The sequence below is a fragment of the Garra rufa genome, chromosome 17 (assembly GCF_049309525.1).
Source record: "Garra rufa chromosome 17, GarRuf1.0, whole genome shotgun sequence".
Lineage (NCBI taxonomy): Eukaryota > Metazoa > Chordata > Actinopteri > Cypriniformes > Cyprinidae > Garra > Garra rufa.
Window position 1 is genome coordinate 11,596,480 of NC_133377.1, and position 144,179 is coordinate 11,740,658.

Below are 144,179 nucleotides of genomic sequence, written 5' to 3' on the forward strand. Positions count from 1 at the left end.
AGCTTTTAAATCTTTATAACATTTATTCCATTAGCTTTATATTTCAGCATTTGTTGATTCTCACCCATATAGCACAGTACAACATTTTTCCTACCCCACACCATAATACTCATGATGGTGCACAATGCAAACTTGTGCCGTGCAGTGTATAGTTTTGATACTCTTCAAGATTTCAAAAGATAAAAAACTAATTTCCATCATCTCTTCCTACCTCTCTGAACACACATATACACAAACACCCATGCAGAAACAGCGTCATGAGATGAGGGGATGCCTATGTCCTCACATTCATCTGCTTCTGGTACAGCATAAAGTCATCTGGGATAGAATCTGTGCAATATACAAAGAGAAAGTGTTGACACTCAAATACTATTTTGAGCTGGATGTGCTCAAATGTTCTGATCAAATAATACTACTTACCATTACATCTGTAGCCCAGATTAGACCATATGACGTTTTCCTGAGAAAAGCAGAAGACGCCCAGCCGCCCTCCTCTCATAGTGGTGTCTATCACGACTCCTGAATCTGCCACCATGGCTGCACCTTCATACAATCTTAATCTACACCGTAGATATAGAGAATACAGTCCGTCAGAATACTCTACAAATTTTTTGGTAGTAACAGATATACAGTACTTGTTTTGTGTATCTCTTAATGTTTAAAGTCAGATTAGCTCTCACCGTATGTAGCCCACCTGTGGGCGGTGAGTGAGGTGCCAGCGATAGGACGTTCTGTCCTTCCAACCCACGTTTCTTGGGTCCTTCCAAAGCAAAGTAACTTCCCCTGGCGTGTCTCCTGTGTGCCACAGAGCATTGCGCAAATACTCGCCAGGACCTGTACTAGACTTCACTGCCTTGAAGAGTGAGGTAAACAGAGAGAATTATATGTAACACATATACAGTGCCCTCCACTAATACTGGCACCCTTAGAAAATATGAGCAAGGGTGACTGTGAAAATAAATCTGCATCGTTTATCCTTTAGATCTTTCATTTGAAAAATTTACTAAATTCTAACCTTTCATTGAAGTAAAATGATGGAAAATGGGAGGGAAATTATGAAATAAATGTTTTTCTCTAGTTCACGTTGGCCACAATTATTGGCACCCCTAGAAATTGGTCTAAAGTAAAATATCTCTAAAGTATATTCCCATTAATATTACAATTTTTTTAGCACACCAGGGTGGCTAGGAGTATAAAATTGTCCAGCCATGACTTTCTGTTCCACAGGATTATAAATATGAGGAACACAAAAGCCAAATTCCCTTAATCATCCATCACAAGTAGTAAAACCAAAGAATGTAGTTCTGTTTGTTGAGCTTCACAAAATAGAAAGTGGCTGTAAGAAAAGAGCTAAAGCATTGAAAATCCCCATTCCCACCATCAGGGCAATAATTAAGAAGTTCCAATCAACTAAAGATGTTTCAAATCTCCCTAGAAGAGGATGTGTGTCTATATAATCCTAATGCACAATAAGGAGGAGAGTTTGAGACGCCAAATACTCCCCAAGGATCACAGTTGGAGAATTGCAGAGAATTGTTGAGTCTTGGGGTCAGAAAGCCTAAAATAAAATGATCAAACAGCCCCTACATCACCACATGTTGTTCCAGAGGGTTTCAAGAAAATATCCTCCTGGCTCATCCAAAAACAAACTCCAGCATATTCAATTGTCAGACATGATTGGAACTTCAAACAGGACTGGCTTCTATGGTCAGATGAAAAATTTTGGCAGCTAACCCTCCAGATGGTTTTGGTGCAGACAGGGATAAAAAGTACCCCATGTCCACGGTTAAAAATACTGCTGGGTCTTTAATGTTGTGGGCTTATTTTTCTGCTGGAGGTCCTGGACATCTTGTTTAGATACATGGCTTCATGCATTCTATCAAATACTAGCAGATAAAAAATCAAAACCTGACTGCCTCTGTTGAAAATCTTATAATGGGCCACGGTTGTATCTTCCAGCAGAATGATGATCCAAAACAAACATCAAAAACCACACAAAAATTGTGCAGAGAATGTAGCTTCTACCAGCCGTCCCAGTTCCCTGACCTGAACCCTGTATAGAAACTGAAGAGAAGCACCAACATGAAGCTGGGAAGAGAGAGATTTTGGAGAATCTAGAGGAATTCTGTTTGAAGGAATGGTCTCTGATCTCTTGTCAGGTGTTCTCCAAACTCATTAGACATTGTTGGAGAAAACTCAGAACTGCTATCTGTTATCTGTTAACTGGGAAAAGGACGTTGCAATAATTGGGTGCCAATAATAGTGGCCAACGTGAACTAGAGAAAAACATTTATTTCATAATGAGATGTCACCCCTTTTACTTCAGTGACATGTTAGAATTTTGTGAATTTTTTGAATGAAAGATCAAAAGGATAAATTATGCAGATTTGTTTTCACATCCACCTTTGCTCATATTTACCAAGGGTGCCAATATTAGTGGAGGGCACTGTACAATACCATTCAAAGGTATAGAATCAGTATAATTTATTTTTAAAGAAATTATTACTTTTATTCAGTAAGCATGCACTAAATTGATAAAAAATAACAGATGTTTACATTATTACAAAAAAAATCAGCTGTCATTTGGATTTTTTATTCATTGCTGAACAAAATGTATCAGTTTTCAAAAATATGTTAAGCGGCACAACTGTTTTCAATATTGATAATAAGAAATGGTTTTTAAGCAGCAAATCAGCATATTAGAAAAAATTCTGAAGGATCATGTGACACTAAAGACTGGAGTAACGATGCTGAAAATTCTAATTAGCATAAAAGGAAGATTTTAAAATTTTAAAATATATTAAAATAGAAAATAGTAGGGTTGTAATAATATCAAAATCTCACAGTACAATAATACCTCAATATGAAGTCCATGGTACTATATTATTTGCGATATTTAAAAAAAGAAAAGACTGAAGAAAAAAATGAAGACTTTCATGAGATATAAATTTTACACATTAAGTCCCTGACCTTGTACCTGAACTTTTCAGGGGAATCAACCCTCTTTTTATTTGTCTCTTTGAACTAATTAGCATATAATAATAATAACAACAACTTTATATTACTGTTATTCCTATGACAGCGATAGCCATATATTGTAAAACAATTGCACTGTAAAATAAATGAAAATTAATATTTCATAGGTATATTTTTGCTTTACACTACAGTAGAGAAATTCTTTCCTAATTTCTACGAAAGAGATATTTTGAATTTGGACTGCAGTTACCAATTTAAACCAGTAGTTGTCAGCTATTAATGCTGGACTTTAAAGCTTTATTTTGACGGAAGCGACAGTAGAGCTTTTATTTTGATGAAAAACTCCTGTAATCATGCTGCAATCATCTGCCTAAATGTTGGGAGTTATGCGAATGTGAAAATAAAGCATAATTGGTGGCTGTTGTGTTCCCAAATGCATGCTAAACTCACAGCACATGCAATAAACAAGTTCACTACATTCACCGTGATCTGAGCCGTTCTGAGGCACGGAAAACACCGGATCAGAAGCTGATTCCCTGAATCGAGTGCACGCTTTGAAATGGGCAGCGAAAACAGACTTGATGAAGGGATTAAGCCATATTGTGCTTTCGGTGTTTGTTCGTTTGACAGATACTGTGCCAAAGCATAATGGCCCAAAACACAACTATAAGGACCCTTTTATGTTAGAATAAGAAGTTTGAATATATTTTAAAAGTCTACACTTCTTGCCCGGAAGACCTATCGTTACAACGCCATGTGACTACGATAATATCAAGACAGTTTTGCTATCACGATACCACGATATTGATAATACCATTACAACCCTAGAAAATAGTTATTAAAAATGGTAATTATTTCAGTTCCCTCTGACCTTAAGTTGTAGTCCAGGTTGAGCTGAGGCTTTGAAAGGCAAATTCTGCCAATATGTTTGTTCTGTCTGTTTCCACATCACCACATAGAAGCTGGAAGAGTCCTGATAGCCAAAGATGAATCCCACGTAATCATCATCAGTGGCCGTGTTCACATGGATTGTGCCCTCAAAATCGACACCATTGAATGCTGTGTAACCTAAATAATGAATAAAGAGGTTAATACAGCCGTTGAGACAGAGATGTCAATCAACCTGTTGGAAAAGAAGGCTAGATTTAATTTTTATGGAGTCTCTATGAAAATGTGAAAGAGTTTTGTGTACTTACCCACAGCTAAACCAGGGTCACTGTTCATAGTCTGCACAATCTCCATTCCCTAAAAAAACACCAAAGTATTACAATGTGTACAACAAACAGAGCTGGGTAATCTGTTACTGATTCCAAATGACCATTACGTTACACATTTTTAGGACTACTTTTAGATTACTCTTGATCTAACTTGTTTATCACATTGATTTAAATAGGATAATCTTGTACCATACTGATATAAAAATACAAAGAGTCAGAAAATATATTCCATTTGTTGTTATTAACAACATGAAGTGAATTAAACATTACATTACGTCAAGTTCATAATGGAACTGCAGGTGGTTTATGAGTTTAATGAAAAGCTAATAATTAATTAAATCATAAAAAATGTTAAAATAAAATAAATGATTTAATCAAAATTAAAAGCGTACTAAAAAATGAAATATTTTATTTGTATACCTGCATGTCATGTGACTATAACCAACGTCAGAGAACCAATGAACACGCAAATGTGATACTTAATTATTAAAATATTATTTTAAAAACTCAGGGGTACTTCAAATAAAAATGAAAAGGATCAGATGACAAAACAGCTTGTGAATTTGTAAAGTTGTGCATTTTAATGTGTTTGAAAGACAAATGCCTTCCAAAGACAGAAATACATGGTTAAATAACCTACAGCGTGATAATTCAAATAAAATTCATTGTGTTCATCAGTAGTTGATGCAATGTAGAAACACTTCTTAAACCTAAAATGATTTTCGTAAATCAGTGGTCAATTGCTGTTTAGCCACCTGACAAATAACTTATCTCTGTGTGAATGTCTATAAAACCTAAAGACTTTCTGAATGTATATACACAATAGGTTATTTTAGAAAGGACCATTTAAAAGATAAAAATAAATCAATAAATTCTGAATAATGTTTTGCAATAGTAATCATGTAGTCTGATTATGAGTACTTACAAGTAGTTTTTGAATCCACTACTCTGGCAACAATACAATAAAATCCCTGAAACTAGCTGATAAATAAAAATAAAAGCCTAAAATGATTTTGAGCCATTTAAATGAGAACATTGACTAAAGATCACCTTATTTAGTACCACCCAGTTGGGGTCGATCTGAGCATCTCCCTCTGGGTCAAGAATGACCGTCTGGAATGCCCTGAAATCTGTCATGGTGACTTCTGCACTTTCAGGGCACGCATCCAACAAGTCAGTCACCTTATCGTTGTCAAAGTCTGTCTCACACATGTCACCAACTCCATTGGCTGATGGGACAGAAGGAGATGGATTACTTTTAGTAGTATGTCAGTATGCTTTTCCAAAATACAGTATTAAGAATCAGACCATCGGTATCTTTTTGACTGGGGTTGGGAACAAGTCTGCAGTTATCTGGGCCAGGAGGAAGGATATCTGGAATCCCATCGTTATCATCATCATCATCACACTCGTCCCCGGTGCCATCATTATCTGAGTCCACCTGAGAGCTGTTAGGCACTTCGGGGCAGTTATCCCGTGTGTCCTGATATCCATCACCATCCCTACACACAAAAAATCACTTTCACTAGAGATTTAAAGAATGAATGACAAGCAGAAAGAAGCAAAAAGAACATTGAGACTGACATACACCAAGGAAAATGTAATTAAATATAACATTAAGTAAAAACATGAAGTAAAAATCATTATACATGTTCTTGAGTAAGACAAGCATTTATTTACACAAGTACTTACATGTCCTTGTTTGTATCACATACATCTCCCACCAAATCGTTGTCCATATCTGACTGCAAAAACAGCAAAATACAGAAATAAATCGTATTTGAAAAGCTGGGTGGCTACAGTACCTGTCCCTTTTTATTCTTCTTTTAGAAAATGATCAATCATTTCACTTGATAAGACCCTTATTCCTCAGCTGGGATCTTCTAGAGCCCTTTGAAGCTGCATTGAAACTGCAATTTGAACCTTCAACCCATTGACTCCCCTTGAAGTCCACTATATGGAGAAAAATTCTGGAATGTTATCTCAAAAACCCTCAATTTCTTTGTGATTTAAGACAGAAAGACATGAGCATGTTTATTCTGGAAGTGAACTTCTCATTTAAACCTAATGTAAGCTACTACGTCTGTAGTTATCGAATTCTGAATCTGAACTAGTGATGAACAAGTAAATAATGAATGATTCTATTTGATCAAAGTTTGCTTAAGTAGACATGTTGTGGAGTTTGTACTTTATGTGAAAACATCTACAGTGGTGTGAAAAAGTGTTGCCCCCCTTCCTGATTTTTTATTTTTTTGCCTGTTTGTCACACTTTAATGTTTCAGATCATTAAACAAATTTAAATAATAATCAAAGATAACACAAGTAAACACAACATGCAGTTTTTAAATTAAGAAGGGAAAACAAAATCCAAACCCACATAGCCCTGTGTGAAAAAGTGTCACTTAATCACTTAAATAGGACCTGCCTGACAAAGTGAAGTAGACCAAAAGTTCCTCAAAAGCTACACATCATGTTGAGGTCCAAAGAAATTCAGGAACAAATGAGAAAGAAAGTAATTGAGATCTATCAATCTGGAAAAGGTTATAAAGCCATTTCTAAAGCTTTGGGACTCCAGCGAACCACAGTGAGAGCCATTATCCACAAATGGCGTAAACATGGAACAGTGGTAAACCTTCTCAGGAGTGGCCGGCCAACCAAAATTACCCCAAGAGCACAGCGGCGACTCATCTAAGAGGTCACAAAAGACCCCACAACAACATCTAAAGAACTGCAGGCCTCTCTTGCCTCAGTTAAGGTCAGTGTTCATGACTCCACCATAAGAAAGAGACTGGGCAAAAATGTCCTGCATGGCAGAGTTCCAAGACGAAATCCGCTGCTGATCAAAAAGAACATAAAGGCTCGTCTCAGTTTTGCCAGAACACATCTTGATGATCCCCAAGACTTTTGGGAAAATACTCTGTGGACTGAGGAGACAAAAGTTGAACTTTTTGGAAGATGTGTGTCCCATTACATCTGGCGTAAAAGTAACACAGCATTTCAGAAAAAGAACATCATACCAACAGTAAAATCTGGTGGTGGTAGTGTGATGGTCTGGGGCTGTTTTGCTGCTTCTGGACCTGGAAGACTTGCTGTGATAAATGGAACCATGAATTCTGCTGTCTACCAAAAAATCCTGAAGGACAATGTCCGGCCATCTGTTCGTGACCTCCAGCTGAAGCGTACTTGGGTTCTGCAGCAGAACAATGATCCAAAACACACCAGCAAATCCACCTCTGAATGGCTGAAGAAAAACAAAATGAAGACTTTGGAGTGGCCTAGTCAAAGTCCTGTCCTGAATCCTATTGAGATGCTGTGGCATGACCTTAAAAAAGGCGGGTTCATGCTTAAAAAACCCTCCAATGTGGCTGAATTACAACAATTCTGCCAAGATGAGTGGGCCAAAATTCCTGCACAGCACTGTAACAGACTCATTGCAAGTTATAGCAAACGCTTGATTGCAGTTGTTGCTGCTAAGGGTGGCCCAACCAGTTATTAAGTTTAGGGGGCAAACACTTTTTCACACAGGGCCATGTGGGTTTGGATTTTGTTTTCCCTTCTTAATTTAAAAACTGCATGTTGTGTTTACTTGTGTTATCTTTGATTAATATTTAAATTTGTTTCATTAAAGTGTGACAAACATGCAAAAAAAAAAAAAAAAATCAGGACACTTTTTCTCACCACTGTAGGTTATTGGGGGTTCCGCAAAGTTCAGTGCTTGGACCTCTGCTTTTCTTGATTTACACAACTATTGTAAAAGCTACTTCTGTTATAACTTCTACACAGATAGGTGTAGGTGAGTTTTACATAATTCCAGCCTGATGGCTCCACTATCTCAGCTTGCATCTCCTCCTGTCTTTTTCAGACATCTCAACCTGGATAAAGGACCTTCAACGTTACCATTAGAGGCAACCCTTTATCCCTTCCCTTTACTTTAGCATTAAATAGTTCTCTTTGTCTAACCTGCATTGGATCATTGACCTCAGGACAGCTGTCACAAGCATCACCCACACCATCGCCGTCTCGGTCTGTCTGCATGGGGTTGGGTATCTTGGGACAGTTATCCAACACGTTAGGGATGCCTGTGAAAATATATAGTGGGTGTGAACACATGATGCAGAACAATGCTGTAAAACCAAAGAACAGTTAAAAATGAATGAGACTGTACCATCTCCATCAATGTCATTGTCACAGATGTCTCCCTTGCCATTGCCATCAGTATCAATCTGATCTCCATTGGGAACGTTGGGGCAGTTGTCACAAGCATCGCCGTAGGAGTCTGTGTCAGAGTTCTGTTGGTCCTTATTGGGTACCAGACGACAGTTGTCCTGCAAAATTAAAACAGATACTGCTTAGAATGTGTCGCATGAAGAACTTGACATTCCAATGATTGTTCAAATGTTTTTATAATTGTTCACGACTTGATCATTAACCTCAACATTTTTAATTCCATCTCCATCTGCATCCTCGTCACATTGATCACCAATCCCATCTCCATCTGTGTCCTCTTGCCCAGAGTTTGGGGTATTCGCACAGTTGTCCTAAATGGGGATTTTCAATTATTATTCGACTTCTCATTACTATTCAAGCAATATAAAATTTTGTAAGCATATTATACAAAACATGACAATAAATGTTAAATCACAACCAAAATTAAATGATATGTGTTTTTCTCAAGGAAAACTGTCACCCTAGTAAAAACATTTAGTAGTAACATATTGAAAATGCATTTATTTTATACTAAGTATAGTTCAAGTATATTACCATAATTACTGATATATCGCTCGAGACATACTGATATAGGAATTGTAATTAAACTTCATTTGGATAGGGTAATACAGGGCTAAAGGCACCCCGGGTAAAAGGCGCCTTTGATATTTTTTTCCTCTAAACCACTAGATGGCAGAAAAATTTGCTGTAGCACTTTCCAAAACATTAGCTTTTCAACATACATGTGCAAATTTGTCTGATCCTTGACCTATTGCAGGCAGCAGCACAAAGTCGATTCTGTGCTTACTTGATCTAATATTTGATTTTTTTTAAATGTTGTCGATTTAAGTAGAAAATGTGAATCGTTAAATTATTCAATATATCTAGAGACAAATGTCTTCTTAATGATTTTCAGTTTTGTTTAAGATAATTAAAACAGCAGTTTTTAAATAACAAAACATATGTAAAAGTATGGTATCTGAGGTAAAAAGCGCCCCTGCTGTTGGGGCTAAAAGGCACAATAATTAACATGATAATTAATAGAAGGCAGACTTTTCCATTTGTTGACATGACATTGTTAGATTGAGATAGTAAATATCATACATTATGTGGGGTGCCTGTCTTAAAAATAATCACCATGTTGAGAATGAAACCATCATGTTTAAAAACATGCTATTAATCATACCATATAATAAAATATAATGTGTTGTTATTACTGCAAATCTATATTAAATTATTATGGGATGTCCTTCAATGCTTTCAGAATCTTTACATTTTAAAATGATTTTGTTTCTGTATTTTAAAACATATGTTTTATAATAACATAGTTTAATGACAGTATATTTATTGAAAAATATATATTTTATTCATCAAATTAAGCAGAAAATAGAACAAACTTGGCTAAAGTGATTATTTTGAAAATTTATGAGATTTTTAATCAAAATAAACGACTTGTATGATTTATTTTTGCACAAAATCTGTTGCTCCATAAATATTTAATACAAACGTATGTATTTTTCTGCAATCATACACAGTGAAAAGGAATTTTTTTTCTTAGGGGGTGTCTTTGCCCCCGTTGTACCCTACTACTTGTGCGCAATGCATATTTCCTAATATTAAGCATAAAATATGTTTTAATGTCACTTATAATGAGGATTGTCCGATCTTTAAATAATATTGGTTTTCGAATGCATTTTTTTCAATATTGTGTAATCCATTTTAAATACATTTTAGGGCAGTTAAGCAGAAAACTATTCAGGGTGGTAAACAATAAATTGGACAAAATGGGGCAAATTCAATAAACCTCTTTTCAATATGCCTCTTTTTTAACACATTAAAACCTACTTGCAATTCATTTCAACAGGTGATATATGGATCGGTATTACGCTGCAACATGAATTATTCTTAGTGAATTCCCTCCTAAAAAGTCTGTGGAATGAGTATGTACCGCTCTGCAGTGTTTGTCGTTGTCAATGCATGGAAGAGGAGCATCAGGGTAACCATCAATGTCTGAGTCTGGACCACAGATGTGTCCATTACCTGCCCAGCCAACGTTACACTGCAAAACACAAAATGGACAGAAAGATCAGCCATTTGGACAAATCTAGATTGTTCTGAGTTTTTTTAAGAAGCAAAGAAATTGCTGTCTCAGTTAAGAGTTGCATGTGATTTAATTACAAATGAAAGACTTTGAATTCAACATTTCCACAATGAAGTTTTTAGAGTTTTTAGATTCTCACCATACAGGAAATGTCAGTGTTGCGGCCCATCACACAGTGTGCATTCACATCACATGGGTTATAGCCCAGAGATTCACACGTCCTCCTCGCAAAACAGCCAGCGGTCTGATTACCCACAAATCCTGCTTTACACTGGCCACACTTGAACGATCCCTATCAAAAGAAAGCATTCAGTTTGGTAGTACTAGTATTACTGTACATTCACGTTTCATCCCTTACGGCTCTTCTGCTTGACTTGTCAACTCTAGTGTTTTTTAATTCATATGTAAATTTTGACAGTTTACTCACCACTGTATTTATACAGACTGAGTTGGGCACACAGAAACCGGAGTGCTCAGCACACTCATCAATATCAACACATTCCTGAAAAAAAGAAACATCATTTGCACAGTAAAAGCCTATTCACTTCAATGTAAAATTGTTTTGTAATTGGATTTTGAAGGTTTTTACCTGCTTGTGGCTCTTGGCAAATTCAAAACCAACCCCCCTGAGTGCTGGACCAGTGAATCCTATCGGACAGGACTCACAGCTGAAGCCTTTAGCTGTGTTCACACACAACTCGGGAGAGAAACAGGGCTGAGCAGTACACTATGACAAAGAGAGATATTGAGAGGAAAAAGAAAAGTAAAGTGAAAAATTGTATTGAATTGTATCAAATGTGCACTTTTAGACTTCAAATCTTAAAAGTATATTAAAAATGGCATAGATGATATATTATATAAAAGGCTACTTACAGAGAGTACACTTTTATGTTTCTAAAAAGTGCACTTTGTATTAATGTTAAATTAAGTTTTACTTTAAGGTACATTTTAAATGTTTATTAATCCTTTGTGATTTAAAGAAATAAACATGCTGTGTTCAATAACATACTAAAGCAAATGTAAAGTGATTATAATTTTAATAGTAATATTAAATATTACATTAAAAGTTAATATATTTTAAATATACTAAATTGCAACTTGCTTATCGATGATGCATATTTTGTACAGGCAGATAAACCCAGAATATAAATGCAATGCGCAAAGTTTCACATTTAGTGATTTTCCATGGAAAACTATTATAAAGAAAACAATGAACCATTTAGCGCATTGCGTTTCTATTCCGGGCTCATCTGCTATACATCACTAATAAGGTGTGTACTAAATCTGATCTTTAAATATCACGGTTTTAAATACATTAAGGCACTTTAACCCCTGGTTTCACAGACAAGGCTTAAGCCTAGTCCTAGACTAAAATGTAAATCTGAGCTGTTTTAACTTAAAAACTATGACTTAATCCTGGCTTAGTCTAAACCCTGTCTGTGAAACCGGGCCTAAGTTTTTTCAGTGTGTATGTTGCCCTGTTTAGTGACTGAAATATTGTGGGAGTACTTATAATGGACTGCAAAGGCCAAAACGTTGTTCACATATCACTGTTTTATTCTTTGAGAGGTGATCTAAATATTTGCAGCTGGGAAGCGGATTAAAAACTGACAGGCTTGAGCTGCAGTTCTATGGATGTTTTGCCCTCCAGGTCTTCGAGTTGGTCACATGAATGAAAGCTATGAATACAGTGTCTAAACACATTACACTCAATTTGCATATGAATCAGTAAGTGTTTTGCCTTAGCAAATACTACTACTACTAATAATATGATATCAGAAGGAACCTCGTCAATGTCCTGGCAGTGTGTTCCGTTTCCAGTCATGCCCTCTGGACAGGGGCCACACTGATATCCTGGGTACATCATGCTCTCTATACAGCTCACGCCGTTATAGCAAGGGTTAGGATGACACCGGGACTGAGGCTCATGGAATCCTGATAAACAGAGACACATACAGATTACTTCTATACCAATCTTCAGACATGTTTAACAGAACCTGGTCTGCCATTATCCTGTTGAAGCTCTTTTTCATCCCTTACCACACACTTGACATTCAAGAATGGTGTTTCTGATGAGAGACATCTCTTTTGTCTGAAAACACATCAAAGTAGAAAGAAATTATTTTTAGAAAATCCAACGTCCCAATAAAAAACAGAAGTCTGTAATAAAATATGTCCTCCAATCCAAGCTTAACATGCAGAAATGACTATTGTTAAGTAATCTGTAGACTGGCTTTGTGAAGGATATTTCTGTGAGCCACATAATCTCACATTCAATTATATAAATTTCCATACCTGTTCTCTGATATCCTCTCTCAGCTCTCCCATGATCTGGTTAAAGATGATCAACTGTCCGATCAGAGCTTTGGTGTGATCACCTGGCCATATGAAAGGAATTTTTTATTATCATAGAAAAGCATTACAGGCATTAAGAAAATTCAGCTGAGATAGTACATTCACATATTATTGAATATTTGTTGATATTTACCAAGGATGGCGTTAATGTCACTGCCTACTGTAAAGAAACAAAGGTCACATTTTATCAAATGTTTCTAAAACAAATATATAGTTTTACACTACTGATCAAAAGTTTTGGGCAGGATTTTTTATGTTTATGAAAGTCTCATGCTTATTTGATCAAGGATACAGTAAAACAGTAATGTAGTGAAATATTATTACAATTTAAAATAACTGTTTTCAGTTTGAATATATTTAAAAATGTAGTTTTATTCCAGTGATGCAAAGCTGAATTTCATATCATTACTCCAGTATTCAGTGTCTTTGTGTGGTTTTTTTTAATCAGTTTAAAGCATCCAGAAGGAATCACAATGTATTGGTGAAAACTATTTGAATTTGAAAATCAGGGTAAATTTAACTTATTTTGTCTTCTGGGGAACATGTAAGTATCTTCCGTAGCTTCTGAAGGGCAGTACTAAATGACAAAAATATGATATAGGCAAAGTAATTTTTTTTACGCATCTTCATTTTGTTCAAAAGTTTACACCCCTGGCTCTTAATGCATCGTTTTTCTATCTGGAGCACCAATGAGCATTTGAACCTTCTATAATTGCATATGAGTAAAGAAACAGCAGTCACATTTTAACAAATGTTTCTAGTTTAGGAACAAATTCACATATTTACATTGCTGATCGAAAGTTTGGGGTTGGTAGAATTGTTCATGTTTATGAAAGTCTCTCATGCTTATTTGATCAAGGATACAGTACAACATTAATATAGTGAAATATTATTACAATTTAAAATAACTGTTTTCAGTTTGAATTTATTTAAAAATTTAGTTTTATTCCAGAAATGCAAAGCTGAATTTTCAGCATCATTACTGCAGTATTCAGTGTCTTTGTGTTACTTTTGACCAGTTTAAAGCATCCTTAAAAGTTCTTACTGACCCCATGTCAAATTGAATGGTAGTGCGTATCACATTCTCTACATTTCAAAATATTCATCTTTTTTTTTTTAATTCATGAATTGTTTGCAGAAATAATATGTGGTGTTTCTGCATTGCCACAAGAGGGCAGTATGATGACATGACAATGTTTGGAATGGACTACTATACTGTGCAGGATGTATTTTTAAATACCGCATGTGAAAAACATCACAAGTTACTCTTATGCTGTAAGAATTGTACTTACCTGCATTGTTTATAGCTGAATCTCCTTGGAATGGACAGTCAATGAGAAGACCAGCTGTAGCCAGAGAGCCTCCGAGAGCTAGTTTAACAGACTCTATTGAGCCCTAAAAAATATATATGAAACAAACATTTACATGCTTTGTTATCAATGTCCTTCCACACTTCACTGTTTAACACACTGACCTTCACTCCTGTGCAAACGTACACTTATCACTCAAATGGAGAGTGTGTTTTAAGTCAGGTCTTAATGCAAAATCAGACATCCATGGTTTGTTACAACAACACATTCACCGGGATGTCGGCATAATTTGCATATGTATATTGAAGGCAACGCTAATTTGATATTTATATTGGCTCATACAAAACTCATAGCACTATGCAAGGTTATTCAAAAGAGCCCACATCTAAGTCTTTATGCTATTTTGGTTTATTTGGCTTGAGTTTCTCTTTAAAAAATAAGTACATGAGTATTTTCTAACCGATTTTATTTTCTGTCAGGTCAAAAAAAACTAAGCCAAAACCGTATTTAAAGGGATAGTTTACCCAAAAATGAAAATGCTGTCATGAATTACTGTCATGTCATTCCAAACCTGTAAGACCTTAAAGGGATAGTTCACCCAAAAATGAAAATTTGATCAGTCAGTCATATAATGGCAGTGGATGGGCACCAAACCTTTGAAAGTAAAAAAAAAAACATGCACAGACAAATCCAAATTACACCCTGCGGCTCGTGACGATACATTGATGTCCTAAGACACGAAACGATCGTTTTTTGTGAGAAACTGAACAGTATTTATATCATTTTTTACCTTTGATACACAGCAATGTCCAACTGTCCTGAGTGCGAGCTCAGCATATGGCGCGTTACACGTGTATGCACTCTGGCGTAGTATACGCAAACGCCGTAAGGGGAAATCGGTGGACAGTCCTGGATGAGTTTGTGCAAGCAAACGTAATCTTTTAGCTTTAAATCGGTTTGAACAATCAGGATAAGCACAAGTAATTACCATTTTGAATAGCCGCTATACCCACAGTCTCTTTACACTGTGTAAACAATGAGTGTCGTATACATGCGACAGATCGCTTACGGTGTTTGCGTATACTACGTGTCGGATGCTGAGCTCGCGCTCAGGAAAGATGGACGTTGCTGTTTATCAAAGGTAAAAAAATGATATAAATACTGTTCAGTTTCTCACAAAAACCAATAGTTTCATATCTTAGGACATTGATGTATCGTCACGAGCCGCAGGGTTTAATTTGGATTTGTCTGTGCATGTTTTTTTTTTACTTTTAAAGGTTTGGTGCCCATTCACTGCCATTATATGACTAACAGACTGCAACGGTTTGAGTTAAAAATCTTCGTTTGTGTTCTACTGAAGAAACAAAGTCACCAACATCTTGGATGCCCTGGGGGTAAGCAGATAAACATCAAATTTTCATTTCTGGGTGAACTATCCCTTTAATTCATCTTCAGAACACAAATTAAGATAGTTTTGATGAAATCCAAAAACTTTTGGACACTGCATAGACAGCAATGGTCCTTCCACATTCAAGGTCCAGAAACGTTATTAAGGACATTGTTAAAACAGTCCATATGACATCAGTGGTTCAACCATAATTTAATGAAGCTACAAGAATACTTTTTGTGCACGTGATGTTGCTAATGTATAGAACATGCATGCATTGTGCCATTTTTATGAGCAGAACGAATCATGTGCATGCGTTGTGGTACTCTCTGTAATGAAATAGCTGAATAAAGTTGAATTTCTCTGAAAGATGTTGTTATTTTAGTTTTCTTTGCACACATAAAGTATTCTAGTAGCTTTATTAAATTACAACTGAACCATTAATGTCACATGGACTATTTTAACAATGTCCTTACAACATTACTGAACTCTGAATGTGGAAGGACCCTTGATGTCTATGGAGGGTCAGAAAGCTCTCAGAATTTATCAAAAATATCTTAATTTGTGTTCCAGAGATGAAAAACATTAGGATAAGTAATTGATCACAGAATATTTGGGTGAACTAACCCTTTAAGTCACTTAAAAAGCACAAACCACACAATTTGAAATATAAATTATGAGCTATGTGAGATGGTTCACCACAAAATTAAATTTCTGTCATTTAGTGACCCTCATGTTGTTTCCAAACCCACTTTTTATTCATATTCAAAACACAAATGAAGATATTTTAATATCCCCTCATTCTTTATGTCCACCAAATTCCACGTAACCAAAATTGTCACACATTGAAATGTGCAAAAAGTCATCGTAGCGTACAGCATAATCCACATGAATTGTAATCTATATGAATGGTTTAATCCAAGGCTTTCGAAGATGTATGTACACTCTTAAAAATAAAGGTGCTTCACGATGCCATAGAAGAACATTTTTTGTCTAAATGGTTCTATAAAGAACCTTTAACATCTAAAGAACCTTACTGTATCACAAAAGGTTTTTTGTGTTGAAAGAAGGTTCTTCAGATTATAAAAAAAGGTTCTTCTATGGTTCTTCTATGGTGGTTCTTCTATGGCATTGCTGTGAAGAACCTTTTAAAGCACCTTTTTTAAGAGTGTATGGGTGTTTATTTTTAATGAAGAAACATTAATATCTCAGGTTTCACTTAAAATATCTTCATTTGTGTTTTTTCAAAGATTAGCAAAGTCTTATGGGTTTGGAACAACATGTAGATGAGTAAATAACAATTACTTTGATTCACACTGAATGCATGACAGAAATGTTAATTTATTGTTGACCTAAATGAATCACCTGTATCCTGGCATAAGACTTCTGTCCGGTGCGAACATCCACAGATTCTGCCTTTGATGGAAACCCGACAAATGAAGGGAGGCCCTGAGCAGAGTCCACCAAGCGGCAGTTTACATAAAGCTCTATGTTTACGTGACTGCGTCTAAGTCCACTCATTCTGAGGATAAGCGATTGGGTGCGTCCCTCAGCGAGGACTGGATTTTGTAAATTGACAGCATGAGCTTTTCCATCAGAGCGCGAGTATCGCACCAGTACTGAGGAGACAAGTTCCAAAGACAGGAATCATAAGCAAAAACTACTAAGAACCTACACAAATTGCATTTGGGAATGGGTTTGCAAATGACCAGAGCTTACATTTGTTGATTTTGCCTACAGCAGCAATCTCCAGGTATTTCTTGTTGTCTTCTTTATCATAGAGACCGAACAAAACGCCACCGAGTTTGGGTGGCAGCATGAAGGTGGAGGTGATGTACAGATCTCCTATCGTCTGCAGAGCTCCAGACAGATTCTCTATAGCTGCAGCTGTCTGACGTGCATCGTGGAGCTCCAATATATTAATAACTGAAAGAGAGAGAACAGATATTAAGGCTAGGTCGCATGTATAGTAAGATGATTGAATGATTTTAGGAATGAGAACCTTTTGGAAAAGTAAGTTACAAGTAATGCAAGTTATGTAATCAGATTACTTTTTAAAGTACACATAGCTTTTTAATTTACAAGAAAATGTCTGAATTACTTTTTCAAAAAAGTAATGCCAGATACTTAGTTTTCACATTTATTGACTGAAAGCTGTCCTGTCCCCATGTTAAAGCAACTGGGCATTGTGTAAACATGATGTTACTGTAGTTCCCAGTGTTGGGGTAATGCATTACAAGTAAAGCAAGTTACGTAATAATATTACTTTTTCCAAGTAACTAGTACAGTAACGCATTATTTTTTAATTGACAAGGAAATATCTGAGTTACTTTTTCAAATAAGTAACGCCAGTTACTTCCCTCCTCCCATTTATTAATTAATAGCTCTCTTGTCCCCATTTTGAGAGAAATTGTAAGATGTTACTTTAGTTCTAGAATAAATGTGAACATGCAAAAAAATAATCTCACTCCTTAAAAAACAGATACAGTATTCCTCGAAATAAATAAAAACTGTGAGAATTCAATGCAAACCTGCAATAATTAAGTATGTTAAATAATACAAATATCCTTTGTATTATTTAATCGCATTTTATTAACCGATGTCTTTGCTGTCGACCTTCGATGATCCAATTGATCCATACTAATACGCAAAAATTACTCAAGATAGTCTGTTTTTCTTTTTTTTATTATTGCTGAAGAGTTGACATTTTTACTTCCGCGGTCTACTGTACTGACGTGAATTTACTTTTCTCTAAGCCTGAGGCTTTTGGAGTGAAAAGGCTTTTACATTTGCCAAAAATAGAACTTTTATATTAAAAATGAACAAGCAAGCCCTGCCCAGATTTAAAAAGTAACGCAAAAATAACGTAACGCATTACTTACCATAAAAAAGTAACTAAGTAACGTAATTAGTTACTTTTTAGGGAGTAACTCAATATTGTAATGCATTACTTTTAAAAGTAACTTTCCCCAACACTGGAAGTTCTAGACTAAATATGAACATGCATTTACTCATCTCATCTGCACAAAAACAGATTCAGTATTCCTCAAAATTAATCAAAACAGTGATACGCAAACTCAGAATATGATTCAAACCTGCAATGATTTAATGTTAAATAACACAATATCCTTTATGTATATAACCCCATTTTATTAACCAGTGTCTTTGCTGCTTGTCTTTAATGATTCAATGTTTTTCAACACAGATGTAAGCCATTTTCTATGAATGTGCAAGACTTCCGGTTCATTAGCCGCTGTAGTGAAATAGCGAGAAGAATAACAAAGTGCAGTAAATTGTAAAATTGTTTGCACTACAAACCATTGTGCTCATAATTAAGATAATACATGCAAATCATACGGTAAGATGCAACAGTTTGCAATATCAAGCAGCAAAATTAGCTGTTTTGTACAGCTAGAAATACCTGGAAGTGGATGAGACCCAAGCCTGTACCATAAAGGACTTTAGATTATTAATATTTAGATTTTTTTTTATATTAAAAACAAACAAGCAAGCTCAGGACAGATTTAAAAAGTAATGAAAGAGTAACATAAAGCATTACTTTCCACAAAAAGTAACTAAGTTACATAATTAGTTACTATTTTAGGGAGCAATGGAATATTGTAATGTCTGAAAAGTCATGGAGCTGCATGCTAAATTGTATTTTAATTGTGACCATGATTTCTGCTTCTCTCAATTTATTAAGCATAATCCCCTGCAATATTTGCCCACTGGTTGTTTGTTCGATGTTTGTTTTAATAGGCATTTGCAATATCGGCCAATTACTAATATGGTACCGATATGTCACACATACACATACTTTCTTCTATAACAAAGAGCTTTTCAAGATGATGAATTTTAAGCTTTGAGTTAAAAGGTTAGTTCACCAAAACCCAAAAATGAAAATAAGCCCATGATTTACTCACCCTCAAGGCATCCTAGATGTATATGCCTTTCTATTTTCAGACGAATTTAATAGGAGTAATGTAAAAAAAAAATGTCCTGGCTCCTCCAAGCTTTATAATGGCAGTGTGCAGGTGTTTTCATTCAACAGTCCAAAGTCCAAAAAAGCATATCCATCCATAATATAAAGTGCCTCACATGGCTCTGGGGAGTGAATAAAGGCTTCCTGGTCTATAATATGGATCTTTTCCTTACAAAAACACATCGATTCACTACAGGAGGCATTTATTTACCCCCAGAGCCATGTGAGGCACTTTTTTGTTATGGATGGATGCACTTTATTGGTCGTCTTTTGGACTGTCAAACAAAAACACCCGTCCGCTGCCATTATAAAGCTTGAAAGAGCCAGGACATTTGTATTACAACTTCGATTATATTCATCTATACACCTAGGATGCTTTGTGGGTGAGTAAATCATGGGCTAATTTAAATTTTTGGGTGAACTAACCTTTTAATAAGTAATAAATAATTGTCAACAGGCTGTTGAATTATCAGAAAATAATGCAAATATGAGGTGGTGATGAGGGATGTTTGTTCAGAATACATTATCTAATGTTAATTTGTAATTTTTTTTTTTTAAATAAAATGTTAAAATTACTTACATATAAAATATTTTGTAGATAAATTATTACATAACAAATAGTCGATTTCTGGCTTCTCTCTGAAATTCTCTCTAAGTTGACTTTTTCAGTTTATGGGAAAAAATTATTAGAATATAATTTTATTTTATTATATCCATGCTGCAATACATGATGGAAACTCACAAAATTTTTGAACATTTGAAATTCTTTGTTCAGAAACTTGACTAGTTGGGAAAACTTTTTGGGGATTCTGTTCACACTAGCATGGGGGTTTTTGTAATTGTATGTAATTCAACTTTTTTGTTATTTATGACTTAAAATGTCCCGTAAACTGGAAAATATGAAGTTATTTTTACAGTGCAAGCCACAAACTAAACTGAATCTGGCTTTGTATCTCCAGATAAAGAAGATTTTATCTTATCTTCTTTCTCTTTACTGGTATATGCAAATGCTTAATGGAAAGAGGCACTTTCTTATTTTTACTTAATTCTTATGAATATTTCTCTACATAAACATTTGTTGTGCAAATGTGTTTTTATAATTACATTTTACATTTGTATGCACTTACTTTTATCCAAAGAAGTATGTGCAATAATGTAGAAATTAACCCGTTTTTGTTTTTAAACATGCCATAATAACAAAGATGGACCATTTAAAACAATCTAGGGGGCAAATATTTCCCCTTAATAAAAAGTTAATTTCTGACAATGAATGTTTGTATGAATAACAGCTTCCATTTGCATGTTATTATCTCATTGTTTAGGCGTATTGTCTCTGAGCACTGACTGGGTCGCTGGGGGAAGCATGAAATGAGACAATAAAGGACAATTTGGGTTTAACAACACAGCTAAGCAGCTGACCACTTTCTGTCACCATAAATGTGAGAGCACTGAACTTACACCATCATTTGTAATTGTCGCAATAAATTAAAGAAAAACAGCGTTACAGTCCAATGAAAACAACAACAACAACAACATACAAATCAGTTTACATTACATTTTAAGATGGTTTAAAACAAAATTCCCACCTTTAAATTCCGACGATTCGGAAAAGTGTCCAAACGCTACACACAGCACAAGAAGATTTGGCACAATTTTCTTCAACTCCATTCTCTTGAACCACATCCAGAAGATATTTAATAAACCGATTAGAATATAATCCAGTTAAATTACCGTTTCCCAAAGACACGAACAGCTGAAAGCATCCAAGAGCTTCATAACATCACATAAACCCGTTGACCGGTTTCTCTGGGTCGCTGTGACCTGACCGGCCCGGGGTTCAAAGTGTCTGAGCGGGTGAGTCTGCGGGTCCTCCGAGACTCTGCAGCGCTCAACACTTTCTATCCCAAATGAGAAACAGAAGTTGAGCTGCAGGCGGCGGCAGGGGGAGAGATAACGAGCTTGTCAATCAACTTGCAAGTATTTACTGCGGCTCTCTCCCGCCGAGTCCTCATTCCGCACTGAGCTCCTCTCAGATTGAATTTCACCGCGCAAATGAATATATCTTTGAAAGTTTTTGTTGGTTTCTATGAACGAAGCAGGGCCGCTGCTGGCCAAATGGGTGACCTAAGCCAAAATTTACTTTTGTGCCCCCTCCCCCAAATATTACGGAAGTAAAAATAAAATATAATAATAAAAAAAACACCTACTATAGGGGCCAAAATAGAACTTTATTCAAATAAAAGTAATTACACAAATAAATTGTATCATTTATAAATTACAATTGTATCTCTACAGCAAAAAAATAAATAAAATAAAATAAAATTACACTTTAAATAAAACTTTTAAAAATGTGAAATCTTAATAAAATAAACAATAATAAACTGAAATAAAATCAACACTGTCATCTGCTGGAGCTTTCCAAAGTTCAAAATTTACAATAAAGCAGACTTTGACAATAAAGCAGACAAGGGTTATGATGTCCACATATTTTTGTTGAGGAAATGATAAGAAAGATTATGTGGATATTTTAAACGTTTGGTCAATATTAAACAAGGAGTTTGATCATCATGTAAGTGTAACAACTGCATTTGGTGCCCTTTTCAGGCATTTCTATTAAAATTGTAATGTAAACTGTTAATTTTGTATTAGATTATGTATTTTAACACTGTTATTTAATGACACCATATGGTCATTAATCAATAATCATAATTGCCTCTGTGTTTTAATATAATGCATTTTAAGTCACTGTGTTTACTTAGATCTGCTTGTATTCATATTAAGAAAGATGCGTTAGTCGTGAAATTATTACCGACATTAAAACACATTATTAACGTTGACAGAATAAAATAAAGTTTCACAGGATTATGAACGCACCTGAAAGTGATGCACGGGCTTCATCTTGGGCTTTTTTTTTCTTTCGTTTCTCGGCGCCTGACTGTTGATGTCTCTTTCCAGGACCAGGCATATTGTTCATCAATTATTATCATCATTTTTGGCCAAATAGGCAGCCGTAAACAGAGGTGAGGGCGCGTCGCGGCGCAGATGCTGCGCGTCATCACGTGTGCTTACTAGCCTACTCTGCGCTCACCGTAAAATGCAATATATACGTTTATATTTTTATATTTTTGTTTATTTGTATATGTATATTATTAATATTAATTTATTATTATAATATATAAAAAAAAACAATTTTTATATTTTTTTTTGAGCAGCTGGGATGGTGCCCCCCTGGGAGTTGGTGCCCTACGCAGACTGCGTAGTGCGTACTCTGCGTATAGGGAGCGGCGGTACGAAGCATAGCCTATAGACGACGACCAAAGTACATAATAAAGCTGAGAAAGCTTGAATATTTCTGAGGGCAAAATCCATTGAAGACCAATTCATTTGTCTGTCTTTCTTATTTGTTTGTTTGTTTGTTTGTAAATTACATTAGGTTTTTTGTCAATGTTTTGTAGTGTCTGGTAACCCCGTTCCTGTTAGCTCACTGTCTCTATGGTTACCTCCTCAGTTCACTTGAGTTTGTTTGGCGCCAAAATACACGCTTTGGCTAACTTGGAAACAGACCTTGTGAATGAATGAAGGAATGAAGGAATACACAACAGCTGTTCTGCCTACAAATGGTTAGCCTACGTGTTAATTAAAACATAGTATTTTAACAGGGATGTTGCTATGAGGCCCAATGCAATAAACTGTACAAGGACCCCAGAAAACCTAGCAACGGGATTTTAGGACCTTTTGTTTTCAGGATGGAGCAGAGAGTAATGTGTATATCCTGACACAAGTGGAAATGTCTAAATGTAAAACTTTTAAAAATTAATCTGCATATGCTGTAAGGTCATATGACCTTGCTGAAAAAAAAAACAACTAAAACCAGCCTAAACTGCTTTGCTGGTCTTAGCTGGTTTGGTCTCCCAGCCTAGCTAGGTTGGTCAAGCTGGTTTTTCCAGCTGGTCTCCCAGCCTGACCAGCTAAGGAAGTGGCCAAAACCCCTCTAAAACCAGCTTACTAACCAGCTACCCTGCTGAAAAAAAACAACTAAAACCAGCCTAAGCTGGTTAGGAAGGCTGGTTTAAGATGGTCTCCTAGTCTGGTTAGGCTGGTCAAGATGGTTTTAGCTGTTTATTCCAGCTGGTCTCCCAGACTGACCAGCCAAGGAGGTGGCCAAAACCCCTCTAAAATCAGCCTGCTGACCAGCTACCTTGCTAAGAGGAAAAACAAACAAACAGTAAAAACGAGCCTAAGCTGGTTTTAGCTGGTCTCCTAGTCTGGTTAGGTTGGCCAAGCTGGTTTTATCTGTTTGTTCCAGCTGGTCTTCCAGACTGACCAGCTATGACCAGCTACCATGCTGAAAACAAAATAAAACAAAAAGCCTCACCTAAAACCAACCTAAGATAGTTGGCTGGTCTTAGCTGGTCTCCTAGTCTGGCTAGGCTGGTCAAGCTGGTTTTAGCTGGTTGTTCCAGCTGGTCTTCCAGCCTGACCAGCCAAGGAGGTGGTCAAAACTCCTCTAAAACCAGCCTGCTGACCAGCTACCCTGCTTAAAAAAAACAGTTAAACCAGCCTAAACTAGTTAGCTGGTCTTAACTGGTCTCCCAGCCTGACCAGCTAAGGAAGTGGTCAAAACCCCTCTAGAACCAGCATGCTGACCAGCTAAGACCAGACTGGATGACCAGCTACCTTGCTGAAAAAACAAACAAACAAAACAGCTAAAACCAGCCTGCTAACCAGCTGTAACCAGCTTAAACTTGTTAACCAGGTTTGGTTGGTTTTTCTCTTCAGCAGGGTAAAACCAGCCAACCATCTTAGGCTGGTTTTAGCTGTTTTTTGGTCAGCAGGGCAGCTAAGGAAGTGGTCAAAGACCCTCTAAAACCAGCCTGCTGACCAGCTACCCTTCTGAAAAACCAACAAAACAAAAAACAGCTAAAACCAGCCTAAAATGGTTGGCTGGTCTTAGCTGGTCTCCTAGTCCGGTTAGGCTGGTTCAGCTGGTTTTAGCTGGTTGTTCCAGCTGATCTTCCAGCCTGACCAGCCAAAGAGGTGGCCAAAACCCCTCTAAAACCAGCCTGCTGACCAGCTGTAACCAGCTTAAACTAGTCAACCAGCTTAGGCTGGTTTTAGCATTTTTTTTCCTTCAGCAGGGTAAAACCAGCCGACTAACTTAGGCTGGTTAAAAAAAAACAGCCAAAAAACAGCCTAAGCTGTTGGCTGGTCTTAACTGATCTCCCAATCTGACCAGCCAAGAAGGTGGCCAAAACCCCTGGTTTTAGCTGTTTTTTTTTTTCCAGCAGGGTAAAACCAACCAACCAGCTTAGGCAGGTTATGGTTATTGTTGTTTTTTGTTTTTTTGTTTTTGCAGAGCAGCTAAGGAAATGGCCAAAACCCCTCTAAAACCAGCCTGCTGACCAGCTGTAACCAGCTTAAACTAGTCAACCAGGTTTGGTTGTTTTTTCTCTTAAGCAGGGTAAAACCAGCCAACCATCTTAGGCTGGTTTTAGCTGTTTTTTGTTCAGCAGGGCAGCTAAGGAAATGGCCAAAACCCCTCTAAAACCAGCCTGCCGACTAGCTACCCTGCTGAAGAAAAAAAAAAACGCTAAAACCAGCCTAAGCTAGTTGGCTGGTCTTAATGGGTCTCCAAGCCTGACCAGCTAAGAAAGTGGTCAAAGACCCTCTAAAACCAGCCTGCTGACCAGCTGTAACCAGCTTAAACTAGTCAATCAGCTTAGGTTGGTTTTAGCATTTTTTTCCTTCAGCAGGGTAAAACCAGCCAACTAACTTAGGCTGGTTAAAAAAACAGCCAAAAACAGCCTAAGCTGTTTTGGTCTTAACTGATCTCCCAACCTGACCAGCCAAGAAGGTGGCCAAAACCCCTGGTTTTAGCTGTTTTTTGTTTTGTTTTTTCAGCAGGGTAAAACCAACCAACCAGCTTAGGCAGGTTATGGTTGTTTTTTTGCAGGGCAGCTAAGGAAGTGGCCAAAACCTCTCTAAAACCTGCCTGCTGACCAGCTACCCTGCTGAAAAAAGGCTGGTCAAGCTGGTTTTAGCTAGTTGTTCTAGCTCAACCCAGCCAACCAGCTTAGGTTGGTTTTAGCTTTTTTTTTTTCTTAATCAGGGAACACGTGTCATATTGGTCACCACAAGTAATACATTATGATCTACTAAAATCTGTAAACCAGAAGGTCGTCAAATTGCCTACTTTTTAGCTCGTTTAATCTTTTAAAACCTTTAAACTTTATTAAAAGTGCCCCTTGGGAGTGTTATCTTCATTAAAACACATGCCACTCAGTTCAAGATCTAACACAACTTCATAGTTAAGTAACAGCAAACCTGTGGCACTCTTTGCCATTGATTGGTTCAACCAAACTGAGTGACCTCAGTTGACCCACCACAGCGGTAGCAATGTTTGGTCTTTCATCTGACATCTGAAACACTCTCACATTACATACAAAACACAGACTTCGCAGGGAATGTGGGCAGCAGCAATTTTCAGCTAAATGTTGAACTTGACACTAAACAGCAGCGTAATTTAAACAAGTCTACCAGAAAGAATTTTGATCAAGATACTATATTTGAAGATTATAGAACAACAATAAAGTTCAACACATGCAAGCTGTGTAAACAACCCTCTTCATCCTATGATACTGGACACACTGATGACCTGATAAAAAGTCTTCTGTCTTTTAACTATTAAATACTGCTTCAAAGTACACTCATGTTGATTACATTTTATTATCTATAGACTAGCAAATCACAGATGATGAACAGCAGCATGTACCAAAACTGCGCAATAACTGGAATACCGTCATGATTTTACAGTTGCACCAGTGAAAACAAACCTCTTTGAGAAGGTTCAACCCATTAAGAAACAAAATAGACGACCCTAGTGTGCCTTGGGTTTCTGGTGAGAGACTGGGAAGGAGAAGCACAGCTTTATAATCCCCACAGACTCTGACTCAACAGCCATGTTTGGCATGAAATAATAAAGTTCTCCTCTGCAGTTCCCAGGAGAGCTTTAAAATCTATAAGCTTTGGGTCCTGAGTGGACAAAGAGCTCCGAGATGGTTGGTTTAAGATAAGAATTCTGACAAGTTTACTCTGCATTGCGTTGGAAACGTTAATATAGCTTGACAGCATGTTTAGTCTGCAGGATAGCATATCAGGTCACTGCACAAATTTAATGTAACATATTAAGTCTAAAAGTGTTAAAACGTAATGGATATATATAAGCATGGATTGCAATATTTTCACATTAATGTTTATCTTTTTAAAATTTAAGATAAATGTTATCCAGATGGAGTGTTTTCTGATGTGGCATGTTTACTTGAATGCAGACCAGAAGATAAAGCATAAAACTGTGTGACATCTTTTAATCACCTGAAAATCAAGTTGAAATGCCTGTGCGAGACCTGACAAAATTACAGATCACAGCTATTGTAATAACAATTACATTAACAAGTTAAAAGCACCAATATGAGCTCACTTGAGGCTACATCAAGCGAGCACACACATGCATGATGGGAGATTATAAAGAACTGAGGTAATAGTATGTGCAGCTTCACTCTGAATGGCAGGTGAGCGATAATGTGCGCTTATTGTCCCTTGTGGCTCCCATCTCATGTTTCTTTCTTTATTTAGTCCTCATCGTCTTCATCTCCATCATCGTGGCTGGAGCTCTTCAGCTGTGGCCGTTCGCGCTTGATGGAAACGATCCCGGTGAGGATGGCGTAGCCCAGCATAGCTCCCACAGCGAACAGAACAGAGAGAATCTGGTTTCGCCGCTTGTGAGGCTCGTTGTCGAAGTCGCTACTCTCTGGCTGAACAGGAATCTTGCGACTTGGTGCCTCTGAAAAAGCAAAAGTAAATTTTCATTTGGTTAGTTCCAGTGAAAAGGTTTAAGGTTAGTTGAGTCCACTTTAAATGAGCCAAGCTCAAACCCCTTTAAGTGGACTAAAAAGTCAACAGAATATAAGGAACCCAGGTTTCTTTGCATTCCCATTATACCAAATATTATATTATTGAACAAATATTATATAATTTGTTCATTTAGTTTACTTATCATTAACAATCATATTAAATGAAATGATCAATATTGTTGATAATAATAATAATAATAATATTAATAATAATAATAAACTTATTTATGCATTATTAATGTAAGTATTTGCATTGAATTTTGTATTATTTATTTTATATTCATAATATTTATTACTACTGCTACTAATAATAAAAATATAAAAAAATTAACAATAAAATAATAAAAAATAATTCTTCTTATTATGGTTAGTTTAAAATAACAACAGTAGTAATGTAATTGTCACGGGTTGTGTGGCTTAAGGGAAGAGCACGAAGCAAGAATATTCCAATGCAGTCTTTTAATATAATCCACAACGAAAATACAGGAGAGCAAGGAGAATCACACACATGGGAACATCTAATAGCAGACCCAGGAAATGGGGATAACGCAGGACTTAAATACTAGAAGGTTAATTAGGGAGAACTGAAACAGGTGTGTAGCAATTAATCAAAAACCATGGGAACAAATGAGGAACTAACTCAGACAGGAACACAACAGAACAAACATGTGACATTTCGCCCCCTCCCGGAAAGGCGCGTCCTCGCGCCGACAAAGAGTCCAACAGAGGAGGGAGGGTGGGGGTTCAGGAGGCGGGCGTGGGGCAGGCGAAGGGCAGGCAATGGGAAAGGAGTAAAGTTCAGGAGGCCAGGGTGGAGTAGATGGAGGAAGGAGCCAGGGAGGAGCCAGAAGCAGGAGGAGCCAGATGGTAGTCCAGAGACCAGCCAGGACGAGGCCCCAGGGCGGAGTCGAAGGAGGGAGGAGCCATGGTGGAGAGATGGCAGATGACACCCTGGGGACGAGCGATGGAGACGGAGCTACTGGCAGAGGTGACCCAGGTGGAGCCGAGCAGACGGAGAGCCAGGGTGACACAGAGGGTCCAGAGGGCCAAGGCGGAGCTGATGGCTCAGGCGAATGAGGCGGAGATGTGGATCCGGAAGACCGCAGCAGAGCCGGAGCGACAGAGGACAAAGGCGGAGCTGGAGGGAAGGAGGAGCCTGACAGAGCCGGAGGGACAGAGTGACAAGGCGAAGCCGGAGGAATGGAGTCCCGAGGCGGCGGATGGTCGACGACTGACCAAGGCGGAGCCGGAGAGACGAGGGAGCCCGGTGGAGCTGGTGGGATGACGGGCCATGGTGGAGATGAGGGAGCCAGGAGCCAAGGCGGAGCCGAAGGGTCGGAGGACCGAGGTGGAGTCCAGGACTCGGAGGCTGGAGGTAGAGACTGGGGATCGACCCGCCTAGGCGGAGCTGGAGCCTGGAAGTCCCGAGATGGATCCACAATCCTAGATGGCGCAGCCTGAGGGTGAGCTGAGGGACAGACAGGCACTAGCAGAGACAGGGCTGAGGAACTGGCTGGTTTGAGTGGAGGCGGGAGAGGGAGGCTGGGTGGGAACTTCAGAGACTCTGGACGGCTGGACGGGACCAGCGGAGGGTCTGGAAGACTGGACTTGACTGGCGGAGATTCTGGACGGCTGGATGGAGCTTTCGGAAACTCTGGAAGACTGGATGTGACTGGCGGAGATTCTGGACGGCTGGGCGGAACCAGCGGGGACTCAGGACGGCTGGGCGGAACCAGCGGAGACACAGGAGAGCTGGACGGGACCAGCGGAGACACAGGAGAGCTGGACGGAACCAGCGGAGACACAGGAGAGCTGGACGGGACCAGCGGAGACACAGGAGAGCTGGACGGAACCAGCGGAGACACAGGAGAGCTGGATAATATCTCCCCAAACCAGTCTATAAGATCCACTTCAAATATTTCCAAAAGTTCTTTATGATAATATCCATAGCTCAGCTGCAGCTCACCCTCAGGATTAGGAGTATGGGCGGGGCTTCCCTCTAAGCCCTCGATCTCCACGAGAACTCCCTCGGTGATGCTAGCCGGCTCACACACCTGGTCAGTCGCGATGTCCTCTGTCGCTTTAAGAGTGGCAGATCGTGGCGCTGCGGCTGCGGCGGGCTCTGGCTGGTGCTCCGTGCTGCAGGGTGATGATAACTGGCTGGGCTCTGGATCGGGAGTGGGGCTGGAGAAGTCTTCCTGAACAGGACAGACGGAGAAATACAGTCCATTACTCTCCAGCGCCCACTCCACGAAGGCGGCGAAATCCTCCCTGGGACCGTTCGCTGGTAGGCGTGCCTTACACGGCTCGCTCAGGCTGGCGTGATAGAAAACACTGAGCGAGCGATCCGGGAAGTGTGTAAGACACGCCAGATCTAAAAAGTCCCTTGTGTGGTCCTCCAGCGAACGGTCCTGTTGCTTCAGGCAGAGGAGTTGGACTGCTGGCAGATCCATTCCGGGAGAGGGAAGAAAAAAAAGAAACAAACCAAAACAAAAGGAAGAAAAAACGCCGCAAATAAACTGTTGTTTGGTCTGCTATTCTGTCACGGGTTGTGTGGCTTAAGGGAAGAGCACGAAGCAAGAATATTCCAATGCAGTCTTTTAATATAATCCACAACGAAAATACAGGAGAGCAAGGAGAATCACACACATGGGAACATCTAATAGCAGACCCAGGAAATGGGGATAACGCAGGACTTAAATACTAGAAGGTTAATTAGGGAGAACTGAAACAGGTGTGTAGCAATTAATCAAAAACCATGGGAACAAATGAGGAACTAACTCAGACAGGAACACAACAGAACAAACATGTGACAGTAATTATAACAATAATAATAATAATTATTATTATTAATAGTAGTAGTAGTAAATTTAGCGAACATAATAAAAATACTAAATAATGACCTTCATTTAAATAGTTTTAGCTTTTAGAATTTTAAAAAAAATTATCTTCTATATTAAACTATATAATTAAAAAAAATAATAATCTTCCATATTAAATCATACTACTATTATTATTGTTATTATAATTACATTAAATTCGTTTTCTGTATTTTTATTTATACTATATTCATAATATTTTATTACAACTAATAATAATGATATTATTTATTATTATTATTATTATTATTATTGTTAAAACATTAAATTAAGATTTAATGTATTTTTATTTATACTTTATTAATTATTATTAATTAAGGTAATATTACTTATATTTACTAACAGTGCTCCACCACTATATTATAATTTATTTCATTTATTAAAACTTGATAAAATATTTTTTATAAAAATAAAGCATTATTATTAAAACCTTAAATTAAGATTATTTTTTAAAATTTATATTATATTCACAATATTCATATTACTACCACTACTAATAATTATATTACAATTATTATTATTAAAACTAATCATAATAAATTAAATTGTTGTTGCTGTATTTTTTTTGTATTACTACTTGTATTATATTTATACTACTACTACTCATGATTATTATTATTATTATTATTATTATTATTACTACTACTACTACTTTTACTACTACTACTACTACTACTACTACTATTTAGAAGAAGAAGAAAAAGGAAAAGAAATTAAACATTAAATTAAGGTGATATTATTTATAATATTTACTACTAGTGCTACTACCACTACTACTAACAATTTAATATAATTTAATAAAACATTAAAGTATTATTATTATTATTATTATTATTATTATTATTAATGTTGTTGTTGTTATTATTATTATTATTATTAATAAAACTAACCACAAATTAAATTGTTGCAATTGTTTCGGTATTACTATTTGTGCTATATTAATAATATTTATACTATTACTTAATTATTTTTACTACTACTGCTATTATTTTAAACCAGGGGACCCAAACTTGGTCCTGGAAGGCCGGTGTCCTGCAGAGTTCAGCTCCAGCTTGCTACTTGCTTGACTACTACTAAACATTCTAGAGCAAGATGTTTTTAACATGGTGTAAGGCGTTAATATGCACCTCGTGCGTCAGAAGGAAAGTAGAGTGCTAGGATGTTGGTGCAGTACTGCTGCAGGTTGTTAAGAGAGTTGAGGTGCTGCTGGAGCTTTCCATTTGGCAGTTTGATCTTCAGCAGAGGAGCCAGGTGTGCAAACACATACGCATCCAGCGATGAGGGACTGCAAGCACATGAAACATCAAGGTCACAGATGCACATTATCTCAATACAAACACACACACAAACTATGCAATGACACACAACTGGTGTTGCTTACGAGTCTCCGAAGAAGAACTTCTGTGACCCCAGTCTCTGCGATAGGAGGGTCATACATTCAAACGCATCACAATAAAGCTACAAAGCAGAAACACAAACACAAACACAAAGATTACATTTGATTTTCCATATCATAACTACTGGCAGTATTTGTTAAAAGGACATGTATATCTGTCTTCGTTCAAAATCGTCTCTTCCATAGCTTTCCTCTAAACCCACCAAAGCAGTGATAACACAAAGACATGTTGCTATGGCAATCGGTCATCTGACCCAATTCCTTCCATGTTGTGTAAACATATGATGGAGATCTAGCAGAATAATTCAGGAGTGTCTTTGAAACAAATGTAGACCACCAACAGACTGTCAAAAACAAAGTTTACATATAGAAACGGCCCTCTAATGCGTTCTCATGGTTTTAATGTAACAGCTTATGTTGACATAATAAGATATGTTAATAATAATCTTCTGATGACATAATTTTGGATTAGCTTTTACGTTAGCATACAGTAAACCTTCATTATACAGCCTTGTTAAGCAGTGAAAGCATTTTAGAATATTTACAGTAAACTAAAACATTGCTCAAACTGGAAATTGGTTATAGGTTTGAATTACAGCCATGGACTACAGGTAATAATATTGTAAGTAATGCTCAGTTTCTTGCACAGACCAATTGATTCGTAAGACCTCAATGTATTTTCAGGAGCCACAGGTATTCATTTAGTCTTGCCTGTATTTGCTTTTTTTTCAGCTAAAAATCTACTTTACTGTTATACTTTATAAAAACAATCACCTAAAGTAGAGATGTGCGATATTTATTGTTGACGGTAATACAGAAGTTCAACAAACAAGAAGTAAATGGGTAGTTTACCCAAAAATGAAAATGTTGTCATTACTTACTCACCCTCATGTTGTTCCAAACCCGTAAGACCCTCATTCTATTAAGATATTTTTACTCTTGTGAAGATGTGTCGAAGACTGACATGGAAGAGAATAAATTGTTGAATAAAGTTGTTTTTGTTTGCTTTGCACACATGAAGAATTATTGTAGCTTCATAACATTACGGTTAAACCATTGATGTCACATGGACTATCTTAACAATGTCGTCACTACCTTTTTGGACCTAGAACATGTCAGTTGTGTTGCTGTCTATGCTCTCGGACTTCATCAAAAATATCTTCATTTGTGTTCTGAAAATGAACAAAGGTCTCACAGGTTTGAAATGACACGAGGGTGGATAATTAATGACAGAATTTAAAATTTTAAGTGAACCATCCCTTTAATATTGAGTGAGTTGTACTGTTTTTTAATCAACAAAACAGTTCCTAACAAAGCCAGAGCAGAACATTAGTTAGTTTCACAACTTTTTGTTCCTGAATTAATGTGTTTTTGAACGAATCATTTGAGTTAATGATTCAATTATCAATTCATAAACACAGTCGCTTGCTTCTTTTCTAAATTAATCAGTTGTTTTGAACAAATCATTTGAATGAATGATTCACAATGAACCACTCATTAAAGGGATAGTTCACCCAAATATGAAAAATTTATGTTTATATGCTTTCCCCCAGGGCATCCAAGATGTAGGTGACTTTGTTTCTTCAGCAGAACACAGAAAAAGATTTTCGAGTGGATGGGAACCAAACCTTTGAAAGTAAAAAAAAAACATGCACAGACAAATCCAAATTAAACCCTGCAGCTTGTAATGATATATAGATGTCCTAAGACATGAAATTATAATTTTTTGCGAGAAACAGAACAGTATTAATATAATTTTTTACCTTTGATAAACAGCAATGTCCAACAACTGTCCTGACCGCGTGCTCAGCATCAGGCATGTTACATGTGTACGCGCTCTGGCGTAGTATACGCAATTGCTGGAAGCGATCTGTCACGTCTATACAACACTCATTGTTTACACAGTGCACAGAGATTGTATAGCGGCTATTCAAAATGGTAATTACTTGTGATTATTCTGATTGTTCAAACCAATTTAAAGCTAAACTATTACGTTTGCTTGTGCAAACTCATCTGGGACTGTTGACTTTTCACCGATTTCCCCTTCCGGCGTTTGTGTATACTACACCAGAGCGCATACACATGTAACGAACCGGATGCTGAGCACGTGCTCAGGACAGTTGGACATTGCTGTGTATCAAAAGTAAAAAATTATATACATACTGTTCAGTTTCTCGCAAAAACACAATTGTTTCCTGTCTTAGGACATCATTGTATCATCACGAGCCGCAGGGTGTAATTTAGATTTGTCTTTGCATGTTTTTTTTTGATGCCCATTGACTGCCATTATATGACTAACAGACTTCAACGGTTTGAGTTGAAAAAATCTTTGTGTTCTGCTGAGGAAACAAAGTCACCTACATCTTGGATGTCCTGGGGGTAAGCAGATGAACATAAAATTTTCATTTTTGGGTGAATTATCCTTTTAAGGCTAACATATTTATACTAAAAGCTAAAACAACATTGATTTCATGGGGACTTTAACTAGTTGGGCAAACTAGTTTTGAATGAACTAAAATGTTCAGTTCTTCTTCCCCGCTCACCTCTTTCTCCAGCTGTTCACCAGGCTCCAGGACTGGGTCTTCCCTCACGAGCCTCAACTTCTCCAGCTGCTGGCCATGTATGCGGTTGGGTAGCAGGAAGTTCAGAGGGAAGGAGATGTTTTCTGCATACCAGCACCGTGTAACATCCACATAGTTTTTAGAGTCTATCCAAAGTGTGTAGATCTACACAGAAAGAAGGGTTCAGAAACATATGTCGTTTCTCAGAACTCCACTTAAGTTCTACTAATGTCTCTGTTTTACAGTTTTAAAGAGGAAAACAGGCTGCACGGCACATCAGAAAACATGACAGATGTCCTCAGGGGGACAGTGAAAGATCAAACATGAGTATTTCAACTGTGTCATTATGCATAGCTCAAAACAAGGAGAAAAAGTTTTGCAATGAGCTGTAAGAACACTATATAGACAAAAGAATTGGGACACCCGACTCTTACACCAACAGGGACTTTAATAACAAACTATGGATTTGGTTCACCCTTTGCAGCCATTAGATTTGAGCGTTTCTGAGGTCATTTTTGCTCGTTCATCTAGTGGAGCATTTGTGAGGTCAGGCACTGATGTTGGACGAGAAGTCCTGGCTCACAAACTCCGTTCCAGTTCATCTCATAAGTGTTTGATGGGCTTGAGGTCAGGGTTCTGTGCGGGCCAGTGAAGTTCTTCCACATCAAACTTATCCAACCATGTCTTTATGGACCTGGCTTTGTACACTGGGGCCCAGTCAAGCGGGAATAAGAAAAGGCCTTCTCTGAACTATTCCCACAAAGTTGAAAGCAAGTTGGGAGGGGCCTAGTCCAACCTAGAGGATGGATACCCGAGCCGAGCCCGACGGTACTCGACGGAACCCGACGGGCCGGGCCGGGTTCGGACAGATATTTAGAAAGGATGCTCGGGTTCGGGTCGGGCTCGGTCACATCAGCGCGATAGTACGCCTGTGTTATAACGGCGCTTTTTGCCCGGTGTGCACTGATGCTCTCATCTGTTGACGCTTTCCTACAGTTGCTTAATAAAAGCGGGCTTTCCACACAAAAAAAGTGCATGTGTCATTAGTATGAGAAAAAAAAAAGAGATTTTAACTGTGTCGGGCTGGGATCGGGCTCGGACATAAATATCTTAACGCTTGTCGGGCTCGGGTCGGGTTCGGTTACTGCTCTGTCGGACGCGGGCCGGGCTCGGACAGAAAAATGCAGCCCGATCCGCACTCTAGTCCAACCCCTTAAAAACAGCCTCATGCCATCATCTCTCCACCACCAAACTTTACAGCTGGCACAATGCAATCAGGCCAGTAACATTCTCTTGCTATCTATTGCATAAAACAGCCAAACAGAAAATCGTGATTCATCACTCCACAGAACAGGTTTCCTCTGCTCCAGAGTCTTGTATCTGCATGTTTTATTCCAATCTATCCAATGTTTGGCATTGTACTCTGTGATGTGGAGCTTGCACACAGCTGTTCGAACATGGAATACCATTTCATGAAGCTCCACACTTCCACTTTCCAATAATACCATTTACAGCTGACTACAGAATATCTAGCAGGGATCAAAATGGACTTATTGCAAAGGTGGCATCTTATCCAGTGTTGGGGGTAATGCATTACAAGTAACGTGAGTAACATAATCAGACTACTTTATGCTGAGGATGCAAACAAATCTAGATGCATTTTTAGATGCATTTTGTCAATAGAAATGCGTCATTCTGTGCTGTAAATTGAGGAGATCCTCTGAAGTTGTACGTGCACTGTGGGCGGACCTGATTAATCGATAATGAGAATCGTTGTCGGCGAATTTCATTATCAATAATATTCGATTTTATCGATTAGTTGTTGCAGCCCTACATCTGTGCTCAATTTTTCTCATTGCTCAAGTGTGTTGAACTTCCTTCTCCTACAGTTTTACTGTACAGATGTGAATTTACTTTTCCTTCAGCCTTAGGCTCATTTCTTTCACTTTTTGGTGTGAAAAGGCTTTTACATTTGCTAAAAATGTAACTTTTTATATTAAAAACAAACAAGCAAGCCCTGCCCAGATTTAAAAAGTAAAGCAACAGTAATGCAAACATAATGTAACGCATTACTTTCCATAAAAAGTAAATAAGTAGCATAAATAGTACTTAAAATAGTACTGTTATGATTTACTAAAGACGCACCGTGAAAAATTTGTGCTGAAAGAGCGTAGACACAGTTATTTGTGGGCCTGACTTTATTGAACATGCATTTGTAGGATTTTCCCTTTCAGATGCAAAATGTACTGGAGGACAGTATAAAAATTAATCTTGCAACGCGATTTACTAACTAAGAAACGCAGTTAGTTACTTTTTTAGGGGCCAGCCGTGGCCTAAGGGTTAGAGAGTCAGACTTGTAACCCAAAGGTTTGGGGTTCGAGTCTCAGGTCAGGCAGGGATTGTAGGTGGGGAGAGTGAAATACCACGACTGAGGTGAGTCCCTTGAGCAAGGCACCGAACCCCCAACTGCTCCCCGGGCGCCGCAGCAATGGATGCCCACTGCTCCGGGTGTGTGTTCACGGTGCGTGTGTGTGTTCACTACTGTTGCACTTGGATGGGTTAAATGCAGAGCACAAATTCCTAGTATGGGTCACCATACTTGGCTTCACGTCACCTCCTTTCCTTTCCTTTCCTTTTTATGGAGTACCGCAACATTGTAATGCATTACTTTTAAAAGTAACTTCCCCCAACACTTCCAATGTGGTTCAAACAACACATTCAGGAAACAGTTGTTACTAGCTAGTTAGTTTCTACAGTAAGGCACTGTACTATGGTAGTTCAGAGAGTTACATTGTTGCATGGAAAACACACCCCAGAATGACCCATTTTTTCACAAATGTTTGTAAATACAGATGCACGGCTAGGTGCTCAATTTTATATACCTGTGACAATAAGTCTGAAATGCCTGAATTCATTATTTAAGAGATTTGTCCCAATAGTTTTGTCCTCACCAGTGCAGGTAGCAGTTTCTCCTCCAGTAGAGAGACAAAGGCAAGCGTATCTGCACCCTCCTTTGCTGATAGGTCATAGTCTGCGTTGTACTTCTGAAATACAAGAGAGTTTTTAACATTAATTGTCAAAAGCACTCAACACATTTGCACTGAATTGTACTGTGCTGTTCGTCTAGAAAGCAGCGAATAAGAATCAAAGCAGCAGCTGCAGTATGACAGCAGTTGTTAATGTAAATGTTAGCAATGAATGTAACTGGCCATGATGTGTTTAGACATTTCTGGATGTCTAATACAAAGCCAAAAATCCTCTCAAGGACTAAATGGATAAAACAAGGAAGGTTTTAAACAATAAAATTAGTCAATTTCCATGTCTTTCATGGTAGTAACTCAGTCATGCTGTGCACACTCTAAGTTTACAACTAACAAGCTATAAAAGGTCATGCCATACCCACTGCCTTTAAAAGACAAACCAGAAGCTGTTATTGAGAAACCGCTCTCCTTACAGCTACGACAACTAACATCACCAACAATGTCACCAATAAAGAATGGTCTGAATTATTTCCTTTCTAAAATAATACAAAATTGACATAACCTGACTTACCTTTGAATTCATGTTTTATATCCAGGGCTCACATTAAAAAAAAATGTGGCTTTCAAGTAAGATTTTTCAATAATCATTTTACTGAGATCTCTGGGAGGATTTCCATCTTTTGAATTACACTTATTAGTATACAAATGTGTTCTGTACTGTCATTATGCTAACATTTTCTCTCCACATGCACTCAGAATGAGCAACAATTAGCCAGTTAAAAATACACTACCTTTCGGGATGTGCACAAATGTTTTTGTAAGTATTTTATGTGCACCAAAGCTGGATATTTTTGATCAAAAATACAGTAGTATTGTATAATTTAATACTATTAATTTCTTTACTGCCACTTTTGATCAGTTAAATGCATCATTGATGAACTATTAATTTCTTAAACAAAAATTCGTACCCCAAATTTTGGAACAGTAGGTTTGTTACGCTCAATCACCATGACATACACTCTTAAAAATAAAGGTGCTTTAAAAGGTTTTTCAAGCGATGCCATAGAAGAATTTTTGGTTCTACAAAGAACCATTCAGTCAAAGTTTCTTTGAAGAACCAATTGTTTCTTACCTTTTTATAATGTAAAGAACCTTCTTTCGCCACAATTAACCTTTTGTGAAACAGAAAGGTTCTCCAGATGTTAAAGGTTCTTTATGGAACCATTTAGACAAAAAAGGTTATTCTATAGCATCATGAAGCACCTTTATTTTTAAGATTGTAATTCCAAAATAAACAGAAAAATAAATAAATAAATAAATAAATACTGCAAGAGAATTTATGTCTGGATATGGGTCATTTTACCGAAGCTGATGTCCCACAAAAAAAAAAAAGCTTAAAAAGCATTTAAGTATTAAAATCTTAGATGTTTATTAAGATCCTTCTATTATCTATTGAAACCCACAATAATATTTCAAATATAAGTAAGCTTAATATATACTTTCAATATATATATATATATATATATTTTTTTTTTTTTTTTATATTTTCTTTATAAATTATTAAAAAGAATATATATACAGGGGTTGGACAATGAAACTGAAACGCCTGGTTTTAGATCACAATAATTTATTAGTATGGTGTAGGGCCTCCTTTTGCGGCCAATACAAATTTAATTCGTCTTGGGAATGACAGATACAAGTCCTGAACAGTGGCCAGAGGGATTTTTAACCATTCCTCTTGCAGAATAGTGGCCAGGTCACTACGTGATGCTGGTGGAGGAAAACGTTTCCTGACTCGCTCCTCCAAAACACCCCAAAGTGGCTCAATAATATTTAGATCTGGTGACTGTGCAGGCCATGGGAGATGTTCAACTTCACTTTCATGTTCATTAAACCACTCTGTCACCAGTCTTGCTGTGTGTATTGGTGCATTATCATCCATAAGGCATGGTCCTCCAGAATAGTTTGGTAGTCCTTGGCAGTGACGCGCCCATCTATCACAAGTATTGGGCCTAGAGAATGCCATGATATTGCAGCCCAAACCATCACTGATCCACCCCCATGCTTCACTCTGGGCATGCAACAGTCTGGGTGGTACGCTTCTTTGGGGCTTCTCCACACCGTAACTCTCCCAGATGTGGGAAAGACAGTGAAGGTGGACTCATCAGAAAACAATACATGTTTCACATTGTCCACCGTCCAAGATTTTTGCTGCTGGCACCATTGAAACCGACGTTTGGCATTGGCACGAGTGACCAAAGGTTTGGCTATAGCAGCCCGGCCATGTATATTGACCCTGTGGAGCTCACGACGAACAGTTTTGGTGGAAACAGGAGAGCTGAGGTGCACATTTAATTGTGCAGTGAGTTGGGCAGCTGTGGTTTTATGTTTTTTGGACACAATCCGGGTTAACACCCGGACATCCCTCTCAGACAGCTTCCTCTTGCGTCCACAGTTACTCCTGTTGGATGTGGTTCATCCTTCTTTGTTGTATGCTGACATTACCCTGGATACCGTGGCTCTTGAAACATCACAAAGACTTGCTGTCTTGGTCACAGATGCACCAGCGAGACGAACACCAACAATTTGTCCTCTCTTGAATTCTGATGTGTCACCCATAATGTTGTGTGCATTGCAATATTTTTAAGCTAAACTGTGCTATTACTCTGCTAATTAAACCTTCACACTCTGCTCTGACTGGTGGAATGTGCAATCAATGAAGATTGGCCACCAGGCTGATCAAATTTGTCCATGAACCCTCCAACACAAAATTGGCCAGTGTTTCAGTTTCATTGTCCAACCCCTGTATATATATATGTATGTAAAAAAACGTGTCCTGCATTTTTCATATCACTACCAAAACAGTCTATGTTTTAGTCCATTGGCCGAGATTGATTTTAACCACACCCCTACATTTATGATCAGGAAATATTTCTGTGTCCCCCTCTCATAGCTACAAGGTGTGAGTAGATAGGTCTCATCATTTTGAGGTAAATGTTCAAAAGTCAGAAAAATCTGTGTGTAACTTAAGGAATGTCACTTAAGGAATGTTAAGGGGGGGGGGGTATTATCCCATACAAATCCCCAAATATGAGGATTATTTGTTCCCTTTTGTCACTACCGAAACAATGATGACATGTTTTGGTAGTGACAAAAGGAAACAAATAATCCTCATATGTGGGGGAAATAAACACAATTTTAGTACAGTTATGCATTTTTTTATGCAGTTTTTGGTATTTTAGTATGTTTTGGTAGTGTCACTACCGAAAAAGCGCAGTCATTACTGAAACACAGGGTGTTTTGTCAAAAATAAAGTATACTGAATTATCAACAAAAATGTTATGATAGTTTTTGGTTCAATATATATTCAAACTAATCAATCCTTAACTTTGAAATCAGTATGATCAACTTTTGCATTTTACAAAGAAAAACTGGTTTCAAAATGCAACAAATTTCATAAACTACACTTGAAATATTGTTAAAAATGTATTTGTTATGGATTTACCTCTAAAAATGTTTTTATAAAATAGCAAATATATATATATATATATATATATATATTCACCGGCCACTTTATTAGGTACACCTTAAAAGTACTGGGTTGAACCCCTTTTTGCCTTCAGAACTGCCTTAATCCTTCGTGGCATAGATTCAACAAGGTACTGGACATATTCCTCTGAGATTTTGGTCCATATTGACATGATAGCATCACGCAGTTACTGCAGATTTGTCAGCTGCACATCCATGATGCGAATCTCCCATTCCACCACATCCCAAAGGTGCTCTATTGGATTGAGATCTGGTGAGTGTGGAGGCCATTTAAATACAGTGAACTCACTGTCATGTTCAAGAAACCACTCTGAGATGATTCGCGCTTTATGACATGGCGCGTTATCCTGCTTGAAGTAGCCATCAGAAGATTGGTACACTGTGGTCATAAAGGGATGGACATGGTCAGCAACAATACTCAGGTAGGCTGTGGCGTTGACACGATGCTCAATTGGTACTAATGGGTCCAAAGTGTGCCAAGAAAATATCCCCCACACCATTTCACCACCACCACTGGCCTGAACCGTTGATACAAGGCAGGATGGATCCATGCTTTCATGTTGTTGACGCCAAATTCTGACCCTACCATCCGAATGTCGCAGCAGAAATCGAGACTCATCAGACCAGGCAACGTTTTTCCAAACTTCTATTGTCCAATTTTGGTGAGCCTGTGCGAATTGTAGCCTCAGTTTCCTGTTCTTAGCACCCGGTGTGGTCTTCTGCTGCTGTAGCCCATCCGCCTCAAGGTTTGATGTGTCGTGCGTTCAGAGATGCTCTTCTGCATACCTCGGTTGTAACGAGTGGTTATTTGAGTTACTGTTGCCTTTCTATCAGCTCGAACCAGTCTGGCCATTCTCCTCTGACCTCTGGCATCAACAAGGCATTTGCGCCCACAGAACTGCCGCTCACTAGATATTTTCTCTTTTTCGTACCATTCTCTGTAAACCCTAGAGATGGTTGTGCGTGAAAATCCCAGTAGATCAGCAGTTTCTGAAATACTCAGACCAGCCCGTCTGGCACCAACAACCATGCCACGTTCACAGTCACTTAAATCACTTTTCTTCCCCATTCTGATGCTCGGTTTGAACTGCAGCAGATCATCTTGACCATGTCTACATGCCTAAATGCATTGAGTTGCTGCCATTTGATTGGCTGATTAGAAATTTGCGTTAAAGAGCAGTTGGACAGGTGTACCTAATAAAGTGGCCGGTGAGTGTATCTTTACAATATAGATGTAAGCAAAATCTTAATAGGTCAATCTAACCCTTCTAACTAAATTATTATTACTGTGTTTCAGTAGTGACAAATTTGGGGAGAGGACAAATATTCCAAAACTTTCTGAAAATACAGTATGAGAATTAACTGCACAGTTACTAGAAATGTTTACCTTGGACATTATACAATTTGCATTCATACAATTTTTTTTTTGGAAAAAGACTTTTTTTCAAGACATTTCCAACTCTGACTTTGGACCAATTCTGTAGAATGGCCCATATATGTGACCCTGGACCACAAAACCAGTCATAAGGTTAAATTTTACAAAGCTGAGTTGTATACATCATATGAAAGCTCAATAAATAAGCTTTCTATTGATGTGTGGTTTGTTAGGATAGGACAGTATTTGGCCGAGATACATCTATTTGAAAATCTGGAATCTGAGGGTGCAAAAAAATCAAAATACTGAGAAAATCATCTTTAAAGTTGTCCAAATTAAGTTCTTAACAATGCATATTACTAATCAAAAATTACATTTTGATAGGTTTACAGTAGGAATTTTACAAAAAATCTTAATGTAACATGATCTTTACTTAATTTCCTAATGATTTTTGACATAAAAGAAAAATCAATAATTTTGACCTTTACAATGTATTTTTTGGCTATTGCTACAAATATACCCCAGCGACTTAAGACTGGTTTTGTGGTCCAGGGTCACATATGTATTCTGGGTACAGGTTTCCAGGTCTAACTCCAGATGTCATTAACTATTTCCTTTCAAAAGAGCTTCAGAACAGCTGTCTTTAAATCATTCAACACCCTTTCACAACCTAATAAACTGGTTCAAGAAAAATCCTTCACCTGTTTTCTGAGGATGCAGATCTTGATTTAGATGCTAAGGAGCTTTAGGGTCTAATCTTCACCTGTTGTGAGTATGTGTGTGTGTGTGTGTGTGTGTGTGTGTGTGTGTGTGTGTGTGTGTGTGTGTGTGTGTGTGTGTGTGTGTGTGTGTGTGTGTGTGTGTGTGTGTGTGTGTGTTGTTGGCCTCTCTCTATGGGTTGAGAGAGGGGTCATTCACCTGTTTCCTGAGATGAATGATGATCTTACTAGGTTGAGAGATGCTTCCTTCTTCTCTGGTCTGTAGAGCAGGCAGAGTACCTGTTGGAGGAGAAAACAACTCACATTTTAACCTTACTGGAGAAAATCTGATAACTAGTCAACACACTGCCTTAAGTACAACTGTATTCAAACCTAACACTCTCCCTCAAAGGGTTCCAGAGTCAGTGGAGGCTTGACCTATTGACCTGCTGAACTCTGACCCAAACTGAAAGAGGGTGTAACGACCAGTCTAAGGCTCCCTCATACAAGCTGTCATTCGGTCTTTGGCAGTTACTCACTTTAACAGCTTCATGTCTCAGATGACCAGTGAAGCCTGACGTGATTTAGGGAGAATTTAGGTTAAGCACTCCAGGGGTAAACTCACCTGTAGGGCTTCTCCATGGGTTGGTGATTTTGTGAACTTTGAGTGGAGCACCAGCAAACTTGGCATAGGCCTTAGAGAACAAAAAGACAGAAAACAGAATTAACTGATGTACAAATTAAAAAGTTTTAAAGGATTTGTAGTTCATGTCTTTCTTTCTTTCTTCAGTCGTAAAGAAATAATGTTTTTTAAAGGAAAACATTTCATGATTTCTGTCCATATAATGGATATGTATGGTGCCCCCAAGTCTGAACTTTCAAAATGCAGTTTAAATGCAGCTTCAAAAAGCTCTAAACGATCCCAGCCAAGGAAGAAGGTTATTCAGCAAAACAATCAGTTATTTTCTAAACAAATTGACAATTTCTATACTTTTTAACCTCAAATACTCATCTTGTCTGCGTAGTCTGTGTGATCCGGTTCAAGACAGTTAGGGTATGTCGAAAAACTCTCGTTTTCTTCCCCAACTTTAAAATCATCCTACATCGCTGCAGAAGTACCGGCCCAGTGTGAACACAAAGTGAACATACAAAGAAGATCAAACGCCCTTTACAAAAAAAAAAAAGGTAAAACAATGATGTAGGAGACCCTTCTTCCTCGGGTGAGATCGTTTAGAGCCCTTTGAAGCTGCGTTTAAACTCAATTTTGAAGTTTCCTCAAAAAACTTAATTTCTTTACGACTGAAGAAAGAAAGACATGAAGATCTTAAATGACAAGGGGGTGAGTACATTATCTGTACATTTTTGTTCTGGAAGTGAACTAATACTTTAAGCAATACAATGCAACAGTTGATTTCTAAAAAAATAAAATAAAAGTACGCTAAAAAACTAATAATGTATAAACAAATTTAAAATACTATTTTCTAAAATGCACTGCATTAATCTGTTTTTTTTTTTTACAGCTTTGAAAAATCATATTTTTTCAGTGTATGGGAACCATTTGTAAGCAATCAGGACTCAGGCCCCAGGCCTGAAAACATTTTATTTGCAGTTTTGTTAAAAATTTGTAAGAACTAACCATTATACCAAATTACTCTTTGGAATAAAAAGGTTCTTCTTCATTCTTACAAGGAGCGTTTTTCCTCTTAATTTTAATATTAGGATAATTGTATCACCATGACATTTTTGCTTGAAGGTGTGTGAATCAAATGTTATTTTAGTAAAGGTGGCAGCCCATAGAACTGTTTGCAGGAAAGTTGTGAAATTTGGATAGAGGACAGCCTCAACATTAACCATAGCAAGTTTGGAGTCTCTAACTCAAACCCTCTAGCGCCACCACTTGTTTAAAATTTCAATCATTTTATGTTAATAACCTCTGAAACGTTTCCTTTGAATTCAAGTCAAATGGACACCAACATTTAAAAATCGTAAGGTTAAATTTTTTTTCTATTTTTAATAGTTCGTAAAACCTACTTTTTCAAACCTGTCCTGGACCATTTGTCTGATTTTCACCAAAATTGGCTCAGATCATCTTCAGACCATGCTGGCAAAAACTTATGGAACTCAAATTGATTAGATGAACCATTCTCGAATAACATGCAAACGAATTCTACAAAAAGCGTGCAAAAATAGATTCAAGGCTATATCTCCACAATGGTTAGGTGTATTGAGATCAAACTTGGTTTGTGTTGTAACAAGCATGACCTGAGGCTGTCTGCAGTGTTTTGGTGCACCTAGTGGTCAGGAGGTACAAAAAAATGGCTATTTTTGCTTATAACTTCTGAATTGTTCAGCCAGAACTGGTCTCTTCAGATTTGGTGCATCATGCCGAGTCAAACCATTTGGCGTATCGCTACGAAACTCTAGATGTGTCTTCGGTACCATGCCCTGACAGTACTCAAAAAGTTTGGGGGCAAAGTTATAATGAAATTTAAAAAATGCTAATATTTTTTTGTTTACATTAGCCTGTTGTAATGAAACTTTGTATATTCCTTGGATAATGCCAAGAACGTCAATATCAATTATGCCATAACTGGATGAACTACCTGTCCGCCATTTTGATTTATGTTGAAAACCTACTTTTTCAAACTCCATGACTGTTCATCCGATTTTCACTAAAATCAAGTCAGATCATCTTCAGACAGTGCTGACAAAAAGTTATAAATTGTGTTGATGGATGGAACCGTTTTTGTATAGCAATGCAACAAATTTGAGCCATGATGCCAAAATGACTTATCTCTACATAGCTTTGACATATTGACACCAAATTTTGTGTGTGTGTCATTGTCACCTCACACTGAACACACCACATTGATTTTATAACCCATTGGAAAAAGTGATAACCCATTAAATCATATTACTAGTGGTTGTTTTTCAGATTTTTTGACCATTTTGACTTAATGGCTTCGAATTGCTCATTGCTTCAGCTGTTCTGATGCTTGCTGCCTTGCTTGCCTAGTGCTCAGTTAAAGTTTTATTGATTGACTTTTATTAGTCAGAAAACAAGACTGCAAAAATGTAGGTCAATGTTTGGAAATCATTATATATAAATGAGCTAAAATAGAAAAATGCACAGTAAATCTGTCAATACTTTCTCAAGTACAGATTCCATACGGTTGAGTAATAATAGAGCTGGAACATCGGAGCACTGCTGCACTGCTATTGAGACATTTCTGTGGGGCTCGACGGGTAAGTCACTAATTGTGCCGTCCAAAAATGTGCTGACTTGAGTTAGTGTCTGGGAGGGTCTCATGTTTGCCAGCGGGGGAAAACAATCCTGTACTCTGTTAGTAAACAAAATTTTACAGTCAGCTGCTTTAAATTGAGCATGAAGACGTCAATCATCTTTCACACTCAGAGGAATTTATGAAAGTCACATCTCTGAGCAAAGAAACAAAGCTGGAGGAGAAAAGATTAGATCAGACGTGAGATAGCATCTTATTTCCAGCCACTTACAGTTGTGCCATTAAAGCAGATCAAACGGTAGCACTACTGCTCTGTAAATTCCAGTGTGGTTTGCGGCTCCCGACTGCCGTGCTGAGAAGGCATTTAGCAGTAAAAAAAAAAAAATCATAGTATTATCTTTTGTTTATGGAAAACTATGGGAGTACAAAAGTAATAGCAAGTCAGGAACAGAAATAAATTATGTATCCCAAAATTTAAGATGACATAGACAATAAAGAATTGAAACCATTAATAAAAGAGGCATAAACACAACATGATTACAATTATGAGCTGCATGGCTCATCTGTCTGAGTCTGGCTGCAGTTAAAGTAATGCTTACTTCGTTTAATCTCACACATAAACCCACTGCCCCACTTATTCATGTGCTAATGCCATGAAACGTGCAGACGATCTTAGAAAAACATAGATGAAGGTTTTATGTAACCTTTTGGCACTAAACTCGCAGCTTGATTATTTTGTAACAACTTTGATTTTCTACCTGAACTGCTAGGTTTGACTGAACAACTGTGCGCACATCTTGGCAACAGAATGTGCAAATGCTAAACTATCTGAGAACTCATTTCTGATAATACTCCGCCTGCTTCGGCCATATTACGGCAGCAAACTTCCTTGACTATTACGTCGGAATGGAAGTGTAGTTCCTAATCTTATCAGCCTAGAAACTCGCAGCTTTGCATTTCCACCGGTCTTAGTACAGGATATAACTACAGAAGAGTCAAGTTTTAAATGCATACAACAAATATGGAAACTCGATGGTCATTTTTGAACGTGATGCTATTGGTCTAATAAGATTCAATGATCTATGCTAAGCTATGCTAAAAGTCATATCGCCAGAACAGGAGAACGGCTGAATGGATTTCAAAATGGTAAAAATCAACTTATTAACTCACTGTTTTGGCCAAAATACATAATCCGTGGCACTTCCATCAGTAAAAAAGTCCATCCCCTGTTGTACTCTGACATCAAAATCCCAAGACAAATAGGCAATTTAAGTACCTTTCGATAAAAGCATCTGCCAAATGCATAAATGAAAATTAAATGCTCAACTTCAGAAAATAAGTAAAATCAGTAAAAATGATTGAACACACCACTGCTTTGAATCTAGATCCAATTTCATTTTTAATTAATTTATTAAATCTTTCCTTTCACTTTTGAAATATTTTAACTAATATATTCCTACAAAGCAATTTTCAATGTGATTATACATCCAAATTTTTACTAAATATAGCTTCTTTCCCAACATCTGCTTATACAGCTTTACTCTACTCAACATAAGTGGTAACTGGAGACTCAAGCCTCCGTGTTGACTGATCTGTAGACAGAGAAACCATAAACCACCCGTTCTCCATAAAAATGTTTAGGCTAGACGAGAGAGGAAATCCGTCACATTGCAAAAACCTCAGCAGCCTCCACCTTTTCTACCACCAAGGCGAAAAAAAAAATGTTTTAGAGAAAATACGACAAATGAAGACATTTTTGAAGGCAAGCCACCAAAAAGGTAAGAAATTTTTATTTTTACTGACAATCAATCATTCACTTAACCGTACCTTTTTTAGTTTGTGTAATTTTTTTTATTAATCATGGCAGCAGTTACTCATCAAATAGCAATCAAATCAAGGCTGGTTCCAGTGCCTTTATACATCCTTCATCTTTCACACTAGTTTTCTGACTTTAATTCTGCCATTACCTTATTCAGTTTAATCCCCTAGTTATAAGGGACATCAAATGGTAAACACATTTTAATATAAACACTTAAGTAAGGTCATTTTTAGGGATGCGCTGAATGTTCACCAACCGAAATTATTTAGCCGAAAATAGCAAAAAGCTCTTTCGGTGTTCGGCCGAATAAGCGAAAAGGCTGAATAAATTATACAGAACAATGACTTGACGCGATCGAATAGAGGCACGCACTATTGCAACAATCATGTCGGCACTGCACTGTGGAAGCATTTAAAACTGTCAGAGAAAGACCCAAAAATCATTACAAGCACCGACAGCAAGAGACTGTTTAGTATCGCATCACATGTCTTCGATGACAAGAGAAAGGGCTGGTTGTTGCTGGTTACTGAATGATGACTGAAATCATGAAATGGCCTTAAACCATTAGTAAATAAACTACAGAACGTTATATTGTCTAATACACGCAGGAATTGTATTTATTCTGACAGCACTGCACAAGTTCACTAGCTAGGGCTCAAAGTCCAAAGCGATAAAACAGCGTAATGTGAATAATTCATAAATCTGCTGCTGTCACCAAAAAGTAGTACTGAGGTCTTCTTGTGGGTTTCTGCCAGAATAAAAGTCAACTTTCATAAAAGTTAGCATTGTAATTTTACTGTTGTTCTGTAAAATAAAATAAAAAAGTAAGACAAAAATAATGATCGCAATCATCACAACAGCCCTATTAATATATTTATAAGGTTCTATCTGCATTCTGAATACTTTTGAGATATTGAGCTCCAAAGTTTTTGCGTTCCATAGACTTCTGTAGATAGAACCATTTATGTTTTCTAAAAAAGGGGCCAAAATGAACACAGCTAACAAAAGAAACATAATAAACAGAATATGTTAGTAACTTAATTTTGACAAAAATGTCAGATAGAACCATATAATTCTAAGGTGACGATTTATTATAACATTCTCCTTTGCTCAGCAAGGCTGCATTTATGTACATTAAAAAACATGCCTGATTCAAGAAGGGAGTCTTAATGGCCAAAGAATATTATTTTACTAACTTATTAAGTTTAAGTTAAATTGTGCTTTGTTGGTAGGCTATAATGTCAGTATTAAATAAATATTTTAAAATAGTTGTTTTGTATTTTATTTAATTTTTTTGTTTGGTTTACATATGCAAATTAGTTATTATTTAATTAAATATGCGCCAATTTGCATACATTTCTATCACAAAAATCTAAAAACTGGATGAAGTAAATTTCAAAATTCTTGATTAATTTTTTTTAACATATTAGAGTCAAATGTTTTTACAAAGGGAATTTTGGGTATCTCATTTTGTCACTCCATAATTCAAAAAATACTTAGAACAGACAGAAAACAATACATTTTTACAAAACACTTTGGGGAATAAAATGTATAAAATCAAGCTAATTCAGGATTCAGGATATAGACAGGAATAAAAATATAAAGTTTGGTGTGTGTAAGTACTACTGAAATGGAGATTTATGGCTTAGTGTTACTCATTTTGAGAAAACAGCCTTTAAAAATATGGATTGTAATTGAAATCTATTGACACAAAATAGATGAAGTGCTATAAAAGAAACACTTAACAGTGTCTTTTGGATGTTTGCTTACCACTAGTCTGAAAAAACACTATCAAAAACCAAAAAGCCCAGTGTTTTTGCCTGCAGTGTCTCTCCTAAGGGGAACCTAATATCAGCCATACTCATTTTTTTTTTTTTTTTTTGAAAAGCAAGACAAAACTGTAAAAAGCACATTTTGGCTATTTAATTTATGCAATGGTGAAAAAATTTGGCAAAATACATGGGGGGAAAACACTTAAAAAAAAAAAAAAAAAAAAAAAAAAAAAAAAGTGTACAGTAATCGGCCTTTGGCCCAGTGTTTAATTTATTTTGTTCGGCTTCGGCCAAGAATTTTTATTTCGGTGCATCCCTAGTAATTTTAATACTCACACCTTTAAAAAGAAACCACAGAATGATTAAATAATAGCAGGATGACTGCACAGCCATTCATACTGAAAATAGCTTAAATTCAGTTATTGTCCTCGTCCTGAAGTTTCGCTTTTCTTCCCGTCAGTGTCGGGAAACATGAGAACCTTTCGGTTACTGTTTGTTTTTGTGTTTGGGGAGTTTGGTTCTCCGCACTACGGGACCCTTCACTCCCTTGCATACACAAACCGCTGGCTGTTTAGACAGCTGTGTCGGATGGGCAGATAATCCTGTCTTTCTCTTACCATCATCCACACTGAGTGTACGCAAACAAAGACAAGTGATAATAGACACACATAGCCACTGCACACTATTATTGAGGTCTACTTTCTTTTTAAAAAATAATTTATTGTAAGTGTATGTGAACACTCAGCATCTCTGCTTTTAAGGGTGTGGACGGTCAGAGTAACAATAAGAAATTAAAGCTGCAAGCAGCGATGAACGGGCCCTCGCACCCGGGCTCACTGCCGACCAGTGGCTTTAGGAAAACAGCAAACGGTGGGCAGTATGCTTTTAATACAGTAAAAATAGTAGAAATATGTCAAAGTCACTTAAATGTGCCAAATTTCCCGCTGCCAGCTGGTGGCGCTATGCCTATAACTGATTATTGGCATGTAGATGTGTTCAGGCCACCACTTTCATCAAACACATGAAGTTTGGTGCAGATTGACCTTGGTATGTTTGAGTTAGTGAAAGATATGATATATCCTGCTGCCAACAGGTGGCGTTATGATAATATCTGAATATTGGCCTTTAGGTGTCTTCAGGCCAGGACTCTTAACAAACCTGTGAAGTTTGAGTCAGATCGGACATTTTATGGCTGAGTTATAACAACTTCTATGTCTATGGAGAAACATCAAACTTTGTCACGGCGCCACAGACACGCCCTTTACTGAAGACTCAAGATCTTCACAATTTAACATCTCTGAGGCCTCTAGATCAGACTGACCAAATATAATGTTGATATCATTAAATCTCTAGGAGGAGTTTGATACAAGTCATTTCCTGTTGCCAACAGGTGGCGCTGTGATTATAATAGAATATTGGCCTTCAGATGTGTTCAGGCCAGGACTCTTATCGAATATGTGAAGTTTGAGGCAAATCGGACATTTTATGGCTGAGTTATAACAACTTCTATGTCCATGACAAAACATCAAACTTTGTCAGGCCGCCACGGACACGCCCTTTACCGAAAACTCAAGATCTTCACAATTTAACATCGCTAAGGCCTTTATATTAGACTGACCGATTTTGGAGTTGATCTGTATAAATCTCTAGGAGGAGTTGGTTGTAGAGTACAGCATGACACTTCCTGTTGCCTGCAGGTGGCGCTATGACTATAACTGAATATGGGCATGTAGATGTCTTCAGGTCAGGAGTGTTATCACACATGTGAAGTTTGGGACAGATCGGACATTTTATGCCTAAGTTATAGCAACTTCCTTTTTCATGGCGAAACATCGAAATTTGCGAGGCCGCCACGGACACGCCCTCCAATGAAAACTCTAGATCTTCACAATTTAACGTCACAAAGGGCTTTGGATTAGACTCACCAAATTTGGTGTTGATCGGAATAAATCTCTAGGAGGAGTTCGTTCAAGTACGACACCTGAAAATGGCAAAAATGACACAAATTTTGCTGAGAAAATTAATAATAACCGACTTCCTGTTGGGTTTCGGATTTTAACTCAAGAGGCTTTTTTGTAGGTATTGGTATGCTACATGTGTGTACCGATTTTTGTGCATGTACGATAATCACAGCTGAATGCGCACACCGCGGAACGTGTAAAGGTGGCGCTATTGAGCCATTTTGCCACACCCACTTCTGCAACCCATATCAGATGTCCATTTTCGCCAGGTCTGATGTGTGTGCGAAGTTTCGTTAGTTTTCGGGTATGTCTAGGCCCTCAAAAATGCGATTCATTCCGGATAAGAATAATAATAATAATAATTAAAGCTGCAAGCAGCGATGAACGGGCCCTCGCACACGGGCTCACCGCCGACCGGTGGCTTTAGGAACACAGCAAATGGAGGGTAGTATGCTTTTAATACAGTAAAAATATGAGAAATATGTCAAAGTCACTTAAATGTGCCAAATTCCCTGCTGCCAGCTGGTGGCGCTATGCCTATAACTGATTATTGGCATGTAGATGTGTTCAGGCTGGCACTTTCATCAAACATATGAAGTTTGGTGCAGATTGACCTTGGTATGTTTGAGTTAGTGAAAGATATGATATATCCTGATGCCAACAGGTGGCGCTATGATAATATCTGAATATTGGCCTTTAGGTGTCTTCAGGCCAGGACTCTTACCAAACCTGTGAAGTTTGAGGCAGATCGGACATTTTATGGCTGAGTTATAACAACTTCTATGTCCATGGCGAAACATCAAACTTTGTCACGCCGCCACAGACACGCCCTTTAACGAAAACTCAAGATCTTCGCAATTTAACATCTCTAAGACCTCTAGATCAGACTGACCAAATATAATGTTGATATCATTAAATCTCTAGGAGGAGTTTTATACAAGTCATTTCCTGTTGCCAACAGGTGGCGCTGTGATTATAATAGAATATTGGCCTTCAGATGTGTTCAGGCCAGGACTTTAATCGAACATGTGAAGTTTGAGGCAAATCGGACATTTTATGGCTGAGTTATAACAAGTTTTATATCCATGGCGAGACCTCGAAATTTGTCAGGCCGCCACGGACACGCCCTTCAACGAAAACTCAAGATCTTCACAATTTAACATCACTAAGGCCTTTATATTAGACTGACCGATTTTGGTGTTGATCTGTATAAATCTCTAGGAGGAGTTGGTTGTAGAGTACAGCATGACACTTCCTGTTGCCTGCAGGTGGCGCTATGACTATAACTGAATATGGATATGTAGATGTCATCAGGTCAGGAGTGTTATCACACATGTGAAGTTTGGGACAGATTGGACATTTTATGCCTAAGTTATAGCAACTTCCTTTTTCATGGCGAAACATCGAAATTTGCGAGGCCGCCACGGACACGCCCTCCGATGAAAACTCTAGATCTTCACAATTTAGCGTCACAAAGGGCTTTAGATTAGACTCTGAAAATTTGGCGTTGATCCGAATAAATCTCTAGGAGGAGTTCGTTCAAGTACGAGGCCTGAAAATGGCAAAAATGACACAAAATTTGCTGAGAAAATTAAAAATAACCGACTTCCTGTTGGGTGTCAAATTTTGCTCCAAGAGGCTTTTTTGTAGGTATTGGTGTGTTACATGTGTGTACCGATTTTCGTGCATGTACGTGAATCACAGCTGAATGCGCACACCGCGGAACGTGTAAAGGTGGCGCTGTCGAGCCATTTTGCCACACCCACTTCTGCAACCCATATCAGACGTAAATTTTCGCCAGGTCTGATGTGTGTGCGAAGTTTCATGAGTTTTCGGGTATGTCTAAGCCCTCAAAAATGCGATTCATTTTGGAGAAGAATAATAATAATAATTAAAGCTGCAAGCAGCGATGAACGGGCCCTCGCACACGGGCTCACCGCCGACCGGTGGCTTTAGGAACACAGCAAATGGTGGGTAGTATGCTTTTAATACAGTAAAAATAGGAGAAATATGTCAAAGTCACTTAAATATGCCAAATTTCCTGCTGCCAGCTGGTGGCGCTATGCCTATAACTGATTATTGGCATGTAGATGTGTTCAGGCCACCACTTTCATCAAACATATGAAGTTTGGTGCAGATTGACCTTGGTATGTTTGAGTTAGTGAAAGATATGATATATCCTGCTGCCAACAGGTGGCGCTATGATAATATCTGAATTTTGGCCTTTAGGTGTCTTCAGGCCAGGACTCTTACCAAACCTGTGAAGTTTGAGGCAGATCGGACATTTTATGGCTGAGTTATAACAACTTCTATGTCCAAGGCGAAACATCAAACTTTGTCAGGCCGCCACGGACACGCCCTTTAACGAAAACTCAAGATCTTCGCAATTTAACATCTTTAAGGCCTCTAGATCAGAATGACCAAATATAATGTTGATATCATTAAATCTCTAAGAGGAGTTTGATACAAGTCATTTCCTGTTGCCAACAGGTGGCGCTGTGATTATAATAGAATGTTGGCCTTGAGATGTGTTCAGGCCAGGACTTTTATCGAATATGTGAAGTTTGAGGCAAATCGGACATTTTATGGCTGAGTTATAACAAGTTTTATATCCATGGCGAGACCTCGAAATTTGTCAGGCCGCCACGCACACGCCCTTTACCGAAAACTCAAGATCTTTACAATTTAACATCGCTAAAGCCTTTATATTAGACTGACCGTTTTTGGAGTTGATCTGTATAAATCTCTAGGAGGAGTTTGTTGCAGAGTACAGCATGACACTTCCTGTTGCCTGCAGGTGGCGCTATGACTATAACTGAATATGGGCATGTAGATGTCTTCAGGTCAGGAGTGTTATCACACATGTGAAGTTTGGTAAAGATCGGACATTTTATGCCTAAGTTATAGCAACTTCCTTTTTCATGGCGAAACATCGAAATTTGCGAGGCCGCCACGGACACGCCCTCCGATGAAAACTCTAGATCTTCACAATTTAACGTCACAAAGGGCTTTAGATTAGACTCACCAAATTTGGTGTTGATCGGAATAAATCTCTAGGAGGAGTTCGTTCAAGTATGACACCTGAAAATGGCAAAAATGACACAAATTTTGCTGAGAAAATTAATAATAACCGACTTCCTGTTGGGTTTCGGATTTTATCTCAAGAGGCTTTTTTGTAGGTATTGGTGTGTTACATGTGTGTACCGATTTTTGTGCATGTACGATAATCACAGCTGAATGCGCACACCGCGGAACGTGTAAAGGTGGCGCTATTGAGCCATTTTGCCACACCCACTTCTGCAACCCATATCAGATGTCCATTTTCGCCAGGTCTGATGTGTGTGCAAAGTTTCGTTAGTTTTCGGGTATGTTTAGGCCCTCAAAAATGCGATTCATTCCGGATAAGAAGAATAATAATAATAATTAAAGCTGCAAGCAGCGATGAACGGGCCCTCGCACACGGGCTCACCGCCGACCGGTGGCTTTAGGAACACAGCAAACGGTGGGCAGTATGCTTTTAATACAGTAAATGTAGGAAAAATAGATCAAAGTCACTTAAATATGCCAAACTTCCTGCTGCCAGCTGGTGGCGCTATGCCTATAACTGATTATTGGCATGTAGATGTGTTCACGCCAGCACTTTCATCAAACATATTAAGTTTGGTGCAGATTGACCTTGGTATGTGTGAGTTAGTGCAAGATATGATATATCCTGCTGCCAATAGGTGGCACTATAATAATATCTTTATATTGGCCTTTAGATGTCTTCAGGCCAGGACTCTTACCAAACATGTGAAGTTTGAGGCAGATCGGACATTTTATGGCTGAGTTATAACAACTTTTATGTCCATGGCGAAACATCAAACTTTGTCAGGCCGCCACGGACACGCCCTTTAACGAAAACTCAAGATCTTCACAATTTAACATCTCTAAGGCCTCGAGATCAGACTGACCAAATATAATGTTGATATCATTAAACCTCTAGGAGGAGTTTGGTACAAGTCATTTCCTGTTGCCAACAGGTGGCGCTGTGATTATAATAGAATATAGGCCTTCAGATTGGTTCAGGCCAGGACTCTTATCGAACATGTGAAGTTTGAGGCAAATCGGACATTTTATGGCTGAGTTATAACAAGATTTATATCCATGGCGAGACCACGAAATTTGCCAGGCCGCCACGGACACGCCCTTCAACGAAAACTCAAGATCTTCGCAATTTAACATCGCTAAAGCCTTTTTATTAGACTGACCGATTTTGGTGTTGATCTGATTAAATCTCCAGGAGGAATTTGTTGCAGAGTACAGCATGACACTTCCTGGTGCCTGCAGGTGGCGCTATGAGTAAAACTGAATATGGGCATGTAAATGTCTTCAGGTCAGGAGTGTTATCACACATGTGAAGTTTGGGGCAGATCGGGCATTTTATGCCTGAGTTATAGCAGCTTCCTTTTTCATTGCGAAACATCGAAATTTGCGAGGCCGCCACGGACACGCCCTCTGATGAAAACTCTAGATCTTCGCAATTTAACGTCACAAAGGGCTTTAGAATAGACTCACCAAATTTGGTGTTGATCCGAATAAATCTCTAGGAGGAGTTCGTTCAAGTATGACGCCTGAAAATGGCAAAAATGACACAAATTTTGCTAAGAAAATTAATAATAACCGACTTCCTGTTGGGTTTCGGATTTTGTCCCAGGAGGCTTTTTTGTAGGTATTGGTGAGTTACATGTGTGTACCGATTTGCGTGCATGTACGTGAATCACAGCTGAATGCGCACACCGCGGAACGTGTAAAGGTGGCGCTATTGAGCCATTTTGCCACACCCACTTCTGCAACCCATATCAGATGTCCATTTTCGCCAGGTTTGATGTGTGTGCAAAGTTTCATGAGTTTTCGGGTATGTTTAGGCCCTCAAAAATGCGATTCATTCCGGAGAAGAAGAATAATAATAATTAAAGCTGCAAGCAGCGATGAACGGGCCCTCGCACCCGGGCTCACCGCCGACCGGTGGCTTTAGGAACACAGCAAACGGTGGGCAGTATGCTTTTAATACAGTAAATGTAGGAAAAATAGATCAAAGTCACTTAAATGTGCCAAACTTCCTGCTGCCAGCTGGTGGCGCTATGCCTATAACTGATTATTGGCATGTAGATGTGTTCAGGCCAGCACTTTGATCAAACATATGAAGTTTGGTTCAGATTGACCTTGGTATGTGTGAGTTAGTGCAAGATATGATATATCCTGCTGCCAATAGGTGGCGCTATAATAATATCTGTATATTGGCCTTTAGATGTCTTCAGGCCAGGACTTTTACCAAACATGTGAAGTTTGAGGCAGATCGGACATTTTATGGCTGAGTTATAACAACTTTTATGTCCATGGCGAAACATCAAACTTTGTCAGGCCGCCATGGACACGCCCTTTGACGAAAACTCAAGATCTTCACAATTTAACATCTCTAAGGCCTCGAGATCAGACTGACCAAATATATTGTTGATATCATTAAATCTCTAGGAGGAGTTTGGTACAAGTCATTTCCTATTGCCAACAGGTGGCGCTGTGATTATAATAGAATATAGGCCTTCAGATTGGTTCAGGCCAGGACTCTTATCGAACATGTGAAGTTTGAGGCAAATCGGACATTTTATGGCTGAGTTATAACAAGTTTTATATCCATGGCGAGACCACGAAATTTGCCAGGCCGCCATGGACACACCCTTCAACGAAAACTCAAGATCTTCGCAATTTAACATCGCTAAAGCCTTTTTATTAGACTGACCGATTTTGGTGTTGATCTGATTAAATCTTTTGGAGGAGTTTGTTGCAGAGTACAGCATGACACTTCCTGGTGCCAGCAGGTGGCGCTATGAGTAAAACTGAATATGGGTATGTAGATGTCATCAGGTCAGGTGTGTTATCACACATGTGAAGTTTGGGGCAGATCGGGCATTTTATGCCTGAGTTATAGCAACTTCCTTTTTCATGGCGAAGCATCGAAATTTGCCAGGCCGCCACGGACACGCCCTCCGATGAAAACTCTAGATCTTCGCAATTTAACGTCACAAAGGGCTTTAGATTAGACTCACCAAATTTGCCGTTAATCCGAATAAATCTCTAGGAGGAGTTCGTTCAAGTATGACGCCTGAAAATGGCAAAAATTACACAAATTTTGCTAAGAAAATTAAAAATAACCGACTTCCTGTTGGGTGTCAAATTTTGCTCCAAGAGGCTTTTTTGTAGGTTTTGGTGAGCTACATGTGTGTACCGATTTTCGTGCATGTACGTGAATCACAACTGAAAGCGCACACCGCGGAACGTGTAAAGGTGGCGCTATCGAGCCATTTTACCACACCCACTTCTGCAACCCATATCAGACGTAAATTTTCGCCAGGTCTGATGTGTGTGCGAAGTTTCATGAGTTTTCGGGTATGTCTAAGCCCTCAAAAATGCGATTCATTTTGGAGAAGAATAATAATAATAATAATAATTAAAGCTGCAAGCAGCGATGAACGGGCCCTCGCACCCGGGCTCACCGCCGACCGGTGGCTTTAGGAAAACAGCAAATGGTGGGTAGTATGCTTTTAATACAGTAAAAATAGGAGAAATATGTCAAAGTCACTTAAATGTGCCAAATTTCCTGCTGCCAGCTGGTGGCGCTATGCATATAACTGATTATTGGCATGTAGATGTGTTCAGGCCACCACTTTCATCAAACATATGAAGTTTGGTGCAGATTGACCTTGGTATGTTTGAGTTAGTGCAAGATATGATATATCCTGCTGCCAATAGGTGGCGCTATAATAATATTTGTATATTGGCCTTTAGATGTCTTCAGGCCAGGACTCTTACCAAACATGTGAAGTTTGAGGCAGATCGGACATTTTATGGCTGAGTTATAACAACTTTTATGTCCATGGCGAAACATCAAACTTTGTCAGGCCGCCATGGACACGCCCTTTAACGAAAACTCAAGATCTTCACAATTTAACATCTCTAAGGCCTCGAGATCAGACTGACCAAATATAATGTTAATATCATTAAATCTCTAGGAGGAGTTTGGTACAAGTCATTTCCTGTTGCCAACAGGTGGCGCTGTGATTATAATAGAATATAGGCCTTCAGATTGGTTCAGGCCAGGACTCTTATCGAACATGTGAAGTTTGAGGCAAATCGGACATTTTATGGCTGAGTTATAACAAGATTTATATCCATGGCGAGACCACGAAATTTGCCAGGCCGCCACGGACACGCCCTTCAACGAAAACTCAAGATCTTCGCAATTTAACATCGCTAAAGCCTTTTTATTAGACTGACCGATTTTGGTGTTGATCTGATTAAATCTCCAGGAGGAATTTGTTGCAGAGTACAGCATGACACTTCCTGGTGCCTGCAGGTGGCGCTATGAGTAAAACTAAATATGGGCATGTAGATGTCTTCAGGTCAGGAGTGTTATCACACATGTGAAGTTTGGGGCAGATCGGGCATTTTATGCCTGAGTTATAGCAACTTCCTTTTTCATGGCGAAACATCGAAATTTGCGAGGCCGCCACGGACACGCCCTCCGATGAAAACTCTAGATCTTCGCAATTTAACGTCACAAAGGGCTTTAGATTAGACTCACCAAATTTGGTGTTGATCCGAATAAATCTCTAGGAGGAGTTCGTTCAAGTATGACGCCTGAAAATGGCAAAAATGACACAAATTTTGCTAAGAAAATTAATAATAACCGACTTCCTGTTGGGTTTCGGATTTTGTCCCAGGAGGCTTTTTTGTAGGTATTGGTGAGTTACATGTGTGTACCGATTTGCGTGCATGTACGTGAATCACAGCTGAATGCGCACACCGCGGAACGTGTAAAGGTGGCGCTATTGAGCCATTTTGCCACACCCACTTCTGCAACCCATATCAGACGTCCATTTTCGCCAGGTTTGATGTGTGTGCAAAGTTTCATGAGTTTTCGGGTATGTTTAGGCCCTCAAAAATGCGATTCATTCCGGAGAAGAAGAATAATAATAATTAAAGCTGCAAGCAGCGATGAACGGGCCCTCGCACCCGGGCTCACCGCCGACCAGTGGCTTTAGGAAAACAGCAAATGGTGGGTAGTATGCTTTTAATACAGTAAAAATAGGAGAAATATGTCAAAGTCACTTAAATGTGCCAAATTTCCTGCTGCCAGCTGGTGGCGCTATGCCTATAACTGATTATTGGCATGTAGATGTGTTCAGGTTGGCACTTTCATCAAACATATGAAGTTTGGTGCAGATTGACCTTGGTATGTTTGAGTTAGTGAAAGATATGATATATCCTGCTGCCAACAGGTGGCACTATGATAATATCTGAATATTGGCATTTAGGTGTCTTCAGGCCAGGACTCTTACAAAACCTGTGAAGTTTGAGGCAGATCGGACATTTTATGGCTGAGTTATAACAACTTCTATGTCCATGGCGAAACATCAAATTTTGTGACGCCGCCACGGACACGCCCTTTAACGAAAACTCAAGATCTTCACAATTTAACATCTCTAAGGCCTCTAGATCAGACTGAGCAAATATAAAGTTGATATCATTAAATCTCTAGGAGGAGTTTGCTACAAGTCATTTCCTGTTGCCAACAGGTGGCGCTGTGATTATAATAGAATATTTGCCTTCAGATTGGTTCAGGCCAGGACTCTTATCGAATATGTGAAGTTTGAGGCAAATCGGACATTTTATGGCTGAGTTATAACAAGTTTTATATCCATAGCGAGACCTCGAAATTTGTCAGGCCGCCACGGACACGCCCTTCAACGAAAACTCAAGATCTTCGCAATTAAACATCACTAAAGCCTTTATATTAGACTGACCGATTTTGGTGTTGATCTGTATAAATCTCTAGGAGGAGTTTGTTGCAGAGTACAGCATGACACTTCCTGTTGCCAGCAGGTGGCGCTATGACTATAACTGAATATGGGCATGTAGATGTCATCAGGTCAGGAGTGTTATCACACATGTAAACTTTGAGGCAGATCGGACATTTTATGCCTGAGTTATAGCAACTTCCTTTTTCATGGCGAAGCATCGAAATTTGCCAGGCCGCCACGGACACGCCCTCCGATGAAAACTGTAGATCTTCGCAATTTAACGTCACAAAGGGCTTTAGATTAGACTCAGCAAATTTGGCGTTGATCCGAATAAATCTCTAGGAGGAGTTCGTTCAAGTATGACGCCTGAAAATGGCAAAAATGACACAAAATTTGCTTAGAAAATTAAAAATAACCGACTTCCTGTTGGGTGTCAAATTTTGCTCCAAGAGGCTTTTTTGTAGGTATTGGTGAGTTACATGTGTGTACCGATTTTCGTGCATGTACGTGAATCACAACTGAAAGCGCACACCGCGGAACGTGTAAAGGTGGCGCTATCGAGCCATTTTGCCACACCCATCTCTGAACCCCATATCAGACGTACATTTTCGCCAGGTTTGATGTGTGTGCAAAGTTACATGAGTTTTCGGGTGTGTTTAGGCCCTCAAAAATGCGATTCATTCCGGAGAAGAAGAATAATAATAAGAAACGGAGCAGATCCAATAGGGTCCTCACACCATCGGTGCTCGGGCCCTAATAAGAAACGGAGCAGATCCAATAGGGTCCTCACACCATCGGTGCTCGGGCCCTAATAATAATAAACGAAGCAGATCCAATAGGGTCCTCACACCATCGGTGCTCGGGCCCTAATAAGAAACGGAGCAGATCCAATAGGGTCCTCACACCATCGGTGCTCGGGCCCTAACTAGTAGTCTGTATGAAAAAAGTTTCAAAGACTTTGGATGCTGCACTTTAAAGATATAATAAAATTACGGCTATCTTTTTTTACTCCGATTTCAATCAATCACCACATCAACACCGTTCAAGATATCCTAAATCTGCTCGCAATTTAGAATCTTCAGAATGTTGGCATCATGTCAAAAAAGTTTGGTGTGAATTGGTTGGTTTTGCCGAGAGAAGTATATAAAATTAAACAGCCTGATTTTTACAAATATCCACATTCAAATCAAAATAGCCGACTTCCTGTCGATTGTAGCTAATGGGTGTAAATTAGAAATGTTTCTGGCTTGAAGAGATCAATATATGTACCGAGTTTGGTGACTGTAGGACAAACTAAACCCCCAACTTTTGTCAAAAGGTGGCGCTATGGAGCGCCTGCTCCACGCCCATTTATGGGCTTTTATCAGTGTCTAAATATCATTAATACAGATGTGTGTGTGAAGTTTCATGAAATTCTGAGTATTTTAAGTGGCTCCAAAACACAAAAAGCTAAAGTTAAAGTTTGACACGTTGCCATGGCAACATGATAAAAGTTATCGATAATGCAATTCACAGATTCTCATTGGCCATGTTTCAACATTATTGAGATGAAGTTTGAAGCAAATTGAGTAAAATTAAGAGGTTGATTTAAAAGCATTTAGAAAACGTTGCGCTTTGTGCTGCCAGTTGGTGGCGCTATAACTTTGACTCCTAATAGTCACATCTCTGTGATCGGCATCATAAGATGAACAAACTGCTGAAGTTTGGTCAAAATCAGACAAAGTGTGTTAAAGTTATTAGACACTTCCTGTTTCTCATTTCTCGCCATAACTTTGTCGCCCCGCCACGGCCAAACCGTTCGAGATATCAAAAATCCCCTGGCAATTTTGCGTCCGCAGTGTCTTGAGGTCATGCTGACCGAGTTTGGTGGCAATCGGTGGAAAGGCTTAGGAGGAGTATTTCAAATTCCATTGCATGCGCTTTTTAGACATCCCTGAATAGCTGACTTCCTGTTGGGCGAAGCACTGACTTTGAGCATGAAAGTTGTTCGGCCCGATGAGGTCTATATGTGTATGAATTTTGATAAATGTAGGTCAACCGGTGTGTGCTCCAGAGTCCCTCAAAAGTAAAATTTTTTAACGCTGTGCCACGCCCCCCCCAGGTGACCCCCCCATGTCAAAGTTTGTCCGGCCCTGATGGCCGCAGTTTCCAATGTGTGTGCAAAGTTTCAAGAGTTTTCGTGTATGTTAAGGGCCCCGAAATGACCCAAAACCTTGATGAAATAATAATAATTAAAGCTGCAAGCAGCGTTGACCGGGCCCTCGCCGTCTGGCAGTCGCCATCCCGATAGCATCAGGAAAACGGTGCCCAGTTGGCACATGCATTCACAATAACCCTTTGGACTAACCCTAACTGTCTCTCCTCCTGTCTGACTCTTTCTCTTACCACCCATCCCACCTCCTTACACTCAGCCACTTACCACACAAACACACACATAGAGTGCAGAGCAGAGTGAGATCAGATTTGTTTTTTAATTTTCTTTCATTCGTGGAGTTTTGTATAATTATGAAATGAACTGTGTTTAATCAGAATGAATAGTTATTTGTATGAAAAAAGTTTCAAAGAGTTAGGATGCTGCACTTTAAATATATAATAAATCATTGAAAATTGAAAATGGAAAATAAAATTCTAGGCACGCTATCTGCCTCAAAAACACAGGAAACAAATATTTGAATGTATTTTGTATTTTTATTTATTTGCCATGGCAACAGCATTTGATGCATCAGGGACGCCTTTACAGACTCTCATCGGCCGTGTTTTTACATCATTCTGATGAAGTTTGAAGAAAATCGAGTACAAATATATTGTTCGTTGTTCGTTCGTGTGTTAGTTCATTAACCAATGTTAACAAAAGAGACCCTATTTTAAATAGTTACCATGTTTTATGATCTACATCCATTTTTAAATATTATTTTAATGATCTATAAGCATCTGTGAAATAATTATAAACAAATATATTAAAAATAAATACATATTAACTTAGTTGATGTATTTGTTTCTCATTCTAATTAAGTGAACTGAGCAGTATAGTGTCATGCTTATAAGATTTTTTATTCTATCAGTGAGATTGTATATATGTATATAAATCATATAATTTTTCCTTAAAAGATTAAAAAAAGATTTTAATGCTCTTTAAGCACCTATACAAAATAATTATGTAAAAGTACACTGACAGTACAGTCTATATCAACTGATTCTATGGATTATTTTCACTCTTATACACTGAGAATGAGCTAAATAGCATTAGAGGTCAAACGATTCCTTATCTTATGAGGACCTCTAGTGTTCATCCCTGGTATTAGAGCTTTAATCTGACAAATTTATGTGACACTTTTAATGTTTTTGGGGCCTCTGAGCATGATAACATTTTGAAACTACACGTATTTCCTAAGAATTTCTTGTTCTTTATATGTAAAAAGTTTTGATGAGTTAGAATAATGCAATTTAAAGATATATGAAAATAACTCTTCATCTTTTTTGTTACTTTCATAAATCACCACATCAACACCGTTCAAGATGTCCCAAAGCCGTTCACAATTTAACATCTTCAGTATCTTGGCATCATGTTGACAAAGTTTGGTGTGAACTGTCTGATTCTGCTATGAGTGATATGAATTTATTCAGCTATATTTTTCCAAAAATCCACATTCAAATCAAAATAGCTGACTTCCTGTTGGTTGTAGCTAATGGGTGTAAATTTTTTGCAAAAAAAAATCTGGTGATCAAAAAATATTAGGCTTTAGTTAAGATCTGTTAGTTTTATGGACATTTAGAATGTTTTGTATATGCAGACAAGGGCTTTATGATGGGCCTGATTTGAATTTAGAAAAAAAAAATATTTCTTAAACATGTTTGAAGTTCTTAATAGATTTCACTGTTGCACATTTAGTCTTTTTATTTTTTTACAGTAATGTGCATTTTGCAGTTTGTTTACATGGTGTACATTGGATGCACATATTTATGACTTCTTGTTACAGTATTCATTTAAAATAAAAGTTGTTTAAAATAAACAACTGTGTGCACCCTATTATTAATGTAGATGTGTATTTCAGTAATAAACTTAAGTAGGGGAGTTTTAAGTTACCAGGATTTATATCAAAATAGTGATCCCATGTCTGCAAAACTAACATTTTAAATGAAATATTGATAGCTAATCGATATCGAATCGAATATAATCGAATCGAAACCATAAAAATAACAATCGAATCGAATTGCCAAATTGGTCACAATACCCAGCCCTAATTCACATCCTAATGAATAAACAACCAAGAGTTTAAATATTCCCTTCTATCTCCTCCTCTCTGACTCTCTCTTTCCACCCATCCCCCCTCCCCACTCTCACCCTAACACTCAACAAACACACACCCACTTACCACGCACACACATAAGTGCAGAGCAGAGAGGGATCAGATTTTTTTTTTTTAATTTTCATTAATTCATAGATCTTTGTATAATTATGAAATGAACGGTGTCTGATCAGAATGACTAGTAGTCTGTATGAAAAAAGTTTCAAAGACTTTGGATGCTGCACTTTAAAGATATAATAAAATTACGGCTATCTTGTTTTACTCCGATTTCAATCAATCACCACATCAACACCGTTCAAGATATCCTAAATCTGCTCGCAATTTAGAATCTTCAGAATGTTGGCAACATGTCAAAAAAGTTTGGTGTGAATTGGTTGGTTTTCCTGAGAGAAGTATATAAAATTCCACAGCCTGATTTTTCCAAATATCCACATTCAAATCAAAATAGCTGACTTCCTGTTGGTCGTAGCTAATGGGTGTAAATTAGAAAGTTGTCCGGCTTGATGAGTCCAATATATGTACCGAGTTTGGTGACTGTAGGACAAACTAAACCCCCAACTTTTGTCAAAAGGTGGCGCTATGGAGCGCCTGCTCCACGCCCATTTATGGGCTTTTATCAGTGTCTAAATATCATTAATACAGATGTGTGTGTGAAGTTTCATGAAATTCTGAGTATTTTAAGTGGCTTCAAAACACAAAAAGCTAAAGTTAAAGTTTGACACGTTGCCATGGCAACATGATAAAAGTTATCGATAAGGCAATTCACAGATTCTCATTGGCCGTGTTTCAACATTATTGAGATGAAGTTTGAAGCAAATTGAGTAAAATTAAGAGGTTGATTTAAAAGCATTTAGAAAACGTTGCGCTTTGTGTTGCCAGTTGGTGGCGCTATAACTTTGACTCCTAATAGTCACATCTCTGTGATCGGCATCATAAGATGAACAAACTGCTGATGTTTGGTCAAAATCAGACAAAGTGTGTTAAAGTAATTAGACACTTCCTGTTTCTCATTTCTCGCCATAACTTTGTCGCCCCGCCACGGCCAAACCGTTCGAGATATCAAAAATCCCCTGGCAATTTTGCGTCCCCAATGTCTTGAGATCATGCTGACCGAGTTTGGTGGCCATCGGTTGGAAGGTCTAGGAGGAGTATTTCAAATTCCATTGCATGCGCTTTTTAGACATCCCTGAATAGCTGACTTCCTGTTTGGTGAAGCACGGACTGTGAGCACGGAAGTTGGTCGGCCCGATGAGGTCTATATGTGTATGAATTTTGGTGACTGTAGATCAATTGGTGTGCGCTCCAGAGTCCCTCAAAAGTCGCAATTTTTAACGCTGTGCCACGCCCCCCCCAGGTGACCCCCCCATGTCAAAGTCTGTCCGGCCCTGATGGCCGCAGGTTCCAATGTGTGTGCAAATTTTCAAGAGTTTTCGTGTATGTTAAGGGCCCCAAAATCACCCAAAACATTGAAAAAAAAAATAATAATAATAATAATCCTTAGAAAAACAATAGGGCCTTCGCCCTTTTGGGCTCGGGCCCTAATAATAATAAACGGAGCAGATTCAATAGGGTCCTCACACCATCGGTGCTCGGGCCCTAATAATAATAATAATAATAATAATAATAATAAACGAAGCAGATCCAATAGGGTCCTCACACCATCGGTGCTCGGGCCCTAATAAACGGAGCAGATTCAATAGGGTCCTCACACCATCGGTGCTCGGGCCCTAATGAAGACATTTGCTTGTGCCCTCCTTAAAGGAACAGTTCACCCCAAATTTGCTAAATATTTACTCACCCTCAGGACATCAAAAATGTAGATGAGTTAGTTTCTTTAAATGAACAGATTTGGAGAAATGTTGCATTGCATCACTTGCTCAACAATGGATCCTCTGCAGTGAATGGGTGCCGTCAGAATGAGAGTTCAAATAGCTGTTTTTTTTTTTAAGAAACAAGTCGTTTATTATCATGCTTTTAACTTTAATTTAGAGCTGCAAAAAAAATAGTCATGATTAACCTATTTAAAATAAAAGTTTCAAATGAACAGATTTGGAGAAATGTAGCATTACATCACTTGCTCAACAATGGATCCTCTGCAGTCAATGGGTGCCGTCAGAATGAGAGTTCAAATAGCTGTTTTATTTTTTTTTTTAAGAAACAAAATGATGATTAACATGTTTTTAACTTTAAATTAGAGCTGAAAAACAATTAGTCATGATTAATCTATTTAAAATAAAAGTTTCAAATGAACAGATTTGGAGAAATGTAGCATTACATCACTTGCTCAACAATGGATCCTCTGCAGTCAATGGGTGCCATCAGAATGAGAGTTCAAATAGCTGTTTTATTTTTTTTTAAGAAACAAAACGATCATTAACATGTTTTTAACTTTAATTTAGAGCTGAAAAACAATTAGTCATGATTAATCGATTCAAAATAAAAGTTTCAAATGAAAAGATTTGGAGAAATGTAGCATTGCATCACTTGCTCACCAATGGATCCTCTGCAGTGAATGGGTGCCGTCAGAATGAGAGTTCAAATAGCTGTTTTTTTGGAGAAACAAATTGATCATTAACATGTTTTTAACTTTAAATTAGAGTTGTAAAACGATTAGTGGCAATTAATAGATTTAAAATAAAAGTTTATGTTTGCATACTATGTGTGTGTACTGTGTATTTATTATGTGTATTATATATAAATACACACACATATGTATATATTTAAAAAATATATTTGTATGTAAACACTTGTATATAATTTATATATAAATCCAAGTAATTTACATATAAACTTAACATATGTTTTTCCTTAATATATACATGTGTATTTATATATACATAATAAATATACATAGTGCACACACATATAGTACTCAAACAAACTTTTATTTTGAATCGATTAATCACCACTAATCATTTTGCAGCTCTAATTTAAATCTAAATACATGATAATAATTTGTTTCTTTAAAAAAATAAAATAGCTATTTGAACTCTCATTCTGACGGCGCCCATTCACTGCAGAGTATCCATTGGTGAGCAAGTGATGTAATGCTACATTTCTCCAAATCTGTTCATTTGAAACTTTTATTTTGAATTGATTAATCACGACTAATCATTTTGCAGCTCCACTTTAAACCATCACTTCTGGCCAAAATATAATCCATAATAATGTTTCCTTCTGTGAAAATGTCTATCTTCTGTTGTCCTCTCATATCAAAAACTACCAACATACTCGTTTAGGACTGTTTTTGCTTGTAATCGGTGCTTGATCTGTGTATATTTCTCTCCTGATTCAGATGAGATAAGTTTTTCACTTCAGAAAGCAATATTAAAAAAAATATAACAACGTACAGAAAACAATAAAATAGTCTTAATTAATTGCTTATTAATTGATCGACCGGAGTGGTGTGGATAACTTGTGGATTATTGTGATGTTTTTATTAAGTGTTTGGACTCTCATTCTGACGGCACCCATTCACTGTAGAGTATCCATTGGTGAGCAAATCATGTAATGCTACATTTCTCCAAATCTACATTTTGGATGGCCTAAGGGTGAGTACTATTCTATTAATCAAACAGAACGGTAATGTTACATGCAGCCTTTGCCCAGAATATCATTAAAAAAAAAAACATTCATCCTGTCAAAATTGAGAAATTAATAAACAATTATAAGGCGAGACACTGCAGGTTAATAGGGTAAAAAAAATAACAAATAGTTATGACCTTACTTACCCAGTTGATTGATTACATTGACAACTGTAAATATTTTTTGTATTACAAGTTTTCTAAAATGTTAGGTTTAAATATGCAAATTAGGCATTATTTAATGAAATATGCGCTAATTACCACACATTTCTAGCACAAAAATCTAAAAACTGGATGCTTTAAAATATTTTTTTAATATTTATTTATTTTGACATATTACATTTTGTCACGCCATAATTCAGAAAATGCTTGTTGTATAATATCAAGCAAATTATATATTAAAAAATCCCTCTGTAAAAACCTTCAGAATATGGACAGGAATAAAAACGTAAAGTTTGGTGTGTGTAAGTGCTACTGAAGTGGAGATTTATGGCTCAGTGTAGGAGAAAAAAAATCTTTTTGAGAAAACGACCTTTAAAAATATGTATTGTAATTGAAATCCATTGACAAAAATAGATAAAGTGCTATAAAAGAAACACTTAACTGTGTCTTTTGGATGTTTTCTTACTACTAGTCTGAAAAAAAACAAAAAAAAAAAACAGAGTGTTTTTGCCTGCAGTGTCTCCCCTTAAGCAGAACCTAATATCAGCCATACTCATAAAAAAAGGTAAACAACATCACTGTATTATAAGTTTAAGTTAAGTTTTTAAATATAATGTATTTTTGGAACAATTAAGTAAGGGATAATCAATGGTTTGCCATGCATTAAAGGATTTTAAATGCACGACGTGGAGGCTAATAACCGACCGACGCGAAGCGCATTTTAAATCCTTTAATGCACGGCAAGCCGTTGATTATCCCGCTTATTCCATGGTCATTTGCCAAGTTATAGACAAGTTCAAACTAGGATTGATATTTGCAGCGCAAAATTTGACCGCATGGATAAAAAAGACGGTTATTTTCGTCAGTTATGACACGCAGCTCTAGCATTCTGGCCGCTTTAAATCAGACACAGACATGAAATAGTGCGGTAAGATCACATTTATTTGAATGAATTATACAATAGGGTATATGTCGAACGTCACCTGACCAACCCCGGAAAACAGGTCTCATTGCTTCCGCTTGTCGGAGAACGTGTTAATAGCCGTAATAAATAATGGCGATATCGACGGACTTTTAAGGTAATCAGTTAAACAAGCCAGCTGTTTATTGTGGACGTTTCATTCTATATTTATATATAAATGTTAGTGAAAAGAATAAAAATTAAAAACTTTTATATATCAATCCACATATGTGATGGACATTGGTTATGATCATTTTTAGTGTCTACTTTGAAGGAATCTTGAGTAAATCATGTTCATATTTAAAGAGGCATATGCAAAACGCGTGAACCGGAAGCAACGAGACCTGTTTAGCAGAAAACGGAAGCCTGTTGCGCATAACCCCTATTGTTTCAGTAAATTATCCATCGACCGAGAGAGAGCGAAAAGGCGAGGTAGAGATGACAGTTGCTGCTTAAGTTTTTATAATAGCAATTTGCATATACTCCAGAATGTTATGAAGAGTGATCAGATGAATGATGCATTGTCCTTCTTTGCCATGAAAATTAACTTAATCCCGAAAAAAACTTTCCACTGCATTGTTAAGAAGGCTTCAGGGCGTCCAAGAAAGTCCAGCAAGCACCAGGATGGTCTCCTAAAGAGGAATCAGCTGCGGGATCGGAGTGCCACCAGTGCAGAGCTTGCTCAGGAATGGCAGCAGGCAGGTGTGAGCGCATCTGCACACACAGTGAGGCCAAGACTTTTGGAAGATGGCCTGGTGTCAAGAAGGGCAGCAAAGAACATCAGGGACAGACTGATCTTCTGCAAATAGTATGGCGAATGGACTGCTGAGGACTGGGGCACAGTCATATTCTCAGATGAAGCCTCTTTCCGATTGTTTGGGGCATCTGGAAAAAGGCTTGTCCGGAGAAGAAAAGGTGAGCGCTACCATCAGTCCTGTGTCATGCCAACAGTAAAGCATCCTGAGACCATTCATGTTTGGGGTTGCTTCTTGTCCAAGGGAGTGGGCTCACTCACAATTTTGCCCAAAAACACAGCCATGAATAAAGCCATGAATACTTCTTCCAACAATCCCACAACAGTTTGGTGAAGAACAATGCATTTTCCAGCACGATGGAGCACCATGCCATAAGGCAAAAGTGATAACTAAGTGGCTCGGGGACCAAAACGTTGACATTTTGGGTCCATGGCCTGGAAACTCCCCAGATCTTAATCCCATTGAGAACTTGTGGTCAATCTTTAAGAGGCGGGTGGACAAACAAAAACCCACTAATTCTGATAAACTCCAAGAGGTGATTATGAAAGAATGGGCTGCTATCAGTCAGGATTTGGCCCAGAAGTTGATTGAGAGCATGCCCAGTTGAATTGCAGAGGTCCTGGAAAAGAAGGGCCAACACTGCAAATACTGACTCTTTGCATAAATGTCATGTAATTGTCCATAAAATCCTTTGAAACGTATGAAGTGCTTGTAATTATATTTCAGTACATCACAGAAACAACTGAAACAAAGATCTAAAAGCAGTTTAGCAGCAAACTTTGTGAAAACTAATATTTGTGTCATTCTCAAAACTTTTGGCCACGACTGTATGTGAGCAGCACAATCCGATTTCTCTCTCTCTCTCTCTCTCGCGCATGTGCGGCGTGTCTGTGAGGAGCGTGTGAGCGGAGTGTGTGGAGTTATTGAGTGAGTTTTTAACTTTTCCTTTCTGAGCTTTTTTCGTTTGAATATTGCTGTAGGTGATAGGAGAAGGTGTTATAGTGCTGATTTTTGTCAGCATAGCTGATAAAGATGGGTTCAAATTCCGATGGTTTTTCCTGTTTATCTGCTCGGCATGCGTGCAAGTGCATGCCGACAGATGAGTCAATTTCAAATTGAGAGTGTGTTGGTTGCTATTGGTAAAGAAATTGGTGCACAAAAAATAATGTCCGCTTCTAGAATGAATAAGGCAATAGTCGTATTTTTGAAAGAAATCGAAATGGTTAACAAGTTAGTGGAACGTGGTTTGACTGTCCAAGATGTGTTTGTTCCAGTCTTACCTTTGTCCAATCTTTCGAAAAAAGTTATGTTGTCAAACGTACCACCGTTTATTTCTGACAAAGCGCTTGAGTCTATTTTGGCTCGTTATGGGAAATTGGTTGGGACGATTAAAATGATCCCCCTGGGACTAAAAAGTCCAGAGTTAAAACATATCATGTCATTCAGACGCCAGGCCTTGATGATATTGACCGCCGAATTCGAAATGCTTGAGGTGTCTGTGAAATTGACCGTGTCTGGTAGAGATTATACGATCTTTATCAGTACTGAGACCATGAAATGTTTAGTTTGTGGAAAACACGGCCATATTAAAACAAATTGTCCTGCGGTTAAAGAGGCTCAAAGCGCAAGGAATGGTTCAGAGTTTAATTCAGTGCTCAATTCAAAGATTGTGGAGAATAACGATTTGGTTAAATTGACTACAGAAAGCGCAGCAGTTGAATCGCATACGGAAATATCAGCGTCTACTGAAATGAGGGAACAGTTGCGTCAAGGTAGTAGTGAGATCGCTGAAAATGATGCGACAATATCTGATGTTGGACAGGGTGGAGCAAATGATCTTGTAGAGACTACCAAAGCGTTGGAACAACCTGGAGAACAGGATGGGCTTAAGGTGAGCGATGTTTTGGATGGGGCACAGGCATCAAGCAGTAATATGTCTCAAAATGATTTTCTGGCAAAATCACAGGTTGTTGACAGTGATTTGGAAAGTGAGTGTTCGGATTTAATTACTGATGATTTGGCTGAATTAGATTCTCAGGAAAGTACTGTTGGGAGATTAACGAAGCCTCGATATTATTCTGTGGAACAGCTAGATGATTTTTTGAAGGCTACAAAAAAATCAGAGAAAACCAAAGATTAAAATGTTCTTTCCTGATTTAAGGCTTTTTATAGACTCCTCTGTAATTGCTATGAAGAAAGCAACACTTGAGGAATTAGACCAGCCTAAGCGTTATCGTTTAAGAAAGTTTGTGAGTGCTGTCAGGAAAAGAGTGAGGAAAAGTCCTTAAAGAGTGAGCATGTATTCAAAATTACATCTGCATTGGATTTTATTCAGTTTCTCTTTTTTTATCCTGATGGCATCCTTTAACATTGGATCCTTAAATATTAATGGATGCAGGGATGTACGCAAGAGAGTGACTTTATTCAAGTATTTACAACTTAAGAAAGCAGATGTCATTTTGTTACAGGAGACTCATACTGATGCCTGTAACCAGACAGATTGGACAAATGAATGGGAGGGTAGTATTAGTTTAAGTCATGGTACAAATCTGAGTGCTGGGGTAGCGTTTTTTATTTTCGAAGCGTGTTAAAGATAACCCAGTTTTTTTAGAAATAATACCTGGACGCCTTCTTCGAGTTGATATAATAATAGGCAATAATAGTTTTTCTTTTTTCAATATTTATGCTCCTAATATAGGAAGTGAACGTGCTGATTTTTTTCTAAAATTTTCTGAAGAATTGCTGAAGTGTTCAGATGACACAGTTGTTGTGATAGGTGGTGATTTTAATTGCATTGTGGATTATAGTTTAGATAGGAACCACGAGGAACCTCACTTTGGTTCAGTACATGTTTTTAAATCTTTAATTAATAGACATAATCTTGTGGACTTGTGGAGGGATGCTTATCCTCATGTTAGACAGTATACGTGGTTAAAAATGAGTTCAAACAATGTTTGTGCTGCAAGATTGGATCGATTCTATACTGAGGAATGTAATAAAGGAAGGTTTTTTAATAGTTGTATCTCTCCTACATCTATGTCAGATCATCATTATATTTCTATGTCAATGTCTGTCCTTTCATCTAAATCCTATCAGTCACACTGGCACTTTAACAATAGATTACTTCAAGATCACACTTTTGTGCACTCCTTTGGTTTTTTTTGGAAGTCTTTGAGAGAAGAGAGAGGTAGCTATGCATCTCTAAGTCAATGGTGGGATCTGGGAAAGGTGCAGATAAAGGCTTTTTGTCAACAATACACAGCAAATAACACTGAAAACTTGAAAGTGAAGATGAAGATGATAGAACAAGAAATTCTTCAACAAAGCCTCCGTAATCATGGAGGGGGTGATATAATTAAAGAAAATAAAGTTTTTTTGAAGGATTTATTGGAGGAACAGGAGAAGGAAACTCTTGCTAGAACAAGATATGTGAAGTGCAACGAAATGGATGCTCCAACTGCTTTTTTTTTCGGACTGGAGAAAAGGTCAAAAGAGCAGAAATTTTTTCACAGATTAAAACTTCCCAATGGCAGTGAAATAACTAATCAACGAGAAATTATAGGTTCTGCAATTTCCTTTTATGAAAAACTCTATCAGTCAGAACTTTGTGATGAAGTGGCAGTTGAAGAACTTCTCCTAGATCTTCCACAGTTGTCTAAAGAAGAAAGTATGGAATTGGAGGGATTCTTGACTTTTTCTGAGCTTACAAGTGCTGTGCAAGAACTGAATAGTGGCAAATGCCCAGGCATAGATGGCCTTTCTGCCGAGTTTTTTAAACACTTTTGGAATGTGCTTGGACATGATTTATATGATGTTTTTTTGGAGTCCCTTAATCAAGGTGTTCTGCCCTTAAGCTGTCGTAGGGCAGTGTTGACATTAATCCCCAAGAAAGGAGATCTTGGACTCTTAAAGAATTGGCGTCCTGTGTACTTGTTGTGTACTGATTTTAAAATTCTGTCAAAAGCTATAACCAACAGATTGAAGAAATGTATGGCAACTATAATTCATGAGGACCAGTCATATTGTATCCCGAAACGGACCATCTTTGACAATCTTTTCTTGTTAAGAGACATCATTGCAGTTGCTAAAAAACATCAAATTGACATTGGACTCTTTTCTTTAGATCAAGAGAAAGCTTTTGACAGAGTGGACCATTTTTATTTACTAAAGACTCTGAAGGCCTTTGGCTTTGGTCCACAATTTGTCTCTTGTATTAGGCTGCTTTACAGTGAAACATCTAGTATGCTTAAGATTAATGGTCGTTTAACTAGACCTCTTGCAGTAACAAGAGGCATACGACAAGGATGCCCTCTTTCTGGGCTTTTATATTCAATTTCTATTGAGCCTTTGTTGTCACACTTGAGGAAACGATTATATGGATTTTGTATTCCTGGTTTTTCAGATATCCCGCCTGTAAAACTTACAGCTTATGCGGATGATATAACCGTCTTTATAAGGAATATTGATGATATTGCTGCTTTGACTTCTAGTTTAAAAACCTTTCAAAAGGCTACATCTGCTAGAATTAATTGGGATAAGTGCACATCCCTTCTGTTAGGTGAATGGAGAAATATGGATCCTCCACAACTTCCACAGCAATGTGAATGGATTAAAGATGGTTTTAAAGTTCTCGGGGTGTATCTAGGATCTGATATTTATATGAAAAAGAATTGGGAAGGTTTAGCTGATATAATCGTTGGAAAACTACAGAAGTGGAGATGGATCCTCCCAAAGTTATCTTTTAGAGGGAGATGTTTAATTGTTAATAATTTAGCAGCCTCAATGTTGTGGCACAGATTTACAGTGCTGGATCCTCCTGAAGAGATATTGGCTGTTATTCAGAAGGCCTTTGTTGGTTTCTTTTGGGATGGTTTTCATTGGCTTCCTCCTGGAGTGTTGTATCTCCCAGTTATAGAAGGAGGACAAGGACTTATAAATCTGGAGGCAAGAGTTAAGACAATGAGGTTTCAAACATTACAAAGGCTACTGTATTGCTCAGATAGGACACCATGGATTGCTTTGGGTTTGTCTGTTTTACAAAGTATTGGGGGAATTGGATTAGCTAAGCAGTTATTTTTAATTGAAAAATCTTTTGTCCCAAAAGTAAGTGTTTCTTTTTCAACATTTTATGTATCTGTATTAAAAGCCTGGCAAGTTTTTAAAAGATCTAGAGATGACAATGAACATTATGGGGTTTTGGAACCATTATTTTTTAACCCTATGTTTAAAAGGAATTCTTCTATTTCGACTTCAGTAATTGATAAGTTTTTGAAAACAGGAATAGCTACTGTAAAAGATTTAATTGATCTTACAAAAGGTCAATGGTATGCAGCTAAATCAATAGCTAATAAAGTTGGGCTTAGATCAGTGAGATATGTTGAGGAGATAATTCAGGATCTTAAAAAATCTTTTTCCCAGTCTTTTTCGACCCATGTAAAAAAATTTATTGAGAATGGTGAAGGTGTTCTGATTTATCCAGATCTTAGAGTTAATGTAACTTTTGATTTGGATGAAGATCCAAATAACACTTTATTGAAAGGTTTTAAAGACGTATCGTTTCACAATGTTGATAAAAAGATATTGTACTTTATGAGTGTGAAATCTCTGTTCTATACTCAATTGAAAAGACGCATTGACACTAAATGGAGAGAATATTTATCAGTTTCATTAGAAATAACTCCATCATGGAGATCTTTGTATAAGTCCCCTATTCCCAAGAGGTCTGGAGACCTCCAATGGAGAGTACTTCATTGTGCTGTGGCAACAAATAGTTTTGTGTCAAAATTTAATGAGTCAGTTTTATCTGCATGTCCTTTCTGTAATATCCTTGATACTGTTTTTCACTTTTTTTTATGATTGTTCAAGATTGATCACTTTGTTTGAATTGTTGGATGAAATATTTATTAAGCTTGGTTTTATTTTTACAAAAAATATGTTTATTTTGGGTGTGAATTACAGGAAAGAATTGAAAGCACAGTGTACACTTGGGAATTTTTTACTGGGACAGGCAAAATTGGCCATTTTAAAATCCCACAAATGTAAAAATGAAGGGGAAAATGTTGATTTGCTTGGAATGTTCAAATCTGTAGTAGAGGGTCGGGTTGCTGTGGAATATGCATATTGTAAATTAACAAATAACATGCACTTCTTTGATGTAAGGTGGAGTGTGAAAAATGCTCTTGTAGTGAGAGATGAACTTGGAGAGTTATCATTTAATTGGTGAATTGTAAAGAGTGTTTTTAAAATAATTGTGTGATTAAAAGAGCTTTGAAAAGTCAAAAGTCTCTCTCTCTCTCTCTCTCTCTCTCTCTCTCTCTCTCTCTCTCTCTCTCTCTCTCCTTTTGCGTGCATCAACTAAAGCAGCGCATTAATATAGAACGGTGATTAAACTGACTTGGAACTATCTGTGCATTAAACGGTTTTACTACACACCTGCCAGTATCCAGACATTCCATGGAATAACTAACATATATTATAAAATACGATTTACATTTTTTAAATATTTCAAACAAAATATTATAGCTTCAAATGATTGAGAAATATTAAAGATTCTACGTTATTTCTAAGTCCCTAATCAAATGCTTGTGACACTGATCATAAAAAAATTAGATAACTGGAATAACGTACACTTACTGCAGTGTCATTGCTGTTACCCATCCACTGAACCAATATGATCGCTCTATACATTATTAAATGTACAGGTGTTTAATATATAAGAGTTTTAAGCATGAGCCCATAGATGCGTGTGATATTTCGACACTTTCAATCAGGCGTGCTGTAAGTCACCTCCCATCTCTCCTGACAACCGACACTCAAATACAACACATTTACGGCAAATCCCGCAAAACACTAAACAGACGAAACTATTGCGATATGCTTTCAACCGGCGTGTTTTTCTCTTACCAGCACAGTTAAACAGTCGACATCTACTGAAGGTAATCCATGGTCGCCTTTCCAACAGAACAACTCCAAGGGGGCAGCCATATTTGAGAGACTTTTAACTGACTTTTCACCTGGAAGTACAGCGCTCTGTGGTTGCCACTGACAACTGTTCTACTGCAATAAAAACAATAATAATAATAGTAAAGCTTAACCAGAGCCATATAAAAATTTATATGGCTCTGAGCTTAACTAAAGCGAAGTTAATGTTTTTATTGGCCGAAAACAAAACGATTGTTTTATTAATCAATTAATTAATCAAATGGGTTAAAGAAATGACAATCCAATATTTTAACTTGCATATACGGCAGTGCATATTTTCCTAAACAAGGAACGTTAGCCTATAAACATTTAGTCTAAAAAGTCATGACAGATTTAGACTATTTAAATAGGGTGCATTAAATAATGAAAACATCACTAACGTTTAAGTAAAAACATAATGAATATGTAATATAGTATTATTGCAGCAAAATTCAAAGAAAATCACTCACTCCTACTGATAGACTGAAAGGAGCCCCCCCTAAAAAAACCTCTCTAAAAATGTTTACTGTTATTTGTGATCATAATATATAGTGTGTACTCATGTTTATAACTGAAATTTAGATCAGTTGCATGCAAGAGGTAAAGTTCACCCCCCTCCATGCAAAAAAACACATTAATTTAATTATTTGTATTCATACCTGTTATTCCATTTAAATTTATTTATTTTATGTAAATAACATTTATTTTTAGTCTTTTTAAAAAAGGCTCTTCTGCTCACCAAGCTAGCATTTATTTGATCCAAGGTATACAGCAAAAACTGTAAAATTCTGAAAAACGATTACTATTTAAAATAACTGCTTTCTATTTGGATATATTTTAAAATGTAATTTATTCCTGTGGTTTCAAAGCTGAATTTTGAGTGTCATTAATCCAGTCACATCAGAAATCATTCTAATATTCGGATTTGCTGCTCAAAAAACATTTATTATGTTGAAAACAGCTGAGTAGGTTTTTTCAGGTTTGAATAGATGAATAGAAATTTCATAAGAAAAGCATTTATCTGAAATAGAAACATTATATTCTTTTCTCCCATGAAAAAAAATGATAATGACGTTTGAATGGTATAGTGAATAATGTTACAAAAGCTTTTTATTTCAGATAAATGCTGATCTTTGGATCTTTCTATTCATCAAAGAATCCTAAAAAATGTACTTAATTGTTTTAAATATTGATAATAATAAATGTTTCTTAAACAGCAAATCAGTATATTAGAATGATTTCTGAAGGATCATGTGACACTGAAGATTAATGATACTGAAAATTTAGCTTTGATCACAGGAATAAATTACATTTTAAAATATATTCAAATAGAAAGCAGTTAATTTAAATAGTAAAAATATTTCACAATATTTCACAATATTATTAAATGCAGGCTTGGTGAGCAGAATAGACTTCTTTAAAAAAAAACATTAAAAATCTTATTGTTCAAAAACCTTTGACTTTTAGTGTATATAAAATTATTCAATTATTATTAAAATATTTTGACTGATTTTTTTCTATTCAGAGGCACATACGCGAGTGTGACCAGCAGAGGGAGCCAATGTTACATTCAACTCTACAATCTTCTCCTCCAGTGGGAAGCGCTGTTGTTCTCTGTTCTTGTTATTTTTTAATTGTTTTTGTCCAACAATTGACATCAAATTCATATGTCAGTCATGTTCATGTTAAATGGTCTCTTGGGTGAAAACTTAAGAGTTCTACTCTTCCGCAAAAAGAGCAGATGTGTGGAGTAGAAAACACTTTCCCATAATATTGGTCTTAATATTGCCATTAGAGTGAGGCAAAGAGGCATACCTTTTTTTCCCATAGCCTAAAAGGCCACCTGAAGATGCTTGATAACTTAATGATTTATTATTATTGTTGCTGTTGTTGTACACACACATACACTGCCCTTCAAAAATTTTGGATCAGTAAGTTTTTGTAATGTTCTTGTAAGTCTCTTAAACTGCAGAAAAAAAACAGTCATTTTGGGAAATGTTATTACAATATATATAAAAATTGGTTTCTATTTTAATATACTTTAAAATGGTTTATTGTGATGCAAAGCTGAAAGTCTTCAGTGTCACAGAAACCTTTAGAAATCATTCTAATATGCTAATTTATTATCAATGTTATGTTGGCAACAGTTGTGCTGCCAAATATTTTTTGGGAACCTGTGATTTTTCAGGATTCTTTGATTAATATAAAGTTAAAAAGTAAAAAAATCAGTATTTATTCAAAATAGAAATCTTTTCTAACAATATAAGTCTTTGCTCTCACTTTATTTACATTTAACACATCCTTGTTAAATAAAAGTATTAATGTCTTTCAAAAAAGAAAGAATAAAATACTGACCCTAAACGTTTGAGCAGTAGTGTATATTGTTAGAAAATATTTCTATTTTAAATACACGCATGCAAATGTAAGCAGCACAACTGTTTCCAACATTGATAATAAATCAGCATATTAGAATGATTTCTGAATGATCATGTGACACTGAAGACTGGAGCAATGATGCTGAAAATTCAGCTTTTATCACAGGAATAAATTACATTTGAATGTATTAAAAGTTTAAAAAAAACACCATTTTACATTGTATTAATATTAATAATATATATCTTTTTTTTGATAAAATAAATGCAACCTTGAAACATCTTTTAAAAACATTAAAATCTTACTAATCCCAAACTTATTCATACACACATATCCATTCATACATATATTCATTAGCCTTTTGAGATCTCTAGATCTCATCACATTTTTATTCACTACATACAACAATTTAGAGGAAAATATCTCAGGAAAGTAGTTTGTACAAGAGTGTACTAATCGCCTTTGTGGTGTTAAAAGGATGATTTACCCCAAAAATAACAATTTGGTCATCTATAATCTCCATCATTTTTCACGGCATTTTCACCCATACCATCCCTGTCTCCTCATACGAGGACATTGTATTTTAGTGAATTGAATTTTTAAGTGATTATACATGCCACAGTTTTAAGTCTGGATGTCTGGTACACATTCAGCACATTCAGGGCTTTGCAGAGATACCAAAGATGTTAGGATGTTTCAACACGATCACTGCCTCTCCTTGATCTTTAATTATGGCTGACATTAATTTAGTTATCAAGTGTTACACTCTTTTGGAAATATGATAATATTTTGTAATTATCATTTAAATCTGATTAATTTTGAAACTGTTTGTCATAAATCAACATCTCAGGAAGATGTTACGGGGTTTTAAATCAAAAATATGACTTTCTGTCACGAAACAGGATGTTGCTTTCATACTGTCCTCAGCTGAGGACACCAGGACTAAAAGCATGTTTATTATGCATTTTGGGAGACACAACAAATGAATAGGCAAATAAATTATATATCAATATCCCTATGAAATACTATATGTTATTATGAAAATCTTGTCAAATATTACTCCCATTATTACCCTACTTTATTCATTACTTGTTGGCCCCAAAACACATTAATATGCCAATTAGATACAGTTCATGGCCATTTTACACACATTTTGCATAAAGAAAAATGATATATTAAATCATTCTGTTATGACATAGTTGAGAATCATCTTTATACAAAGTTTGGTATAAAAAAATCCTGAAACCTAAAAATGTATTGCTTATGCATGTTTATTCATGTCTTTTTATATTTATTTTTTTTTTTTTTTAAATTGAGTGCCGGTGTCCTATACTGAGGACATAGCATACCATATGAATTATATATTTTTCAAAAATAAAAAAAAATTCTTATGCTCTAAAATGGTAATGACATGAAAAATACAATTTTTTTTCCTAAAAAACTATTTCTGGAGGCTCTGAAAGTCGATGGCTATAAGCAACTGCTTGGGTGCACGTTCTTTAACATATCTTATTTTATGTTCAGCAAAAGAAAGAAGGAAATACTTTACAATAAGGTGTCATTTGTTAACATTAGGTCATGTATTAACTAACATGAATGAACAATGAACAATACATTTATTACAGTATGTATTGATCATTGTTAACGTCAGTTAATTTAAAACAGCTGTTCATTGTTAGTTCACAGTGTATTACCTAAGGTTAACAAACACAACTTTTGATTTTAATAATGCATTAGTAATTGTTGAAATTAATATTAACTAGATTAATGAATGTTGTCAAAGTGTTGTTCATTAGTTCATGTGCATTCTTACTAATGTTAGCTAATGAACCTTATGATAAAGTGTTACCATAGTAAACTATGACCGAACTTAAGTTTTTGGGTGAACTATTCCTTTAAAGTCCACATGGTGATGAAGATGTTTTCATATTATATCCATACAGTAGCTACATGAAATATCACAATCCCTCTTTTCAGGATTCATACACAATTTCCATTTCAAAATTCCATACTTTTCAAGACTCAGATTTCCAAACCTCTCAGTAGACCTTGAGACCAAATTTAACATAAATGGTTCATAGAGCATTATTTTCAGTTTTAGAATTGGTATAATAAAATAGTAATCTTTTTTCATTGATTTTCTTGAAATGACAACATAAAAACCCCCTAAAATAAAAAATAAAAAACCTTTACATGCACACAAGAAACTTTTTGTGCCTTTGCGAAACTATTCGCAAGCATTTCACTAGTGCATCACTGCCATCTTACTATGAATAAAACAAGAGCATGGATGCACATGACTTAACAGAGATCTACTTGCTCAAAATTTGGCTTTTCTTATGGTACACTCTTAAGAATAAAGGTGCTTTAAAAGGTTCTTCACAGCGATGCCATAGAAGAACCATTTTTGGTTCCACAAATAACCGTTCAGTCAAAGGTTCTTTAAAGAACCATCTCTTTCTTTCAGTTTTATAATCTGAAGAACCTTCATTCCAAAGAACCTTTTGTGAAACAGAAAGGTTCTTTAGATGTTAAAGGTTCTTTATGAAACCATTTAGACAAAAAAGGTTCTTCTATGGCATCGTAAAGCACCTTTATTTTTAAGAGGGTACCTCTCAAGGCCTAATGTCCAATACACATCCTCTGTGGCAGCTCAGAAACCATGACACGGAATGGGCTGAATTAAAAAAAATGGCCAAGTTCAAGGATTTATAAAAAAGACTGGTACTGTAAAAATAGGTTTTAAATGTTTCCATATTTCAAGGCCTTAGGTCTCGTTAACACATATGTTGTAGAGGCTCAGTGTGCATTGTCCTTTATGTGTAATGGTTTCTTGTGCACACATAAAAGCTAGTATATTTTTTTATTTTTGCAAAGGTCCTTGAGGCTACAGTGCCTTGCGAAATTATTCATACCCCTTCATAAATTTATTCATACCCCTTTTTAATAAATCTGTAAAATTTATCTGGTTTTTGCTTTGTCATTATTATGGTGTATGGAGTGTACATTTTACAAATGTATTAAAAATAAAACACTGAAATAAGTACATTGCATAAGTATTCATACCCTTAACTCAGTACATAGTTGAAGCACCCGTCTTTTTGGGTATGATGTGACAAGCTTTGCACATCTGCATTTGTCAATTATCTGCCATTCTTTGCCTCATCTTTTCACCTCTCAAGCTCTGTCAGCTTGGATGGGGGCTGGCAGACATTTTCTAGAGTCCTAGTTGTTCCAATCGTCTTCCATTATGGATAATGCTTCTGTGAACCTTCAATGCAGCAGATTTTTTTCTGAACTCTTTCCTAGATCATTGCCTTAACGCAAGTCTGTCACTGAGCTCTACAGACAGTTATCTTGACCTCAGGACTTGGTTTTTGCTCTGATATGCATTTTCAGCTGTTAGACCTTTTCTGAGAGGTGTGTGCCTTTCTAAATCATACTCATTCAAATGAATTTGCCACAGTTTAACTCCACTCGAAGTGTAGTAACATCTAGAAGCAATATGAATGCTCCTGAGCTAAATTTCGAGTGTCCCAGAAATCTTTTCAGTTTATTATTTTTAATAAATTCGCACAAATGTTAAAAACCTATTTTTTGCTTTGCCATTATGGAGTAGGGAGTGTAGATTTATGTGGGGGAAAAAGGCACTGTATGTAATATGGCGCTAAGAATAACTGAGAGAATTAACCAAAAAGCTTATGACTTTGACTTCTTGTACAATTTTCAATTCTTAATTTTCTATTAACAGGGGCAAAAGTCTGAAAAATACTCAGCTTTTTTTTTTTCCATACTGGAAAATACTTTTCACACTTTCACAAACCCCATAGGAACCCTGTCTTTCTCAAGGGTAGGAGTGTAATGGTTTGTGTAGGACCTTGGAAAAACATGTTGACAAGTGCAAAAGTGCATGAGAATGTTCTCTCACAGAACAAAACATTACAAATCGTACAAATCTATGCTGAGCTAAACACTGTATACTATTACTATTTCTGCCATATAAAGATAAATAGCAAACTTATGTATATGAATGCGTATTAATAGCAAGAGTCGTATGTTATGCGGTCAAGTGCTTTCTTATTAGTCGGCGGATGTTGTTAACCTAGTTTGTACCAGCAGAGGCTTGAGTTTCCCTCAAAACACACTCAAGACGGGGGAATACCGCCTCTGCATTTCTCCTCCCTCCTCTGTGTGTTCTAGTACATCCATACGTTGCACGTAGCGCACATTAAAGTCTCGTCTTTGGTTGAATTTCTCATCGGTTCTCTGAATTCTTGGGCATGCCCTTGCAACATCCCGCTCCTTTGTTCAGACCTCTCATCGTCAGACTCACTCCTCCTCCAGCGCCTCCCCCTCCCTTCCTGCAGCTGCTGTGCACTCGCTCAGCGCTCTCAGCCACGAGGTGTCCACGCGCCGCTTCTGGCCGCTGATTGGCCGGTGACGACACAAACACCGAATTTCCACCAATGGGAGCGCTGTGCATGCGCTGAGCCATGCTGTGCATACCACTTCCACATGAACAGCTGAAGTGGTAAACAAGCCTAGTGAGTCACTGGCAGAAACATCCTAGTATAAAACCCTAGCCTAGCCCCGCGTACACAAAGCTCTTATACTGACCATGCGAGCGAGGACTGTGTGAATTGTGAATTTGCATAAAGCACTAGTCTGCTGCAATTCATATTAGGCCAAACTTTAATTAGCTTTGGCTGAGGACTGGACGCACTTTTGAAGGACTACTGAATATCTGGTTGAATTACCAACTTTCAGACGCGTATCTTCATTTCGTCGCGGCTTGGACGTTTATAGGACAACACAATGGTGGCGATGACAAAAAGAGTCAAGGTCTTCGAGATCGTTTTCAACGATCCATCCAAGACCTTCTACTGCAGTGGAGATAAAGTGGCTGGGAAGATCTTGGTGGAGGTCTTGGAGGTGACCAGAGTGATGGCCATGAAGGTCCTAGGAGTCGGATGCGCCAAAGTGGAGTACGCGAAAGGCAAACAGAGATGCCGTGAAGAAGTTGACTATCTGAAGTATGAAGAAGTGGTTCATCTGGATGACCAGCCAGCTGGTGAGTTAAAACTGTTGAACTGTGTGTTTAAAGCTGACTTTGCTTTGGTAACGTTACATGCGTTTGATGAGATGATGCTGATGTTGGAATGTGAAACACTTGGTATTTAATGAGTAAAGTCAAGGCATCTCAATGTTTTAGTCATATAAAAGCGTTTCTATATTTAATGTCAGACGCAAATACAACAGAAGAAGTACTTAGGTGAAAAGTGAAGTTATTTTCATAGTTCATAGTAAGAGAGATTCCTTGCTTTGAGGAGTTTTAAGTGAGTTAGTTTCATTTGTTTGTCTTGCGTGTTGAAGATCTCTTGAAAACTCATGCTTAATCTTTGCTTCTCACAGACACAGATGGTTCGGTCATCCTCCGCCCTGGCAACAAGTATGAATACTCCTTCGGCTTTGAGCTTCCTCAACAAGGGTAAGCATTCCAGTTGAGCAAACTCCTGGCATTCATTTCCTTTGTTCCATTCACAAGTCATGTTTGTTGGTAAATTAATACAAGTTGTATTTTCCCAACAGACATCTGGTGTCTTCCTACAAGGGAAAGTTTGGCTTTGTTCAATACTTCGTGAAGGCTCTGATGGAAAGACCTGCTCAGCCCGCTTTGGAGTGCAAGAGGCACTTTGAAGTTGAAGAACCCTTGGATGTCAACACTCCAGACTTGCTGGTGAGTTCCTCATATCGCTTGAGCTGTAATATCTTCACTTCTGGTTTGGCTTTTCCAAATTTTGATCATAAATAACCATGTCCTCATTATTTCTCATTCAACAGTCCCCAACTGGAGGCATGAAGGAGAAGAAGGTCACCTGCATGTTCATCCCAGACGGCCAAGTTTCTCTGAACGCCAAAATCGACAGGCGTGGTTTCTGCGAGGGTGAAGAGATCTGCATCGATGCCAAATTTGAAAACACCTGCTCTCGCATCGTGGTACCCAAAGCGGCCATCATCGCCAAGCACACCTACCAGGCCAACGGCCGCACCAAGGTCTTCAGGCAAAAGCTCTCCTCAGTACGTGGCAACCACATTATCTCGGGCATGTGCGACGCCTGGCAAGGCAAGAGCATCCGTGTGCCCAAGATCAAGCCGTCTATTTTGGGTTGCAACATCATTCGAGTCGAATATGCGCTCATGGTGAGTAACTTTCACAATTACTACAAGCATGGTGTTGCATTGACAAAGTATAAGGCATTAATTAAAAGCTCTTTTGTTCTCTACAGATTTACATGCACATCCCAGGAAGCGATAAGTTGGTTCTGGAGCTGCCTTTGGTCATTGGGACCGTTCCCTACAATGGTTTCGGTAGCCGCACCAACAGCATGAGCAGCCAAGATGGCTCCGTCAGCAATGCATCGAATAGCTGGGTGTCCCTACGGATGCCATCATCCGCCCCGCCAAGCTACTGTGACGTTACACGCGACTGCAGTATGGACCAACCTCTTACGCCTCTATTGGATGACTATGATGGTGGAGACAGTCCTATCTTCATGAACGCACCCCAATTCCAGTTTCCCCCACTCCCTGCTTATTCTGAGGTGAGTGCAAAGCATATTCGCTTTGTGTGTACACAATAATCACCAATCGCTATTGGATAGCAATCTAATATTTTGTTCTTCTATCATTCAGATTGACGAGGAGTTCAACGGCAATGCTCGCATGCTTCCTGTCTGCTGAACCAACCTGGCAGAGCACTAGAACTGAACTGTTGCCCATCATAAAAGGGGTTTCTTTTCCACTTTAAGCACTTCAGGCTTTCACCATGCGGATCAGAAGTGGTTTGAAAAGTGTCGTGTGAAAGCGAAGACGAAGCGGAGAATTTTGGGGCCTGGTTGGCCCCTGTGCAGGTTGAGCTTGTCGAAGTTCAGAAGAAGATGGAGTGAAGTCTGAGCTCTCTTGTGCCTGCATTGCTGACAGCCATCTTATATCATGCATCACTCAAGTTAAACATGTTTTTGTCTTATTGATGCTGTTTCAGGGCTTGGAAGAGGGTGCACAGGCTGTTTAGTGTGCTGTATTTGATGTGTTTAAGCTGCTCTTTCTTAAAATGAGATTACTGCTGAGGTGCAATGTGATTGTGCTGCATTATAGCCATTTAAGCACACATAGACTTTCCCAATTTGTGGTCATGTACTTTCCAATAGTCCCCAATGTAATCCCTCATCATTTTATCCCTCATTATCATTCCGGAATGTTTTTTTTTTTTTTTTTTTTTGGGGTTGGAAGATTTCATTTGTAGAAATAATTTTCAACACATTTGTTTGATTTGTATGTTGGTCGTGAGGTTAATGTGCTATCCAGAGATATATTTTAAGTTACAAAAATGTAAAGAAGATATGTAGTATATTGAATTTTCATCAAGGGAAAATCATGCAGTGTCAGTTTATATAATGTACCAGTGTTTTTTTTTTGTTTTTGTTTTTTTTTTCATTCGAATGCACTTTTTAATGGACGCAAGTTGCTGTATAACTACTCGCAGGGAGATTTCCTACGTTTTTCGTTTTGTTTTTCTCTTGTCTTCCAGAATTGTTCATTGAGGGATCAAGCATTGCATGAGCAACTCAAAACACTGTACTGTAATGCGTTCAAAACCTCGTCCTATCAAAGGGCTCCACCGATGTTGCTTCTTCCACTGTAGACTTGAACATTAGGCCAAAAACGAACATAATTCTTCAAGTGCCAAAATTGGGGTCTGTTTGGACTTTGAGCCCCGACCATGTTCATTCGCGAGACCAGAAGCTGCACTGTGTGTAGACATACCTTGAAGACATTTTGATGAACATTTCACTTGTGGAGATCTTCCTGAATTTTGTGTGTGCGTGTTTTGTTTCGTTTCTTATAGATTATAAGACGACTTTTACTGTTATTATGAACAGTGCAATTTGCAATGTGCAAAGTATCATTTTTGTATGTAAGTTAAAGTGTTTTTTGTATGAGAACTGTTTTCAATAAAAATTTTAAGATATTATTGTTTTTGCATCCTTTTGTTTATTTGACGTACTCCTAAATGATAATAACCACAATTTAAACTTCAGACTGTTGAGACATTTTAATGATCAATACCAAATATCAAATGCTCGTCATACATACACTGTAAAAACTTAAGTTCAGCAGCTGCCTTACAATTTTAAGTTAAATCAACTTAAAAGTACAAGTCATTTTAACTAATTTTATTGTCGTGAGTTGAAATGACTTGTAGTTTTAAGTTGATTTAACTTAAATTAAAATTTTAAGGCAGATGCTAAACTTAAGTTTTTAAGTTGAAACTAGGGAAAACTTTTTACAGTGTAATTGTGTCTTTAGCTCTATACACTCTAAAAATGCCAGGATTTGGGTCAAATATGGATTAATCCAACTGTTGGGTTAAATTTTTTAATTCGATTTTTAACCTAAAACTTGGGTTAGTCCCAGGCCCGGATTGGCTAATCGGGAGGACCGGGAGAATTCCCGGTGGGCCGGTCCGTTTTTTTGGCCGCGAGGGCCGGTGTCCCTAGCTGCCTGCACTCACAGCAGTCGCCAGGGGCGGACTGTCCATCGGGAGAATTTTTTGGCCCGCTACCCTCCAATTTTTATTATTATTATTTAATATTGTTGTTGTTATTGTTTTTGTTGCCGGCCTAATGTACTAAAGTGGTTATTTCGGAATTAGCCATTCAATAATAAAACTCTAATAAATTATAAATCGGTTAGTCTTGACTGGCACGCGTTTCGTCTCGCGCGCGCATCCGCGCGTCCGCCGTCCGCCAAAACGACGCGAGACTGAAGTAGAAGTGCCCAGGTGGAGCAGAGAGACAAATCTGTCCTGTTTAGGACCTAAAGTGCAGGTCAGTTACATCTGTAAACAGACTATTGTAGTTTTGTCTTTGTTTACTTAAGTATTGAACAGCTAACAAATGTTAATCTATAAAAATATCGTTTTAAAACCGGTTTAGGGAGCTACCCTTATACAAAATTAACTGTGATTTTACAAAACATGTTTACTATAGTTATACAATAATTATAGAATATACAATGGTTTTGCTACACTATAGTTTCACCATGGTATAAAATTCTGATTATACTAATGGGAATCAATCCTAAAAAAACAAAAAAAAACATGGTTACTATGTTTACCATAGGCTCAATAATATCATGGTTAATTTTCCTTAGGGCCAAACATGACCCATGATAATGCAAAACATGTTTAGTTTTAAGATTTTTTAATAAAGATATATTCAAGATGTAGCTAATTTTTGTTGTTTTAATTTTAACATTACGACAATAACACATGGTCCTAATGTAGTGGCCCTCTTTTTTCTGTTGCCCTTTTCTCTATCAAATGTTTTAGTACTAATCATAAATTATATATAATTTTGAAAGCTTAGAAGCTAAAGAACCATCCTGGTGGCTGTCTCCTCCCCCTTAGCAGCAATATCAAGTGTCATTTTACAAAATCACAACTTTTTACAATCTTGACAAAAACATGTCTTTAAAAAGGTCTCAGTATTTCTGCAATAATCTGCTGGTTGTCTTCTTTAAAAAAGACCAACCTTAGATCTGTACTGTATAGGTGGTTGTAAAGGTGGAGATGTGTTTATGACAAAAGTGACAGATACAAGAAAATTAGTTAAAAAAGTAAACACACATGAGAGACAGAGAGATTAAAAGAGATTAAAAGGCAAATTGGAAGTTCAAGAGATAGCATTTAATTATTTTACCCAGTTGATTTCAACTTTTCTTTATGTGATGATGAAAAATATTGTTGTCCAGGGTTTCAAATTTTGGTGTAGGATGGCCTGGATAAGTGTGAGATTTCCCGGCCTGAAATTTTGTCCCAGTCCGCCCCTGGTTAACGTCAAGCTAGTTAGGAGCAGTGCAAAACAACGATGTCTGCAAATACTTGCTCTATTCTTTATTTGTGTTTAAGGGCTGGATATCTGTGAACAATTTTGCACAGAATATATATTCAGATATTGCAGAAAAGGACATTGTGATGTTTAAAAGAATAGTGTTGGAGATTTACCCTTTAATGTTCTCATTTATGAAAAATATTTGAACTTATAAAGCAGCTGTTTACTTAAAAAAAAGACATGATAGTGTAATTAGAAAGTTTAATACATTTTATTTTAATCTTTATTTTATACATATAGCTTAATATATATATTTGTATTTATTTGATATTTTTTAATTTCAAGGTTTGGATATTTATGAGCACTAATTCTAACAGAAAAAAGATACTGATACTGTTAAACATTATATTGTGTTAACTGTTCAAATAAATCTTCACTGTGAAGCAACACTTAGGCTACTGTATTTGCACTGAATTGGAAATGACGTCATTTTAATATAGTCAGTCGTGAACTAAAGTGGGCCGGTCTAAGGCTTGAAACTCCAGGGCTGAAAAGGAGTCCCACTCCGGCCCTGGTTAGTCCATATTTGACCCAAAGTTGGGTTGAAACAGCCCCGCATTTTTAGAGTTATTAGCTGTATTTTCTTAGGAAAGCATCACTATTGGGATTTAGATGAGCAAAACAATCTCATATATGTGACCCTGGACCACAAAACCAGTCAAAAGGGTAATTTTTTAAAACAGATTTATACATCATCTGAAAGCTGAATAAATAAGCTTTACAATATCTCAATAATCTTTGTTCTATAAGCTATACGCCTTATTCAGCCCGCTGCCATTTTGAATCGAAAACGAGGCTGTGAGGGATAGCAGTCCAGCAGCGGCCACTGTGGCGCATTGTTGCGTACCGGGATGTAGATCGTATAGCCGTAAAATAATAGGTCATTTCACATTTTTCCACAGGAAAAAGAGCTCCAGAAAACGTGGATTGATCGACAGGACATATAACCTCACTTTCAGGTAACAATATTGCATTTAAGAAAATGACTGTGGAAACTAGCCGGTTGGCTAATTGCTAATTTATAATGCGAGCATGTTTATCTTCCTTTAAACGTTTACGCAGAGCTAACATGTTATGTACTACTACAACAACTAAACTAAATATCTCCATTTTGTATAACGTTAGATTACAAAGAACACAAAAGTGCTCAACATTTTACTCAGGATTGTTTTTCAAAAACACTGACTGGAATTAGGACGCTTGAGGAGGGTTCAGCTCCGTCTGTGTTTACCTGGACTCTAAGACCTCACGAAAAGAAAACCTTGCGATTGTAAATGAAAAAGATATTCTTTTTAAATGATGTTTTAAAGATTAACATGTTTAATAGTTTGTGTTAAGAGCCTGCAGTTAGATCGTAAGCCTCTTTCAGACAACATGTTAAGTCATACAAAAAACAGTGGGTTGAAAGTTTATTTTTATGCAAAGCGATCAAAAGATAACATTTATTTATTAGTTTGCCATGTAGTGTTTGATGTCAACCCCTTTTAAAATCGCAAAATGATATTCAGAACATTATTTTTTTGTTTCTGTCTTGCTTTAGACAAGGAAAATGTCATGTTTATCGTAATTTCATAATAAAGGTCGGGAAGACGCTTATGACCTAGCTGCAGGCTCTTAACACAAACCATTAAGCATTTTAATCTATATAACATCATTTGAAAAACTCTGTGTAAGCGTTTAAAGGAAGATAAACATGCTCCCATTAGAAATTAGCAGTCTTTCCACAGTCATTTTCTCAAAAAAATGCAATCTTGTTACCTGAAAGTTAGGTTATATGTCCTGTCGAACAATCCACGTTTTCTGGAGCTCTTTGTCCTGTGGAAAAATGTGAAATAACCTATTATTTTACGGCTATACGATCTACATCCCGATACGCAACAATGCGCCACAGTGGGCGCTGCTGGACTACTATCCCTCACAGCCTCGTTTTCGATTCAAAATGGCAGCGGGCTGAATAAGGCGTATAGGACGATATTTGATCTAGATACAACTTTTAGAAAATCTGGAATCTGAGGGTGCAATAATAAATAAATAAATATTGAAAATAATCACCTTTAAATGAAGTTCTTAGCAATGCATATTGCTATTAAAAAATATGTTTTGATATATTTACAGTACAAAATTGACAAAATATCTTAATAGAACATGATCTTTACTTAATATCTTAATGATTTTTGCCATAAAAGAAAAATAGATCATTTTCACCCATAATAATGTATTTACAAATATACCCATGCTACTTAAGACTGGTTTTGTGGTCCAGGGTCACAAATTCTTATCATAAAGGTATATCAGACCTTGGACGTGAGCTCTCGGGCCATTAACTTGACCATCAAAACATCCATTTGGCATTGACATTGGTGGCAAGTTTTGCACATGCAAGCAAAATCCTTTAAAATTCTCTTTTTCCAATACAGTTGATTGAAAAACCGGATGGAAAATCCATCGTTTCAGCAGTTTCACACGTTAAGTGTTTATTTTCATTCGCTGGCTAAAGATAAAGATTTAAATGTGGAAACTAGAGACCAAATGTGACCTGAGAATCAATGCAAGATAAACAGATATGATGTTCATATTTGCTCAAGGCAAACACAATGTTCACTGGCATTAAACAAGGCTCTGTCAATAGAACAAGTGCGGTCGCTAGGGTTCTAGAGCCCTGTTACTAGAAAAACACATCCGAATTACACTGTGAGTAAAAAGTTTTTGAACAGTAATATTTTAATGTGTTTTATTTATGTCTATTTTTTTATGCTTCTTTAGTTCAGAAGGATTTCTGAAAGACTGGAGTAATGATGCTAAAATTGTAGCTTTGATCACAGGAATAAATTACATTTTAAAATATATTCAAATAGAAAGTTTGTATTTTAAATAGTAAAAATATGGCACTGTTTTTCCTGTACTTTGGATCAAATAAATGCAGGTTTGGTGAGCCTTGGTGAGGAAGAGACTTCTTTAAAAAAAAAAAAAACTAATTTGTACTGCTCAAAAACTTTTGACTGTTATAGTGTAACAAGTTTGGGAAATTTAGCGTTTGAAATAGATTCCAGACATGCTACTCAATCTTTATCAAATGAACCAGACCCACCCTTAATTGCTTTTTTCCGCTTAAGCAGTTTTCCTAACAGTAGTCTTGAAGAGTTGGAAAGGGGTAGAGCCATTTACGTCATTTTTGTGCTGCTCACTTTCTTTTGCGCAAGAAGCATCTGTTGAGACGTGCCCCGCTCCGGCAGAGCAATTACTGATAAGGGCAAAACTGTTTATCTTGTCCAAAGCACTTGTTCCACGAGCCCCTCTCTCTTCACTCTGTCCTGCCCTCACCATCAAACTCTTTCTGCAGGAAACCAACTAACTCTAAAGGGATAGTTCACACAGAAATTAAATTCTATCATTAATTACTCACCCTCATATCGTTCCAATCCTGTAAGACCTTTGTTTATCTTTGGAATACAAATTTAAATATTTAATGAAATCCGAAAATCTCTCTGACCCTCCATAGGCAAGAGTCCTTCCACATTCAAGGCCCAGAAAGGTACCAGAAACATCAACAAAATGGACCATGAGACATCAGTGGATCAACCAGAATTTTACGAAGCTACAAGAAAACTTTTTTGTGTGAAAAAAATAAAAGATAAAATAAAAATAAAAAAACAGAAAGACCCTTGCTGTCTATGGAGAGTCGATGAGATCTAAGATTTCATCAAAAATATCTTAATTTGTGTTTCGAAGATGAACGAAGGTCTTACGGGTTTCGAATGACATGAGGGTAATTAATTTCAGAATTTTTGTTTTTTTGTGTGAACTACACACTTAAAAATAAATAAAGGTGCTTCACGATGCCATAGAAGAATCTTTTTTGTCTAAATGGTACCATAAAGAACCTTTAACATCTGAAGAACCTTTCTGTTTCATATTTTTTGTGGTGAACGAAGGCTATTCAAATTAAAAAGGTAAGAAAGACATGGTTCTTTAAAGAACCTTTGATTGAATGTTTTTTTGTGGAAACAAAAATGGTTCTTCTATGGCATTGCTGTGAAGCACCTTTATTTTTAAGATTGTAACCCTTTAAACTAACTTTTGACCAACTAAAGACCAGTTTAAACCATGGGTCAAAACATACTGTATATTGTTTATGGTTTGACAGGAGAAAACTCTTTTCTAGACATTGTTAAATTCACAAACTCATTGTTCATGCAACTACATGTGCTAGTTAATTTCAGAGATGTATAATTGTCCCCAAAGTCCTTTAGATTTGCTTTTAGGAGCTGGTGCTCTCATAGAAAATGAGGAAGCAAGACTTAGCTGAGCTAGTCGATCATGATTGTCTTGTTGGTTTAACCTAGTTAAGCTGCCTTGCGGTTAAACTACCATAATAACATTCAAAACACATCAAAGACATTTCATATCAACAGATATCTATGACAAGTATGTTTTTGATATCATAAGTCAGAGTGAAGTGCCTAATGGGTTTATTAGTATACTGATAATTACCCTAGTTTATAGAACATAGTTATGCATGTATAGCATATGTCAATTAGAAATTGTGCCGGGCCTTTATGAGCTTCAATACTGTAAGGTTAAGCAGTTTCTGAATTATTTTCAGAAAATGAGGAAGACAGTGTCAATTGCACTGCTTAACCATATGCAGAAAATTAGTTGTTATGTGCTGTCTGAAGTCAACAATAAAATCTCTTGTTTTGTTGATGTTAACAGAGCCATTATAGCTGTCAGACTAGGCTTTGGGTTCAAGCAGTCAAATCATTGCTAATGAGTCCTTGAACTGTAGTAGCATCAGCAAACTTAATGATGTGATTGTTTTTATGTTTGCCTGCACAGTCATGGATCAGCAGGGTGAATGGCAGAGGACTCAGTACAAAGCCCTGTGGTACACCACAGTAAAATATGACGTCACACAATGTTCTGGTGTAGATTTTGACTGTTTTTGCTTAAGAAGTCCAATAAGTGCAGAGAAATAGTGGACGTGTCATCTTGTGTGCAATGGTTATACTAGTAATAATTTTAGTATTGATTCAACCCTCTATGGTACAGAGTTGTCAAATGGCAACAATTCATTTCTACTGATTTACTTTAAAACAATATATTGGATTATGATAATTAAAAAGTGCCAGTCCTAAGGGAGTCAATAATTATTAAAAAAAGATAAAATATTTCATGGTTAGAACTTAATGCGTACCATAGAGTGTTAACTCTATTGAATGTGCATTTGTAGTGAACTTTAAATCATAACCCGAAGATGATCTAATATTAATGAAATAAAAGAGCACTTAAGTGTACAAAGAGAGTCAAGTCCAGTCACCTTTATTTATATAATGTTTTTAACAATACAGATTGTGTCAAAGCAGCTATACAGTATGAAATAGAAAAATAGTGTGTCAATAATGCAAAGGGACAGCAGTAAACACTAAATTTTCAGTTAAAGGCGATATATCATTGAATTCGGTCATGTCATCTTCCAGCTCAGTTCAGTTCAAATAGTATACGATATCGCTGGAAATTAAGTGTTCCCAACTAAGCAAGCCAGAAGTGAAGGAACCGGAACTCCACTGGTCACAAAAATGGAGAAAAAAGCCTTGGGGGAAACCAGGCTCAGCCAGGGCCAGACGAATGTTGCAGCAAAGTCAGATTGTGCAGAGGACTCATCAGGATCCCATGGTCTTGTGCCGATGGCCGTCTAGGTGACAAGGTTTTCACTGGGGATCAGTCTCTGGGGCTCATCTAGTTGACGTGGTGTCCGCTGAAGCTCAGGGCTGTAGAGGTAATCTCCACATGCTGATCCACCATCTGGGCTGGATACGGACTGGATCCAGGGGACTGCAGTAAGAGCACACGATCATGACTGTGTCTTAATTACACTCCATTTATTACTCACTGACAAAGTACAAATGTGACCCTGGAGCACAGTATAAGTGTTTATAAGTCATCTGAAAGCTGAATAAATGAGCCTTCCATTATGGTTTATTATGATAGGACAATATTTGACTATTTGAATCTAATCTTGGAATCTGAGGGTGCAAACAAATCAAAATATTGATAAAATTGCCTGTCCAAAATTAAGTCCTTAGCAATGCATATTACTAATCAAAAATTAAGTTTTGACTGCCACCGTATATAAAGCATTTATATTTACGATAGGGAACTTACAAAATATCATCATGGAACATGATCCTTATATCCTAATGGTTTTTGGCATGACAGAAAAATCGACCCATACAATGTAATTTTGGCTACTGCTACAAATATACCCATGCTACTTAAGACTGGTTTTGTGGTCCAAGGTCACAGATTATTTAAAAATGGCCACTTTGTCACACTCAGCATATAGGCAGCTTTAGCTGTTGCAGTGCAGTGTGACACGAAGCAAACAACAACAGTCGCATTCGGTATAAACATGGTGTTAAGTAGACATTTTCAAAGGTCCATCTAAGAAGGTCAAAAAGTAGACTAAAGTCACTTTATTTGCATTTATAATACATTTAATTTAATCAACCTGATCTCATTAAGAAAACATACCTGCGTGAACTTTTTGACAAGATGTGAAATATGTAATGCCATGTACGTTTCGTGACATATTTGATGTGAAATGTCCGCGGACTGGTGGTAAAAGAGTGTTTGATTTCTTTCCCCTGAACAGATGAACGTACATATTGTATGTTTTATGTGACGTTGGTTTTGTACATGTCACCGCAATTCTGACTTTTTTGTCGTGAGATCAGGTTGCATTGTCTGAAAAACATTACATTCGGTTCACACGTATATTCTTTTAAAGTATATTATTTATTAAGAGTAGCTGGAATGGTGGTCTTGTTATGTAGTGTACTATAATCAGCCGCCCAAAGCACTTCACAGAAGCCAGTGCCACGTGTCGGGAGTCATCCAAGCACTGTCATTGGAGACCTCTTTGGCACTGGTTTGATAATAGTAGATTAAATGATAAGTATGTTCCTTACGCACATGTACAGAGATGCCATTCAGGCTTCATGGGGATTTATTTTTAGAGGGATTCTCCACACACAAACAGTTACTGACAACTGATCTGGAAACAGACCAGATTTTGTAGCTTGCATGGTACTTGATCTCTCCAAATGTGCGTCAACACAAGGGTAGGTAGGTGTCATTGACCACTGCCCAGGCGTAACCAGGTGACTATTAGGCAGATGAGACAAGGTCAGTGATATGCTGGATGGCTTTCACATGCCTAAAGGGAAATGTTTAGGATTATTTCCTAAAACTACAGCTCTGAAACGGCTTCAGGAGCACAGAGGTTCAAGTGCTACATGCTTAAAGGCCTACAGCTTACATTAAACATACTGAAGTACTCCCTTTCTGACATTGAAGATTCATTGTTTCTGCATATAGACTTGCATGCAACCTTGTTTGTGGCATTGTCTTTCTATTTTCAGATGTCAGGCATTTAATTGTGACTGACAATTCAAGACTTTTGCTTAATAGCTTTAACTGTAAGACCATAAAAAGTACACTTTAGCATACTTTTAAAAAGTATTCATTTTTACAGAAATAATAGGCTATACCTTAAAAGAACATGTTGAAGTGGATAGTTTTGCGCACTCAGCTGCATGTTATTTACAATTAAATTATAATGTCTTATAGTCTAAATTTAAATTAAATGCAATTAGTTGAACTTTAGAGTGCTTTTTTTGTTGCAGTTAAGTAGGATTTACATGATAAGTGTACTTTTTAAAGCATGACAGTAGATTATTAAAGCATAATCATTTAAAATGTACTGTAAAGTAAAACTGAAACTTTTGATAATAATTTTTCATTACCGAAGTGAGCTTTTTAAAAGTGTGTTTAGAAACATATGGTGGTCTTGTTATGTAGTGTACTATAATCAGCCGCCCAAAGCACTTCACAGAAGCCAGTGCCACGTGTCGGGAGTCATCCAAGCACTGTCATTGGACAGTGTCACAAAAGTGTACAACCTGCAATAAAAAGCTGCATTCAATACAATTAAGCACACTTTTCTTTTTCACATGGTGTTTCATTTGATGTGGATTAAGGTCATCTACAGGATTGCCAAAAAGCAAAAAGATGAATTGTTTTATGACTTTTATGGCTTTATGAAATTGTTTCATGAATATTTAAACAGACAGGTCAGACATTCTTGACCTTTGACTGCAAACAAATATTTTCTTAACTGCTGGAGAAAACAAGCTCTTTCTTGCCATTTGACGGTTCAATTTAAAATGTTTTAAACAAGTACAGCGTGGATCAGCTAATGTCAGTTTTATACTGAGTTTAATGAAATTGTTGTGCCATGAGGGAGACAATTTCAGGACAGGATTACAGGTGTGCTCACTATATGGAAAAATAGATTACATAGATTCACACAGCCTGAAGCATAGATTTCAAGCAGACATGTTAAAAACATACCACCGCACAGGTATTTAGCCTGAAGATATAGATGCTGCAAGTCTGTCAGAGATTAGACTACCTGGCAAAATGTCAATTACAACTCACTTTGGGCTTAAGCTGTAGTAATAATACACTAAATCTCTCCTACTTTCTTGGAAGGAAAAGTGGTAACTGTACAATAAGGTTTAATTTGAAAAATTAACATCAGTTAATCTCATTTAATGTTACAGTTGAGGTCAAAAGTTTACATCTCCCTTTTGGAATCTGCAAAATGTTAATTATTTTACCAAAATAAGAGAGATCATACAAAACGCATGCTAATGTTTATTCAGTACTGACCTGAATCAGACATTTCACATAAAAAATGTTTACATATAGTCCACAGGAGAAAATAATAGTTGAATTTATAAAAATGACCCCATTCAAAAGTTTACTTACACTTGATTCTTAATATTGTATTCTTACCTGAATGATCCACAACTGTGTTTTTTTTTTTTTTTTTTTTTTTTTAGTGATAGTTGTTCATGAGTCCCTTGTTTGTCCTGAACAGTTAAACTGCCCGTTGTTCTTCAGAAAAATCCTTCAGGTCCAACAAATTTTTGTTTTTTCAGCATTTTTGTGTATTTGAACCCTTTCCAACAATGACTATATGATTTTAAGATCCATCTTTTCACACCGAGGACAACTGAGGGACTCATAAACAACTATTACAGAAGGTTCAAACACTCACTGATGCTTCAGAAAGAAAAACAATGCATTAAGAGTTTGAAGCTTTTGAAGATCAGGGTAAATTTAACTTATTTCGTTATCTGGGAAACATGTAACTATCTTCTGTAGCCTCGGAAGGGCAGTACTAAATTAAAAAAATATGATATTTAGGCAAAGTAAAAAAAAAATGTACACATCTCCATTCTGTTCAAAAGTTTTCATCCTCGGCTCTTAATGCATAATGTTTCCTTCTGCAGCATCAGTGAGTGTTTGAACCTTCTGTAATAGTTGTCCTCAGTGTGATAAGATGGATCTTAAAATCACACAGTCTTTGGAAAGGGTTCAAATACACAAAAATACTGAAAATCCAAAGAATTTGTGGGATCTTAAGGATTTTTCTGAAGAACAGCAGACTCATAAACAACTATCACTAAACAAAAAACACAGCTGTGGATCATTCAGATAACAAAGTATTAATAATCAAGTGTATGAAAACTTTTGAATGGTCTCATTTTTCATAAATTCAACGTTAGTTGTGGACTATATGTAAACGTATTTTATGTAAAATATCTTATTCAGGTCAGTACTTAATAAACAACAACATGCATTTTATATGATCCCTCTTATTTTGGTAAAATAATTAACATTTTGCAGATTCTAAAAGGGGGATGTAAACTTTTGACTTCAACTGTAATTTAAACATGTAGGCCTACTAATATATTTTTAAAATCAAAATGATCTGTTCATATTATTTATTACACTATGAGCTGAACAACAACAAACACTCATATTAGCACAGGGTAATACATGATATAAATATATACCACTCATTGTTAGTTCATGCATTAATTAATGTTAACAAATGAGACCTTACTGTAAAGTGTCAGAGAAAACGAGTGCAAAACTTGCGTTAACATTACTAGGGTGTTAAGGGTGGCTGCTGGTGCAACATCCATCATATAATAATTATTAATCCTTTGGCTTAGAAAAACAAGTAGCACACCTTTTCTCAGTAATCCCTATGATTTGAAGATTCATTCATGTATTTAACATAAATAGTTGAGTTATGTTCGTTTAAGTCCTTAATCCAATGAGCAACAGGAATTAATAGTGATTCTTGCCTTAGCAAACACTTAATCAATAATTTATATAAGACTAAATATATAAATCATTCTTATTTGCAGTGTATATATGATTTATCTATTTATTTAAATGTATTTCGTAAATTTGATGTAATTTGACCTCACTTCCTAATTTGACTGGCCAGATACACTCTTAAAAATAAAGGTGCTTTACAAAGGATCTTCACAGCGATGCCATAGAAGAACCATTTTTGGTTCCACAAAGACCCATTCAGTCAAAGGTTCTTAAAAAGAACCATCTCTAACCTTTTTATAATCTGAAGAACCTTCTTTCACCACAAAGAACCTTTTGTGAAACAGAAAGGTTCTTCGGATGTTAAAGGTTCTTTATGGAACCATTTAGACAAAAAAAGGTTCTTCTATGGCATCGTGAAGCACCTTTATTTTTAAGAGTGTAGTTTAATAATCTATTTTGATTGGTTAGCACTGCTTGAGTAAATGTAGCTCTGTAGTCACGAGGAGTAAACTTCAGAGAAATCCACTCAAATGGACCATCTCTTGTGTCAATGTCATTTCTCAGAAATGCAGCACTGAGTGGCAGGCAATGTGTGATTATTTGGTATGGCCAAACTGGACAGCTTTCTCTAACTTTATGTCAGTTTAGCAGAGGATTTAGGGAATGTCTTTGTTATGTACACTAATCAGCTTAAATGTTTTGCACACACACATTCTCCCTCTTGTTCTTCTACCAGCACTGTTGCTCCATCCATTTCCCATCTTGGAAATGCTATTCATGGAGTCATTAAGCCAAACTGAGCGTGGAAACTTAGTTTGGCTCTTCCTCGAAACTCCAGGGCCAGCACACACACACACACACACACACACACACACACACACACACACACACACACACACACACACACACACACACACACACACACACACACACACACACACACACACACACACGTTGGGTTTACATGTTTTATGGGGACATTCCATAGGCGTAATGGTTTTTATACTGTACAAACCGTACTTTCTATCGCCCTACACCTACCCTACACCTAAACCTAGCCCTCACAGGAGATTGTGCACACTTTTACTTCCTCAAAAAAACTCATTGCATGATTTATAAGCCTGTTTCCTCATGGGGACCTGAGAAATGTCCCCACAAGGTCAAAATCTACTGGTATTCCTATCCTTGTGGGGACATTTGGTCCCCACAACGTGATGAATACCAGGTACACACACACACACACACACACACACACACACACACACACACACACACACACACACACACAACAGTAGTCTTATCAGTTCTAGTTTGAGCTGCAAACACAAGTAATATCTCAAATCAAGACTTAAGATTTTCACATGGTAAAGGGCTCAATGACTGATTAAAAACCACCTATAAAACTTAAAGTGCATATTGCAGGTTAAAAAAAAATTCGAGATAAACATATATTCGTGAATGAAAATACTATACGAACCGTTAATGCACTATTAGAAAATATTTTACAAGACCTAAGGGCACAAATTTAGAAGACAAAGTGACGGTTTCCTTGACCGCTCTCAAAAACAACTTTTTTTTCCACACCGCGTCATATGACGTCACGAGAGGGAGTCGTTCGCCAAGCTCTGTTGCTATTCAGTAGGAGCAGTCCTGAGTTAGTGTGTTTTCAGTAGTTATTTTTTATTTCAATTGATCGTCGTCATGGTAAATTATTGTGTTTATGGAGGCTGCACAAACTCCAGCCTGTCAGGACATCGTGTCCACGTGTTTACTTACAATAAAAAGAACGGTGCTATCTTCCGTATATGGGTGCGTTTGTGCGGATGAAGTGACTGGCCTATACTAATGCATCTGCTTCGAAAAACGCGTTCACTTTACACTGGTGGATTATCATCCCGGCGATATGATGCAGTTCAACATGAGATGCTGAAGCAAGAACCAAGTGAGGCTCAGAGCCGGTGCAGTTCCTTCGGTGCACACAGCAGCTTCATCGGGTCCGCTGTCAGACTGTGGTTCGTCCGAAGCCGTCAGAGATGCAGCTCGACGAAAACGTGAACTGCACCGTAAGTTTGTTTTTCTTCTCATAACTTCTCCTAAATACCAAATCCGTGAACATATTTATTTAAATAATGAGACAACGAGATGTGTAAAAGTTTTTGTAAAGCACCGTAGCTAGCTTGTAAGCATTAGCAATATCATTTTAAGAACCGTGTAAAAACGGTAGAAGGCATTACTGGTCAGTTACCCTCAGTTTGTTAATATAATAATCATCAAGTCTAGTTACAGCTTGGTCACATTGTTTGCACAGCTAATTTGTAATTTATTGTCATGTGTTGTGTTTATAGGGCTTTGGGAGACATTGCAAGACATGAGGCTGTGTGAAGATCTGAAGCAGTGGAGCCAGCTGTTATTAACCACCTCTAAAATAACACATTAGTGTGATACCCACACTGAAAATATTTTTCTTTCAGTAGTATATGTTTTGTACATCTACATGTATATATTAACAGTTGCAATGTTGTGTTTTAAGTTGGGTATTAACAGTACTATGAAATAATATTTATGATTTATTGCTGTATAAATGAAACTGAATTGAATTAGCCCCAAATGCAGATCTGCTTGATATATATGTTGTACACTTCATATAAAAAATGTATACAGTAAGACAATTTGTGATTGTGATTATTTTTTATTGTTTGTCACCAAAATGGGGCCATTCAAAACCTTTATAAAGTAATCCTTCCTCTGTAAACTGTCTAATAGCTGACACAACACATGCAGGTAAGGGCTTCCTGATGAATACCAGCAGACAACTTGACTGTATGCTGTCAATATTAATTGTCTTATACCAATGGCATCAAAAAGTTTTACTGTACATGTATTTGTCACCTAAATATAGTCAAACTGTAATTGAGATTAAATTTTACTGTTTATTTGTACGTACAAGTATTTAGCTCAGAGTAATAAATGATCTCTACCATAAACTTACTCATGTCTGCTGGCCTGGAGATGCATTTAAGCTGTATGTAGAACATATTTTGATTTCAGACAGCAAGCCTCAAAGCCTGGGTGCAGAGTCAGAGACAGCACATCAAGTTTGGGGGTATTTCCCATATAAGCATATAATGAAACAAAAAGGTGTTTATCTCTCTCTCGCGCGCGCGCGGTAATAAAAACCCGCTATATCACGTAACCTTTGCGTCGGATATTAATGAGTATGACACGCTTGATCAACGATCATTCGTTTGTGTTACTGGTAAGTAGAATTCAATACTTTTAGATGACAAATGCTATGATTTTGCCCGATTAGATATCGTCAGCTAACACTGATCTCTCACAGACACCTGCCCTGTTCTCCTCACACCACAACTTAATTTGTCTCCTCTGACCGTTGTTCTGTTTAATCCTGGCATGTCCCTGCTCTCTTGGCCACATAGCAGGCTCATATTTGTGTGTGTGGTTCGTCATACAAGTGTAAATAAACATTTTAAATGTTCTCCGCGTCCGAACAGTCATTGCGATCCATTGTTTTCCTATGGTTTACATTGACCGCTCTCCCTCTCGTTACGTCACTACCGGTTTGCCCGTTTTTCAGATGCGGAAGTAAAATTCTCTCACAAAAACGTCTCTAGAAGCCTTAATAGCTTATTTTGAAGTATATTTTAAAGAAAATCTGGTTCCTACATTATTTTTCTATTCATCAATTCACCGGAGTCTCTAACCTGCAATATGCACTTTAAAACCCATAAGATCATGTCAATGTGGTACTGAGGTTTGGTCTCCACAACATATCACAATACAATCTTCAATATGTGATTGCAACCTCGAATTACGTCAGCCTATCCATCATGAGAAATCTGAGCTTGCTGTGTACTTGGCTGCCAGCTGCTTCTAAAAACAGGAAGTCAGGTTTGACAGCCTCAAAAGCTCTCTTCCGTTGACCTTTCCCCTAATTCTTACCGCCTCTTAGCCAGTCCTTAATCTGGCATTTAAAGATGAGCGGAAAAATCAAAATAGGGCCAAGTCATTCCCTTTACAGTACTGCACTTGACTTCTTTATGCCTTCCCTTATTAGTACACAAGCTCTTCATTGGTTTCATGCAGTTGACTTCCTTTAATCTAGATATATATAGCCAATGATGTATGCAATGAGTTTTTAGTGCCAAAAGTCATACCTGTTTAAACCTGTTTGAATACATGCTTCATTAGAGACACAAAAACAAACTGTGCAATAAACAACTCATGAGCTCTTGCTTAGGACTTCTTGCTGATATACCATGGGCACAATGTTTTTTATTTCCATCATTTGTCTCTGAGTCACACCAGCCAGTCTAGGAGCAGATTAAAAATATTGTTTTAGGGGCTGTTAGAATATATTTACATGATTTCTATTTGCATGATTTTTCACCTCTTTTCACTCATTGACTGAAACACTCAAGTCTGCTCTGATTGGTTGTTGGAAATACTGGAAGTCCATAAAATATCAGTTGGCATGCATAATGCAAATATGTAATATGATGACATAGCTAAGTCGCAAAAATAATGGCTGGACTATAAAGTAAGGCATTTCAGGCAATTGGGGATTTAAGGTGGGACTCCTCCTAGAGATTTATTCAGATCAACACCAAATTTGGTCATTTTAATTTAAAGCCCTTCGTTAAAGTTTTCGTTAAAGCGTGTGTCCGTGACAAATGTTGTTTCGGCATGAAAAAGGAAGTTGCTATAACTCAGGCTTACAATGTCAGATCTGCCCCAAACTTCACATGTGTGATAACACTCCTGACCTGAAGACATATACATGCCCATACTCAGTTATAGTCATAGCGCCACCTGCTGGCAACAGGAAGCAACATGTTTTGCACTGTAACAAACTCTTCTTAGAGATTTAATAATATCAGCACTATATTTGGTCAGTCTAATTTAAAGGCCTTTGCGATGTTAAATTGCAAAGATCTTGACTTTTCGTTAAAGGGCGTGTCCGTGGCGACCTGAAAAATTTCGATGTTTCGCCATGGAAATAAAAGTTGTTGTAACTCAACTATACAATGTCCGATCTGCTTTAAAATTCACATGTTCGATAAGAGTCCTGGTCTGAACACATCTGAAGGCCAATATTATGTTATAATTATAGCGCCACCTGCTGGCAACAGGAATTTACTTGTTTTACAGTAACTTAAACATGCAATGTCTGATCTGCAACAAACTTCACATGTTTGGTTAGAGTCATGGCCTTGTAGACACCTAATGGCCAATATTCAGATATAATCACACTAACTCAAGCATACCATGTTCAGTCTGCACCAAACTTCATATCTTTCATAAAAGTGCTGGCCTGAACACATCTGCATGCCAATAATCAGTTATAGGCATAGCGCCACCAGCTGGCAGCGGGAACTTTGGCACATATAAATGGTTTTTATAGATTCCTCCTATATTTACTATATTAAAAGCATACTGCCCACCATATGTTGTTTTCCTAAAGCCACTGCTTGGTGGTGAGGCCGGGTGTGAGGACCCTTTCATCGCTGCTTGCAGCTTTAACTATTATTATTATTTTGATCAGAATTTCAGCCAATTTGTCCCTACTCATTAGTATTCATTAGATTTATATTTATTTTAAATTTTAAATTTAAAAACAAAAAACAAAAAAAAACACTGTCACTATTTTTTTCTATTTTTGTATCTAGTCAAATAACAGTGTTGAGTTAGCTGATGTGATCACATACAACATTGAAAGGCATGTGAGGTGTCTATTTTTGCTTTAAAAAAGAATAATGATAATAATAAAACATAAAATAATTGGTGGTATAAAATAATTAAAGTATTAAAGTATTAGATGTAGAGGCAGGTGCAGAGCGGTAGAGTCAGTCCTGGTTCTGCATCTCTTCATGTCTCATTATGTAAGCTTGGCATCAAGCCATGTGGAGTAAAGGTGAATCTTCATTGTCCCACTGTAATGGAAACACATCTCATATTCCAGTTCAGTAATGGTACATCAGCTGCTCTTTTTCCCCTGCTTGTTTGTCTGGCTCCTAGCATTTGTTTTGTTTTGGAACTTCTGTATACAAGCATGTGATGCACATCATCTGTGAAGAAAATAATGCTGACCTTGTTGTGTAAATGCATTTGACCACCATTTCACCTTGTATAGTGGTACATAGTGGCCATCACAAAAACATGACAAAGTCACGTAAAAACAGTACAATAAAAACCAATATGTGTAATTAAATTCCTACAGTCAATTTCTGAAACAAAACTATTCAAGAGGAGCACCTTCAGTTCACTTTTGTATAGTTTTTAAAGCTTTAAAATCCAGTTCCCATTTATTGAAATTGCCTGGAAATTGTGACCAATACAGTTTATTTCTCTTTATGTGTTAAACTAAAGAAATAATGAAAGAATTTTTATTTATGAGTGAACTATTGCATCTTTTTCAATCTGATCTCATGACGAAAACATTCCTGTGGGAATTTTTTGCAAGATGCAAAATATGTACTGCAAAAATTTTCCCCCCGAACAGATGAATGAACATATGATTTTATGTGCATTGGTTTTGTACGTCACTGCAGTTCTGACGTGAACCGTTCGTTGAGTGGCGCTATGACTCCAATGCTCTGTCATGTTTTAAAATAACGTATAATCTGCACTACACCTAAACCTACCCGATAATATAAACAAAAGCGAATGTGATGTAAAAACGCAATCACAAGCATGCCATTTTAGCTTGTTTTTCGATCTCTTATAATTCAGCTCTTTCATCGTGAGTCATGTTTTTCACGGGATTCGTACCCAAGGATTCCGCATCCTAAGTCCAATTGACCATTCGCAAAGAGCTTGACTGATCTAACCAATCATAACGCCGGATCCGCCATTTCACCTGACAAACAAATCAGACACGAGAGTAGACCACTTCAGTGGACTTGATGTTTTTCTGTGGTTAAAATAAAATACATTATGATGTTCATTTGTGTTTATTTCATGCTTTAAGTAAATATTCTGCTTGAACTGAGACAATACAGTAATCTGTCACGACACATTATAGAGCCACAAAGCGGTATTATATGTTTGAATTTCTTAAAAAAAGACAAAATTTTTAAGCTGAGACATTGTTTCATACCAGAAGTAACCGGCTCTGTCTTGTCTGTCAGTGTGTTGTCAGTTTCCTCTTTGCTCCACAATGTTTTTTTCACAGCGTGAGAACATGGTGTGTAGTGTGACAGCAGCATTGTTTGTCGGACACAGCAACTAAAGAGGTTTTTGCAAAGGGTCAATTTCGTGCCAGCTGAGCTACCAAGCAAGCTAGTTACATCCGAAAAAGCGAACTGTGTACGAAAACAAGTTGTCGCTGTTTTACTGCCTCTAGCGTTCATTTCTGTTGGAGACTGCAGTGATATGTACTTGTTATTGGTACAAAAATTGCAACAGGTACTTTTTTGTCATGAGATCAGGTAGTTCTTTTTTTTTTGGTAGAATAGATTTACTGAAAAGCAACAATAGCAACGGGCCACTTTATTAGGTGCACCTAATAAACCTTAATGATAATATCCAATCAGCCTTTCACATGCCAGCAACCTAATGCATTTATGCATGTGATCTGCTGAAGTTCAAACCGAGCATCAAAATGGGAAAGAAAAGGTCATTTATGTGACTTTGAACGTGGCACGGTTGTTAATGCCAGACGAGCTAGGCTGATCTGGGTATTTTCAGACACTGCTGATCTACTGAGATTTTCACGCGTAAACATCTCTAGGTTTACAGAGAATGGTCTGAAAAAGAGAAAATATCCAGTAAGCAGCCATTCTGTGGTCAAAAAAGCCTTATTGATGCCAGACTTGTTCAAGCTGATAGAAAGACAACAGTAACTAAATAACTACTTGAAACAACCAAGGTTTGCAAAAGAGCTTTTCTGAATGCACAAGTAGAACTACAGCAACAGAAGACCACACCGCAAGTGCCAGTCTTGTCGGCTAAGAACAGGAAACTGAGGCTACAATTCACAAAATTAGACAACGGAAGAATTAAAAATGGTGGTTTGATTTCTACTGCAACATATGGCCCTTTGGTACTAATTGAGCATTGTTTACACCATCTGTCTATCTTTTGATGAGCATACCTTCTTTTATGTTTCACTGTTTTAGGCTTTACTTTTTGTCACTAGGTCTGTGTTGTTATATTTTATATTTACATTCTGTGCTATGAAAAAAATATATAGTTCACCCCCCAAAAAAGAGGCTTCTGTTATGTAAAGCACTACATGATTAGAACTTACATGACTAGTTTTACTGCTGTTTGTTCTTTTTGCATCACTGAAGGTGAAACATATCAAGTTCAGTAGGTGTTTAACCTGTTTCTGTAGCTCGACTGGTAGAGCATGACACTATTAACTGAAGCTAATGGATTCAGTCCCCAGGAAACACTAAAACACACACATACACACATAATCTGACCATGCTGCATGCTTTAAAAATGCACTACAAAATGTTTTGGATAAATGACATGTTATGTTATGCAAAAGCATGCCTAATATGTTAGATACACATTTACATGCTTATGTAAATGTCTATCTAACATGCAAGCTTAGGACATTTCTATCTGATAAATCCTACCCACATGTGTTTTATAATGGTTACCATGAGTTAAACTGTTACATGTGTGGTTTTGTGTTTATACAGGGGACTGAACAGAAAAAATTAAAAATCATGATACAAAATGAAGAAATACAGGAGCTAAATGAATTAAAGTTTTTAGGAATTGTCGTATATTTAGTAGTCAAATTTAATAAAGATATAAAGAAACTCTCAAAAAACTGTAAAAAGCAACTTAAATTGCTTTAATTATTTTGTATAATCAGATTTTAAAAATCAGTAGCATCATTTTTATATTTAAACAGAACAGAACATGTTTAATTTTATGAGTTGTATACATTTTGGTCAATATCACCATATCACCTTTTAACCCTCAAAATACTCACAATACTAAATGTTGGTCTTAATTTCCCATTTGCTTTATGTCATGTCATAAATAGTAAACACTCAAGTACTATAGAATCATATTAGCTGAGCTTCCACACATTTTTGTTTAAATAATTATGGGCCATTATTTGAATCATAAACCATAAGATATGTCCACCCTATCATGGAGATATATATTACTGTTAAATACATTTTCAAAGATGCTAATTATATTTTTCTAAACTTTTCCTAAACAGGGTTATTTGTTTGCTTTCAAATTATAAATACATAAAAGATTTTATGTAAACCATGTGTTTTTAAAGAAACTCATTGTCACACTTCGTGTGCAGACGAAAGAGCAAGACACAAAGAATATGTTCCAAAGGTGAAGTCTTTATTATATTCCACACAGATGAGTCCACAACACAGAAATTCCATAGGGGTGTGACACTCATACAATTTGCACATGTATTTTTTATTATTTAGAGAAACCTGTGATAGTTGGATGCAGTTTTTTGTTTGCATGTTATTGTCCTACACCTAGCTACTGAACACACTGGATTATATAGATATGATTGAATCATTATTTGAAATATTATTTTACAATATCAAGATGACAGGGTGGACCAGCACATGACGGGTGGACACATAAAGCAGAACACACAAAGCATTATAAAATATGACAATGAAACATTTATCCATCTTCAAAAATATATATAATAATAATAATTAATATAATTACATTCAACAAAGACAGGGTGGACATTTTGGAAAAATGACAGGGTGGACATTTTGGAACAACATGGTGGATATTTTGCAACAATGACAGGGTGGGCATTTTGGAACAATGACATGGTGGACATTTTGGAGTAATGAGAGGGTGGACATTTTGGAAAAATGACAGGGTGGACATTTTGGAACAATGACGGTGGACATTTTGGAAAAACGACAGGGTGGACATTTTGGAAAAACAACATGGTGGATATTTTGCAACAATGACAGGGTGGACGTTTTGGAACAATGACATGGTGGACATTTTGGAGTAATGAGAGGGTGGACATTTTGGAAAAATGACAGGGTGGACATTTTGGAAAAACATGGTGGATATTTTGCAACAATGACAGGGTGGACATTTTGGAACAATGACATGGTGGACATTTTGGAGTAATGAGAGGGTGGACATTTTGGAAAAATGACAGGGTGGACATTTTGGAAAAATGACAGGGTGGACATTTTGTAACAATGAGGGTGGACATTTTGGAAAAACGACAGGTGTACATTTTGGAAAAACAACATGGTGGATATTTTGTAACAATGACAGGGTGGACGTTTTGGAACAATGACATGGTGGACATTTTGGAGTAATGAGAGGGTGGACATTTTGGAATAACGACAGGGTGGACATTTTGGAAAAACATGGTGGATATTTTGCAACAATGACAGGGTGGACATTTTGGAACAATGACATGGTGGACATTTTGGAGTAATGAGAGGATGGACATTTTGGAAAAATGACGATGGACATTTTGGAAAAATGACAGGGTGGACATTTTGGAACAATGACGGTGGACATTTTGGAAAAACGACAGGGTGGACATTTTGGAAAAAAAAACATGGTGGATATTTTGCAACAATGACAGGGTGGACATTTTGGAACAATGACATGGTGGACATTTTGGAGTAATGAGAGGGTGGACATTTTGGAAAAAAGACAGGGTGGACATTTTGGAAAAACATGGTGGATATTTTGCAACAATGACAGGGTGGACATTTTGGAACAATGACATGGTGGACATTTTGGAGTAATGAGAGGGTGGACATTTTGGAAAAATGACAGGGTGGACATTTTGGAAAAACAACATGGTGGATATTTTGCAACAATGACAGGGTGGACGCTTTGGAACAATGACATGGTGGACATTTTGGAGTAATGAGAGGGTGGACATTTTGGAAAAATGACGAGGTGGACATTTTGGAATAATGACGGTGGACATTTTGGAAAAATTACATGGTGGACATTTTGGAGCAATGACGGTGGACATTTTGGAAAAACAACAGGGTGGACATTTCTGAAAAACAAGATGGTGGATATTTTGCAACAATGACATTTTGCAACAATGACAGGGTGGACATTTTGGAGTAATGAGAGGGTGGACATTTTGGGAAAATGACAGGGTGGACATTTTGGAACAATGACGGTGGACATTTTGGAGTAATGAGAGGGTGGACATTTTGGAAAAATGACAGGGTGGACATTTTGGAACAATGACGGTGGACATTTTGGAGTAATGAGAGGGTGGACATTTTGGAAAAACAACATGGTGGATATTTTGCAACAATGACATTTTGCAACAATGACAGGGTGGACATTTTGGAACAATGACATGGTGGACATTTTGGAGTAATGAGAGGGTGGACATTTTGGAAAAATGACAGGGTGGACATTTTGGAACATTGACGGTGGACATTTTGGAGTAATGAGAGGGTGGACATTTTGGAAAAATGACAGGGTGGACATTTTGGAACAATGACGGTGGACATTTTGTAGTAATGAGAGGGTGGACATTTTGGAAAAATTACAGGGTGGATGGTGGACATTTTGGAAAAACAACAGGGTGGACATTTTGGAAAAACAACATGGTGGATATTTTGCAACAATGACATTTTGCAACAATGACAGGGTGGACATTTTGGAACAATGACATGGTGGACATTTTGGAGTAATGAGAGTGTGGACATTTTGGAAAAATGACAAGGTGGACATTTTGGAACATTGACGGTGGACATTTTGGAACAACAACAGGGTGAACACTGGATATTTTTAGCTTCAATTAGCACATTAGCTTACATCAATCTGTGACTAGCTAAATAGTTAGTTTGGTTGTTGAAGAGAATTTGGTATATTTAAACATACATATTCTATTTATTCTAATTATTGACTTATTTTATGCCAACAGGGTGGACATGTTAAGCTTAGGAAAAGCAAGCAAGCAAACTCATACGAAGAAAATTTGCCAATTTAAAAGTCACCAACTTACTCACCTCAGCTGTTGAAATTCCTGACACTGAAGAGAAAAAAAAACATCTGATGTCCTGATGTCACTAAAGGGGATGGCCTTTTATTAAAGGGGCGGATTCCCCAATACGACAGGATGGACAACCATTCAACCATGGACAAACTCTTCTTTTTTATTAAATACAAATGTCGTTTTTATTACCAAATGGTCAATACACTCAAATTGAGTAATCTCTTATTTAACCAAATATTAATAGGAGAACAACGTTTTGAAATGTTATGATTTGACTATATTCTACTCTCATTCAAATTTATTAGGCAGTGCATGGGACATAGCAAAATAATACACATCCTCCTACACAAAGCTTTAAAAAATCTAGAAAATGTATCCAAAGAGCCAAATAATGCTTTTGTTATGAATATAAAAACCTAGCCTAATATAACACCCTTTCAGAGTTATTTTATGTTAAGTTATCATGGCAAATTAATTACTAATGTACAGGACACCAAAAGGTGTACAGTGATATTGACCCATCGATCTTATATAAAATTGATTTTCAAATTCTTGCACAATAAGGTACCACCTGTCTTATGTAAACTGATAAAGAATAAGGATAGTGATAGCAAGCACCAGGAACACAATAGGAGTTAACTGAATGATTGATTATCGTAGAAATTCACAAGGAAGGACAAATAGCTTTTTCTGTAAAGGGCTTCAAACTCTGGACAGTAGAACAAGATATAAAGCATTTTACAATGATGATTAAGTGTTGTTTTAAAATAAAGTTTTGCCAAGTCTTAAAATTTTAAAAGATTCTATTTGAGAAAGTTTAGTTTGTAAAACTGACTATTTATTTCATTTAGTGTTACAGTTACAAAGAAAGCATCTCAGGCTAATTCATTTGTTTATTAATTAGATGGAGAGATGTTAAAATGTCCAGTCAGTAAATGATAGCTGAAGCTATGTCTTGATACCTGCTTCTCACAGCTGTTATAGTTTCACCGTTCGCTAGTGCGTCATCATGTAACGTCACACACCTGAGAGAGAGCATCCTCTTACCTGAGACTCTGACTAATCCTAACCACTCTGTTAATTATTCATTACCAGTAAGTGTGAACTGGAACTAAATATGCAAGTACAGAGCGACAAGCTGTGCAAACTGACTGATGAGGATCTGAATGCTTAAACCCTCCAGACAATCAGGGACAAATGAGTCAGCCGCCCTATATAAGAATCTCTCAGTTTATGAGTTTATGATGAGGACATGAGTAGCTGGTTTAGTCATGAATTGGTCTGACCCAATAAAAACTTTTTACATTAGACATTCTTAAATTGAGAGCAATATCAGAGCAGGTACTATGCTCCTATTGACTGAGCTGGTAGTTTAAAGACGGTTAAAGAAAACTGTGAATGTTGTGGATACCAAGTTGTGTAACATTTCATTCAGTATGTGTAAACATTATATTTAGTATGAGTTATGGTCATATTCTGTATATACTACAGCTGAGGTCAAAAATTTACATTCCCCTTTCAGAATCTGCAAAATGCATGTTATTGTTTATTTAGTACTGACCTGAATAAGATATTTCACATAAAAGACATTTAGTCCACAAGATTGTTAATAAAAATCCTTCAGGTCTCACAAATGCTTTGGTTTATAGCATTTTTGTGTATTCGAACCCTTGGGTCGTCAACTGGCGAAACGCGGTCCGGATCTGGGCCGCAAGATGCGTCCATGTGGACCGTGAAAGCTTTTGACATAAGACAACAAACGCTTGTTTTTCTGGTCGACAGCTTATAAAAACGTAGTTCTGTGTTTTTTAGCTTGTTTACTATACACATTTTCACATAGCAGCTTTTAGACGTTGTTCTGATTTTTGTTATAATTCAGAAATGACAAGGAGGCAGCTTTCCGCAATACAAAGTCCCGGTGGACGTGGTTTTCACGTCACTATAGTGTTTAGAGTTCATCTTATATAAGAGAGTTATGTCTTATAACTCTTATGCTTAGCTCATTATTCGCTTTAATTCAGGACAGATGTAGTATACACTAAAATATTTTTTACAGTGGTTGTATGGTTAAATCTATAACAGATAATTATAATAAGTCCACTCTAGACCAAAAAATCATTTATGAAATAATAGAGAATTTGAGTAGGTATTGTTGTAATCTAGGGCTGTGCAATATGGACAAAATAATCATATTGCGATTTTTTGAACGACTATTGCGATTGCGATTTTATTTGCGATTTTGGCAACTGTTTTTGCTTTTTCAAACAAGCTACATACATACATTCTAAATGTATTCAGTGCACAAGAAGTGCATAACAAAACATTTCACAATGAAATAACATATTATTAAGTTTAATAAACAAAACTGTTGTAAAATTGTCTTTAAAACAGACAACATAAAATAAATTAGCCATGTTACTTCTTTTCTCGGTACTTCAGCCTACTTTGTGTAATAACGAAAACATTCTTTTCAGTGGAAAAATAAGTCCAAAACTCTCTACTTTAACATTTTGAGGGCTCTACAATCTTTTGCTTTTTTTTTTTTTTTAGAAATTCTTATTTGTTTTAATTTTTCTGATAATCAAAAAGCATAAACATTTATTTATTTTTAATCAAATGAAAAATAAACCCTTTTAATTTTTGGCAAACAAACAGAAGTTTACTGTTAAAATCAATATATGGAAGAAAAATTATATTCAGTTTAAAACGTTTAAATAATAATTGTATTATTTTTTCTACATTTAAGTGGTTAATCTTGTTGTAATATTTTTTTTTATCATATATATTGTTTTATGTATGTTTTGTACATTATACTTTACAAAAGTAATACAAGACTAATATTGTTCTGTTACATGTTAAACCATACTTTTATATTGACAGGTTGCCGTGAAGTTTCTGTGTGTACAGTATAATGTGATGCTAGTTTTCTCAAATGAAACGGTAAAAGTGACACTCACAGCAGCTTTGGAGATTGAGTTTATCTGTTCATGTTAGATGCAAATGCCAAAAATTAGCGGGAGCGTCGCGTGTGCTTCAGTATGCTGTGTAGTAAAAAAAAAAACGCGTCTCTGCCATTCATACATACAGAGCAGAGTATGTGAGCGGAGTGGAGCGGCAACAATTTCCCCTCCGCGCTCAGTGCATTTAATAATCGCTCCTCTCCAGCTCCACTCCGGGTTCACAATTTTCCGCTCCCGCTCCACTCCTCGCTCACTGATATCAGAAACACCGCTCCGCCTTCGCTCCGCGTCAAAACATTCAGAAATAGCCTTATGTTTTAAATATAACGGTCCTGTTCATAACACATATTAAAACAACAGGAGAGTTTGGAATAGTGTGCAAACTTTGTACCTACCACATACCAAGCTAATAACATTGTCAGCATTAAAAGAGTAACTACTGCTTTATGCAGTGCAAGGTTTGTAATGAAAATAACTACATTTTCGTCAGTTATTTTACATATGGATCGCTGCATTTCTTACAGATTTCTGATAATTCGAAATCGGGTACCATTACATTTGTTTTAAGGCATTATTGTCACAGCGATTGCGTGTGAATAAGTGCTGCACATGTTTAAATGAGGCTTTCACCTGAATATATTCAGTATCTAGAAGGAACAAACTAAATCCTTGTGAACTATAATTTACCGCTCATGTCCATTCACATTATTTCTGATTTGAGTGATCCATCTCTATCAAGCTAAATGTTTAACATGTGAATGCATGCTTATTATGCAGCTATATTACGGACCGTTGGCATGAATTGTACTTATGATGGAGCGATGGTGGAGCGCACTTGGAGCGAGTGAAAACCACGACGCTCCGACTTTTCAAAAAACCACTCCTCCCTCCATTCAAAATCACACCGCTCCACTCCGCGCTCCGCTCGCACTCCGCTCCGCTCACATACCCTGATACAGAGGCAAACGGAACATGCAGGATTCATATTAAAACGGTCTTTTTGCATTTCAGTTTTCACAGACACTAGTCCATATTGCGATTTGAATTAAGTGACAGACCAACTTTTGATTTATTAATCCAAAAATCAACAAATTCCGTGGCATTTTTCGCGCTATAGTAAATTCCGTTTTTATGAATAGAGTCCGCGATCCAGTCCGTGTTTTCTTGGAGGAGACATTGTAAACGCGTGACCATGTAGAGACAGAAATGACATGCCTTCGTGTAAGTAAGATAAATAACATAAGGGAATTTAGTTTGTTTAATAAAAAACAATGTATAGACCTGTTCTATAGGAAAGATTCTTCTATTGTGATCTGGCGCTATATCGAAAATTAAAATGAACTTGACGTTCAAGGGGGGTGGGGGGTGCCGTTGGGGGGAATAGATAAAATCGCAGCCTTATGCGGTTTAGAAATCGCATGTGCTTAAATCGCTATTTTTTGCGATTAATTGCACAGCCCTATTGTAATCTAAGTATTAGGTTCATTGTATAGTCCAAATGGTAAATAATGAACTGAAAAAGCAGTCAGTGTTTATTTCAGCAGCCTAGCCAGTCCAAATATGGCTTTCCCAGCCTCCCGACTCTGATATGCTTGAACTGTGGCTTTACTTGGCAGTACTTCAGGCAGAAAAAAATAAAACAAACTCTGCTCACATGCAAGAAAAGATTTCGAGGAACAGGGAAAACAATTTGTACTAGCGTCAACTCTCAAAGTCAGAATCTGAGGTTAATGTATGCCACTAGGGTTAAATAGACACGATAAACCATTTCAGCCACAATTTTGGTTTCATTTGTTTGATCTGCTGTGCTCCAGCTTGTTTCAGTGAATGACTAAACTTGAGTGGGAATTCTCAGTACTCTTCAAAGATGACTTGTTTTCACATCACGCTTGGTGTGACCAAAAAGTCCCACTCTATTTAACATTGTATGAGTTCAATTTCAGAATTCCCACAACATAGTGAGCTCATGACAGCTACTTTCTTGGCTGGCTGCCTAGCATAATTGTGCCTTCCTTTGATTGGCTAACACACATAATCATGCATGTTCTCATTGGTTGAGACCAGTGATCAGCAAGCTTACATTCACCTGATGCATGCTCACGATTTCCCTTAATTTGTCTTTCTTCTTTCTCTTTTGGTTTCTCTCTTGCTACCCCTTTTCCATTTGGTTACCTAACTGTCCGTTCTTGCAAATATAGTGTAGTTAGTACATACAGTACAGTTAGAAATCAGAAAGTCAGATTTGAATATGAATCTCATTTTAAAGAAGGGATCCCAAATGGTTGGCCTTTGTCAACATTATTTTGTGTAAGAAAATGATAAAGGTTTTGGATTTAGTAGGTTTTATGAAGTTTAGTGATCTTTTCTTTCCAACAAAATTTTCTTTATAGTGGAAAAAGGTTGTTTAGATTATTAAAACATTCTTCACACTAAGAAAGCAGGGTTCTTTTAATAACTGCTTGATAGAAGTTTCTTTGGGAAACTAATAATAGTTATTTTCTTCTTCCTCTACTTATAATATATATATATATAAAATATATTTTGGTATGTAAGAGTTAAAACTAAATATATTTTTAATTTTAATTTCAACAAGCTTTACTGTTTAAAACTTACATTTAACATATATTTAAAATATATTTTACTGAATGTGAATTGTAATAGTCAGATATTGCTAAATCATTGTTAATTTTTGATAAACTTGAGGAAAAAACAACTTCATACATCCACTAAAAGTCACTGCCATGATAGTATAAAATTAAAAATATATAAATTAAAATATGTGACCCTGGACCACAAAACCAGTCTTAAGTAGCACAGGTATATTTGTAGCAATAGTCAATACATATGGGTCAAAATTATCGATTTTTATTTTATGGCAAAAATCTTTAGGATATTAAGTAAAGATCTTGTTCCTTAAAGATTAAAAATTTTCTTTCCATAAATATATCAAAACTGAATTTTTGATTGGTAATATACATTGCTAAGAATTTCATTTAGACAACTTTAAAGGCGATTTTCTCAATATTTTAATTTTTGCACCCCTAAGACTCCAGATTTTCAAATATTTGTATCTCGGTCAAATATTGTCCCATCCTAACAAACCATACATCAATGGAAAGCTTATTTGTTTAGATTTCAAAAAATTGACGCTCATGACTATTTTTTTGGTCCATGATCACATATATTTAAAATATATTTTGCTGTATGGTATTGTGATTGTTTTCAGATTACTGGATCGTGTTAATTGTTAATTCTTGATAAACTTAAGGAAAAAAACGACTTCATACATTCACTAAAATCACTACCATGCCATCATAAAATAAAAATATTTATAAAAATTAATATATATTATGTAAAATAATAAATTAAAATACAATATTATTTAGAAATAAAATTAAAAAAATATTGTATTAAATAGTACAATATTAGATACAATAATAGAACAATATTACATTTTATTTTTTTAATAATAAAAAAATCAAAATCTATAAATCTATAACAGATAATAATGATAAAGTTCACTAAAGACCAAACATTGACAGGGATTTGGGAAAAAAAGGAAGCAGTTTTTGTCATAATCTAAGCATTAGGTGCATTGTATAGACCAAATGGAAAATGACAAACTGAAAAATATATATCTGAACTATAAGGGAGCAGTATAGACCAAATGTGACCCTGGACCACAAAACCAGTCATAAGGGTCAGTTTTTTTTTAAATTGAGATTTATACATCATCAGAAAGTTGAATAAATAAGCTTTCCATTGATGTGTGGTTTGTCAGGATATTATTATATCTGGCTGAGATACAACTCTTTAAATATCTGGACTCTAAGGGTGCAAAAAAAAAAAAAATCCAAATATTGAGAAAATCGCCTTTAAAGTTGTCCAAATGAAGTTCTTAGAAATGCATATTACTAATCAAAAAAGTTTTAATATATTTATGGTATGAAATTTACAAAATATAGTCATAGTATCCTAATAATGTTTGCCATAAAATAAAAAATGTTAGTTTTGACCAATACAATGTATTGCTGGCTATTGCTACAAATATACCTGTACTACTTAAAACTGGTTTTGTGGTCCAGGGTCACAAAAGGTAAATGACAAACTAAAAAACTGAACTATTAAACATCAGCAATTTTAAAGGAAAAGATTATTCCGGACAAAATTCCAAAAATGTACTGATCAGCCAGAATTTCTACTCATATTTATGAGGCCACACTTCTGACCTTTTGCACATTTGGATAAACCCACAGATTCCATTTCCCCGCTCGCATACTTCCTGTATTCTGCCAAATGGCAGTTTTTCCCCCACCCACGTCATGCTTCCTTGGCTTAAGGCTGAGAACAGAACTTCCCCTACATTTGTGTACACTCAGTCTCAACAGCAGCCCAAATGTCTCTGGCGTCTGATTGGTGGCTGGCTATGATCACGCTCCTGCTGATTGGCCGGATGCTTTGAGCATGCTGTGATCACGCCGTGAGCATGTGCCAGCATCTCCTGTCTGACTCTGGTCTGTTCTGTGTAAAATGCTGGTGTCAACCTTTTAAGGAGCGTGGCACTATCTGTGTTATGAAGTTTGGGTCAGACATAAACATGGAAAGAGATAAAAATCTAAACCTGGATGCACTAGCAGCTTTATGGTTTCTCGTAGGCAGGCCCGGAGCCAGGATGGCATAACTGGGGGGGCATTTTAAACACTTGGGGGGGCGCTACTACCTGGAGACTGATTTGGTCCCTCTTGTTGTTTATTTATTTATATATTTATAATAGTTTCGCTATTAACTTGTACTGATTTTATCCAATGAATGCAAGATATGCATCATTTACCTAATCTCCGGCGGATTATGGCTTCAGACAGTGCACAATAAAAAGCCACGAAACGAAAGCGATAAAAATATAAAAATGGCCTGAATTTTGTAAAAAAACGATAGAGTTTGGAGAGAAAGAGGTAAAAATCAATACAAAACAAATAATTTACAGATTAATTAAGTTAATTTAGAAAAAAACGTTTGGAGCATTTTTTGTTCGTTAAATATAAGTTTTTGATTTTTAAAGTAACGACCAAGCGACCGGCGGCAGACAATGAGTTGATGTTTGATCAATTTTGCCTCCTCGGATAATCACGACTTGCCTAAAACAAATATAGATCTAGGCCTAAAAGAGTTACAGTATAAAACAACGTTCATTTCAACGTTAAAATAATATAAATGTGCGGTATTAGGCACATATGCAATCCTTTGTGCAGAGAGACGCTTTGCAGGACAAGTAGGCGCCAGTGCAATCACTTGCATTTTTGCAGCGGAAACAATTTAAAATATTCCGTCATTTTTGCTCATAAAGGTAAGAGTAATTAACAACAATACAATATCAAAATATCAACAAAACGTTGCAAACGGTGCTTGAATCGTTGAAAACAAACATGATCCCCTTTCTGTCATCTCAATAGGAGCGCTTCTCTGCAAAACTCATAACTCACAGACAAGATAGGCTGTATTTATAGAAAGCTTTAAATTATTACTTAACAAAAGAAAACAAATCAAAAACAAAAGCTCTTTCATTATGTAGTCTGTAAAGATTAATTTCTCTCTAAAGGCGGGTCCAAGAGGAAAAGGCGATCGGCAACTTCATCCTTGAGAGACACTGACTCAGAAAACACAAGCGTTTTAGCTTTTATTTTACATTAATTACCAATAAAACACAGGCGGTGAATATAAACACTTTTATATTAGTTTAATGTTGAAATTAACATTGTTTTATACCTGAACTCTTTTAGGCCTATAGATTTATTGTAGCTAGCTAGGCAAGTCATGATGATTTGAGAAGGCAAAACTGATCAAACACAGGCTATGATCAACTCCCTGTCTATTGCTATAGCTGCTTGGTCGTTACTTAAAAAAAATAAAAATCTTATATTGAACGAACAAAATTATGCTTTAAATGTTTTTCTAAATTAACTTAATAAAAAAACAAAACGAAACAATCATTTTGCCATTACATGCACGATGTCTGAGTTTTGAGCTCTGCCGTGCCAAAAGAGACGAGCAAGCGAGTGAAGCGAGTAGCCACTCCCTCCCTACGCATCTACCAGCATCAGTAGCTAGTTTGAAAGCGAGCAGAGTGCTCTGACCATTTTACTTAAAATTTTTATGAAATTCTGAATTTTGCATGCCTTCACGTTTGGGGGGGCAGTCACAGCATTTAGGGGGGCATTGCCCCACCTTGCCCATGCCTATGTCCGGGCCTGCTCGTAGGTCATGGTATATATCTGTACACAACTGTTCAAAATTTTAGGGTCAGTATTTTATTTATTTTTTGAAGAATACTTTCGATCAGCAATCAAAAGTGAGAGTAAATACATTTATATTGTCACCAAAGATTTCAAATTAATACAAGTTATTTTGAACATTCTATTAGAATCCTGAAAAAATCTATCAGGTTTTGAAAAATAACTAATAGTTATCACCTTACTTTGTCAGGTGATTGATTACACTGATAATTGCAAACATTTTTGGAATTACAAGTTTTCTAAAATGTTAGGTTTAAATATGCAAATGAGGCATTATTTAATGAAATATGCACAAAGGTGCATACATTTCTAGTATAAAAATCTAAAAACTGGATGAAGTCAGTTTCAAAAGTCTTGTTTAATTTGACATATTAGAATTTTGACATATTAGAGTCAAATGTTTTTTTTTACAGAGGGAATTTTGGGTATCTTATTGTATCTCACTGAAAAAACTCAGAACAGGTAGAAAAATGATATATTTTTAAATATATATATATTGGATGCACTAACAGCTTTATGGTTTCTCATAGGTCATGGTATCTATACACAACTGTTCAAAAGTTTAGGGTCAGTATTTTATTTATTTTTTTGAAGAATCAGCAATCAAGTGAGAGTAAATACTTTTATACTGTCACCAAAGATTTCAGATTTAAATAAATGCTGTTATTTTGAACATTCTATTTAACAGAATCCTGATAAAAATCTATCAGGTTTTCAACAAAGCAAAATTTCAACAAAAACAAAATTGTAATAACATTTCAAAATTTCATATTTTTGATGAAGTAAATGTGCACATTGTGCACAAGAGACTTCTTTTAAAAAATCTCAAGCTTTTGAATTAAGCCTATATGTGTTTCATATTTTATATTTCTGCATATTTATGTATACTGTATATGAGCTTTACATTTTAAACTGGTTCTCTGTGCTAAAACCATGTCGAAATCATTCCTGCACAGCAACCCTAACAACTTGTTGAATGTTTTAATGAGGAAGTGAGGGTCACATTACATGCTGTTAAATATAAATAGCTGTCTCAACAAGCTCTGTTACAGAGAACTGAAACGAAGGCAGAGAAACTGATGAACGATAGGGAAATGGGATTTGTCCAGATCAGCAATGTATTTCAAAACACTGCATGCCGACGGAATACATTGTATCTTAATGTCCTTGTTACATCAAACCTGCTAAGTTTTCAAAAAGCTTACAAAATGTTGCAAACACCTAGACAAATTTTGACTGTTGCACAGACTCTCATTATTGCATCACCGCAGGACAGTGTTGTTTCCCATGCATTGACACAGTGTGTCAGAAATCATGTGTGAAATGATCAAAACAGCCCGAGGGCTCGGCACGAGCTGCAGAAATGTACACAGACATGTTTTGCGTTTGCCTGTTTGCTCTGCAGGAGCGTCTACCGGGCCACAGACACACTCCTCCCATGAGATCGGAATGTTCTGTTTACAGTCAGCCGAGCAACAACATTTTGAGAAAGAGGAAATATCAACTTTTCAGCTAACCTTGACCTGAGCTGTACAGTCAATGCACTGAGATACAGTGATGCACAGGAATAGAAACAGCATGGGTGCATAAAGCTATAACAATGCTTGCAAACTTCAAAGTGAGTCCATCATTCTAGCTTGTGTTTATGACTTTTAGAAAGCATGCACAGACTATGTAAAATAGTTTAAAATGGAATAGTAACAGTCAGTTTGTATTGTGAAAATTTCGTCTTTAAAAGATGCAAAGACAGTCCTTTTTACAAAATACAGATCTTAGGGATTTCCAGCTGATGGATTGTGATTGTGAGCCCCTAGAGGTTCATGATGGAACTGCAGGGAGTTTGTGGAATTCTAATGGAATGCCACTGGTCATTAGGTTAGATTAACATTTAAAAATGTTAAAAAGCACACTACCATTTACCAAGAAAAGTCAGCAATGAGTTCATATGAACAAATTTTCTGTTTTGATTTTTTTTTTATTTTTTTTACAGGTGTTTTACTTGTATTTAGATTTTTCATTGTGTTGTGATTTAGGGATAAAGGAAATTTTCTGTTTTTATACAGATTTAATTTTTCAGTGTTAAAAAGTCGAGGTCAGATTTTTGGTTTTAGTTTTTTTTTTTCCGTTATAAATGAATGCGTTTTTTTAAACAATAATAAACATTAAATTGATCAAAAGTGACAGTAAATACAAATAAAGCTGTTTGTTTAAACTTATTTATCAAAGAATCCAGAAATAATAAGCTGTGTGTAAGTAAATTTGAATTTTTTTTAACATTAATCAGCATATTCGAATGATTTCTGAAGGATCATGTGACACTGAATACTGGAGTAATGATGCTGAAAATTCAGCTTTGAATCACCGGAATAAATTAAAAAAAAAATACTTAAATAAAAAATAGAAACAAAAGTTTAAACTGTAATAATATTTCACAATATTACTGTTTTTACTGTATTTGTGATCAAATAAATAGAGCCTTGGTGAACAGAAGAGAATTCTTTGAAAAACTGCTTTCAAAACATAAAATAAAAAAACCTTTAAAATGTATTTTTCAGTAAGGCATGAAAAGTTAATACTAAAAAATTAAAACTAAGTATTAGTTCAACATAGACACACCTAACCTTCAATATTTTTAATATATTTGACCATGAAAGACTATTAAGGCGAGACACTGCAGGCAAAAACGTTGTTTTTCCTGCACCTATCAAGTTTGAGATTTTGGGCTTTTTTTCATAGTGTTTTTTTCAGACTAGTGGAAAGAAAACATCCAAAAAAACACTGTTAAGTGTTTCTTTTATAGCATTTGTCTATTTGTGTCAGTAGATTTCAATTACAATACATATTTTAAAGGCTTTTTTTCTCCTACACTGAGCCATAAATCTCCACTTCAGTAGTACTTACACACACCAAACTTTACATTTTTATTTCTGTCTATATCTTGAAGGTTTTTACAGAGGGATTTGTTCATATATAATTTGCTTAATTTTATTCAAAATTTTATTCCCCAAAAATTTAAATAAAATGTAGTGTTTCCTGTCTGTTTTTTCTGAATTGTTTTGTAACAAAATGAGATACCCAAAATCCCCTCTGTAAAAATATTTGCCTCTAATTTGTCAAAAAAATTAAACAAGAATTTTGAAACTGACTTCATCCAGTGTTAGATTTTTGTACTAGAAATGTATGCAAATTAGCACACATTTCATTAAATAATGCCTCATTTGCATATTTAAACCTAACATTTTAGAAAACTTGTAATACAAAAATGTTTGCAATTATCAAAGTAATCAATCAACTGAGTACGTAAGGTGATATCTATTAGTTATCTATCTATCTACCACAAAGGGAAGCATAGATATTATGTGACGACAACGACACATGATGTCACACATGTTTAACTAAACTAAACTTCCTTATATTTTACCTTTTAAGTCCTTACCCTTTTAAAGGGGCTATATTTAACTTTTTCCACAAAATAAACGTAACAATAGCCTTTTTATTTGACCATTTATGACTCAAACATCTCCTGATGAGCATTCTGACACCTTGTCAGCTCACAGTGGACTTATAGCCCTGGTGAAAAAACCAGCTAAAACCAGCCTAGGCTGGTTGGCTGGTTTTAGCTGGTCAACCAGCCTGGTTTTAGCTGGTCATAGCTGGTCGCCAGGCTGGTTTAAGAGGGGTTTTGGCCATTTTTCCAGCCTGGCCAGGCTGGTCAGGCTGGTCTTAGCTGGTCAGGCTGGAAAACCACCAGCTAAAACCAGCCTGACCAGCCTGGCCAGGCTGGGAGACCAGCTAAAACCAGCTACTTCCAGCTTAAACCAGCTTAAACCAGCTAATACCAGCCAACCAGCCTAGGCTGGTTTTAGTTGGTTTTTTTCAGCAGGGAGGTTTTCTGTCGGGTCGGATTTTTTGCGCGCTGTCTGCGGATGTGACGTCAAGCGCGTTCATGTTCAACGTTTCAGATCACTCTGCCACCACCGCTAGTCATATATATTGCAAACAAACTTAGTTTCTCAAACAATATATGTATTTGACTGTTCTTACCTCTGTAAACATAATGTTGACTTCTTTGCAGCGGATGACTTGTGAATTTTGCACGTACGAGCGCGCGCTGCGAGAGCGAGCAGAAAGGAAGAGCAGTTCCGTTTTTTGGCCACAGGTGTCAGTCGCGAGTTTAAATTTCAGAAAGTTACTTATAGCCCCTTTAAATCATAGTTTGGCTCACTCAGCTCAGTTTATGTGCATCCTGGATGCTTTTAACCACCAGGGTCATGAAGTGTATGTGTCTTTTGAAAGGTCAGAACATTAGGCTGTTATTAAGATCCCTGCATCATGCACGTGTCACAGGGGTTCAGAGCATGCTGGGGAAATCCTTGGCACAGACCACAGGTGAGCAGTGGTGAGACAGCAAGAGTGTGATATCAAATAACTCAGCAGTTTCTGGGTCACTCTGCCTAAGAGCACAACCTTTCTATTCGGAGCACATGGTCATATCCAGACAGGCTAGGTTACAGGACCTGGCTCTTGTTATGTCCTGTAGTGTAGAAACAGTCACATCATGAACCTGTTTCCCAATGTTAGTCACATCAATGCAGTAGATGAGTTTGTTTCTTCATTTGAACAGATTTGGAGAAATTTAGCATTGCGTCACTTGCTCAACAATGCTCAGAATGAGAGTCCAAACAGCTGATAAAAACATCACAATAATCTACAAGTAATCCACACCACTCCCGTCTATCAATTAACATCTTTTCATAATATAATGTGACCCTGGACCACAAAACCAGTCTTAAAGGAACACTCCACTTTTTTTGGAAATAGGCTCATTCTCCAACTCCCCCCGAGTTAATAAGTTGATTTTTACCGTTTTGAAATCCATTCAGCTGTTCTCCTGTTCTGGTGATATCACTTTAGCATAGCTTAGCATAGATAATTGAATCCTATTAGACCAGTAGCATCGCGTTCAAAAATGACCAACGAGTTTCGATATTTGTCCTATTTAAAACTTGACTCTTCTGTAGTTATATCGGGTACTAAGACCGGTGGAAAACCGGCTGAAGCAGGAGCAGCAATACCACGCAGCACATGTGCAAATGCTAAACTAGCTGGGAAATCATTTCTGATAATACTCCGCCTGCTTCGGCCATATTACGGCAGCAAACTTCCTTGACTATTACGCCAGAATGGAAGTGTAGTTCCTAATCTTATCAGCCTAGAAACTCGCAGCTTTGCATTTCCACCGGTCTTAGTACACGATATAACTACAGAAGAGTCAAGTTTTAAATACAACAAATATGGAAACTCGTTGGTCATTTTTGAACGCGATGCTATTGGTCTAATAGGATTCAATGATCTATGCTAACCTATGCTAAAAGTGATATCGTCAGAACAGGAGAACAGCTGAATGGATTTCAAAACGGTAAAAATCAACTTATTAACTCGGGGGGAGTTGGAGAATGAGCCTATTTCCAAAAAAAGTGGAGTGTTCCTTTAAGTAGCACAGGTATATTTGTATGTGTCAAAAGTATTATTTTTTTCTTTTATTCCAAAAATCATTAGGCTATTAAGTAAAAAACATGTTCCATGAAGATATTTAGCAAGTTTCCTACTGTAAATATATCCAAACTTTTTGATAAGTAACATGCATTGCTAAGAAATTCATTTGGACAACTTTAAAGGCAATTTTCTCAATATTTAGATTTGTTTTGCACCCTCAGATTCCAGATATTCAGTTGTATCTCAGCCAAATATTGTCCTATCCTAACAAATCTTTCATTAATGGAAAGCTTATTTATTGATGTATAATGACTGGTTTTGTGGTCCAGGGTCACGAATGTGTTCAAAATGCAGGTCCTCTATTAATGATACTACTTTCACTTATAAGTAAAAACAGTTCAAGCTGTTCTAAACAAATATATTGGTTGATTTTGATGTGAGAAAACAAGAGGAGAATGACATTTTCACTGGAGGATATTTTTGACCATAAAAGACCACACATGCTTAACTAAACTAAACTTTCATTTATTTTATTAAGTTGTTATTCTGTATTTTCTTTCAATGTGTCTTTTGAAAGGTCTTATTAAGATCCCAGAGCCTGCATCAGTAAATGGGTGCCATCAGAATGAGTCCAAACAGCTGATAAAAACATCACAATAATCCACAAGTAATCCACACCACTCCAGTCTATCAATTAACATCTTGTAAAGTGAAAAGCTGCGTGTTTGTAAGAAAATGTGATCCTGGACCACAAAACCAGTCTTAAGTAGCATGGGTATAGTTGTATGGGTCAAAATTATTATTATTATTTTTTTCTTTTATGCCAAAAATTATTAGGATATTAAGTAAAAACAAGACATTTAGTAAATTTCCTACTGTAAATTTATCAAAACTAAATTTTTGCTCAGTAATATGCATTGCTAAGAACTTCATTTAGACAACTTTGAAAAGCAATTTTCTCAATATTTCGATTTTTTGCACCCTCAGATTCCAGATATTCAAATATTTGTATCTCGGCCAAATATTGTCCTATCCTAACAAACCATACATTAGTGGAAAGCTTATTTATTGATGTATAATGACTGGTTTTGTGGTCCAGGGTCACAGATGTGCAGGTCCTCTATTAATAATACTACTTTCACTTACAAGAGTTCAAAACAGTTCTAAACAAATATATTGGTTGATTTTAATGTGAGAAAACAAGAGGGCATTTTTACTGGAGTGCTGTTATGAATTATAAACTTTGATTTTGTCCAGAAGCAACTGTTATAGTTAAAAAGTCTACATTTTTGGCTTCACAAGATGCTAATTGTTGGACTGGAGTTGTGTGGACTACTTGTAGATTGCTGTGATGTTTTTATCAGCTGTCTGAACTCTCACCCATTTGCTGCAAATGATTTGCTTAAGTGATATAATGCTGCATTTCGTTAAATCTGTTCCAACGAACAAACAAACTCATCTACATCTTTAAAAGCCTGAGGCTCTAAACATTTCCAGCAAATGTAAATTTTTTGGTGAACTATTCCTTTAAACATTATCAAAGCAGACCTGTGACCCATATTCAGGCAACCATGCACCACTTTAGAAACCTTGTCATTGTGTATCTGCATTTTTTTCCATAATTTAAGGACCCAGGCAGAAATTAGTGATGTTCAAAGTCAGATCAAAGGTCACACAGTCACCTCAGCTGCTGAACAAGCCGTGACTCAGTCCTTCAAGCTAATTTTAGAACCAGTGGCAACAACTGCCAACACTTGTGGCTTCTTTTAGGTCTTACGGACTGATGAGGAGCTGACAAGCCCTTGCGTGAGGACAGTGTCTTGATATATCACAAGCCTACTGTCAGCAAGAACCAAGCTGACAGTGACACAATAAGGAAGTGAAAGCATTGAACACGTCTTTTTTGTGTTTTACTGAATAAACTGATGTTCTGCACAGTATGGCCAGTATGTCATTTTCCTCTGAAGTCAGCTTCTACAAATGTCAACATTTCAGCAGTGCAGCTTTAATTAATGACAAAGACATGAGTGAGAAAGCCAGAAATAATGTGCAGCATAATGCCCTTGATTACGTCTGCCTCCTGTTGTGTGTTTAGTCTAAAGTCTGCTGATTCCCCTTCAGTGCCCTAATCAGAGAGCTCGACGCAAACAACTATCACATTTCCCAGCTTTCACATGGTTTCCAACTAATATTATTGTTGTGCTTTTTGAACATGAGAATTTTGAGATATGAGGATCGTGCTACAAAACTGTCACTGATCATTGTCCACCTTTTCTTCCAGTAAGACTGGACACTGCCTTTTGTACATTTTATGGGTGTGGCTTCAGGTCTCATCTACATCCAGCCATTTTTAGCTGTACAAAACATCTCATTTTGCTACTTGACATTGCGAATTGGTGTGTGTTTCTATATTATTTTAATGCATTACCTTATGAGCACACTGTTTGTAGTGCAAACTGTTTAACCGTTTAGTTGGTGAACTGAGCCCTGCAAATTCGTATAATTTAAAGGATTTTAGTATTGCAGTAAAGATGCATATATTGCATATTTTTACATTTTGGATATAGAGTGCCTTGCGAAAGTACTGATACCCCTTAATTTTTTTACATTTAGTTATGTTGCTGCCTTTTGTTTAAATAACTTCATTTTCCACATAAGTCTACACTCTATAAACCATAATGGCAAAGCAAAAACAGTTTTTTAAACATTTTTGCAAATTTATTACAAATAAAAAACTTAAATGATTCTGTTGCATAAGTATTCATACCCTTATAGGACACTTGAAATTTAGCTTAGGAGCATTCATATTGCTTGTGGATGTTAGTACATTTGGAGTAAAGTTAACCTGTGGCAAATTCATTTGCAAAGGCACACATCTTAATAAAAGGTCTAACAGCTGAGAATGCATTTGAGAGCAAAAACCAAGCCCTGAGGTCCAAACAACTGCCTGTAGGTCTCAGAAACAGGATTGCATTGAGCCACACATCTTGGGAAGAGTTAAGAAAAACAAACATCAGTGCAACACTTCACCAATCTAGGCTTTATGGTGGTGTGGCAAGACTCAATCTTCTCCTCAGTAAAGACACATGAAAACATGCTTGGGGTTTGCAAAAAAGCACCTAAAGGACCCTCAGACTATGAGAAACAAGATTCTCTGGTCTGATGAACCTTGATTCCAAGCATCATGTTTAAAGGAAACCAGGCACTGCTCATCACCTGCAGAGTAACATCCCAAAAGTAAAGTGTGGTTGTAGCAGCCTCATGCTGTAGGGCTGTTTTTCAGCGGCAGGGGCTGAGGGACTCGTTAGGGTAGAAAAAAGCTCAATGCACCAAAATATTAAGATAGCCTTAATGAAAATAAGGGGGTGTGAATACTTTTGAAGGCACTGTATTTTTCAATAGGATTGGGAAATTGGTTCCCTCAAATAAAGAGGGTTTGCACTTATGTCACAATTTGGTCAGTAACTCTGATGCGCAGCCATACTGGCGATACTCAGATATAAACAGCATGGATTGCGCATTGTTGATGTACTACTGAATACATTGTTTTTAACATTTATGCTGTCTAAACCATGGAAATGTGAGGAAGCTGCTAAATCATATAGAGAAGGACTTAGAGAAGTCCTTATATAGAGAAGTAAGCTGGAGAGGGTGTAATATTTTGACAAACTAAAGTTAATAGGTGGTAAAGCTACATATGAGCAGTATTAATTAAGATATTACCTTAATATTTCACCTACCTGACTGGAAATGATAAGAACAAACACGAATATTGTCAAGTTTCTTGCACTGGAAAACCTGGTTCAGTTCGGCCAACCACAAATGCCTTTTGTTCCTCAGACAGTTTTTTGCACGCTTCTCCTTGATTTGTTACAACTTTTGGCAATCTATAGTACTCTAAATGTTTTTCTCGTCCAAAACATGACAACAATGAATCATTTTCCGCAGCAATAATCAGCAAAATATTTTCGGTTCGGTTCAGTGGCATTTTTTACGTTCATTGCCAATATAGCAGATTGATGAAAACAATTTATAAGCAACTGTCATTTTAATACTTGCTTAGATGCCAAATATACACTGGCCATCCTTATTAGTGTTGTTTAACATATTTCTGTTACTAATTGATATGTCATGACTTCAGTTCATTACAAAACTACCTGTTGAAGTTGCAAGCAAGTAATAAAAACCCAAGACTGGCAAAGGTTTATTCACACTGTGGCTGTTTATTGCTTTACTTCAGTTTCATTAACTTGACAGTTTATTGTAGTAACAAGAACATTGTGTGATTGAATAGAATCAATATCAGACCCCGAGTGAGGGGGAAGTGAGAGCTGTTAACTAAGCAAACAGAGGAAGCACACTGCAGTACTTCACCTTCCCTCTGAGCACAATAGGGAGGCTGATCCTGGAACTGAGGAGGCAGGAAAAGGGTGGCGCTGACTCAGCTCTCCCACGGGAGTCAGGAGTTACAGCCGGTTTCTGAGAATCAGCAAATAAATAAGCGATAGCTGTACAAAAACATAAAACTTTAGTGGTTTTAGGTGGAGTCCTTGGAATGTAGGTTTGCTTGTATTCTGGTAGAGGGAAAGTAAATTCAGACAGTTACTGGGGTAATGAAATGATGCAACACATGACTAACATGTGATCAGAGTTGGAAGAAGGGAGGATGACAAAGCTGTGAGAGCTTTGCAAAACATGTGACACACAAGATTGCCCATAAAAGCACTTAACAGTATTGAATGTGCACTTGTCCTCTTTTTAGTATACATTTAAAATTACTTGCAGGCCCTTTTCTAAACGACGACCCCGTTATAGCTGCCCAAAGGTTACCTTTCAACATTTATTTTTTTATAATTGTTGACCTGGAGAGTCCAGAGAATTGTACTGCATTGTTTTTTTCCAGACGGAGTGAAAAACTTGGGACTAGTTCACAACAGTATTTTTTTTAGGAGTTGATTGACAGCAGTGGCTCTAGAGGCATTGTTAACCGAGTTCTATCATATTATATAAATATCACGTGTGTGAGAAATATTGCACAATGTACAATCATTTATGTCCTCGAAAAATGTCCCAGTGGCCGATTTATTTTAAATTTCTTACAGACTTTTTGGGATTCTAAGTCAAACAGGCCCACAAGTTTCTTTCTGATCAGCCTCTATTAACATTGTCTAGTAGGTGCTCAAACTTCATCTGCCAATGGCAGCCATGTTTTGTTGTGAGATACACAAATGTTCATGTTGATAGGACATGGTTGCATAGTTATAACCATTTTTATGGTTTTAATAAAATAATATAGATTAGATGTATTTTGCTATAATATAGAGTAGGTGTAATATAATTATATACTGCTCAAAAAAATAAAGGGAACACTTGGAGTTACATTGTGTTGTTTAAGTGTTCCCTTTATTTTTTTGAGCAGTATATATTATTTATTACATTTGTTTAATACATTTGCATTTTCATTTGCACCACATTAACTTAAACTGTGTTTTTCTACAGTTAAAGTTAAACTATTTAGTCAGATTTAATTAGAAACTACCTGAATAAAATCTGCAAGCATGCTTCTTGCTCCTTACAGGTTAAAACTCGCCAGCTGCAGCGACAGACTATGAGAACAGACAATGGTCTGTACTGAGCCGTTCTGATCTCGTCACTTGCCTTAAAGTACATTTAAAGTATATTAAAGTACATTAAAGTTTAATCTCAGCACAAGCCTGTACTGGCATTTGCTCTGCTGTGTTGGCCGTACCTCACGTGAACTCCCTGTTTCCCAGGCCTTTCCCTTTCTCACCACAGCAGAATCCTCTCATTAATGGGATTGATGCAGCACAGCATGATGGTCTAAATCCGCTCATCCTGACCTCATTTTGGCACTCTGCCCTGAAACTGACTTGTGCGTGTAATGCCTTAAAGTTCACCAGAAGTAGCCTTGGGGCGGGAATGTCAGGTGATGACAAGACTGACAAAGCAAACATCTGAGCGTCTAATCGTTTCTAATCGTTTTTCCTAACTTCCCACACTGACTGCTGTGCTCTACTAGCCTAGAATCTAGACGCGCCTCTAGCGGCAGCAAATTACATTTGCTTCCAAGGTCAGTCTAGTTACTCTCAATTCACTTAAAATTCCGAAAAATCCAAGATGTACCGGGCCAATCACGAGTCGATGGGCGGGCTTAACATGATGACGACTGACCTGCGACCATAAGTTCCGTCAGACATGAATTCCTGGTTCTGTGAATTACGCGTGGAAAACTGAACAGTATTTATATAATTTTTTACTTTGGATACACAGCCACGTCCATCTGTCCTGAGCAGGAGCTCGTTACATGTGAACGCGCTGTGGTGTAGAATACGCAAACACCGGAAGCGATCTGTGGCGTGTATACGACACTCATTGTTCACACAGTGCACAGAGATTGTGGATATAGCGGCTATTCAAAATGGTAGTTACTTGCGCTTATCCTGGTTGTTCAAACCCATTTAAAGCTAAAAGATTACGTTTGCTTGCGCAAACTCATCCTGGACTTTTTCACCGATTTCCCCTTCCGGTGTTTGCGTATACTACATCAGAGCAGGGTGTAATTTGGATTTGTCTGTGCATGTTTTTGTTTACTTTTAAAGGTTTAGTGCCCATCTATGTCTATTATTTGGCTGACAGACTGCACAGTGCACTGATTTTCGTTAAAAATCTCCGTCGCTCTGACTACGTCACCTGACCGACTAAGGGGCCGTTCACATGTCGCGCCTAAAAACGCGTGGAAAACGCTAGGCGCGCCACTTTCTTTCTTGTCAACAAAGCGCTCGGGCGCTTGCGCTCCGGAAGCGTCTGCCGTTTCTAAGCAACCATCAGCTGCGCTCTAGCTCCAAGCTGCGGAGCGCTTGCTGCATTCTGAAAAGTTGAGATGTTTTTATCTCGATGCGGCGCGGATGCGCCTGGAAAAAACGAGCGCGTCGCACCGCGTGCGCGTCGCACCGCTAAAATCTGTTTTGTACCTTTGTAATACAATGATAACCACCAAAGCAGGTGGTGATGACAACAGCAGACGATGAACCAAAGCCCATCGTACGGAAGTTTTAAATAATAAGGTATATAGAAGGTGCACAGTGTCATTCACACAAACACTAAACACCATCATGGTAACACACATAAAACTGAAATAATGCAAAAAACATTAATTTAACAACATTAGATGTAACATACAACCCTAATGTACAAAACTGCCAAGAAAAAAAAATAAGATGAAAAAGGTATTTCAACAAAAAAAAACATCAAATAAAAAAATGAAATACAGGGAATTCTGGGAATGTCAATTTAAGGTTATTCACTGTAAATTTTTACGTTCTTTTTCAATTCCAAAAACGGTATACTACCGTAAAATTAAATGCAATGTCCAACACAGTTTTTCACCGTATATAGAAGGGGAACTTAATTTTTACAGTTTTTTACCGTTAAATTCACTGTCATTTTTTAAGCATGCATTAAACAAAACAATGCAAGGTTAAAGAAAATAAAATCTGACAACCTCAAAATGACTACAGTGCATTTTGTGCTGTGAATTATTAGCTGTTAAGAGCATGACATTTAAGAGACATTTAGAAATCATGCCATTATTTTACAATCATACAGCATACTAAAAAATGAATATATTTGTCACATGGAGGGTCAGAGGCGTGCGGATCCATTCGCAGCATTTATTAGAGACAAAACAAACACACAGGGGCAGGCAGAAATCGTGGTCAAACACAGGCAGAAGGTCGGGGCTGGCAGCGAGAATCAAAACACGGGGAGAAACGCTCGGAAATAATGACCAGATGGAACAATAAGACTTCGCAGAGTGGCTGTGTGTGTGAGAAGCTTAAATGCAGTCAGTGTGATGAGGTGCAGCTGTGAGCGGTAATCAGTAAAGTGAGAGCAGGTGAATGCAGTGATTAGTGCAGTGGCTTGTGGGGAATGAAGTCCATGAAGTGTGGTGCAAGAGTTCATGATGACAGGATAGACCTAGATACGTGACAGAGCCCCTCCCCAAGGAGCGGCTTCCAGACGCTCTAACCACCTAATACAACCTGGAGGGTGGTGGAGCAGAGGCGGAACAGGGGGAGGGATGGAGGGCCAGGTCCATGTGGGGGTACTGGAACTATGAACTGCGGCGGAGCCGACGGAGGGAGAAGCCATGGTGGAGGAAGGGTTGGCTCCTGCATGGGGCCGACCGACGGAGGTGGAGCCGGTGGAGCCCGAAGCGGAACCGGAGAGTCGATGGTCCTGGACGACACAGAGGATCCGGAGGGCCAAGGCGGAACCCAAGGCTCTGGCGACCCCGGCGGAGATGGAGGTCCGGAGGTACGCAGCGGAGCCGGAGTGACAGAGGATCGAGGCTGTGCCCACGGGAGGGAGGAGGTCCACAGAGCCGGCAGGACGGAGTGACGAGGCGCAGCCGGAGGAGTAGAGTCCAGAGGCGAAGGTGGGGCGACGACTGACCGGGGCGGAGCCGGAGAGACGATGGAGCCCGGAGGAGCTGGTGGGCCGACGGCCGACAACGGAGACGAGGGAGCACAGAGCCGGGGTGGAGCCGCAGGGTCGGAGGGCCGAGGTGGAGTCCAGGACTCTGAGACTGGAGGTGATGGTGAGGGATCCTTCAGTCTGGACACCGATGGAGACTGGCAGTCCCACGGCAAGTCCTCTGCACTGAAGGTGGGATGTGGGTGAGCAGAGGGACTGTCAGGAGACAGAGGTGGCGGGACTGGAGCAGCAGGGAGGGTGGGTGGGAACAGTCCATGCATGAGCTCCGTGACCAGAACCGGGCAGACAGGAATCTCAGGACGACTGGATGGAACCAGCGGAGGCTCTGGAAGGCCGGGCGGAACCAGCGGAGGCTCTGGAAGGCCGGGCGGGACCAGCGGAGACTCTGGAAGGCTGGGCTGAACCAGCGGAGGCTCTGGAAGGCTGAGCTGAACCAGCGGAGGCTCTGGAAAGCTGGGCTGAACCAGCGGAGGCTCTGGAAGGCTGGGCTGAACCAGCGGAGGCTCTGGAAGACTGGGCTGAAACAGCGGAGGCTCTGGAAGGCTGGGCTGAACCAGCGGAGGCTCTGGAAGACTGGGCTGAAACAGCGGAGGCTCTGGAAGGCCGGGCGGGACCAGCGGAGACTCTGGAAGGCTGGGCTGAACCAGCGGAGGCTCTGGAAGGCTGGGCTGAACCAGCGGAGGCTCTGGAAGGCTGGGCTGAACCAGCGGAGGCTCTGGAAGGCTGGGCTGAACCAGCGGAGGCTCTGGAAGACTGGGCTGAAACAGCGGAGGCTCTGGAAGGCTGGGCTGGACCAGCGGAGATTCTGGAAGGCTGGGCGGAACCAGCGGAGACTCTGGAAAGGTGGCCATCTTGCAAACAGGCTCTGGAAGGGCGGCCATCTTGCGAACAGACTCTAGAAGGGAGGTCATCTTGTGAAAAGACTCTAGAAGGGAGGCCATCTTGTTTACAGACTCATGCGAGGCAGACATCTTGGCCGGGAACTCAGGAACAGAAGCCATCCTGGCAACAGGCTCAGGAAGGGCGGCCATCTTGTGAACAGGCTCTGGGTTGGCAGACATCTTATGCTGTGGCTCTGAGCTGGAACTTACTGTGGGAAGATGGTCCTCCTCCACAATTCCCACAGTAAAAGGAGAGCCACACAACAAAAGAGCAAGATCCATATAATATTGCAAGGTCCAGTTAGGTTCAATCATGGGCATGAGTGAAGCCAATGGCTCTAAGAGTCCTCCACGGAAGAAAATCATCAGGCATCCATCATCCATAGTAGACTGATTAGCCAATTCGATGAAGTCCATCGCATACTCCTCAATAGTCCGCTCACCCTGCTTGAGACGCATGATTTGTACAGTGGTGTTCGTGCTGGAACCGGATGACACCATACTCACTGCTGGATCCTTGTAGGGGCGAAGTCTTCTGTCACAAGGAAGGTCAGAGACGTACGGATCCATTTGCAGCATTTATTGAAACAAAACAAACACAAAGGGGCAGGCAGAAATTGTTGTCAAAAAACAGGCAGAAAGGTCGGGGCTGGCAGCAAGAATCAAACACGGGAGGGAGTCCAGGAATCAAAACACAGGGAAAACAAACTCGGAAAGAAACGCTCAGAAATAATGACCAGATGGAACAATAAGACTTCGCAGAGTGGCTGTGTGTGTGAGAAGCTTAAATGCAGTCAGTGAGATGAGGTGCAGCTGTGAGCGGTAATCAGTAAAGTGAGAGCAGGTGAATGCAGTGATTAGTGCAGTGGCTTGTGGGGAATGAAGTCCATGAAGTGTGGTGCAAGAGTTCATGATGACAGGATAGACCTAGATACGTGACAATATTTAACTGTTAACGTAATCTGTTTTCAGACACTTTGCACATTATTTCAAATTCATATTAAATGCATTGTAGTTTAAATTTATATTAAATGGATTTAGTTGATTTTTTTGACCCACTTTAGTAGTACCTAAGTGCATATTTATATGTAATTTCTAGTGTTGTCAAATTGATTAATAGCATCCAAACTAAAAGTTTGTGTTTACAAAACGTGTGTACTGTGTATATAAATATAAACACATACATGTATGTGTTTAAGAAATATATGTAAAATATATTTATATTTATATATAATTTAAATCATCTATACTGCCCTACAAAGGCAAAGTGCAGTAACTACGCCAACACTGAAACTGAGAAAAATGCCTTTAAAGTTTTTACACCATATATGGTATTAGTTTAGAATTTGTAGTTACTGCAATTTTGACACAAAATTGAACCAGGAGACTTTGCCAAAATGGTTGTCACAAAGCCCATTTTAAGCCTGAACTCAATTTTGACCAAATGTGTAGTTACTGCCCTTTGCCTTTGGAGGCTGTATAAATCTGTCATGTTGAAATGAGTAACGCTGACACTGCATGATATTTATACGTTAGTGATGCGCGGGTCGTCTCATAACCCGCGGGCCCCGCGGGTAACCCGCGGGTCGGGTTGGGGCGGGTAAAGAAACTGTCACTTTATTTGCGGGGCGGGTTGGGGCGGGTCATTAAATACAAAATAAAATAAAAAAATCAATGTATGTTGCGTGCAATTCCCTATAGCTCATATTACATATTTGGGAATATCTATTTTCATATTTTATTAAGTTCTTTAATAAGGTTATCAACACGTCACGTCACGAAAGCGCCAAGCAGCTCCCGCTACCAGCCACAAGCGCATCAAGCGAACGCTCATTCGGCTCTGCAGGCCTGGTGCTATGCGTATTTAAATCTCCTCTGATGCGCATTATCCTGCATTAGCCAAAATCATGACAGTCAACCACATCCAGTTATATGTGAATGAATGTAAATATTCGCTAAAAACACACAATAAAGACAGCAATGATGTAGTCAGGACTGTGGCGCCGGCTTGCTTTGAAATGTATTTGGTGATTGCGCCCGCTGCGTTTCCTGCACCCTAGTCATTTTAAACAGTACATAATAACGAAAACAATATCTTACAAATAAAAAGAAGCAGATTTTCATGATCAGAACTTCCTTAAACCAGTGAACCTTTAAATCTTTCAGTCCAAGGATCCAGTTGTCACGCCAGGCCAGCAGAGGGAGCCCTTACCCCCACTGACTGTTGCTGCTCCCTCTGCTGCCTCTATGGTTACTTCCTGTTTATCAGACATAAAAGCCAGCTCATCACACACACACATCGCGAAGTATTGTTTTGCTCCAGCGGACTCTACCAAGCGTTTTCCTTTGCTCTCAGGTTTCCTAGTCTCCTTGTTGTTCCCTAGCCATAGTTCTGTTTTTGTTTTCCCAGTCTTAGTCTTAGTTTTCTAGTTTCTTGTTTTCATTTCATTGTTTCATTTGGACTGCCCACTTGGATTTTGACCCACGCTTGTTTATTGGATTACGCTATTGGATTGTCTTCGCTGTTCATGTTTGCTGGTGTTTTCGACCCTGTCTGTCTGACTACGATCTGCTTAATAAAGCCTTGCATTTGGATCCTCACTCTTGGTCGTCCCGTTTGTGACAGAATACTTCGCCACACCCGGATCCAGCGGCTTTACTCACCACCAGCATCACAACATGGACCCAGTCGACCAACTTCTGCTCCTCAGACAAGGAGATCTCCCCATCAAGGAATATGTTCAACGTTTCAGTGAGTTGTTGCATAAAGTATCATTTTTTGATGAGGTATACTTTAAGGACTTATTCCGTATGGGGCTGAATGAACCAACAAGATCAATGTTGCCTGGGGGGAAATCCTTATGCTCACTGAAGGATTATATGAACTATGCACTGTCGTTATGCGGCTCTCCATGTACTGTGGGTATTCTAGTTGAGCCCCAGCACAAGATGTCTGCTAGCTTCAAGCCACAGCACAAGATGTCTGCTAGCTTCGAGCCACAGCACAAGATGTCTGCTAGCTTCGAGCCACAGCACAGGACGTCTGCTAGCTTCGAGCCACAGCACAAGATGTCTACTAGCCCAGAGCCAAAGCACAAGATGTCTGCTAGTTCAAAGCCTGTTCATAAGATGTCTGCCTTTCAGGAGCCCCTTCACAAGATGGCTACCTTCCCTAAACCTGTTCACAAAATGGCCGCCTTTCCCGAATCAGCTTTCGGAATGACCATCCTTCCTGAGTCCGCATTCAAGATGGTCACCCGATTGGACCCAGCTCACAAGAAATCTACCACGTCTGACTTCTCTCACAAGATGGCTGCCACCCCAAGGCCCGATCACAAGATGGCCGCCATCCCCAAGCCTGTTCACAAGATGGCTGCCACCCCCAAGCCAGTTCACAAGATGGCCGCCGTCCCAAAGCCTGCTTCCAAGATGGCTGTCCTTCCCGAGTCAGCTCATAAGATGGCCGCCTTTCCTGAGACTGCACCCAAGATGGCCGCCCTTCCTGATCCTGTTCGCAAAATGGCCGCTCTTCCAGACCCTGCTCACAAGATGGCCGCCGTTCCAAAGCACGTTCATAAGATGGCTTCCGTTCCTGAGTTCCCGGTCAGAATGGCCACCACGCCAGAGCCTGCTGCAAAGATGGCCGCCACGCCAGAGCCTGCTGCTAAGATGGTCGCCACGCCAGAGCCTGCTGCTAAGATGGCCGCCACGCCTGAGCCTGCTGCAAAGATGGCCGCCACGCCAGAGCCTGCTGCAAAGATGGCCGCCACGCCAGAGCCTGCTGCAAAGAGGGCCGCCACGCCAGAGCCTGCACCCAAGATGACCGCCACGCCCGTGCTGGCACACAAAATGGCCGCCATACCTGAGGCTGTTATTAACAGAGTGGCTACAGCGTCAGACTCTCACCCTTCCAGGACGTATCAGAGACTAATCTCTAGCTTGGAGGACCCACCACTGCTGTCAGCTCGTTCGGCTGGTCCCTTACTGTCAGCCGAGCCAACGTCTGCTCACCCCACATCAGCCAAGCCAGCGTCTGCTAGCGCCACATCAGCCAAGCCAGCGTCTGCTAGCGCCACGTCAACCAAGCCAGCGTCTGCTCACGCCACGTCAACCAAGCCATCGCCTGTGAACGTCATATCTGCTTCTCTCGAACCTGCACCAGCTGCCGTTCCTACCAAGTCAAGTCAAGTTACAGCTGCTGTCCCTGCCGAGTCAAGTCACGTCACAGTCACTGTCCCTGCCAGGACAAGTCAAGATACAGCTGCTGTTCCTGTCAGGCCAAGTCAAGCAGCTGTTCCCTCCGAGCCAAGCCAAGCCACAGCTGTCCCTCTCACGCCAAATCAAGTCACTGCTGCTCTTGTCATGACGAGTCAGGTCATAGCTACTTCTTCACTGCCAAGTCACATCTCCCCTGAGCATCCAGAGCCTTCACTCCCAAGCCATGCAGAGCCAACGCTCCCAAGCCATGCAGAGCCAACGCTCCCAAGCCATGCAGAGCCAACGCTCCCAAGCCATGCAGAGCCAACGCTCCCAAGCCATGCAGAGCCAACGCTCCCAAGCCATGCAGAGCCAACGCTGCCAAGCCATGCAGAACCAACGCTCCCAAGTCACACAGAGCCAACGCTCCCAAGCCCCACGCCCAATGACCCGGAGGGCATTCCTCTGCCAACTGTGTTACCTGTTATGGCTATCGCCATTTTGAGTGTGTGGGCTGCACACTGCGCCCCAGTTGCCTCTTCGGCCCATGAGTCTGCCCACAAGTTTGTTCTGGAGACCTCATCTACAGGCATGTCCGCTGCGCCTATACCTCTTTCGGAGGTGGCGTACATAGCGGAACTTCACGCTCTGCCCGCTCCGCCAAGGCTTCACGCCCTGCCCGCTCCGCCAAGGCTTCACGCTCTGCCCGCTCCGCCAAGGCTTCACGCTCTGCCCGCTCCGCCAAGGCTTCACGCTCTGCCCGCTCCGCCAAGGCTTCACGCTCTGCCCGCTCCGCCAAGGCTTCACGCTCTGCCCGCTCCGCCAAGGCTTCACGCTCTGCCCGCTCCGCCAAGGCTTCACGCTCTGCCCGCTCCGCCAAGGCTTCACGCTCTGCCCGCTCAGCCAAGGCTTCACGCTCTGCCCGCATCGCCTGTGCTCCCTGCTCTGCCAGCACCGCCAGTGCTCCCTGCTCTGCCAGCACCGCCAGGGTTCCCTGCTATATCTGCTCCGCCAGGACTCCTTGCTCTACCTGCTCCGCCAAGGTTCCTTGCTCTGCCTGTTCCGCCAAGACTCCTTGCTCTGTCTGCTCCGCCAAGGTCCCTTGCTCTGTCTGCTCCGCCAAAATTCCCTGCCCTGCCTGCTCCGCCAAAGTTCCTTGCTCTGTCTGCTCCGCCAAGGTCCCTTGCTCTGTCTGCCCCGCCAAGACTCCCTGCTCTGCCTGCACCGCCTAGGTTCCCTGTCATCTCTGTCTTGGCGTCTGGGGCCGTTCCAGAAGTCTCTGTCTGCCCAGGAACTGCCACGAAAGTCGTTCCTGAAGTTCTCGTCTGCCTGGTCACGGCTATGGAGGCCACGTTCTCCCATGAACTCTCTACTTCTCTCCTTGCTCTGTCTGCCTCCTCTATCTCTGTTCTCCCCAGGTCCCAGTCCATAATGCGGCCTCCTGTTCCGCCCTGGAGGGCTTCTACGCCTCCTGTTCCGCCCTGGAGGGCCCCTGCGCCTCCTGTTCTGCCCTGGAGGGCTCCTGCGCCTCCTGTTCCGCCCTGGAGGGCTCCTGCGCCTCCTGATTCGCCCTGGAGGGCTCCTGCGCCTCCTGCTCCGCCCTGGAGGGCTCCTGCGCCTCCTGATTCGCCCTGGAGGGCTCCTGCGCCTCCTGCTCCGCCCTGGAGGGCTCCTGCGCCTTCTGCTCCGCCCTGGAGGGTTCCTGCGCCTCCTGCTCCGCCCTGGAGGGCTCCTGCGCCTCCTGCTCTGCCCTGGAGGGCCGCTCCGCCTCCTGCTCCGCCCTGGAGGGTTCCTAAACCCCTTGCTCCGCCTTCGGCTCCGCCCTGGAGGGCTTCTACGCTTCCTGCTCTGCCCCGGAGGGTCGCTAAGCCTCCTGCTCCGCCCTGGAGGGCTCCTAAGACTCTTGCTCCACCTCAAAGGACTGCTCTGCCTCCAGCCCTGCCCTGGAGGGCTCCTGAATCTCCTGCCCTGCTCTGGAGGGCCTTTGCCCAACCTGTTCTGCCTCAGTCTCCTGGCCCCCCCACCGCTCCCCTGGACTGTTTCCTCCTGTTGTTTTTTGGAGCGTCTGGAAGCCGCTCCTTGGGGGGGGGCTATGTCACGCCAGGCCAGCAGAGGGAGCCCTTACCCCCACTGACTGTTGCTGCTCCCTCTGCTGCCTCTATGGTTACTTCCTGTTTATCAGACATAAAAGCCAGCTCATCACACACACACATCGCGAAGTATTGTTTTGCTCCAGCGGACTCTACCAAGCGTTTTCCTTTGCTCTCAGGTTTCCTAGTCTCCTTGTTGTTCCCTAGCCATAGTTCTGTTTTTGTTTTCCCAGTCTTAGTCTTAGTTTTCTAGTTTCTTGTTTTCATTTCATTGTTTCATTTGGACTGCCCACTTGGATTTTGACCCACGCTTGTTTATTGGATTACGCTATTGGATTGTCTTCGCTGTTCATGTTTGCTGGTGTTTTCGACCCTGTCTGTCTGACTACGATCTGCTTAATAAAGCCTTGCATTTGGATCCTCACTCTTGGTCGTCCCGTTTGTGACACCAGTAAACGAATGCGTTCAAACAGAAAGTTCAAAACGATATTCATAAATGAAGCATATATACCCACATTTCTTCCGGCACCACTAACGTTACACCACTGATTATCTTGTTATTAATATGATTTGATTTATGGTTCATATTCATAATCGTACAGTATTGTTGCCAGTTTAAAGGGCGAAAAGCACTTTCGGTTTTCATTTGCACTACAATGCATAGTATGTCTATTTAATTGTCGCGGGGCGGGTTGTAAAAATAGACACAGTACTGCGGGGCGGGCTGGGGCGGGCTGGGGCGGGCCAAATAATTTCATAATTGCGGGACCCGCGGGTTGAAAAAAACCCCGACCCGCGCATCACTATTATACGTTATAGAAGTATTTATACATGTAAATATTTCTTAAATTTATAGATGCATGTGCGTGTGTTTATATACTGTATACATATAAATATACACAGTACACACGTTATGTAAACACAAACTTTTATTTCAGATGCAATTAATCGATTTGAAAGTACTAAATTCTTTAAATTGCCTTTGAAATATGGTTAAAATGTACTGCTAAATGTACTGACAAGCATTTATAGCAAACTAAAATATACTTCAGTGCCATTTCTATTTAAATTTGTATGTCATTTATATAAATATATTGGTAAATACACATTTGTAACACATTTGAATGTGATTAATTGCGACTAATCGATTTGACAGCAACTAAATACTATTGACTTTGAAATATGTTTAAAATGTACTGCAGAATGTATTGACAAGCATTTATAGCAAACTAGAATATTTAAATTTGTATGTCATTTATGTAAATATATTGGTAATTACACATTTGTAACAGTACTTATGTTATATAAACACAATCTTTTATTTTGGATGCAATTATTTGCGATGAATTGCGATTAATCGATTTGTCAACACTAAATACTTCTATTGACTTTGAAATATGTTTAAAATGTACTGCAGAATCTTCTGACAAGCATTTATAGCAAACTAGAATATTTAAATTTGTATGTTATTTATGTAAATATATTAGTAATTACACATTTGTTACAGTACACATGTTATATAAACACAAACTTTTCTTTTGGATGCGATTAATTACGATTAATCGATTTGACAGCACTGAATACTTCTACTGTCTTTGAAATATGGTTAAAATGTACTGAGCATCATTTACAGCATATATAACTAAAATATACATCAGTGCCATTTCTATTTAAATTTGTATGCAGTTCATCTAAATATATTTGTAATTACAAATTTGTAATGAAGTTATAATGAAGAACACTTCAAATATGCTAAATTAAAGCATGATGATTTACAAAGTACTCTAAAGTAAAACTATTAATTTGACATGATTACAAAGTGCATTTTATGTACTTAAGTGTGTGTTAAGAAACAGTAAAGAAAGTTAACTCTCATTATGTACACTTAAGCAGCCTTTTATTTGCAAGTACGGTTTTTTAAATATACTTTTTAACTTGAAGTACACAGTTGCACATTCAATACAAATAAATGCACTTGTTTTCACAAGTGAAAAAT

The 144,179-nt window shown here is 37.9% G+C and overlaps 3 protein-coding genes across 3 annotated transcripts in view; 1 reads left to right on the top strand and 2 right to left on the bottom strand.

Moving 5' to 3' along the window:
• thbs3b (thrombospondin 3b) overlaps positions 1–21,398 on the bottom strand; it is a 22,043-nt gene extending 645 nt beyond the window's left edge. The window contains exons 1-23 of the mRNA XM_073821297.1: positions 21,121–21,398; positions 17,272–17,478; positions 16,918–17,171; positions 14,148–14,250; positions 12,989–13,015; positions 12,796–12,878; positions 12,541–12,592; positions 12,287–12,435; positions 11,090–11,227; positions 10,928–11,002; positions 10,640–10,792; positions 10,348–10,458; positions 8,624–8,731; positions 8,359–8,518; positions 8,154–8,272; positions 5,886–5,938; positions 5,502–5,695; positions 5,244–5,422; positions 4,173–4,221; positions 3,848–4,044; positions 681–853; positions 421–560; positions 1–330 (exon numbers count right to left, since the gene is read on the bottom strand). The exon at positions 1–330 is cut by the window's left edge and continues 645 nt beyond it. Of these exons, the coding sequence (XP_073677398.1) occupies positions 275–330; positions 421–560; positions 681–853; positions 3,848–4,044; positions 4,173–4,221; positions 5,244–5,422; positions 5,502–5,695; positions 5,886–5,938; positions 8,154–8,272; positions 8,359–8,518; positions 8,624–8,731; positions 10,348–10,458; positions 10,640–10,792; positions 10,928–11,002; positions 11,090–11,227; positions 12,287–12,435; positions 12,541–12,592; positions 12,796–12,878; positions 12,989–13,015; positions 14,148–14,250; positions 16,918–17,171; positions 17,272–17,478; positions 21,121–21,217 (2,877 nt within the window). The 5' untranslated portion in view covers positions 21,218–21,398 and the 3' untranslated portion in view covers positions 1–274. The remainder of the gene's footprint in view (positions 331–420; positions 561–680; positions 854–3,847; positions 4,045–4,172; positions 4,222–5,243; positions 5,423–5,501; positions 5,696–5,885; positions 5,939–8,153; positions 8,273–8,358; positions 8,519–8,623; positions 8,732–10,347; positions 10,459–10,639; positions 10,793–10,927; positions 11,003–11,089; positions 11,228–12,286; positions 12,436–12,540; positions 12,593–12,795; positions 12,879–12,988; positions 13,016–14,147; positions 14,251–16,917; positions 17,172–17,271; positions 17,479–21,120) is intronic.
• A 5,486-nt stretch (positions 21,399–26,884) lies between these two features.
• Positions 26,885–77,286, bottom strand: mtx1b (metaxin 1b). Its single transcript, XM_073821860.1, has 8 exons — positions 77,190–77,286; positions 43,509–43,578; positions 43,104–43,183; positions 37,232–37,324; positions 34,263–34,445; positions 31,705–31,781; positions 31,451–31,608; positions 26,885–27,374 (listed from the first exon to the last, which is right to left on the bottom strand). The coding sequence occupies exons 1-8, from the start codon at positions 77,268–77,270 to the stop codon at positions 27,163–27,165; spliced, it is 954 nt and encodes a 317-aa protein (XP_073677961.1). The 5' UTR covers positions 77,271–77,286; the 3' UTR covers positions 26,885–27,162.
• Positions 77,287–84,197: 6,911 nt separating this feature from the next.
• txnipa (thioredoxin interacting protein a) lies at positions 84,198–87,649 on the top strand. Its single transcript, XM_073821811.1, has 6 exons — positions 84,198–84,690; positions 85,032–85,107; positions 85,209–85,356; positions 85,461–85,820; positions 85,907–86,221; positions 86,313–87,649. Exons 1-6 carry the CDS (start codon positions 84,435–84,437, stop codon positions 86,358–86,360), a joined length of 1,203 nt encoding a protein of 400 aa, XP_073677912.1. The 5' UTR covers positions 84,198–84,434; the 3' UTR covers positions 86,361–87,649.
• The last annotated feature ends 56,530 nt before the right edge of the window (positions 87,650–144,179 follow it).

Excerpts from the sequence above, each read along its gene's own strand:
- mtx1b (XM_073821860.1), bottom strand. The coding sequence starts at position 77,270 with ATGGCTGCCCCCTTGGAGTTGTTCTGTTGGAAAGGCGACCATGGATTA. Across the intron at positions 37,325-43,103 it reads TCATTCATCTCAGGAAACAG|AAGTACAACGCAGACTATGA; the intron begins GTGAATGACCCC and ends CTTGTATTTCAG. Across the intron at positions 27,375-31,450 it reads CTTTCCTTCTGACGCACGAG|AGGCACCAAGTCGCAAGATT; the intron begins GTGCATATTAAC and ends TTGCTTTTTCAG.
- txnipa (XM_073821811.1), top strand. The coding sequence starts at position 84,435 with ATGGTGGCGATGACAAAAAGAGTCAAGGTCTTCGAGATCGTTTTCAAC. Across the intron at positions 85,357-85,460 it reads TCAACACTCCAGACTTGCTG|TCCCCAACTGGAGGCATGAA; the intron begins GTGAGTTCCTCA and ends CTCATTCAACAG. Across the intron at positions 85,821-85,906 it reads GAGTCGAATATGCGCTCATG|ATTTACATGCACATCCCAGG; the intron begins GTGAGTAACTTT and ends TGTTCTCTACAG.